This window comes from Desmodus rotundus, chromosome 11, assembly GCF_022682495.2.
Source record: "Desmodus rotundus isolate HL8 chromosome 11, HLdesRot8A.1, whole genome shotgun sequence".
Lineage (NCBI taxonomy): Eukaryota > Metazoa > Chordata > Mammalia > Chiroptera > Phyllostomidae > Desmodus > Desmodus rotundus.
Window position 1 is genome coordinate 53,912,527 of NC_071397.1, and position 129,179 is coordinate 54,041,705.

The 129,179-nt window shown below is 43.3% G+C and overlaps 1 protein-coding gene across 4 annotated transcripts; it reads right to left on the minus strand.

The window, feature by feature from the left end:
- Positions 1-52,445: 52,445 nt before the first annotated feature.
- On the minus strand, positions 52,446-121,672 carry FAXC (failed axon connections homolog, metaxin like GST domain containing). 4 transcript variants are annotated; one of them, XM_053914282.1, is made up of 7 exons: positions 121,522-121,672; positions 120,922-121,043; positions 115,526-115,661; positions 102,131-102,327; positions 92,671-92,894; positions 61,037-61,153; positions 52,446-53,233 (listed from the first exon to the last, which is right to left on the minus strand). In XM_053914282.1, the coding sequence occupies exons 2-7, from the start codon at positions 121,026-121,028 to the stop codon at positions 52,944-52,946; spliced, it is 1,071 nt and encodes a 356-aa protein (XP_053770257.1). In that variant the 5' UTR covers positions 121,029-121,043; positions 121,522-121,672; the 3' UTR covers positions 52,446-52,943. The 4 variants fall into 4 exon arrangements, with proteins under 4 accessions (XP_053770257.1, XP_045044560.1, XP_045044561.1 ...); XM_045188625.2 differs by having other exon boundaries at positions 121,363-121,672; XM_045188626.2 differs by lacking the exon at positions 121,522-121,672 and adding an exon at positions 119,336-119,490 and having other exon boundaries at positions 120,922-120,989.
- Between the last annotated feature and the right edge of the window lie 7,507 nt (positions 121,673-129,179).

Genomic DNA, 129,179 nt, shown 5'->3' on the forward strand with positions numbered 1-129,179 from the left:
CCCAAAATTTATTTCATATATTAAATCATTATCCAGGATTTTCTCCTAGTAGTTCTTATTCCTCCTACTCTTCCCGATGTGGTATTAATTACCTCCAGGAAGAGATGACACAGCACAAAGCAGAAAACACACAGGAGTCACCTCTTGGCTTCCAATGTCTCAGCCCTAACATAGACTAAACAATTGGAAAGATGCAATGTGAAGAAGAACAAAGCCTTTCCAACATTTTCTACCCTCTCCCAAGGTTAGATAAAGATCCCCTTGCCTAAGTAAAGGAAGAGTTGAAGGAGATATAGAGAACTAAAGAGCATATACATGTCTGTGTGTGTGTGTTGGGGAAGGGCATGAAGTAGGATGATAGGGTGCAAAACTGAGAGTAAGGAGAACCTAGGCCCTTCCTGGACAGAGCCCCGGGAAAACAGCAGAGAAATGCAGATCTCCCCATGTCCTGGGCAGAGATGGCCATGCCCTGTGTCTAGGCTGATAAGTCCTTCAGCACACACCCTCAGCTCCCAGCAAAGCCTGGGAACAGCAGAATGAATTAGTGTGTTCAGGAGTGGCACATCAGTGGCAGGCCCTTTGATGACTTCGTGAAAACTCCTATCTCGAAGGGTGGCACCAAAACAGCCTACCAGTACGTAGGTGTTCGTAGAAGGAGGGAGTGGCTGAGAGCCAGCAGCCCAGGATTCAGAGGACCCATACTCCAGCCCTTTTGTTTTTTTCACTAAAGACTAGAAGCACTGTTCCTCCTGTTTTACATGCCATTATCAGAGACCCCGCATTTTACGGACCTACGTCCATTCGGTTATCAAACCTCCTATCTGGCCAAGCCTATCTATCTGACTGCCCTCCGAGATGAAGCCCTACTCTGACACCGGGACTGCACCACCGAGCCCAGGCAAAGGGTCTCCCTCGCACCAGCTCTTTCCCGCACCAACTCATCTCTTGCCAGCCCTGCTCGGAAGCCTCTAGCAGGTCCTCAGCCCAGAGCCCAGGCTTCCCCTGGTCCAAGGCCACCAAATAACCTGACCTGTCCAATGAATCCACTTTACCCACCCCACCCGCATTCTCTGAACAGAATCCCCATTTCAGACTCTCTCTCTTCTTGCCTGGAGCATCTTCACAACCCAACTAACCATTCTTGAGGCCCCAAATCAAGTCCCATTTTCTCTAGCAATACCTCCCCATTCTTCCAGTTTCCATAGCTCTGTCCTTTCTTTGATTCCTATAGCTCTTATTATCTGAACCATTCCCTCAAACCAGTAACCACTTATGGCCTCATTATTGCATAATTGAAGCCTGTGGTGTTTCTACTGCTCAAACACCCAACCAGGCCAGCCTCGTGAAGGGCAGGCCAGGTCTTCTCCTCAAGTTGCCCAATGATGAGAGAATGCAGTAAGTGTTCTTTAATGCATTTATTGGACATCAATTCCTCTTCTGGTCCTTCCTTATCAGCTTCATGTGGGGCAGATGGAGAAATGGGCAGCAAGGACCCAGGAAAGGGTCCCTAACAGAAGGAAGAGTGCTCACCCCAGAGCACAAAGCTTGGGCCTCCTTAACGAAGGAACTCATTTAAACCCCCTGCTTGAGACTACACTGGTGAAACTTAATGTCCCCACAATGTCAGCACTGCTGATATGCACTTTAGATATGGGACAGGAAGAAAAGGCAAGGTTTATAGAAAAGAAAATGAGAACGACTTTACTGAAGCAGCTTAAGCACAATTTACTAAGTGATGGCGCAAAGCAGAGGTCACAGAATACACCTGTGTGTGTGCACATGCACTCTCATTCATGGCCAAGAGAGTTAAGAGCTGGACGGTCGAGCTTTACAAGGAAGTGTTTAATCAGTGTATGTGGACCACATGAGAAAAATAGATAAGGGACATAAACAGGAAATTCATATATACATACACAACAGTCAATAAACTTAGGGGGGAAAAATTCCACCTCATTAGTAATCAATCAAAAGTCTCCTTCCTGACTCCTTCCCTATGGCCTAGGGGTATTGTAAATGAGAATTTCAATGAACAAATTCATCTCAAGCTCGCTTTGTGTCTACTGTGTGTCAGACACTGGGTAGCAATGGAAAGCAATAGGTTGCAATGTACAAGTTCAACCAAGAGGTGACACGATCACATGGATCTACCATTGCTGTGGAAGGGGAGACAGAACAAGTCATTCTAATTGTCTACACCAAACAGTGAGGGCCGGCGCTCAGATAATGGCAATGGAGGTGACAGTTGCTTTAAACCCAAGTCAGTCTCTTCTTCCTTCTGACCTAATTTCTCTTTTTCTAATTTGAATTCTCTATAACTACCCAAATTATAAGTACTGCAGAAGGGATGATTTTATGAAAGGCTAAAATTTTTTCAAAAAATCTGTATCTATCTCTTATCTTCCACCAAAGTGTTAAACTCTAAAATTTGGAGGTTGTGTACAAATGTGCTCAAACTGAGGAATGAAAATGAGCCATTTGTTTTTGCTGCCTGAGTTAAGTGAACCAGAGATCAGTAGACAAATACTCCCCAGAGGAAACGTCAACTCTCCTCAAAGAATTATTTTCTCTTTAATAAATCATAAAGCATGACTGTAAATAACTTTGTGCATGTATATCTAGTGCTATGTGACTAATACATAATAATAATGGTGATGCTGGTCATCTGTTCAACAAGTTGCTACTCAATAAACAAATGAAGAAAAAGATAGCCGGAGCAGAAGTCTGACCTCAGAACTCCAACTACAAAGATTTTCTATTTTAAATGTATTCTGTTTTACTTGTTTCTTTTTCTCTCTCTCCATTCAATGAAACAAATGCTAGGTATTATTTTATCAAAAGTGCTAGATCTTCTCATAGGAAATAAGGAGCAGAAGTTCAGCTCTGGAGAGCCCCTGCTCACCTTAACTGCTTTCCTCGGCTGCTGGAGAACATGACTGGAATCCAAAGGCAGAACCGATGTCTGTGGGGATGGCTCCCAGCTCCCGGCAGCTTCCAAAGGAGCAATGTCAACCTCTGAAGGTGGGATTTGGCTCTGCAAGAGCACTGTGCCCCGTTAGAGATGTGCATATTCATGCCTTGGCTGTAAGTGAGGCCAGATCTGTTGTTTCTGCCTGGAAGGGTATTAGGTTAAATAGAATAATGCAACACATTGAATCAAGTCAGCTGGGAAACATTCTGGAAAGGAGCTCACGCCTCAGTTTATGGGACTGAGGAGAAACTGGAGCACTCCACGAGGCTCTTCACAAGAAGAGCACACAACTGGCCAATTCAGGAAAGCCGCAATTAGTTCATCCAATTGCTTGGCATCCAGGAGGTATAACCTTGATGCAGAGGTAGATACACTCCAGGGCCCTAAAATGACCAGGAGCTTGGCATAGGGTGCTACTTTTCAGCAGCTTACTCTAATAGAAGCTCCATTATGCCTCTCAAAATTGCTTTTTGATACTCATGTTCCTAAAGGCATTTAATCCAACTCCATTATTATTCTATTCAATTTCAGCAGTTGTTGTTTGAGCTCTTACCAGGTGTCAGGCACTAAGCTAGGCATGGCAGAGACAGAGGTCAATAGGATATGAGTCCTGCCTTAATGGAGTTCATAATGAAGAGATAACATTTTTCTGTTGGGGCCTACCTCCCAGTCTAGACCTTTGTTTATAATTCTATTGTTAGAAGGGGAGAAAAAAATTTAAATCTCCCACATATCATCTCTTTGAGTGACCAATAAAAATATTTTATAATTGAGAGCACTGAATGAATATCTTTTTAGGACCCTTTTACCTCTAGCAAAGGTAACAGTCAACACATTTCCAAATGACAAGGGAAATACACTTACTACGGAAAGGGTAAGATCACTCAGGAAAACAGTATTAGGAAACATGTTAAAGGACCCCATGACGAAGGCCCCGTTGGCTCTAGCTGCCTGTTTGCCAGACCGTAGAGTCACCAGCAAGCCGTTCGCACAGTCTGGTGAGGTGGGGCTTCCAGCCCACGGTAAGATTGCAGCAGAAGGCCTCCGCCAGAACAAGTCCACACATTGTGCCTTTTCCAATTTTTCAAGAATCACACCATCAAAACTTCCTTTCTTTGGGAAATAAATCATGAGAAAAATGGACTCTCTCAGCCAAAAAGACAAAGGCTACACACAAAGGTCACATATGTGCCATAAATATAACCCCTGGACATCCCAGAACATCTGTATCTCTGCCTCCAGCATTGGCTGTGTCAATCTGCAGCTGCTTGTGTGTATGTAGTGTCTCTACTTTCTAGAATGTGAGCATCCCCAAGGTAAAAAAACTGTACCAAATTCACCTTTGTTTCTCCCCAGAATAGGGCCAGGTGAGCTGGTGGGTGAGGGGGGTTTGCCCAGCCTCGGTACTGTGCCAGGAACCTTGAGACACCCATAGGAAGAAATGCCACAGCCCATCCCCCAGGAAGGACCTCAAGAACAGGTGTGACCCCACCGTCCTTAACCAACAGGGGAGCATGGTATAGAAGGGATGGGCCGCCCCCAAGACAGCCTTGTCACCAAGAACATCTACATAACTTGCAGTCTAGTGCAAAATGAAAATGCAGAGTCCCTTGTTCAAAAATTAAGAATTTCAGGACAGTGACAACAGAAACCAAATGCAGGGCTCTTCTGAGTGTGAGGCCTTGTGTGACTACACAGGTCATATGCCACTGAAGCCAGACTTGCTTGTCTTCTTCCCTGTTTCAGCCTCTAATGCCATCTGGTTACCCCACTGCTCATGGCTGATCAGTTCTGACTCCAGCGTCTTTGGCTAAAGAGAGAGAATGCAGTTAATATGCATGGCGCTCTAGTGACCTAGGCAGACTCGTAGCAATGGAAAGGGCTGCACTCAGGTTTGGGGAAGATAAAACTTAGGAGGAGACAAAAAATAAATAATGCTGTTTGCTACCAGATGCCAAGCAATATGCAAAGCATTAGGTCATTTAAGCCTCACAGCAGCTGTATAAGGTAGTCCCTATTTGTACCTCCATTGTAGAATCAAATTTGTATCTCCACAGAAAAGGAATCTGAGGCATTAAAAAGTTAAGTAATTTTTTAAAGGTCACACAAGAAGTTGGTGGCAAAACTCACAAGAAGGTTCTTCCGGAAATAAAGTCTGTGGTCAATAGACTGATGACCCTCTAGCCCCCAATCTGCTCAGAAGGGCTCCTCCAGGCAGCCTTTCAGGGGTAGGTGAGGAAGCACCCACAGAGCTGCTTCCACAGCCCAAAGAACACTTTCCCCTTGCCACTTGATGAAATACCAGTCATAATGAAAGCTCCAATAAGGACATCACCTCCTCAACATAATAAATAGAAAAAAAAAGGAAACAAAATATAACCAGAGACACTGAAATTAAGAACAATCTAACAATGGACAGGGGGGAGTGGGGAGGGGACAGTGAGGAGAGGGGATTACAGGAACTACTATAAAGGACACATGGACAAAATCAAGGGGGAGTGTGGAGGTGGGGGAGGGAGGGGGTTTGGCTGGGGTGGGGTGGAGGGATGGGGAGAAAAGGCACACAACTGTAATTGAATAACAATAAAAAATTAAAATTAAAAAAAAAGGATATCACCTCCTCCAGGAAGGCTTCCGCTCTGCCTCCTTGATTAACCCCTTCCTCTTCCTCTCCCTCTGCACTTTATATTAACCCTGTTGTAGCATTAATCCCTCAACTGAAATTTGTTTACATATTTTTCCTGCTCAACAGTGAGTCCTTTGAAGGTAAAAATTGTATCTTATGCCTGACTAATAATAGGTGCTCAAGAAACAAGAATTGAATTTAATTCTGTGGCATAGAAAGAATGAAATGGTATGCCCTAGATTTATTTTCTTGTCTACGGATTCCAGAAAGCTCTGAGGTAAAAAGGGATCTAGGGAATAGCAATATGAAAAAAATGGCGATTCAGTGCCTATGACCCTCTCACCTGTTGAAAGTGGAAATTTAATTTGTTTTTTGTCGCTCTCTGCACGTTCTCTTCCTCTGTGAGCTGCAAAACACTCTAGGAAGGAATAAGACCAATTCAATGACCTTTTCAAAATCTTTTAGTCTTTTGAGCATAAATATGCATTTTAATCCTTAAAAACAATGATTTCAGGGTGTTTTGCCTAATGGCCACTTTTAAAAAGAAATCTCCTCACAGAGCAGTCCAGTGAGACCTGGGTCAGTGTGGCCGCCCGTTCTGGGCCCTGGAGTCCGTCCTATCGCTAATTGACTGTCAGAATCCGCGCTGTCCTCAGCGCTCTTCAGCCAGGACGGGTTTGCTCTCGGTAGCAAATTGATACGTTTTCATTTGCGCTTTAATTAAATCTTGTCTCTTCAGGTGTCAGTGACCCGTCTTGGCAGCTAAAAGGTAACATATAAAAGTTAATTTCCTAAGGTCCTAGAGCACAGAACCCTGACAATGGGCACAGGATACGTGTGTGAACTCAATTTCAAAGGAAGTGTGTTTGAATTGCACTGCTCTGAGTGAACAGAATTTCTTTTTAATTTTAATTTTTTATTGTTATTCAATTACAGTTGTGTGCCTTTTCTCCCCATCCCTCCACCCCACCCCAGCCAGAATTTTTTTTAAAAGAAAAAAAAAGACTGTCTTTGTCCAATGAGAAAAGGTTCATAAAAATCAACATAAGCCAACTCATTAAGCCTCTCTAACATGACGTAAATATTTTATACTGTCACGATCTGGAAATACGTGAGGCTAATATGGAAATTATTCATGTAGGAGGAGGTATTTACTAATCCAGATACGATTAAGCAATCCCGGAACTAGAAGCACTCTAAAATATCGGTAGTCATTTAGTCCAGTTCTCTACTACTGCACTGGTTTCCTGTTGCAACTGTAACAAACTACTGTAAAGTGGATAGTTTAACACGACAGAAATTTATTATCTTACAGATCCGTAGGTCAGAAGTCTGGCACAAGTCAGTTAAAATCAAGTGTCCGCCAGGCTTCGTTCCTTTCTAGAGGCTCAAGGAGAGAATCCATTTCCTGCATTTATTAGCTACGGCCCCTTCCTCCATCCTCCAACCAGTAATGTTGTAACTCTCTGACCATTTTCCTGTAGTCACATCCCTCTCTGATCACAGCCTGGAAAGGTTCTCCACTCTTAGGAAACCCACATGATTAGGTCGGACCCCCCTGGATAATCCTGGGTAATCTCCCAATCGCAAGGCCCTACTCCCTGGGCTCATGAGAGTTTAGGCCCTTTTTGATCTATGCTAGGTGGTGAATCCATGACTGACAGGAGCAAGGTTGTGCCAAGCTATCTGAGCTTTCTTTCATTTTTTCCTCCACTGCTACCCACAGGTGCTCTGTGTCCTCCCACACCTCTTCCTGTGAGAGACTGTACTGACCTCCATGCACAGATGGAGGCATGAGCTTCCTCGTCTTAGCTGGACTCTCTGATGACCTTCCAGTAGGAAGGTGTCCCCTGCCTCTGCCCCTGCCCATCCACACACCCACCCCAGCCCCTCATGCTCTCCCCTCAAGGCCAGCTGCAGCCACAGGTACACACATCCCCATTTAAGGTAATGGTTCACTTCAAGCAACAACTAAGTTCACATGCAGTTCCGAGACTGAAGGAGATGGAATAATATTTCTTCCTGGATACCTTATTGTTTATACATAAGCATTTTAAGGTAACTCCACTTTCAAAAAGTAAGAAAGAATACTTTGAATGTCAACATAGTTCTTTTCATTGGCACTTCATGGCAGTAAAATACACAAATCTAATCCATAACATTTGATTAATAGACATACATAGAAAGATAGGGTTCTACCAATATATATCATTATATCAAAATGCATTGTCCCTCAGTTTTATTGACAGAGATCAATAGAAGTGCACAAGACCCTCTGTTTCTCTGTTGAAGCATGAATCTTAAAAAGAATATTAGATAAATACATTAATAAAGTAATGAAAGTATAACTGCCAACATTATAAGCAAAGTTGTGACAGAAGAGTATTCTCACTGATCTATAACAAGAAATTTTTAAAACTTGTTTTCTCTCCTTAAAAAGCAGATTTGTCCTATAAAATTTTGCTTTCTATCCACTGTTCCTGCCTCCTAACAAAAATAAAAGTGCTTAAAAGTTTATTATGCAACATTCCTGTTTCTCTGTTATCAAGTGAATGTTTAAATTATTAGCTTTTTAACACTAAAAATTATGAAGTTGTTAATGTCTTTTCTAAATTGGATGAGATGCTCCTAGCAGATTTTGTCTCTTTTCAAACTAAGTATTGCTCTCTGCTCCCTGTCAGGAAGCAGGTGTATACAAGGCTGTCTCCATCTTTTGGGCCTCAGGTGATTCTCCGGCAGAAGCTTAGGGTCCTGGGTCAGAACCAGCCCCAGCCCAGGCACGAGGACAGGGTGCATGGCAGCACCCAAAGCCGAGGCCCTAGATGAGCCATGAGAAGAATTCGAATAAGCTACCCTTGACTTTGACTGGAACCTACATGCTCCTGCATGTGTCTCTACAGTGTTCAAAAACAGACTGGTCAACAGTTTATTAATGATAAGGACAAAATACTCAATCCTTCAAGGATACTTGCCAGTTTATTACTCTTTTTCTCAAGGTGTGATGGAAATAAATAAGAAATGGAGAAGAAGGGAGAGGAGAGCATGGAAAGAAAAAAACAACTCTCACAGTCCTCCTAACTGTCCTAGGCTGTCATTATTGCTCCCGGCGAAGGGGAAGGCAGCTGGGCTGAGCATGTATACGCAACTTGCACACGGGCCAGGATGTACAGCACCGGAGCTGGTGTGTCTTTTCTCCTGTCCCTCAGTGATTTCAACTCCCAAGCCCACTCCTTGCAAGAGGTTGCTTTGGACAGTCACTTAGTGCATGTTAGTGCCCTTGCCTGCGCACCTCACTTTTTCAGTCTTTTCCTTACACAACAAGCAATGCCCTTGATACAAGGAAGTGGGTGTCACCCCTTCACCACCCTGGACCCTCAGGTATCAACCTAGTCCACCAGCATGAAAATACTTCAAGCAGCTGTGAGTCTGAATCACTGTCTCCTCCACACTTCCACACCCCAAAGAATTTTCTGGGCTCCCTCTTCCCACCCATCCCCTGTGGAATCCAGCCAAGCCCCAGGCCCCCGGGGGTTTCTTCAGGCTGAGATAGGCCCTAGGGCGCTATCTAAGGGGTTTTAAGGTTTCTCCTCAGTGGTTCAGAGTAGCCTGAATTTTGTAGGCTCTAACTTGAGTTGGTTTCCATGGGCAGCTGACAGCTGTCAGGGAGGCAAGCCTCCCTCTTGCCGCCAGCCAGTCCTGAGGCTCATTCACTGAGACAGGGACAGAGCCCAGACTGGCACACTGTTTTGGCTGTTTCCATGAAACCCCAGCAAACTTGGTTTGGCTGCCAATGGCCTCAAAAGTCAGCAGAACATGCAGGCTTCTCAAATATCATTGGATCAGGTTACCATGAACTGGACCTAGGCCTGATAAGAGACTCTGGTCCCTCCTGCAGACTGCAATTTTTGCTATCAAATACACTTTACTTTCATACCACTAACATCTTTTGAGCACCTCCCACGTGCAAAAACTGGGGATGCAGAGCTTCTGGGACGTGTGCTGCCTGAACCTGCCCTGAAAAACAAGGTGAAAAGGAACTTTGCCATTTGTTTGTTCATTCATTCATCATTCACTTACTCATTCATTCAACGGATAGATACTGAATATTTACTCTGTGAAAAGTGCGGTGTAGGACACCATACTGAGGTATCCTGCCCTCAAAAGGTTGTACTTTAATAGAGGAGAGGTCACGGCTATAGCTTTTTCCAAGACGAGGTAAACTATAAGAGAAGTACAGACAGCACCGCATGTGTCTCAGGAATGGAAAGACATTATTGTCATTTGGAATACAGGGGAAGTTGTCTGGAGTTTGGGTTTCCCCAAAAGCAGATCCTGAGATGAGAATTTGAGTACAAGTAGTTTATTTGGGAGGGAGAAGGTCTCAGTGAGCACAAGGAGTGGAAGTCAAGACAGCAGAAAGAGGAAAACCAACATAGGACATTTTAACAATCAGTTACCACTACAAACATCTGGGGCTTACCCTCTTGGGGAGTCTCTGGGAGAGGCCGAGCATCCCTCAGAATCATCGAAACGAGGAGTGAGGAAGCTGGTGTGTTTGTCCCACAACTCCCACCTCTCAGGATTAACAGTCACTAACTTCCAATGCCCGGCAGTCCAAACCCCAGCCTGAGACCAGAGCATACTCTCCAGAGCAGGGGGCAAGGAGTGCCAGAGTTAATAGGACCTGCCTGTGCGTGCCCTGGATGGGCACCCAGCAAATGCTACAAAAGTCTTCATGGACAATCAGACTTCAGTGGGGTCCCCCTTAGTCTATTTGGGCTGCTATAACAAAAATACCATAAACTGGCTTGCAGACAAATGTCTATTTCTCAAAGGTCTGGAGGCTGCAAAGTCCAAGATCAAGGTGCAGGCAGATTCAGTGTCTGGTGAGAGCTCACTTCCTGGCTCATCTTCTCACTACAACCTAACTAAGGAGTTCTGTGGGGTCCCATTTTTAAGGGCATTTTCCCATTCATGAGGGCTCCACCCGTATGATCTAATCAACCTCCCAAAGGCCCCACTTTTTATAACATCATGTTGGGCATTAGGTTTCAACATAGGAATTTTGGGAAGGCCCAAATATACACTGTGTATAGCAGGGTCTTAAAGACAAAAATAGGATTTGGCTTGTGGGGGGCAGGGGGATTTCACATGAAAGAACAGCTCAAACAGATGCACAGAGGCAAATAGCCACAGGCAGTTAAAAGGGAACAGTGAATAACTGAGCAAAGCTGGACCTCAGGGTCCACATTTCGGGGCTGGGAGAACTGCAGCAGGACACCCATGAGAGTGCCGGACTGTCTGTCACCTGCTACGGGATCAGTATTTAGTCGATAATTTGAAAGAACCTTAGAAGTACAGATGACATTTTGAAACTTCAGTCTCTGCACAAAGAACCTTATTCTACCTCGATGACAAACTGCTCAACTGAGAGACATGTTCAAACCTAGTCTACTTTGCCTTTGTAGCTAAAATCGTGTCTGTGAATGGCTGCCAACATTGATTGTGACAAATTCCTGTTGGTGAACTATGGTTTATCTTTACGATCCACAAAAGTTGCTTCAAATACGTCAGTGGTGTAGCTCTGAGCACTGGCAATAAGTATATGCAGGGCAAGGCAAACAAGGTAAATAACTCACTTTATCTTCTATATTTTAGGAATGGTCTTCTCTGAGTATATCACCTCTTTATCTTGCCTCTGCCCTCAGGCACTCTGAGAATGCAATCTCTCCCTGCAGCTCAAGCACCCACAGAGACATTCATTTCTCTGCAGAAAATAACTCCCACACCAAGTGTGACTTGTCCTGGGAGGCCATGGGACTAATACACCCTGACGCCCACTGTCCAGGAAATTTCTGTCCCCACGACTGTTACTCTGCCGTGCGTCCAAGGGCACAAAAACTGCTTGGAGCCTCTTCAGTGGGTGAGCTGCAGAAGGGCTTAGAATTTTGGTCTTAGGAATTTAGGTTTCAGGTCCATAGCAAAATTGGGGAAGTTCCTCTCCTCATCAAGGTCAGAAAACCACACATTGTCTGACAACTCAAGGAAAACCAAGCTGTTTAAAAAAAAATTATTAGTAAATGACTCTAATAAAAAAAGAAGGATCTATGTTCTTTAGTTCATAAAATTATCATGTCCCCAAAAAGGGATGCAAAGATGAATTTACCCAACATGAATTTTTAACCTCCCTAACCTCCAAACCACCACCACCGCCACCTTAGGAATCTATTTGATAAATTTCGAAGATCTTTGGATTTCCTTAGAGTATAGCACATTCAACTGAAAGTGTTATTTATCAGGGAACTTTTTAAAAAGATTTTATTTATTTATTTTTAGAGAGAGGGGAAGGGAGGGAGAAAGAGAGGGAAAGACATGCAATGTGCAGTTGCCTCTTGAGCACCCCCTACTGGGGGCCTGGTCCGCAACCCAGGCCTGTGCCCTGACTGGGAATGAAACTGGCAACCCTTGGGTTTGCAGGTTGGCATTCAATCCACTGAGCCACACCAACCATCAGGAAAGTTTTGAAGGTGGTGGATATGTTTATTACCTTGATTATAATGCTGGCATCACAGGTGTATACACATATTCAAACTTATCGAATTGTACACCTTAAATACGTGCGGTTTTTGTATATCAGTTATACATCAAAAGAGCTATAATAAAATAAAATAAAATGTTGTTTATTATTCAGTTCAGCTCAACAACCTTTACTAAGGACCCACTAAGAGGAGGGACACCCTGGGCTAAGAATCAGAGAGCGGAAGTGAACGAGGCACAGCCCTTCAAGGAGCTGGCTTCCTTGTTTTGTTTTCATTGAATATCATAGTGGGCATTATGCCCCGACTACAGAAAACCTGGAATTCTTAACACAGCACTGAAAGGGTTACAGAGTTAGTCACTTTATAAACTAATTAAAATAAATATCCCCCTTAATAAATCTTTTTAGATTATTTGCAAAGGGACTAAAACCTAAAGAATAGGTTCACACTCATTTTCTTTAAAATTGGAAAGCAGTGTGTCAGGTGAACAATAACCTTTATTGTCTCTCTCAACAAACATTTATAATTTTAAATCTTTTCAAGAATTTCTGCTGCATCCTGGAATTCTCTCCCCAAGTCCAAGTTCAGTTGTTTTCAACCACCCCCATTCTTTTCTAATCCCCTCAGATTTTGATAAAATCAGATCAAAGTCCTTGAGTTTCCAAAGAGAAGCCACTAGAAAAGAGAGTAGGAAAACACAGTGGGAATATTTTCCTAAACTTCCCATCAATGGTGTGACTCCCAGCCTGGCTTTCAGCCTCAACACAGTGGGTCCCTGGCTGGGACCACCAATTCCTCATTTGCAAGTGCAGCCCAACTCCCAGTTCTAATTCTGAGCTAGGACACAAGAGCCTTAAGAAGGTTCTTTAGTGTGTCTGTGCTGTTCTAATGCATTATACAACTTCTCTCACTTAATTCTCCCAACACTTCACAGAGCTGGGGGTGTTAGCCCTACTTGCAGGTAAGACAGTGAGGCCTCCACCAGCAGCACACAGTGAGGCAGTGGTGAAGCCAGGATCAAACCCAGGACTGTCTGGCTCCAAAACCCATACTTTTCTATGGTACTACCTGGCCAGTGCAAGACCCTTACCAGGCTCTTGTGTTAAGCGTCCAGCATCTCTGAACCTGGTGGCTGGTGCCCTGCCATCCACTGACTGGCTGCTCACCAGAAATTCAGAACACTTTCACCCCATAATTCCACCTGCTGGGACAGCAAGGCTGGGCTGTACCAGGCTGGTCCCCCATTCCTTGAACCTCTTCTGTGCTGGCCAGACCAACCCTCCCTTGGCCCCTGAAGGCTGACCAGAGCCATTCTGGGCCTCTTCCATCTGCCATGTCTGCCTGTGAACACCTGACCCATAGCAGTGTGAACCCTAAGAAAGGACAGGAAGAATCATGACAGCAGAGATGTCAGGTAATACACTGTGATGGCACCATGTCTGAGAGGCCTAGCAAAAACTGACTTCCAAAAGAAATCAACAGGCTTTTGCCTGGAACTTTCTAGATTTCTAGCTTCAGATCTAAGAAAAGTATTCAACTTTCTCCAAACTTTGCTTAGAACTTCATTTACCACAGACAACCTGGGCTAGACTAGTAATAACAAAAACTGAAGAACAAAAGCAATTTTCTTGAGTAGCAATCGGCAACCTTTCCAAAGGGAAGCCGGCCATAGCCTGCTCCTCCTTGGGAGATGAGGCTGGGCTGGAGTGAGGAGGTGCCCGTGCATCCCAGGGGGTGGGGAAGTGTGCAGACTCTCAATGAAGACCACATGCTGCAGGGGCCCACCCCAATTTAGAAGACCACTTCTATTCAAAGCTGGATCATTCCATCTCAGAAAGCACTCTGGCCTCTGATTAAGCCACAGCTACAGTAATAAAGTGGCCTGCTGAGCTGAGACCATTCTCTAAATACTTCAGAGCATCCCAGCAAAATATTTTCTCTTTAATGCCCAAGTGAGAGAGACCAAAGCGGGATGTTCCTCTGCGAACATCAGGCATCACAGATTTTCTAGTGTGTCAAAGAAAATGGAGCCCATGATTTACCCAAAAATAATTTTTTTCAAGCTAAGGAAGTAATGCCGAAGATTACATGGTCCCCATATACTCACAAGCATACTGTAAGTCAGTTTCCTCAGCCAAATATGTTTAATTTTTTTCTGATTACCAAAGTAATTAAGTGTTTATAAAGTAGAAACAGGAAAGTACAGAAAAGCACAAAGGTAATTATGTAAATCAATCATTATTCAGGAACTCAGAGATAACCACTATTGACAGGTTAGTAAATAAATGCCAGCCCTTTTTCGTGCATTTGCATTTCTCTCCTGTTGTTGTTTTTAGAAAAATTGGAGTGTATCGTATATGCTATTTGTATCCTGTTTATTTCACTTAATGATACACCATAAACTGTTTCCCATGACATTAATTTCCTTCTACAGCATAATTTCAAGGATTAGCTAGCATTTACTGTTGGATAGTTAAGTTGTTTCTATTCGAAGTAACATTAGTAGTAAAAGTTCTTGTACATAAATCTCTGCATGCATCTCTACTTATTAGTTCCTAAAAATAAATTTCTTGAGGCAAAGTCTGAGTATAAATGTCTTTAAGCTTTCAGTTTATCTTAACAAGTTACCCATCAAAATTGGGCACATTTATAGAATGTGCCCTATTCCTTGCACCTTTGCCAATGGTGGGCTTGTCTCTTATTTTGCCAATTTAATAGTTAAAATTTGGAGTTTCCTGTTTTAATTGGCATTTCTTTGTTTATTGGTAAGATTAAAATTTTATCATATGTTTTTGGACATTGACTTAAATAGTTTTAACTTCAACCATTTTTTAAATTCTGGTGTTTATCTTTCTCTTATTAATTTGCAAGAATTTTTTATGCATTAAAATATCCATCTTTGGTCTACCATATTTGTTGCCAATATTTCCTACAGACTATCATTTGCTTTTTAATATAATTTAAGGTATTTTTGCATTAGCTAGAATTCAATGCCATTTGAAAGTAAGAGTAAGAACCCCTCTGCACACAGGCACTAATAGCCCTGTTACCCCATCACACGAGCTCAGGAGCTCCAGTCACATTAGAGGCTGTGTGAACAACAGCCCTTGGTACACACAGCAGTACGCAGTGCCCCTGAATTCCAAACACATTGTCCATTCTATGCAAAAAAGAAACCCCACAAAAAACAGCTAAAACTAACCCAGACTGAGCTCCTACCTGGTCAAGTTGTTTTCTGCCTAGTGATTTAAGACAGGGTACAGCAACCTCTCTGTGAAGGACCAGACAGTAAATATTTTAAATCGCGCAGACTGTTGTAACTCATCTCTGCTGTTGTAGCATGCATGAGCCATAGACAATACACAGATAGAATAACTTTGTCCAAATAAAACTTAATTGATAGAAGCACTACAATTTGAATTTCATGTAATTTTCATAAGTCACGAAATATTATTCTTCTCTTGATTTTTGTCAGCCATTTAGTTTGCCAACCCCTAACGCAGGATGAATGTCTGATTCATGCAGACCCACTAGAGAAACTGAACGAAAAGGGCACGTTTTGATTTGTGAGCAGAAGAGATATGTACCGTCCATGGTTCCTCACTCCTAGCAGTGTCCCTGTGTCAGCCTGGGTCCCGAAGTGAAGATACACGGAGAAGGGCCACGGTCAACCTACAATGAACATGAAACCTCGTGAGAAATAAACCTGGATTGATACATAGTACCTTCTACTCTATAGTAGAATTCAGTAAAATCTGTCTTATTTTATGACTACTAGATAATGAAAACCTTTCTGTATGACTTTATAGTTTGCAAAGCATTTTTTCATATATCTTACCTCATGTTTACCCTCATAACTTTGTTGGTAGGGGTACACAGTAATGCAAACGTATAGAAGAAGAAACTAAACTCAAGTCCCTTAAGATAAGACTTTTAAATTCAAATGCCTCTAGGAGCCAAGCAAGTACAAACACAGAACAGTCTGTTCAGGTATGTATCAGTCAGCATAAGCTAAAATACGTGCCGTACCAAAGTGACCCTCACATCTTGTTTGGCTCCTACAAGCATTTGAGTTTAAAAGTCTCACGTCATTTGGGTTTTAGTTTCCTCATCTATAAATTTGAAGTCTGAACTCTACTACAGAAGTAGGAAGTACTATGGCTGGGGGCGACTCAGACAAATAAGACCAGAGAAGTCGAGAGAAAGTGGCCTATGAACTGATGTTGGAAGACTGGCAGGAGTCTCGGAGAGACACGCACAAGGCAGGTGGGGCAGCCTTACCTTGGCGCAGGTCGAATCCCCTTTGTCCCTGCCCTTGTTTGAGGTCTTAAGTCTAGTATCTATTCATTAAGTCTTGAGAAAGGAAAAAGAAGTTCTATTACAGGTAAACAGCGTGTAATAGAAGAGGGCTCGGAAATGTTCGTTCTGAAATCTGATTTTATATTTCAAATTATTTCATTCCAACTCAGAGTGAAGGCAGCCCAGAGGGGTTAGTGACATAATTGCTCTTTTAATAGTCCTGGCCACCGTTAGCACATTTAATTAGTCTGTAATTACTTATACTTATGGCCCAATGTGGAAATTATATGTGGATTATCGATCTTTGTGATGAACATAAAAGGAAAGCAATCATTGTTCTCTGTCCCCAGGAGGCCTCCTCCCCTTTCTCATAAGGACACACAGCTTTCTCTGGACAGTGAAGAAAGCTGAGGACAGGCCTGCAGGCCCAAAGTACCACAGGTGTGAGCTGAGAGCCCGCACAAAGGGTAAAGACATAAAATGCTTTCCCATTTCCAGAAATATTTCACCTTCAGTTCATGTTACCCTGATTCACGGATGGCAAGTGCTTCCCGAGACACTCAACTGTTCAGGAAGGAAAGTTCTTGCAAAACTCATATTTAGTGAAAGTCGAGAATACTGCAGCATAAATGCTGTTCCTCTCAGTCCCCCTCAGAACCCACTTTTGCATTACAAAAATAAGCATGAGCTCAATCTACTGAACCGTCCATAGCTAGACACAAAGTCAGGGCTGGCACCACCGGACTCACCCTTACATCTTCAGTCAGACTTCTAGTCTCTCCTAAATCACTGGTCTGCAATTAATGGGAAAGGCACTTAATGGGAACTCATGGCAATTAATGGGAAAATGACACAAATAACACTGATATACGATAAGCTGATGCATCATAAGTCCTATGAGCACGAAGTAATGCCAGAAAGGAAGGACCAGACCTGCTCACAGCAGCCACTGCCCGCAACAGTTGACTCTTTGTTCCTGTAAGAACACAAACTTTCTCCAACTCCAAAATCTTATTATGTGTTTTATGGAATAATTTGAGGAAAATGAATTTGTGTAAGACTAGTAGTGCATAAGTGAGAGAGCTGTCTGCTTATATTCAATATTAAATTTTAGACTATGCCCAATCCAAGAGCCACAAAGAGCATCCCAGCTGCTCGTGAAGACCGACATTTACCTCTCTGGCGATTCCTTTAAGAATCAGCAAGTATAAAATAAAGCTCCCAGCCCCTTATCCTGACCGAGGGACCATTATGATCATACAGAGCCTCTTCCCTTCTGTGGCTCATAATTTATTTAGGGAAGAAGACAGAGAGATGAGTCATTAAGAAACAGCACAGACTTGAGGGACAGAACAAGGTGACTTGAGGGACAGAACAAATGACTTCAGGACTGTACAGGCTTGCCCATCTGAGGAACGGTTCTTCAATAATTCAGACCAAGAGAGAAATCCCAACGGTCTGGAATGGCCATGAGGACGCCTGGGTGGAAGGTGGGACCGGGTCCAAGGGTGGGTAGAGTATTTTGGAAAAGCGGGCAGACCACCTTCCCAACGTACCCGATGGACTTAGAGTCTCAGAGGAGGGATGTGCCTGATGAGCTCAGGCACAGTGAGACCCGCCACATCCGAGTTGTACCCACAGATGAGTCATGCAAGGTAAAACTGAAAATGCAGTTGAGGGTACAGTGTGAGGGGCCTGGAATGCCAGGCCACGGGGTTCAGAAGCCAACCTGGGTGTGAGCGGCCAGCATGGTTTTCTGCTTGAGTCTGTGACAGATTAGCTTCTCAGCCTTTAAAATGGGGATAACAGTACTCACCTCATAGTGTTGTTTGAAGGATAAAATGAACATATATAATATATAAGAATTATTTTATTATATTTGGCAATATTCCATCATTCTTGCTGAGGAGTTTTATGCCCTTTGGACATCGCTAAACAGTCAATTTAATTGATTCTCAGATTTTATAGACTAAAAATAAGTATGATTTTCTTTGCCCACAACAGCTAGAAACCCATTTCCTAACTGTACCCCAAAGATTAAAAAAACATTGGGCAGGATAAAAGGTCCAGAAAATGAGCTCCTGAGCGCACCTCCCCACGTGCAAACTTTTGTTTCTCCCACAGCCTCTCCCTGGGATCCGGGCCCTGAGTTTCTAGCCCATTAGAGCACCAGAAACAGTGATTAAGATGGACATCCTCCGAAACAAATCGGAAACTTTTTCTAAAGGGGGAAAAGGGCTGAACTTCCACAGTATAAATATTACTAGATGGCCTCAGGCTCAGATGTCATTCACAAACTCCTCTAGCTGCGCTCTCGCAATTTATGACATTTAACAGAGCCCCTGGAGAGCGCTCCAGTCCTGCTGTGCTCCAGAGCCAAATATTAGCCTCCTTGTGTTAATGAGGCCAAGTCAGGGAAGAGGAAGACAGGAGATCATTTGAGTGATTTTGCTTGTTAACTTTCAGGCCTCTTCTCTCTCTCCCTCCTCTCTTCTCGCCTATGCTCGAGAGAGAGAAAGCTGGAAGCTTAGAGGATGAGGATTCAGTGTGCCCCCTTCACCAGGCACCTGGGCTGGAGCGATCATGGGGCTCATCTCCCAAGTGTCATTGGCTCCTCAGCCCCCAGATCCCAGGGCACAGTTGGGAAGGGAAGAAGAGGAGATACCCAGGGGCGAGGCAGGCATGGTGGATGCCAGCGGGCCACTGGCTTCATCCTGGCCTGCCTCTTCTAACCTCTCTCACCCCAACCTTAAACTAATGTGGCTCTGCTGAAAACAATTTTTAGGCCTCTAGCAAGGGAGGATCTGTTCTTTTATGCAGTAGAGTCCCTCCAAGGTCCACTTCTGGACAGGAGACTGTTCCTCCGAATCAGCCACACACTCCCCTCCCTGTGCCTCAGCAGCCTCTTAGGCAGAGCAGTTCTCTCTGTAGGCTTAGTGCTGTCAGATTCAGGAAAAATAAATAATTGTACATATAAATTCTCTCCCATACCATATTTGAGACATATTTACACTAAAAAAAAAATTTGTCCATTTGAAATTCGAATTTGATTGTGTCCTGCCCTTTATCTGGCAACCTTACCAAGATCCCAGTGTCCTCACATGTAAGTGCAATATTAGACCAGATCGGTGATTTTCAAACCATTTTAAGGACCAAGGTCTCCTGTCAGAAGGAATCTACCCAGAAGCACAATATATGAGATAGGTAAGAACAGAGCTGCCCCGGTTGAGGCAGAGGCGGGCAGCCAGTGCTCTCCTCCCACCTTCTGCGAAACCTGGGTCTGCCCTGAGTTCTGGGCATAATCTCGGCAATCTCTTCTGATCTCTCTGTCTCCACCAGCCCGGGCCTCCGGGGACCTTCACAATCAAAGATCCTACAAAGCTTCAGACCACTCAGGTCTATTCGCTCTACCACTAGCATTCTTCATAGGTACACTGCTGTGGGAGGTAAGGGGCTCGTCTTCAGATTCTCCAGGTCATGATTCCAACCTCCAAACCCATAAGACATGGATAGAACCACTCCTCTTAGACTCACCCCACAGAGATGGAGCATCTCTGAGACTGTTGGTACTCTGGGGGGGGGGGTCCCCTGGCCAGGCTGTGTGTGGCAATGGGAAGCGCATGGGCTCTGAGACCATCACTGTCACTATTTAGCTGGGTGACTTTGGGACTTAGCTTCTTTGAATACCAGTTTTCTGATAATAGGGTTATTGCTATAATAATTAGATAGGACAGGTGTATGTAAAAGAGCTTCATGAGTGAAAGAAGCCAGACCTCCCCCTACAAAAAAAAAAAAAAATGAGTGCAATATTGTATGGTTCCATTTAACTCTAAAAATACAAACTAATCAATAGTAACAAAAAGTAGATCAGTGGTTGCCTGGGGATGGAGTGGCAAAGGCAGACTACCCAGGGGCACAAGGAGACGTTTGGAGGCGATGGATACATTTGCTCTCTTGTATGTGGTGATGATGTCATGGTTGTATTTATATGTCAAAACGTATCAAGTTGTAGTCTTTAAATATATGTAGTTTACTGAATGTCACTTATATATTAATAAAGCTGCTTCCAAATAAATAAGCTTCAAATATTGAAAAACTAAAACACAAGCTCAATTATTACCATTGTTGTGCTTATTTTTATCCCAGCTTTGAGGAATCTTGCTGTATTTGAAGAATTTCTTTTTCTCCCTAGAGCCAAGTATATTTCCTAACAGAAAAAGTTTAAATTTGTGTGACCCAAGGCTCATGGAGTGTTACCACCTCAGAGATTCAAAGGGCTCTGAATGTCATCTAGGCAAGTCTTTTATCCAATGCACCCTTAATGCCTCTCTCTCCCCTAAGTCCTATCGATTTTCTCTTCAACCCATCTCCCAGATCTCCCCTCACTTCTCTACCTCTGCTGTCCTCACCTGCTCCCTCTCTTGCCTGGACCACTGCAACAGACTGCTGATGAGCTCTACACACTTTCATCTTGCTCATCTCCAATCCATTATCCACACTCCAGCTAGAGTGATCGTTTTAAATGCAAATACAATCATGGCACTCCACTGCTTAAAACCTGAAGGTAGTTCTCCATTTTCCTCAGAAAAAGATCCAAAATCTCTACCATGGCCTACTAGACCCACATGGTCTGGCCCGGCCCACCTGATCATCACAGCCTGTACCACTCTGTGTGCTCTGCTCCAGCCAATTTGGATTTCTTTAAATGGACCATGTTCCTCTCAACTCCAGTCCTTCCTGTGTTCCCCACTAGCCACCCTCTGCCTGGAAGTTTCTCTGCCCTCACTCCTGTAGCTGACTCATCCTTTGGGTTTCAATAGCAATGCCACTTTCTCAGAGAAGCTTAATTATTTCTCCAGGTAAACTCTGGCCCCCTTATTTCAAACCCCCAATGCATCCTATTTTCCTTTTAGTAATCAATTATGCAATATTCCTTGTCTTCCCTTAAGGAAGAGGACAGGAATCATATCTATCTTATGTACTTCTAGATAATCACTACCAATCAGAGTGTGTTACACGTAGTAGGTGCTCAATAAATTGTTGTTGAGTAAATTAATGAGCAGAACTTTGAACTGCAGTCATGTACTCTTCTATTGTGATTCATGTGTAGCCCTTCAAAATCCATAAAACTTTACCATATTGACCCTATTTATGTGAAGTTATAAAAATGTTCATTGACTAAGTCAGGATCATCTTATGACAATCCTTAAAAATAAATTGAAGAATTTGGTCATTGTAATTGGTCAAACATATTTTATCTGTTGGATTGGCAAAGATTAAGAAAACAGACCCTGCCTCATGCTGATGAAGGTGTAGGGAAGCAAGTTCTCTCCATCACTGTCAGTGCGAACATCAATTCACACTACCTTTTGCTGAGTCATCATACATGTATATATGGAGGGACTGAGCAAAAAGGAAAAAGGACTCAGGGACATGGACAACAGTGTGGTGATTGCTGGGGGGAAGGGGGTATAAGGGAACTAAAAGGTAATGGGGAAAAGATACAATAAAGATCAAATCAAAAATAAAATAAATCAAATTAAATAAAAAATAAATGCACGTGCTATTTGTTATGGACTAAATGTTTCTTTTTCCCCTCAAATTCATATGTTGAAATCTTAACCTCCAATGTGACAGTATTAAGAGGCAGGATGTTTGGGAGGTGGATAGTTCATGAAGGTGGAGCCCTTATAATGGAGCTCACGTTCTTATGAAAGTGGCTCAAAAGAGCTCCCACCTCCTCCCACCGTGCGAGGGCACAATGAGAAGGGTGCAGGGTACAGTCTGAAAGGCCCCCAGCCGACCGTACTGGTGCCCGATCTCAGACTTCCAGCCTCCAGCACTGTGAGTGACCAATGTCTGCTGTTGAGAAGCCACCCACGCTATGGTGTTTTATTCTAGCAGCCCAAAAGTAGATAAAATTTTGTAAACTAACTATTGGCAATGCACAGCAGTTGGCGGGGACCTAGAAAACATACACTAATTTGGAGGTTAGGTGATTTATCCTCTTTTACATTATAAATTTGTGAAATGTTCATTGAAATGACACTTGTAAGAGGTCCTCCTGAAGAATGGGTACTAAATAAACTTTACATGCTAACCCTAAATAAGTAAATAAGTAAATAGATTAATTAATTAATTAATTAATTAATTTGTATTGCTTTAATTTTTACACTAACATATGTTACCTTGAGAGTCAGGAAAGTTAATAAGGTTTTCAAAATATTTTAGAGATTATCATATTCAATTCCTTAATAATATTATTGAAGAAACTGGAGCTCAGAGAATTACACAACGAATAATTTTTGTCTTCCACATTTACTCCTTTGTCTGTCTTCAAACTTTTTCTTTGAGTAGCTTCCCTTTTCTATTCTGGTAGACTTTCACACACAGAAATGGGCACACGATTGTGGCTGCCAGTCAAAATACACATCCCCAGGACACAGGGCTCGGTCCAACGATGGATATGAGACACAAACAATTAGAATCATTTTCATAAATTGGCCTGGATATAGAAGAAGAGGACTTCATACCTTTCACCCTTGATTGTTATTTATGAGGAATATCTAAGTTTCAAGCTAACCAAGCATATATTTTGCCACAAGGTGGAAAAATTGCACCTGCAAATGAACCCAAAAAGACAAAAGAAGATCTGAGAAAGGAGATAATGTCCCAATGACTGCAGTTGTCCAACAGACCTGGTTGTGCCTGTGGCCTGCTCCATCCTCTTGTAATTCTTGTTTTTGCTAAATAACTTGAATTTCTTTTTGCAGAAAACAGCAGTCACAGATGATCATCGACATCACAGAGCTCAGAAGTGACAGGGCTAGGGTTAACTCCCTGCTGTCTCAGCTCTGCTCCCGTCCGGACTGATGTCCTGCCCACTGACCTCCAGCCACCACAAGCCCTGCAGGGGCAGTTGGTGCTCAAACACCATCTCTTAGGTGCAAATGTGCATGTGAATGAACTTTCTGGAAAGAAAAGGTACAATATGTATCATGAACCTTCAAAATATCTGTACTTTTTATGATTTATTTACTTTATTTATTTATAGAGAGAAAGGAAGGAGGCAGAAGGAGAGGAAGAGAGACATTGATGTGCAAGAAAAACATCAATCGACTGCCTCTCACACATGCCCAGCAAAGAACCTGGCCCACAACCCAGGCATGTGCTCTGATCAGAAATTGAACCAGCGATCAAGAGGGGCGTCATTCCCCTCCCGGTTTGTGGGGACAACTCCCAACCCATTGATCCACACTGGTCAGGACAAAACATCTGCACTTTCCTATGACAAGGAGAGACTGTGTTGATGAGTGGCCTTTTTGATAATTATCTTTTTCATTGTAAATTAATATATTCCCTTTCTAATTTTAATGGTTATATGCTCTAACTCACTATGTTCACTTAGGGAACACATCCTAAGGAAATTATCTAAATTATGAGCAAAGGTTTATGGAGCAAAATGTTCATATAAAATTGAAAAAAAGTGAGGTGGTCAAGGTATGATAATGGTGAAGTACATTAGGAAGTAGCCATAGATCAAAATGTTCAACAATAATTTTGAAAAGCTGTTGCATGTTTATGGTTTTTAATGTCAGGATAAAATACTTATAATTAAGCAAAAAGGTAGGTTTATTTTACCTATTCCATTTTATTACATCTAATATATCTTAGAAATGTTCCACTAAAGCCATCTCTAATTTGGGAAGGAAACTGACACAAGATGGCCAAGAGTTAGATTTGTGAAAAAGAACTACAGTGGCAGATCATTATTATTATTTAGTTAAAATAATATCAGTAGGTGCAATATGCATCACTGAGCACATTTCCAGTCATATCAAATATCCCTCACACTCCAGGTACTAGAGTCCCTGTGAATTGCTTACACAAAATCTTTGAACAAGTAGCCCCACAATGATGCCCTTGAGGCAAACAGCTGAGAGAGATGACAAGAGTGTATGTTGAATTACATGAAGCTACCCCACAGGCAATTTTGGTTCTTCCAAACCAGTTCCCGAAGTCAGATGCACTAGAGCCCCCACACAACTAACTGAGGATATACTTCCTCTTTAAAATGAATACTCAGTGTGTCCCCTGGGACTCACTCATAAGGAAAGGGGAATATTTTTGTCGTGCCTCCTGCCTTCTGCATCGGTGACTAACAAACAGCTCATCACCTCACTATGTTACTCTGCCAGGAGTGACATGTTTCACCAGGCAATATTACCTTTAATTCTGCTCCTGGTAAACAGATTAAAGATGTTATTAATAGGGTAAAGATTTAGGAAGCATTGTTTGTTTGGCTTACTGAAGAACTATACTTAGAAACAGCTTGCTCTTGTGGGAAAAGCTGTGTTTTAGAGTAACAGGCCAGGATACAAACGCTGGCTGAGCCTATTTTGAGATAGTTAGCCTGCCTGAGGCGCAATTTCCTCATAAAATAACGCTCAAACACCACTTTGCCAGGCAGTGATGAATTTAAACCTCGCACGGTGCCTGGCACACTGTAGAAGGGTAATAAATTGTTTGTGAATGAATGGCCTTGAAATGCTTAGCAGGGTGCCCGTCCATGTCCATTGGTGCTTCCCAAATTTTAAAACACATATGGAAGCATCTTGGGATCTTGAGAAAATGCAGATTCTGATTCAGTTAGCCTGGGCTGGGGCTCGAGGGTTCCAACAAGCTCCCAGGTAATGCTAAGACCGCTGGCACACAGAACAACCCGAGCAACAAACAAGGCTTTACATCATTGGTTCTCAAATCTGAGTATACCTTGCCAAGGAACTTCAGAAAATACTGATGACTGGGTCTCACCCCCTGAGATTCTTGTTTAATTGGCCTGGGGATATGGCCTGAGAAGTGGGATTTTAAAAAGCTCCCCAGGTAATTCTGAGGTGCACCCATTTGAAAACCACTGTTTTCTATAGTATGTGCTTAATAAGTCAGAACTGTAATAATTACACATTTGATGAAGGTCCAAATGATTGTGATCATGCGTAAGTAGCATATAACATACTGTAATGCTATTTCATAATAAATTATATCTACCATTCTATAATAAATAACAGAGAGACCCATATGATTTTGCATGTAGATCTTAACAATTTGCAAAAAAAAAGTAGAAGAAAATAAATCAATCAGCGTCTATGCAGATTTAGAGTTTTCTAAACTTTAAATTTAGTATTTTGCATGATTTATATGCAATGCTTTTAAAGAAGTCCTTTTGTTGTTTAAGGACCTCTCTTCTGATGGACTCCAGTGCATGGCACACACAGCAAGGTTTCCATCCTATCTTGTTAACTAAAATATTTGGGTTTCTTTCAACTGTGCGTTCTCATTTCCACCAGAGAGCAGGAGCACAAGACACATGATACAATGTCAAGGCAGCGTTTTCAAACAATCATCCAAATGTGAAGGGACACGCAGTTCAGAAGAAACAGAGTAAGGTGATACAGCAGGGAGAGAAGCGAGCCGGTGACGCAATCTGATGTGACGCTCACACGCCAGATCAAAGACTCTGACGGAAGAGAAACCTGTCACTTGGGAATCAAGTGAATTGTTATAAAGTCGAGAGGAGGAGCACTGTGGAGATAACAGGGCTGGCTTTCAGCCACCACATCTGAGGACTTTGCCCAGAGGAACTATGCAAGTGCTCGTTCAGAACACACTGTCTGGAAGCTTAAATGAAAGTGGCCGGAGTCCAGTGGCATCTGCCTGTCTTTGAATGTCACCCCCCAAACCCCGGGACCCTGACTTTCCAGAGAGCAGCACCCATATTCCAACAGTCTTCCCCAAAAAGGGCCAATACCCTGTGCGTGAGATGCTTATGTATTCCACCAGTTCACTGAGTTGAGCACTCAGTTTGCATTTAGCACTTGCTTTTGGATTAAGTTATTATACATGCCACTCATTTTTAAGTAAAAAAAATTACCTTACCATATTTTCAGATTATTAAATGTCTTTTCATACTCCTTTAAACCAATATCTTTACTGTGTCTTCTTAATTCTTTAACTCTTTTCTACCATTTTGCTGTTTTGCAGAACAAATCTACCACTTCTAAGGAAATAATTTTAAATAATTATTTGCAAAGCAGAACAATGACCACCTATTGAGTATTCTAAAGAGAGAGTACCAAAAGTCTTTCTCTTTAGTCTGGATACTCTCTGAGGTTGCCTAAATTGGCAAGACATTTATTCTTTGCCATCCTGTTTTTTCCATCCATAAGTGGCTTGAAAATATGAGAGATTTTTAACAAAATGGTATAAAATTCCTCTGATGAACACAACATTAAAATTTACCAAGACAAAAGTAGGAGTGGAATTAATAGGAACTAATTGTACAACTTAGAAGGAATTTGAATATATCTGGAACAACAGAATCATGTTTACATGGACCAGATGCATAAACAAAGTCCAAGGAATACCATAAAGTTAATAATAATTGACTTTAAAACGTTAAACTACATATTTTCATAATAGTGATCAGAATCATAAAAGAAAGAACAAAAAACTGAATTGAAGATTCTGTCAGATGTAGGCAAATGAGAAGTCCCAATAAAGTACAACTAGACAGAGCAGCTAGACGAGCCTAACCCCAGGGGTGGCGGGGGGTGGGGAGAATGCCCGTGCCTGGGTCCACTCAGTGGAGTTGAATTAGATAGATCTAGTTATAAGTGCTGGAAGGAAACACAACCTGCCAGGTGCAACATGTTCTCTAAAGATGTAGTCACAGAAGATGATTCCTGGGACATAGTAGTAACTCCTGGTTGGATGGATGGGTGCATAGATGGATGGATGGATGGATGGATGGATGGATGATGGATGGATAGGTAGATGGATGGATGTGTAAGTGCATGGATAGGCGGGTGGATGGGTAGATGAATGGCCATTCAGAGTCAGAGTCCAAAAAGAGAGAGCACGTTACCTGTAAGGGCAGCAAATAAGGAGACATGAGGGACAGATGAAAAACTCGGCAGCCCTGAGAGGAACGTGGCATCAGAGATATCTGTCAGCAGGTGGAAGGTATTCAGGGACAGAGAACAGGAGGAATCAAATTAGAGCAGAAGCCCCAGCCTGGAGGAACCACAATAAATGGAGGATTGTTTAAACAAGAATTTATAACAGGAAAATGACATAAAAACTATACTCTCTGATGAGAAAACAACAATAATTGGTCTCAAGTACTAGACAGAAGCTCAATTTTTAGACCTAAGGCACAGAGTAAGGTGGCTCAGGACTGGCACACAACTTCAGTCATCAGAACTTGGCATGAGGCCAAGGCTATACTAGCACCAAAGGCCACTTGATCTGAAACTCCTGAAGTCTCTCCTACCTGGAAATGGGACTAGTTAGTCCTTGAGCCCAGGGCAGAGCTGAGACTACAACCATGTTCAGGAAGAGCCAGCCCTGGGGAGAGGAGACACAAAGGCTGGAAATCAGACAACCTGGGAAGCAAACAGGACCCCAATGACTCCAGTAAAGAGAAAGGAGATGGGGTTCCAGAAAAACACGAATATCATACCCCATGGCCTATTTCAACAGTATTCTGAAAACAGCTCCACCCCACAGAAAAATAGCTTCACACAGTTAAGAAGCTTGAATCCTCATGTAACCCCACCTCAGTGGGTCCCAATTACACTAGTAACCTCATGTTACTAATAACCTAGTAACACAAGTGCCACTAACTGTCAACATTCCCTGACATCCTTTCCATGCAAAAAGCCCTGTCCCAGGCTTTCATAGGAAAAGGGAATTCCTGTGATTTAGAATAAACTGTTGACAAGAATGTTAAGACTGAGTAAGGATTATGTGAAAAAATATGCAAGGATTTTCTTTTCCAAAATCAAAACATAGACTAGCAGGGACATCTGCCATCCATTGAAAGGGATGGGAAACGGTCCATCCGACTCACGGGAATAATGCAAGCTGAAATCAAAGAATCAGAGTGTGCTGAAGGCATTTCCCTTTCCAGCTCTGGTCCAGTCCTCTTACACTTTCATTCAAGTTGGCCTCAGTGGATGAACCTCTCCCTAATCAGACAGAGGAAGCAGAAGAGCTGAAGTCCCTGACTTGGTGCCCTGGGATGTGAGCAGTTTGCTCACAAGGGAAGAAGCCCCTTCTGCCACTGCCTGCTGGTTCTACGGCACCTTCCCCACATCAGTATTCTGAAGGGGTCTTCCAATGCAGTGGCATCGAGGTGGAGCAGTTGTTTTGGTTTTTGTCTGTTGGGTATTTTTAGCCCCCAGCATTGCCTCCAGCCACTTGCACTTGCTTAAGAGGATCATTTGCTACTGATGTTTGCTAGAAGCATCAGCAAGATGTGATGGTGCTGCCTTTGCTTTGCAAATAACCCCAGTTTCAAAGAACAGTCACAGCTGCCTTGCAAATCCAGAGCCTCTATGGAGGATTCCAGAAGGGAGGCTCAGCTTCCCAGAACCAGCGTCTGTGGTGCCTCATTCCACAACTTTGTGAAGCCCCGTGAGGCTGTATCCTTAGCCCTAGGGCAGAGTACAGCTCTAACAAAGGAAAGGAAGCGCTTTCCCAAAGGCTGACTCCCTGTTCTGAAAAAAACTATCTGAATTCTGAATGTTAACAACACAGCAGCCCCTGGCCTGTCTTAATGGATAGAAGAGCTCCCCTTCACTAATGGAAGGTTCTGGTCTCTTCCACACCACAGCACCCTTGGGGCAGGCAATGATGCCAAGGAGAGCTCATCCAGGGAGCCTCTCCTCCACCATACCCTTTACACTATTCCAAAGAAGAATTTATCTGGACCACTCACATCTCCTTCAGAGAAAAAAATGCTCATGTGTCAGCGCCTAGAGCATCGAGACAGAGCAGCTGTATTCCCTCACCTCCATTTCTGAGTCTGCGCAGTCCTTTCCCTAACTTGAACCACTAGCATCACCTTTTTTCTTTCCTCCTGCCTCCTCCCCCTACACCCTCCCTTTTTTCCCCAAAGGGGAAAAGCAGGGTTGGGGGCAGGGAGTAGGACAAAGAAGCTAAAGGGATGGGTGAGTTTGGAGGGGAAGACTAATCTAATTAACTTTTTGCCACTATTAAAGCTAGCTGTATTGACAGGTCCTTCTGCTGCCATTCTGGCAAAAAGTTGAAGATCTCTCTTCTCCAAGCTTTGACTTTCTCTACTGGGAAATGAAAATGATGATGCCTATCTTGCAAGGATGCTGAAGGAATTCAATGACTCCATGTCTGCACAGAGCCCAGCATGCAGTAAGCATGCAATAAATGGTAGCGGGTTTTGTTGTTTACTCCCCCGACGAACAGCGAGTCACGCGAACAGCATCCTGTGCACTGTTGCTACCTTCTCTGTAACTGGCTACCACACAGCGTCACGCACAGCTCAGCTCCACCAGACAAGGCAGAGGTAGCATGTCCCCCATCTGGCTGCTTTACCTGTGGCCCCTGGAGAGCAGGCAAACTGTTTCTATCAAGGCTAGGTGATCCTCAGAGCACATACTAAGGTTTACCATCGGAGAAGATCAGCCTTTAAGCTAACCTGGAAATGAAACAGAAGTTCTTTTTAGAGTTCAAAACAACCAAGAACTTATCCTTTCCATCTCATAACACTGCCCAGTTCGCAAGTGTGGGCGGGCTTGAAGGCAATGCTGTAATTCTAAGGGCAGGCTGCGTCAATATTTCTGATCCACTGAAACCATGGAAGTGCCCAAGAAAATCCTTGACCCTGTAAGATTTACAGACCAATTTTCTAAACCAAAGTGGTGTGCATAGGCTTTGGGTAAGAATCTGAAATCACATTTCCTTATCTACACTAGACCACTTAAAAAGATACAATACTAGCTTTCCAGGGGGTGGTTTGAACAGTACAAGACCAAGGAAAACAATTATCTGGAAAACAAGTATTACACGTCAACGGTTCGCACACAAAAAAGACACACACCACATCTCACAGAGCTCGGCAGGGTACACTTCAAATAACTATTATGATACAAAAATCATCAATTGAGCTTGAGTGGTATCATTTATCTGGACCCTGACTGTAATCTCCCCAGTTAAGACAGACGGCGTGTGATAAAAGGAGATACTGTCTACTCAACGGTGGCTGGAGCGGTTGGGAGTCATGAATCTACAGAGGTGCTAACTGCCCACTACAGCCCGTATACGGCTCTCAGCACGGAAGCAGTGGTGGTCCTGGGTTCATCTATCTCAGACGGACTGGAGGCAGAGACCTCCACGTAGCTACAGTGGAGGCCACTGGATTCTTGAATCTCCCCCTTAGTCAGCCAGGGTCGAGTGCCCCTAGAATCAACAGGATTTCATTGGGAGATTAGAAGCATATTCTCCGAAGTAGAAGTAACCTCACACTATTTAGATTGGTTACCATATCGAACTGAGAAAATGAAAGTCTTGCCATGTAAGAAAAATGAAAATAAAGAATAGCCTTAAATGGGAAATAATCCTTAGGAGATTTTTTTTTCATGTATTTCTCATCTTCATTCACCATCTGAAGTCTTCAAACATCACTTTGATCTTTAAATGAATTTTGGGCTATCACAGCATCCGTCCAGAATCTCAAAGCAGTTTCAAAGTTAACGAATTCCCTATTTCCCCAAAGAATGAATCTGAGACCATTTTACAGGTAAGGCTAGAAAAATGGAATCCCAATGCACCGGGAGAAGGGAAGTGTTGAGTGAGGACTGATTTAGAGAAAAGCTGAATTCAACCTGCCAAATTGTTCCAAATAAACAGAAAAACCTGGGACATTTCCCTCCCACACACCTGCCTTCTGGAAGGGCGGGCACTGCCTCACAACCTCCCATAGCCCTGCTGAGAAATGGCGGTAAGGGCCATGCAGAGAAAAGTGACTCCTTTAATATTCACACCACCTAAAAGCTGCACCTACGTTTCTCCATCCTGAAAACTGTTTCTCATTTTTCACCTCACCATACCTGGGAACTTAGGAGAAATGCAGATTCTCAGACCCCAACTTAAACTGCTAAGTAAGAATCTGCATTTAACAGCGCCTCTGTGTAATTTCCTTGCACGTAAAAAGTGTGAGAAGCCTGTGCTACATTACCTTCTCCCTGTTCCTAAACCTACTTGGCCCTGTTGGGTCTTCACTTTTTGTTAGCATCCCTAAAGTTTTCCTTAGTGATCCTGTCCTGAATTTAGTCTCAGTCTTTCCCCCATCTCTACTCTCCCAGGTGTCGAAAGGTGATTGCCATAAAGAGGGGTAGATCTCCCAGAATCAAAAAGCCCCAGCGACTTTTTCCTGATCGTCAAATGTGCTCACCCCTCAGGTCATGAACTTCCAGTCGCCTCCTGCAGGCTGAAGGAAAAGCAACACACTGCAGAGCTGATGTACTGGACAACCATTGGTCAGTAGGTCGCAGAGAGCAGCGGGGGGCAGCGCACAGGAAAGGCCTGATCCGAGGCCAATGGACTGGAGATGCTGGATGATGAAACCAGCCAAGTGCAGCCAGTCGGCGTCCCACCATCCACACAGCACAACATAAAGTGACGAAAAGACAGAAACCTCTGCAAGAGGCTAAGGATGTCCCAGCATCTACTCCACATAAGACACATGGAGAATCCGTGGGGATGATTTAACTGAATTATTGGCTATAAAGTAGTCAGCACGTAATGTATGGTTGGCAATGCCCCAGGGAAAAGAGACATATAAAAACCTACATCAAGATATAATCAACCAAAATTGGGGGAGTAATTAAAGTAATTAGAGTATATTTATATGAAACTTAATGTTGCCATTAAAAATGTTTAGGAAGAATATTGATAGATGGTAACTGCTCATAATGCCTCCTAGCTGAGCGATCTTGGACACATCACTGAAGCTTCCTTCGCCTCTGTTTCCTCATCTATAAGTGGAAATAACACCACCATATTTTGTTAATTTTAAGATGCATGGTTTCTCACATTTTAACTTCTCTGGAAAAAAACAAATCATAATTTGCAGAGACTTTCAATTTGTTGGTAGTGTTTTTTACTCTATTTCTTAGTGTACATAAAATAATGATGCATCTCAGTAGACTTGATGAAAATGTAGAACCCACTGCATTAGATTGTTGTAAGGATTAAAAGAGTTCATACAGCCCTGCTGGTGTGGCTCAGTGGTTGAGTGCTGGCTTGCGAATCAAAGGGTCAGTGGTTCAATTCCCAGTCTAGGGTACGTGCCTGGGTTGCTGGCCAGGTCCCCAGTAGGGAGTGCACTAGAGGCAACCACACATTGATGTTTCCCTCTCTCTCCCTCCCCCTCTCTAAAAAATAAAATAAATAAAATCTTTTAAAAAAAGAGTTCATACAGGTAAAAATTTAAAACTGCCTCACAAGGGGTAAGCGCTCAAAAAATATTCATTATTATAACTGTTACCAAATGGGAGCGCCTTCTGCACATGGGTATTCAACTTGACAGGAATGGCCAAGCACCTCCTGGGGATGGTGGGCAGCACTGGCAGGGGAGGCCAGCCGAAACGAATGTACCCCTCTCTTCTCTTTGGTGCCTGGGCTTCCCATCACCCATCCCTTCTCTTCCTCAAGAGCAGGGCTCCTCCACTCTGGCTGCACAAAGGAATCACCTGGGGGCTTCGTAAACTGTCGGTGCCTGGGACTCCCCCATACCCTCAAACACACACACACACACTGTCTTAGCTGGCCTGGGATAAGCCCCTGGCGTTGGGATTTTTCAAAGCTCCCAAGGTGATTCTGCTGTGCATCCAAGTTGAAAAACCTCTGCATTAAATTACAAGGCCTTTGAGACTAAAGGCCTTTTTGGAAGAAAACCAATATAGCAGCTGAGTTAAGGTCCCGGAGTCAGCCAAGCCTGGGTTTAAATTCCTGTGCCTCCCCCTTGACTAAGTGATCAATTGCTTAACTCCCACAGCCTCAATTTCTTCATCTGCAAATTAGGAATAATACCTAATTCAAAGGTTGTGTATACAAGATTCCTGAGTGGTCATGAAATGAGCTGCATACACATTTGATAAGATGTCACTGTTGGTGCCGTTGGATGGCCCTCTGAGCATCTACGCGGTGGCTCCCAGTGGAGCTGCCTAATAAACATTTGTTGATTTGAATTGGAGACCAGGGAAAGCCCCTCCCATGATAGAGAAGGGCACAGGGAGGTGACCAAAGGATGCCACAGTAGGTCTAGTATCACAGCTGAGCCTAAGCCTTTCTGATCCTCACACAGTGGGGACACAGGAATCATCACACTCCACCCACCGACAGGGCAGCGCTCCCTGAGATGACCAGTGAGGGAAGGGCCGCTGTCTTGGAGACATCCCGACCACATCCAGTCTCCCAGCAGGTAAACTGGCAACTGAACAGTGTCTGATAATTCGGTCAGGGGCACAATCTGAAGAATCTTTCAGAACAAGGGAAGTTGAAACAAACGAACAAAAATATACATATCATACATACACACACACACATACACACATACACACATATTCTACTAAATGCAGGGCTGTGATGTTCCTCTCCTCAGAAATAAACCTTGACCTTGAAAGGAGAGAAGGTGGGTCCCCACAGACCTCCCCATCCCACAAGCCTGGGCCCAAGAGCCACCAGCCAGGACTGGCCACACCCCAGAAGTAAGCTGTACTAACAAGGATACCTGGGAAATGTGCAACAGAAAGCCACACTGGGAAACAAAACCCAGGTCCCATTCCTCCCATCGCCATCAAATTTTTATTTCTGACTAAATAGAAGCTCTGTGGAAGAGAAACAAAGCTAGAATGGAAATCATTTGCTGCCCTCTTGTGGGTGACTTGGTTTCCTTCCCAGCCAGGTTCCAAGACGAGACACATGGAAGAGGTAGGGTGGGGGGCGGTATACATGGTGTCCAAAAGCCCAGCTCACCTCAGCAAAGGACCTGGAAAAATGACACCTCTCCTTGCTCCCAAACTTCCCATGTGTGTCCACAAATCCGTTTAGTTCTGGCAGGGGCTTGGTGCATTCAAGGGAAGTCTGAGTATGTCCTTAGCCGCGAAGAAAAGGTGGAGGAGGCGAAACAACAAAAGGTCTGATTTGTCATAGTGTTTATAATTTTCCAATGGCGCAAATCTGGATTTGGACTGTTGGCCTAACCCTGGGGGGTGGACCAGCCAAAGAGGGTGGAGGTGGGAAGAGCTAGTTAAGATGAGATATTCAGGACCGGCCCTTGGGGTTACATCTTCTCTAGAGCAGCTGAGGTCGGAGGCTTGGGCCCATCATGAAATGCTGGACTAGGTTAACTGTGAAAACAAGTCAGGCTTCCGGGGGCAGGAGGGGGAGTGAACCTGCACTGAGGAGCTGGGCAAGAAGCAGATGCTGTGCCCCCAGCCGGCAGCCCAAGTCTCATCCCCAGTGGGCCAAACAAGACCTTAGCCCTTCAAGCGCTAAAAAGAATGTTTTTGTTTTCAGAAATGTTGAAAGATATCCTCCAAAGCTTGGAATATATCCAAAACGTGTGCTGAAGTCACAGTTCTCTGGAGACTACCCTGTGCTAATGAAAGATTTAAGATTTCCCTGTTAGCTGCCACATCATTTGCAACTTAACTAGAGACAGATAAATGAAGAAGGATGGGGTTTTTTAAAATTATTACATTCTTAATATAGGCACAAAATTTCAGAAACCTTACAGAAATGCAACATAATAACCTAAAGAAAGAGGGGAGCCTTAATAAAACAGTAGCTGATTTGTTATCTTTTTTACTGTTATATCACAATAAAAAAGCTACCAATACTATCACTAGAGGTCTTAAAGCAGCATTCATTCAGATGCCACGAACATTCACGCGGGAAAAGCCTGCACGGTGAGCGTCCTCCACCCCTGACGCCACTGTTGTTTCATTTCTAACGTTGGTCTGTGCAGAAACCGACGGAGGTTTTTTCTTACTTGACTGACTGCCCTAGTGTGGCACAGACACAGCTTCGTACTGATGACTCCTCCATTTGAGGAGTCGTGAAACATATATCTAATTGCATCACTTACCCACCTAGAATCTCTCATGGCACCCCCCATTCTACAGCTGCACTGTCCAATAGCCTCTAGCCGGGTGTGTCTATTTAAATTTACACTTTAATTCATTACAATAAAGTCCCTCCATTGGACTAGTCATGCTTCGTGCACTCACTAGCCACATGTTTTATTCACCATGGTTTCTCTAGCTCCCATGATAATGACTCACATATAGTAAACACATAATAAGCATTTGATGACTATTTAATGAGCAAATGAGGTCAGCAAAATTATGGCAGAATCCCTCCCACAATGTAACTGCATTGTGCAGTGTCCTTATAGCTCTCGCTAGTCCTCTGGTTGCCCTTCAGCACTGTGTAGCTATCTGACACAATCCTTTCTTGCCCTGACCTTGCCCTCTTTCTATACTAATGAGGCTCCATTCTTACATGTTCCAGTAAAAACACTCTTCCGTTGGCAGTCTCCTCCTCCTTAGCAGGCATCGCCGAGGCTGCCCAGCTTCTATTTCTCCTTTGCTGGGCAGCCCAGGGCACAGGAGTTGGATCCTGGTGACTGTGTTCATGTGACAAAACTCTGCACCACTGCCACCTGAGCCAGGACAAAGTGAGATAACCACGGGGGTGGGGCGTGGGGTGGGGTAGTTCCAGGGGCCTCAGCGGCACCCACGTGGGATCAATCAGATTTTCTTCACCAAAACTTTAAAAGCTGAGGGGCCTTCTCTTCACTCAGCCTTGAATGTCAGGGTTTATTCCTCAGGCAGGGAGCATCACAGCCCTGCCTTTGATAGAGTATTTATATACTTTTTTTTGTTTCAATATCTCTTATTCTGGAAGATCCTTCCAATTGTACATCTGACCCAAAGACTAGGAGTCACCAATCTATAGAAAACATCATGAGCACCTACCACAGAATTGCCCGTTCTGAGGTTTGGTTGTCCCGTTCTTTCTTTAGCTTTGTGAGGCACAAAAGTTCTTCCAATCAATTTCTAGCGCTTGCAATCAAATGAACATGAACGGTAACTGATGGAAGCCCAGGTGGACTCCATTCCACTCTGCAGCATGCGACTCTTCCCCTAACGTTCTACCTGGCAGATATCACAGTCACAATATGGACATTAAGTCATAGCCAAGATAAACTTGCACACTGATCAGAGTTGGCCGTTGGCCAGAGGGGAGCTGACGGTACACTGTGAAGCCCAGGGATGTGGGTGAATGCTGTCAACCTAGAAGGAGCTCGGATTGCTGGGGAGAAAATGGTCCAAAACCAAAATGATCACATACTATAGAAATAGTGATTAGAACCTAAATTAAAGTTATAATCATCTACATAATCAGATAAGAGGAGCTGGAAAGATCCAGATTCTTGCCACGTTGATTGGAAGAGCCCTGAGGGTTTCGGCTGCATCTAATCAGGATAAGCTAACGTCATATGAGCACAATGGAATGAGGCTAAAAATTTGATCAAGTTTCCAGATCATGATTAGTAGCAATGACTCTGCAGTCTGCATGCATTAAATATTATTTGCAATGTTGTGTCTAAGTCCATTGTCTTCCTATAAAAATGACACTGACTAGAGGTCATGGGGGAGAGGTCTAAAGTGATGAGAGAAGTATAAACCACGTGACATGAGGAACCATTAACAGAACCGGGGATGCTTGGTGTAGGGAAGGAAAGGCTGAAGAGAGTCCAATTGCTTTATCACAAATTTAAAGAGCGATTGCTTGAAAGAAAGCCTCCCTGGTAGCTCCAGCAGACAGAAGTCAGGATAGTATAAGAAAATTATAAGAAGACAGTATTTAATCTAAAAACTAGCTTTTATCAGAATTCTCCAGCAAAATAACAATGCACCTACCCTTCCCGGAAATCTCCTCAAACAGGCTGAACATTGCTGGATATTTCAGAATGTGCTCCTGCATTGGAAGGATGAGTGGCAGAGGTGACATCTCAGTTTCTTTGGATACTAAGATGCATTACATCCTGTGTGGGTCTTATCTCTCACTGTGTAAGTGACTGGAGAAGATAAGTTCATTTCTCTTGGGCTTTTCAGTCTCACCTCTCAGAAGAGGAGACCAAATTAGATGGTCTCAAGGTCTCTCACATTGCAAAACCCTGTAACTTAAAACACAGAAGGAGTATGATTCACAGAGAGTAGAAAAGAGTGTGGGGGGGAGAAAAGGCTCTGCAATTACAGAAAGAGGAGAGGCTGAGGACAGACTAGGGGAAATAAAAGTTTTCATGAGGGAAGAAAAAATACAAGCAGAGTCATGTAATAGAAGAGAAAGGAAGGAATCTAAAAAGAGGAAAGAGAAAGGTACGAAGAGAGTGGAGAAGATGTCCCTTTCCCCAGCCCTCGCTTGGTCTATTTAATAGCTCCATCTCCACCTTCTTTATTGTTTAGCTACTTTGAGACATTTCAACTGCCATTATGTAAAGCATTTAGTTAATAACATAGTTTTAATTCTCAAATCAATTTTATAGCCCAAAGTGTCTTTTTTCCCCCAAACAAAGGTTTCTCTGAGACCCATTGCATTTTCCCTTTATATTCACCACTTATTAAAGGTTTCCAGGAGCCCCCAAATTTCCTATTTATGCTGATTCTCCCAATCGGTATGCTGAAGGGACTTCATTGCCATTTGTTATGAATGAGCTACAACAGTATTGCAACAGCGCTCTGCAAACAGCTCTTGACGTTCAGGTGTCGTTACATGCAAGTCAAACTAAATGGATGAATTTTTAGCAGGAATAATGTAGTTCATGTTGACATTATTCACAGCTTTCCCAAGAAGACAGGTATTAATCAGACAACACTCGTGTAGGTCTCAGTATATAAATATTTGGGCGTCTGGCTAAACAGTGCCCTAACCTTTAAAAGGCATATAGACCTTATGCTTTAAATAGGATCATTAGTATAAAGGGCAACTTAGGACAAACAAAAGGAAGCATTTGTTTGCACAATGGTATGGATGTATATGGAACCCATTATTTCAAGAGTTTGAACAGCATGCTAATAAAAGTAATTCCCCAAGAAGGATTTAGATAAATCAGTAATAGCAAAGTCTATGAATTATTCCTTCAAAAGTTCTGTGAATTCTTCCTCATGCAAATGTCTCTTCACCCTATTCCCACTGCCCCTGCCTTGGACAACATACATTTATCAAAGCCTCAGAGAACATTTTAAATATATAGGAAATCGAATGTTGTTTCTGAAAGTTTATAATCTAGAAAGTGGGACAAGAGATGAATAGGAATGCCTTAAGGCACATGCTAGGTGCTCAAAGAACAGGTGAACGATGATTGCTTCAGACATTAAGAAACAGGGACCATTCCTCCGAGCAGGGAGATCTCCTGGAGAAGAATGAATCTGCCATGCCACAGTGCACGGGACGGGCACAGGGAAGCCAACAGGATGGAACCCCGTAAACCGAGACGTGAAGGCGGCCAAGGGTATGACACAGTTTTGAGTAAATCAGCTGCCTGGGTGGAGAACACAGCTCCTGTTAGGGTGCTCACACAGGACAGCAGGAAAGTGAGAAATTTAGGGGCCAAGTTCTGAAAGTTCTTGACAAGTAGGTTAAAGAGTTGAGACTATTCTGTAGACAGTGAGGAGCCATCAAAGGTATCTGAGCAAGGAGTTCTGACAGGAAGCAATAAGGACCCAAATTGAAATCAGCAATGTGAACAGAAAGGGAGCAAATCAGGAGAGCAGTGTCAGTGTTGAACACAAGTCAGAATTCTTATTATCATGCTTGACTTCCTGTATTAATAACAGAACTCCAACTGTTTTTGCGGGACTTAGGAGATACACAACTTCTCACTGGCTCAGAGTGAGCAGATAAAAACAATGAGACTTGCCTAAAATTTCATCCAACACACCCTGGCTGGTGTTGCTCAGTGGATTGAGCTCCAGCCTGAAAACCAAAGTGTCGCTGGTTTGATTCCCAGTCAGGGCATATGCTGGGTTGCAGGCCAGATCCCCAGTAAGGGGTACATGGGAGGCAACCACATGTTGATGTTTTTCTCCCTCTGTTTCTCCCTCCCTTCCCTTCTCTCTAAAAATAAATAAATAAAATCTTTTTTAAAAAATTTCATCCAACACTATGGAAAAACCACCCTACACAGCAACTTTTTAGGAACAATTATTAAAAAATTAAGTTTATAATTGTACTAGACATGTCTCATGTGTGCTGTTCAGGAACTACAAGATAGAAAAGAGCTAATACAATAGCATATTACTATGAATTAAAATTCCTAATGTCAGGAAAGAGTTGACGCAGGCAGTAGAAAAGATAAAAGAAGAAGCTTATCGTCTAGCTGTCTCCTGACTTTTGTGTACAGAGATTGTGCTAAATCTGTATGTGTCGGTACTTAAGCAAAGATGCATCACTAACCTCACTCTGCTCCCTATAGGACGCAAAGACTGATAGCTAAAAAGAATGAACTTCCCAAATTCCAAACAAGGTAAAGTTATGATGTATGTAGTCTCATTAATAAGTTAAATATCCTGGAATACACAGAAACAACATAAGACAAAGGACAGGCGAATGTGCCTCACCCTAGCGGCTCTAACAAAAGAATTTATCGGGCAGCATAAGCGCACCAGGGTGGGAAAAACACAGGGCCAACCATCAGCAGGATTTGGGATTCAGATCCCCAGTATATGTGTGTCAAGGAAACGGGAGCTGTTTGAATTATGGGGCTGTAATTCCAGGGAGGGACCCTAAGGACTGCATAAACCACTTGAGCCTACAGAAATCGGTACGCCATATTTCAGGCACCTATGGTTTGTTCTATGATAATTACTGCCTTTGCATAGTCTGTCCTTTCAAACTTCAAACTTTGGATATTTGTTTCCAATGTGGTTTGTCTTGTACCTGAGAGTCCGCTCATTCCTGTGACCAGTCTTTATTGAGTATTTACTACTACACACATGGATATACCACCGTGTGGGCGGAAGTGGACTGTGCAGCCCCTCTGGTCTCCAGCTGTGGCAGGCTTTCCACGATTAAGGCCATCCAACACCAGAAATCAGACAGCCTATATGTACCAGCTACAGTAAATACCCATCAAAAACAAAAACTAAAATGTCTAATTGGGATACAACCATGGGTTCTGTGGGGTGCAGTTCCCAGAGTGCTCCATCCTCGGGGTTCTCTCTGTGGGGTTTCCCAGGGCTCCACTCACAGGGAAAAGCTACTGCACAGTGACTTGAGGAAGCTGCTTTTAGGGAGAAAGAGGTTGCCTTAGCTGATGCTAAGACATGAGGTACAAGCAGCCAATCAATTCACACCACCTGCCTGCTAGCAGCTGGTATAATGCCTCCCAGCAACACCTTGTCTCTCCCCACCACAGATGCACTCCATGTCCACTTTAACCCTTTTGTGACACTTCTTTGCATCCTTTATCCCTTGAAAGCTGTACAGTTAGTGGTATCTCATAGTGTAAAAGCTAGACTCTTATTCTCAGGTTCTTCATTTAAACCACAGCTCCTCTGTTCAACTTGGCAGAGATCTGGGGCAAGCTACAGTCATACCTTGGTACTCGTCAGCTTCAGAACTTGTCAAACCCTGTACTCATCACATTTTGATGAGAAAAAAATGTTTCAGCACTTGGCGCTTGCTTGGGACTCTTCGCACTTGCTAGAACTTGTATGAATCACGATGCCAGCCTGAAAGAGAAAAGGCTTCAGCACCTGTTGCTTGCTTGGTACTTGTCAGTTTCAGTACTTGTCACAAATTCCAGAATGAATTAACAATGAGTATTGGTACCACTGTATTTAACCTCTCTTTGCCTCAGTTTTCTTACCTGTAAACTGAGGATGGTGATGATGATGACGATGATGATGATGATGGCGATGAAAGTGGTGGTGGCAATAAAACTGATGGTGACCATGATAGTACCTATGTCACAAGGTGGTTATGAGGATTAAATGAGTTAATATTTGTAGGCTGCTAAGAACAGTAATTCATATGTAGATGTCAGCTATTACTCATTGATTTGGTCAATAAACCCCTCTTTTCAGCACAATGAGAGTCAACAAAGCAGGAGGTGGAATCAGTGTTTATAGAGAAGTGGTATTGAACGTCGGGGAAAGAAGAAAGGACATTTGAGCTGGAAGGTGTCTCAAAGATCACCTGCAAGAACTGTCCATTTGTGTATGAGGGTACAAGGGACGCAGCCCAGGTGTTACTGACCCTAACAGTATCTTAGAGACAAACATCATACAAATGCAAGGCACTACTGACTTTTGTCATCCCTCCAACCCACTTCCTTCAGCAACCCCTTCAGGGGCTGTGGATTCCCTTTCAGCCCCTTCACAAGTTCCAGTCCTGCATCGCCTACCGATTCCTGAAATTCAGTGTGGCTAAAACAGGACAGGGCTCTCTCCTCCTCATTTCCTACATATCACCATGTCCACCATCTCCCAGGGTTACCTTCGTCATCTCCCTCCTGCCACCTTGTGCTCCCTACATCCAAGGGTCTCAGTGTTTCCAGGAGCTCGGTGGTCACCCTTTTCCCCTCCACACTCCCACCCCCCAATCCCATGCCAGCCCCACCCCCATCTCACACTTCTCCCTTCCCTCTGAGACCCTGAGGTCAGGTCCAGCTGCTGCAGCCTCTCCTCTGACTAGTCCTGCACCCACACAACAAGCAGATAAATCTTATTTGCTCACTCTTTCCTCATGTTAGTCCCCTGCTCAAAAACCTCCTCACCCCAAAGGGATGACTTGCCAACAGTCTGCTCAGTGTCCTCCTCCCCACCTCCCCTTCCCATGCTTGCACCACCAGCAAATCTGGACTGTTTGACATCCTCAAGCCATCCTGAAAATTTCTGTTCTTCTTCTTTGAATGCAGCAGCTAAAGTGGAGGGAGGCTTTTGAGGGAGGAGAAGGAAGCAGCGGGGCTTTTGCACAACGAACACATGGACACAGAGGGTCAGGGAAGGCGCTAGGGCTGCTCCCTTCCACACACAGGCCTTCCCTCCACTCTCCTCCTTTCAAGGCTGCTGGTGAGATTGTTTTAAGCAGAGTTCGTCTGGATCATGGTGAGCACGAGATACCCAGTGTGCTTGCCCAGGCCAATACCCCCCAAGTATACAGACCTCCAATCCTAACATCCCTCAAGTGGAGACAATCCCTAAGTCTGCACACAAGAAGAGTCACTAAAGCAGACCAGGTACCTCTTAGGCATGCAGGACAGCAACACAGTAATTACCTCTTTGTTCTCCAAAGCTCCCTTTCATCCAAAGGATGATCTACTCTGGCCTCGGCAGGGTTTGAAAGAAAAGTCTGTCACTAAGGGAACCAGCCCAGCTGGTAAGTGTTCAATGGGCCCTGATAGTGGCATCCTCTACAGACGCAATGCATGCCCCCCGGGGAGAGCAAGGCCTCCAACTGTTCTGCCTCCCCTCTGAAGGAAAGGACAAAGATATGAAAAATCAGGTCGTAGAATATTCAGTACAGCAGGCCACAAAACATTTCTCTCAACACTTCAGAGAGCACAGTGCATTGGAAAGGCAAATGACCCCCTTCCCTCTCTGCCTCCTGGAAGCAAGGAGAATAAAGCTTCCCTAAGGGGACAGCTGTCAAGCTTAAGTCCAGGACCCCAACACAAGTTCTAGAAGCATCTGGAGCCAACTTAAGTTGAAGTAGATATAAATTTGTCCCAAAACATTTCCAGTGATGGTCTATGTTAAGAGGCAGGACTAAATGGTTGGGATTTATTAGGTCAAGAAAGGGAGGGGGTGTAAAAGGATAAAAAACAGAATGTATGATTAAGGGTTTCTCTTATTTTCTACTTAATAGATACTCCCATGGTTTGGGCAATCAGTGACTGTGGATGTTACTTTATTGTACTTTTTTCCTAAAGGGTAAGAAACTAATATTTGAATAATAGTTGGTCAAATTTGTAGACAGCATTTCAAGCACCTAGAATGTCTCAATCCCAATATGCCCTTGTGCCCAGCTAACTTTTGTGGTTCATGCATACAGGTATGAGAAGTAACGTGTATTTCTAAAATCTCTGACCCCAAGTCATCACTTGACCACATCTTAGCCACTTTAGCCTAATTTACCTACCCGAGCCTCTCTCCTTGTCTATAAAATAGGAATCATAATTACTTGATTGAAGAGGTGCAAAAACTAGTTAAGATTATATTCATAGAAAGGGAAGTTGGTCTGCTATATGATTAGCTACCACAGGGAAGATCTTTACTTTTTAAAATTTTATTTACTGATTTTTGACAGAGAGAGAGAAAAACATTGATTTGTTGATGCATTGATTGGTTAATTCTTGCATGTTCCCTGACTGGAGATCAAACCCACAACCTTGGTGTACGGGGACGACGCTCTAACAAACTGAGCTATCTGGCCAGGGCCGGGAAGGTCTTAATACCATGTCCTACTCTCCTCTTCTCCTTTTCTTCCCCTACCAGCAGACATCACCCCTCAGAGTGCTCTGAGGGGCGGCACACTGAGTATGAAGTAAAGGCAGGAGAGGGTAGGACAGCATATTCAAAGACCTGCTTTTCCACTTAAAAAACACTCATTTGAAATTCTGTCAGAAAGCTATATGCCTAAAGAATTCATTACCTCTGTTCTAATTATAAAAGAGCCTTACAACTAAAATATTCTCCCTGCAAAAATTTCATATTTTCCCCATGGGGGTGAAGTTTAAAGATTTAAATTTGCAAAAGAGAAGTGAATTGGAATAAAGACATTCACAGAAAGCTATTTCATATCCATTAGTTATCATTTACACATCAAGTACATACAGACCAAATATACAGAATTGTCACATCTATATACAGTAATCAACAGAGTGCACAATTCAAATCTATCTTACAATCAAGTGTACAAGTTTAAATATGGCTTTATAAACTACTAACAATAACTGTGCTAAAGTAACTCATAGGTCCAGAAATAAACGTTGAAAGGCTACCTCCCCATGGAGGCCCTCATTCAGCAAGATGCTAGTCATTGTGTTTGTAAAACAGATGGTGCAGGTAAATGCTTCCAGGGAGCGTCCACCCAGCAGCCCCCAAGCAGCTGAAATGTGGTTCCAATTATACCAACAGTGGTCCTTCCCATCTCAGATATTTGAAAATAAATCTGTACATTTCCCACACATTTGGAGACATGAGGTTATAAACGAATAGAAAACAGACATAACAATGAGATGATGATTATCGGGAATTATCAAAACATGTTTTTCAGATAACTACTCAAATCCTCAGGCAATACATCCTGCATTTGCATTATTTGAGGTTTTCCCCATCTTTTCTTGTTTTGCTTAAATCAGCATACTGTGAAATCTTTCAGAAATTTTCAAGATATTCTAGAATGAGTGATTCCCAAAACAAAAATAAAATATGATCTTGTAAAGGGGACATCTAATTATTCACTGTTCCCTTCCCTTAACTAAAAATGCCTGTTTAAGTAAAAATAATGAAGAAATACCTTGACCTAAAGTCATGCATCCATGCTTATTTTGTATCCACTTTGCCACAGATGTTACATAACATTCTTTAATCAGTTACAGCCTTCTAGGTGCTCCCTCTGTGTTTACCCTTGTCTCTTTCTCTAGCTCTATGGAGTGCAGGAGCACATTCTTTGTAAATGCCCACACTTGCCACAGTTTTCACTATGCAAACTCCCTCACTACAGCAGTGTGAGCAGCATGTGTGTGTTTATAAACAAATACGCTGAAGGGCGTGCTCAGGAAGTTTTACTGCTGCGGTGAGTGAGCATAAAGGTTTAGAGACCATTGCCTACATAGGGATGATTTGGGGTGTCTCCGAACATTTTAAAGAGTTTCTGTACAACAAATATACATTCCTTTGTACAATTTATATTTGTAAAATGAAAACTATGTGCCACAAACACTTTTGAGAGACTAGAAGGGAGTTGCAGAATCGTAGGTGTGAACGCAGTGGGGCTGGCCACTCTCAGCTGCTTCCCCAGTTCCCAGGAGTCACTTCAGCTGGGACAATCCGGGATCACGAAAATATAAACTATGGCAAAGACCATGTTACTTCAACGCTTCCTGAACCAGCCACTTATACATCCACCTGCCATCCTCCTGTACTTTTTTTTAATTTAAAACCTGTACTTTAGTAAGATGCTAGAACCTACAAAGCTCCCAGAGTGCCTGACACACCTCTAACCCACGGCCATACCACGGGTTGCTGGGAGCCCTAGTGTCTGTCATTTTCTCTGTTTCCTCCTACTCAGTGAAACTTGAATACCACCAAATAAAGGACTGGGATCTTCAACTTCGCAACCATCACCATCAAGAAACCATTACCCTCATCATCAATATTTGAGTTGTCAGACACTCTGCATGGTGCAGATCACTGGGAAAAACATGTGTTTACAATGCGCATAATCCCATGAGACTGATTACTTGATGTTAAATCACTTTGACAGGAGTCACACAAACATGTCGCCCTTAATGAAGAAGAAATTCCTCGAAAATTTGAGCATCCTAATTTGGTCTAGTCCGCAGCAGTTGGAGAGCTTTGGTTTGAGGACAAGTTCTCTGCCTTGGCAAGAGCCAGAATGACTAACGTGGTCGCAGTCAGTGAGTTACTTTTCTTCAAGCTGTTTCTCAGTATTCTCTGTAACCTTCTCTAAGGAGAAAGGCCACTATGTGGCTGCCTCAAGTTATCTTAAAGATGAAGAAACCTTAAATATCTTTTAGATATTCTTTAAAGCCCTGGCTGGTGTGGGTCAGTTGGTTGGAGCATCATCCCATAATTGAAAGGTTACAGGTTCAATCCCCAGTCTGGGCAGATAGGGGAGGCAACCAATCGATGTTTCTCACATCAATGTTTCTCTCTCTCCCTTCCTCTCTCTCTGAAAAACCAATGAAAAAAATGTCCTCAGGTGAAGGGGGGAAAAAAGATATTTTTTAAAGTCAAGGGCTGAATATCTAAATTTCTGGTGAGTAATTCAAATGATGAAAACCCTGGCACTAGAGAGAGTCCTGCAGGCAAGAGTCACCTCCTCCCTCACTCACCAAGGGGGTCCTTTTGAACTTTGAAAGTTTTATCCAACCACTGGAAGAAATGGAGTAAAAGTCAAGCACTCCACACTCACATGCAATTGATCCCTAGACCTGTTAAGAGGGGTGGCCAGAGTTCAGCATTTAGACTCAGAAGTATCTGTCATTGAATGTACTTCCATCGATTCTTACTCAACTTAAACAGCACTGTGTAAAGGAGAACAACCTGGGTCATAGTCAGGAGCACCAAAAATAACTTCACCCTGGAAGCAGGAGGAGGGGGGAGGGAGGGGAAGAGATCGAGGGAGAAGAAAGAAGAGAACATGAGTTTTTCATACCAACAAATGTCACTGTCCTTTTATGGAAAATAACTGAACAATCATATGGATGGATGGATGGAAGGATGGATGGATGGATGGATGGATGGATGGATGGATGGATGGATACAGGAAAACTTGTTTGTGCAGACCTTTTCCTGTAAGGAAAACCCCAGCCTCTTCTGTCCCACCTCAACACCAGGCCAGTCAGCCTGCCCATGCAATGCAAAAGTGAAGAGTTTCAGGGCTCAAATGAAGCTCACCTGGCCCTGAACTAATTTTGACAAATTGACCTTTTAGATGGTTAAAAGATCAATGATAATGGTGATAACAAAACCCTGTCACTTTCAAAATGCCAAATCTGTCAAAACAAAGATATTGTCTCAATCAGTGCAAGCCAGGTCTTCCTTCTTCCTTCTCCGTCACTTAGAACATATTCAGCAGGGATAATAAAGAGATTGCTTTTTCTTGCACATCCCATTCCAATTTTTCTCCTCTCTGGAAATGTTAAAGGCAAGACAGAATGAACACTAACAACAATTTGTAAACTCTTTAGAGAAAGCTTCTTCAACTGGGGTTCATGAACTCCTTAAAGAATCCACAGATAATTTCAAAAGGTTTCTGAATCTCCTGAACTTATGTGTAAATTGTATATATTTGCATATATGTATTTTTCTGTGAATGGGGTATAGGACTTTCATTAGACACAAAAACTCAAAAGCACTGTTCTAGCCTGTGGCCCACTTTCCGAGCACACCTTTCCCACACAAGCCTTCAGGGAAGGAAACGTAGAACGCTGTTTTTCTAGAGGAAGGGAAGAATATAATGAGCTGATATGCCTTCTTGCAGAACCAATGAAGTTGGGCCAGTGGAGAGGAAAGGCGGGCATTTCAGGAGAGGGACTGGCATGAACAGAGGCACAGAGTGGGGGCACATGAGGCATGTTTAGGCCACAGCAAAGGAACCAACCCAGATGCACCTGGGTGGCTCACATGAAGGAGCTCCAGGAGACAAGGTGAATAAAGAGGGGAGGATACCCAGCCCTAAGGAGTGACCTTCATTCTGAAGCAATATGGCACCCCACAAAGGCTAGAGCTTTCTACAAAGACTGACCTGGTGGTGATAGGTGGCATGGGACAGGAAGGGGACAAGCATGTAAAGGAGGCTATTGCAGAAGTCCAGCCAGAAGAGGATGAGCTGAAATCAGGCTGCACATGTGCCTGTTCATCACTCAATCCAGTGGGGACCCCCGGGCCACACACAGGGCTGGCATCCACTGGATAGTGAGCAGATGGGAATGGATGTTTAAAAGATAAATAACAAAGAATGAGGAGCACTGGTGACTTGGATATCAATCTTGGTGTCACTCACAGAGCCTAGCAGTGCCTCGCAGATACTCAAGAACAGTCTCTTGAATTGGCCTGGACCAGGCTGAACAAACATGGGGCACAAGGGTCAAGAATTCCCAGCACTCTCTGGGAGGCTGGGGATGTGCTAGTTCTAGGAACTTCTAGGAGTGATCTGTCAGGGAATGTGTATTTTAAAAGAAAATCAAATCAAAGCAGAATAATAAGAACAATCTAAGGCAAAAGTGAAAGATCTCACTCAGTTCCCGGTCCTGCCTTGCAAATAAACATTTATGTGACACTGAATCAATAATGACCTCCGGGATCTCTTGTAAGGGGCTTTCTAGAGCTAATCCATTGCCTCACTAAACATTTCAATGATTCAACACTCTCAAATAATCCAAGAAAGACCCACAAGACTAATCCTTAACACTTCCTTTCTTGAACCCTAGCTGTTTCACAAAAGCATGTCCTAGTGCTCCAGTACACAGCCGCACCGGCAGGGCTCACTGGAGGAGTAGACATCTGTTGTGATTCACGTCCCAGTTGCTCTAAGTCTGGGATCAGTCTTCTGGGTACCCCGTGGCCTTGACAGTGTCACTGTTCACAATTCATTGTATTACAATAACAAAATGGTAAACTCTAGCAATATAGTTTACTTCTGCATAAATGTATATTGTCCTTGTATCTACTCTGATATACACAAAACACACTACTGCTGCTCATTAATCCTGTTGTGTGGGGGTGGGGAGGGCGCAGGAAGTGGATAGAGGGGCAGAATTCGTTTGCGCAATGAGAGGTGAAACAAAACAGGCGGCCTATGGGTCTTCTGTCCAACCAGAAGCGTAAGTTGAAATCAAAGAACACACTTCCTTAAGTTACTTCCCAGTAAAAAGAAAAGTTGAACAAGTGAGCCAGGTGACCAAAATGTCCCCTAATTTCTTGATGTTAATTTTTCTAATAAGTAGCACCTGTTCATCAAATTGGAGAATGCTTCAAATCTGGATAGCTTAAGAATGAACCATGTAAAATTAAAGCCCTCCCAATAAAAACTGCGTAAGTCATTCCCCACCACAGTGATTTTTGTCTCGGTCATTTTGTTTCCATAACATTATTGGGAAAGTAAAACCTGAATATGTTTTAGGCTTCCAAATCAAGTTGCACCTGCAAAATGTTGATGACCCCGTCATGAGCTGCCAGGCCAGTACCCACGCCTCCTGGTGGCAGCGTCCATTCAAGCTCCTGTGGGAGTTACCCAGATAGAATCAACTGTTCCACAACTTCACTTTGAAGTTGGCACTCCACGTACTTGCCCTTCAAGTAAAACACAATAAAAAAAAATGTGTGTTTGAATCTACAGACATATAACTTAGTCACTCTTGGAGTGGACACACATCAAACAGTGCTATACAAGAAGAATAAATTGTAGGCAAAATTTCAAATACAACTCTTTCCAACTGTGGGTAGAGAAAGGGCGACTCAGTTTTTGTGGAGACAGGTCCATAGTCTACCTGTTCATTACATTCACATTTTCAGGTCCAGAGCGTCCCTTGTCACAGAGAACTACCTCCATCTGGCCTTGGGACACAGATGCTAGTGAAAAAGTAGCAAACAGTCCTCCTAAATGAAACTGGAGACAAAACATAGGTTTGTCCATTTATATCTTCGCCACTACATTCTCAGGCATCAGTCCTCTAGTCTCTTCAACAGATGGTGTTGGGAGATCTGGACAGCTACGTGCAAAAAAATGAAACTCGATCACCAACTTACGCCATACACGAAAATAAACTCAAGATGGATAAAAGACTTAAATATAAGCCGTAACACCATAAAAGTCCTTGAGGAAAACATTGGCAGGAAAATCTCAGACATTCCACGCAGCAACATCCTCACAGACACATCCCCTAAAGCAAGGGACATAAAGGAAAGAATAAACAAATGGGACCTCATCAAAATAAAAAGCTTCTGCATGGCTAAAGAAAACAGCACCAAATTACAAAGAGAACCAACAATATGGGAAAACATATTTGCCAATGATACCTCAGACAAGGGCCTGATCTCCAAAATATATAAAGAACTCACACGACTCCACTCCAGGAAGACAAACAACCCAATTAAAAAATGGGCAAAGGACTTGAACAGACACTTCTCCAAGGAAGACATACAGAAGGCCCAGAGACATATGAAAAGATGCTCAGCATCGCTAGCCATCAGAGAGATGCAAATTAAAACCACAATGAGGTATCATCTCACACCAGTCAGAATGGCCAACATAAACAAATCCACAAACAAATGTTGGAGAGGATGTGGAGAAAAGGGAACCCTCGTGCACTGTTGGTGGGAATGCAGACTGGTGAGGCCACTGTGGAAAACAGTATGGAATTTCCTCAGAAAACTAAAAATGGAACTGCCCTTTGACCCAGTAATTCCGCTGCTGGGATTATACCCTAAGAACACTGAAACACCAATCCAAAAGAATCTGTGCACCCCAATGTTCATAGCAGCACAATTTACAATAGCCAAGTACTGGAAGCAACCGAAGTGCCCATCAGCAAACGAGTGGATCCAAAAACTATGGTATATTTACACAATGGAATTCTACGCAGCAGAGAGAAAGAAGGAGCTTATACCCTTTGCAACAGCATGGATGAAACTGGAGAGCATTATGCTAAGTGAAATAAGCCAGGAAGTGAGGGACAAATACCATATGATCTCACCTTTAACTGGAACATAAGCAATAGAAGGAAAAAGCAAACAAAATATAACCAGAGACATTGAAGTTAAGAACAATGTAACAATAGCAAGGGCGGGGGTGGGGGGTGGGGGCGGGGACAGTGGGTAGAGGTGATTACAGGAACTACTATAAAGGACACATGAACAAATCCAAGGGGGAGGGTGGAGAGGGGGGAGGGAAGTGGGTTCACCTGGGGTGGGGTGAAGGGATGGGGAGAAAAGGCATACAACTGTAATTAAATAACAATAAAAAAAAAAAGCAATAAATAAATAAATAAATAAATAAATAAAAAATAAATCATTTTAATAAGATACTAACAACGAATTAATCTAAATAGGGTATCTCAGCATTTCTTTCTGTTCTATATCCCCTACACAGTTGCTTAAATGGTAAACAGGCTCAAAAACTCTCCCCCCTTTTATGTCTCTGGGAATCCACAGTGTCTTAGGATTGTTTTGCAAAAGCCATATTCAAAGAGTCTTTTTGAAGAACTTCTCAGAAGAAATTGCTGTCTTTTGAGAAATGCCTCTTTAACCCCATCATGAATAATCCTTACCCATTCTGCCCTTTGTGATCAGAAGCAAAGCAGTTTTCTTTGCAGCTGTAAATCTGAATACTGACTCTAGCAGCCAAATCCACAGCCACCACCCACAAGCTTCAACCTAAATTTCCATGGAAAAATGTTTTAAGTCAACAAAAACTGTGTCTTCAGCAATAGAGTGCCTTAGTATATACAGTAAATACAGAGTTCATGGGCACTAAGGGGAGGGTGGAGTACGGGGAGGGAACGGGAGACCCTTAAACACTAAAATTTGTCCTCAGCGTTGTCTTCTTCTCACTGGGCCATGGCTGGGAACACCAGAAAGGCTGCATTAATATAACTGCATAGAGTCTACGCTGCACAAAGTGCTCTGATACTAGTAACATGATCCTCTTCCTCCTTCCCCTTTTCAATACCTCCTGCAAGGTTTGTTTTCAAAGACATTACAAGCTGGCAACTTCTGCTTACAAAAATCAATCAGATACTTTCTCCTTCACTTCCATTAAGCCCATCATATTCCTGAGCTTTATTCCCGCCAAATAAATCAAACGTAGGCAACTTAACACACAGAAATCAGCAAAGGATGACATTCCAGTGTGCATTCAGGCAATGAAAGAAAGGCGTTTCTGTGAGCATACATAATTATAGACTATTTGTAGCTGTTGATGATTTGTAAAAACGTTTCCACAGTTCTTTCAACAAAAGATTTCGATTCAAACAAGATCACGAGAGGGATGGTGACGGAGTCCTGACTGCGTCTGTATGTTTCACTTGCTCGGGCTTTCTGAGGGACTGTGACTGCGACTGTCTGAATGTGAATTCCTTTGCCCTCGAATATTCAAATGTATGAAGCACAATAAAGAATAAAATGTTGTGTTTACACCTCTTCCAAGAGGTTTAAAGCTCCAAATGTGACCACCTGAATCCTCACAACACCCCTGTGAGGTAGGTAGGCGGAGAGTATTGTTACCCCCACTGTACAGGTGGGGGAAATGAGGCACACAAGAATTAAGAGACTTGCCTGAAATCACACAGCTAGTCACCGGCAGGGCTTAGAGAAAAACTTATACTGATTAGCACCTAGCACAGTGCTTTGCACACAGTAGGTGTTCACTGAATACTATGGATTTTACTGGACTTATATCTCAACATACAATATACACACAAAAGACAAGCAGCATAGAACATTCGTCTCCTACATTTCTTCTGATGACATCTCTCGTTACTTCACACCCTGGTGTATAAAGGATGTTCTAGAATTCATCTCACAACTAAGCCCTCAGGTTGAAGAGGATCAACATAAACAGTCTGAGGAAAACCTGCTCTTGCACCTGGTCTACCTCACGGTATTAGTTTTCTAATGAAAACAAAAATGGATTTCAGGAACCATGCTGACATTTTTTTTTTTGCCTGTTTGTTTGAAATGGAGCCATCCGAATGGTTCTGTGTTTTGTTTGTACAAAAAAGAAATAAGGCTGCTGTAGTCCAGTTAGCTTGTGAGAACTGTGCCAAGCACGAAGATCTCCTCCAGCTCAGACAGATTTCCACCTGGGAAACTGGACCGAGGCCCGGGGGGTGGCAGCCACAGCAGAAAAGGGCTGGCGAGGCTGAACGTCACTTGCACTGTTCGTGGTCTGTGTAGTCATCCATGTCCACGTCAGAATCAAAGAGCGAGTGTCCAGTGAAATCCGTGTCTGGGGTTCTGGAAAAGCTGTTCTCTGCTCCCTCATCTTCAAAGGTCTCTGTCCTCGAGTAAAAACTGAAATCCAGCAGAGGCGTGTGGGTTTTGCTGCCTTCGCTGCTCTCCTCGGACTCATAGATGGTGTTGTCATCATCACGGTGCCACTCTGGCCAGAATTTCCTTCTTATCCTCTCGCAGTACATGGCGAGGTTGATCAGCTCACCTGCAGTGTGGCAAGGACAGCGAGGGTTAGTTCTCAAAGGCAACACCCCGCCCACCACCTGGCTTTCTTGGGAATTTGGAAGAATGGGGCAGGGCAGACATTAAAAATGTCTACAGAGGAACTGTCGAAATCGTTAGATTTCCTACACATAATGAGAAAGGTAAATGGGAAAAGCTAAATTCAGTGAGGGGTTGGGAGAAATGTAGGACTGAGTCCTATGACGATGACAAATTGGGGGTGGGTGGTTTATCCAAAATGGCGGGTAGCTAAACCATCATAATCTGGCTTTGCGAAGCACTGTAATATTTGATGTTTGCGTATCAAGAAAACAAGTGTGTCTTCTCATTCATATTTAAATTAATTCATAGTCTGTGAAAATACACCAACTGACAATTGGATTAAACAAGCCAGAAGTAATCATTCGTTCCACAAATATTTGTAGTGTTACTATGGGCTGGGTACTAGGCCAAGTGGTTGAGAAATGTTAAGATGGAAACTTTGCTCTAAATAACCCATAAAGTGGATAACTCAGAATTACCGTCTTGGGTGAGCATAGTACCCCCAGTAAAACAGATACATTTTTAATTTTTTAAATTAAATTTTACAGCTGTACCCACGATTGGGTTCCCACTCAGTGATGGACTACTTCTTTTTCATGTGAATCAAAGGAACACGGCGGGTAAGTCACCAAAATCAGCCAGGCATTTACCTGAAACAGCACCAGGTATCTGGCTTTCATTTCCTCACCTCACATGAGGAAGGGAGAGAGAGGGTGAGGTTTTGCCTTTAATCCACCAGATGGCAACATTGCTCATAAATATGTAATTTGTCACTGTGTCTTACAGGACTTCATTGCCCTAAAAATATTCTTTGGATGTTTACTTTTTAAAAGTTATATAAACATTCACTTATTATGTAAGCAGGTAATCCATGTTTTACTGCAGAAAATTAGACAATATAGGTAAGCAAAAAAATAAAAGAACTACCAATCATCCCATTCTCCATAATAACATTTCCATTTACATTCTTCTAGAGTATTATATATTTATGCATACATTTATATATATTTACATTGATGTGTAACATTTTACTATATAGTCTGTTTCCTATCCTACTTTGTCCCACTTACCAACATATAATGGGAATGTCTCAATTTCACACTGCCACCACCTTGACAATTGCATAGTATTTCATCATACATACGTACTATAGTTGTATTTTGTCACAGCCCATTTACATTGCTTCTGTATAAATAGCACTATTAATTACAATCTGTAACTACTCTATTTTATTTTCTATCAAATATATATATATATATATATATATATATATATATATATATATATATATATCTCCCCATTTTGGAAAATTAGAAGTCTGAATAGAGAAACTATAAATCACAAGGAAGAAAACACAAAGGATCTATAATCTCATCAACCCAAGATAATCAGAATCACCAGTCTGATATCAGTTCTTTCAGTATTTTTTCCTATTTGTTTATTGTCATTATGATTACCTATTACTTCCTATAACATTAATGCAAAAGTATTCCCATGTCATTAAATTTTTTCAAAACTTGATTGCTGTTCCACTTCAATAATACACCCCCACAGCACAATACAGCAAATCTCCCTGCCTCACGGACCCTGTAAACCACTGTTCTTGCGCTGGCTCCGGGCCACCATTCCAGTCCTATCAGATCACAACAGCTCAGTTCACACGGAGCCCATTCTGATTGCTCCCTACACCAAGAGTTTCATGTACATGCTAAGGAGTCAGAAGCAGAAAAGCCAACGTCACTGTCCCTTTTGGAAAGATGCATGCAAAACCTTCACTTATTTTCTCCCTCAAGGAAGCAGTCATGAGATACACCTCACCAGGCATTGCTCCGAGTCACAGGTAACCAAGAACTGGATGAAGCTGTGTAGGCAGCAGCAAGGAGGTGAGGGGTGGGGAAGACGTCAGAAATGAATTACGGTCACTCCACAGCAGGTCTGGGGAGAGCTCTGTTTGCCTCGCTCAAGCCCATTCCCTAGGAGCTGCTAGAAAGTCAGAATCTATTCACAAGGTCCACAGGAACAACACCATCTATGACTCTATCCACTTCCTTTGCGGCTGTTCTCTCCACAGCCTGTGACTTTACCTTTCTCCCAGGAGACCCGCCCCCTTCGTGTCTGTGTGACATTAATACCACTTAGTGCGCAGTAATAAAAATTAATAAGACTAGCAGACACACACATAGTCCTTACTGTGTACCTTGAAGTGATTTTTTCATTGGTGAATTCATATTAACTCCCTTAGGCCTCACAAAAATCCTCTATCAGGCAGGAAACATTATTACCTCCATCTGTAATGGGAAAACCGTGACAGAGAGGTGACTGAGGTCAAGTTGTAGACAGTGCAGAGGCAGGATTCAAACACAAACAGTGTCCAGCCTCCATGCCCTTCACTACGACTCGACTCTGCCTCTCTGCTGGTGAGTGGACAGCCCGTCCTGGGAACTAACAGCTTTGTACCATCTGTCACGGAATATTTTTCTAGGATCTCAAAGAATTATAAGATGCTGCCCCTCAAAGATAATGCATTGTCATGAAGGAAGTGATTATTCTATCATGCAGTTAAGAAAGGTTTTGCTGTGATGAGCAAGGACTGGGAGCTCACACACCCATCCTTATGTCTTGCCCTTTATAAAAAGAGGGAAAAGCTGTAATTGACTTCTACACTTATCTGGCTTTGCGAACCCTTCCTGTACCTAGATTCTCCTCAGCAGACCCACTCACATGCCTACCAGCCAAAAGAACAGAAAAAGTTGTCAGTAGAAACAAGTTGTAAGTAGTGTGTGCATGGGGGCGGGGGGAGAGAGAGAGATGACTTAATATAAATGCCTGTATCAAACACGTAAACTTTGTGAAACAATGGAAAAACTGCATTGTCAAAGTGTACTCAACAATCAGATAACAATGTCATCCATCTGGTAAAAATGAAAGTCTAATAATATCCGGTGTAGAGGGTAAGGCACTGAACTGCATGGCTGGTGGAAGTCTAAATTGCCACAACCTTTTTTTGGAAAGTAATCTGATGTCATCTATTGAAATTTTAAATGTACATATCAGACCACTTTTAGAACTCTATTCTACTAAAATAAAAGCATGTAATGTATATAATGTAATTTCATTATTTAATTTAAAAATAGTAAAACTGCTATATACGTGTACATAAATTTGAAGATAAAAAAGACACAGAGGATTTACTCCAAATCCTTAATATTGGTTATTGCATTCAGGGTGATACTGGACATGGATGAGGAGGAGGTCATAAATCTTTAAAAATACACCTATATTATTCAACTTATTGTGACAATAAATAAAAATCCAATAAAACAAACTAGTAAAATACCAATGAGTGATTAGTGATCTTCTCGAACACCCGGAGAAGATATTTATCAGAAAGCCAAACGGCCCTCTAACCAGAGCACACGCCCAGACAGATAAAGAGCTTTTCTCTTAGAGTTTCTCAAATAGAAATACCCCCGGCCAGTCTGAAAAAAAGTGACTTATTTTATTTTCCCATGTTATTCCAATTTCTCTAATACTCACATTGAGTCCAACTTGACACTGAAAACACTGTCGACCAGACCCAGAACCCCACACTCAGTTTCTCCTGCTGCCGATCATGCAGGGCTGGAAGGCGAGTGAGCGAGGGAGGGGCCTGCCAGCATCTCCCAGCACTACCTGCTCAGCCCTGGTCATCAACCAGCAAATATTGGGAGAACATGGAGCTGGCACCCACACACACTCACCTGATGGACAGGCATTTGCTCAGCACCTCCCGGTTTCACACCTGTCCACAGTCCTAGCCGTGCCCCTGGTTGCCCCATTAGCACTCTGTCACAAAGGCAGGGAGGGCACTGAGTATATCCTCTCAGAAGGGTCCTTAGCAAACTTGAATGCTCTAATGAGAACACCACCTCACCCTCGTCTCCTTGAAGCCGCAGGACACTAATTCATAGACTTCAAACCAGAGACCCACCAAAGTCATTTGAACCAGCCCCAACAACCTCTCCCTGGGCATGTCCACATGGAGAACGGGAAGAGTTTGCACTTACGTGTTTTTCAAGGATATCCAGCACTTTTCCACCTTTTAAACAATCAAATAATAAGGAAAAATGTAATAAATAACTGTTGGTAAAGGAGTTGCTGATCAAGATTTTTCTTGGAACAGAGAGGTTTTATTTCTTACAAATTCAGAAAAACCGAGTTAGGTGCTGGGGTTTGGACATGGCTCTGCAGGGCGAGCAGAGGCGTCGCTGAGCCCTTCCCCTTTCCTTGCCTCAGTTTCACTGTTCTGGGCTCTCCAGTTCCCCGTGTCTGTTTTGTAGAGCGCCCAAGTCACCCTGCACTTCTCTAATAAGGATACTCTGATCAAAATATCAAATGTGACTCCTCATTAAGAGTATTAGTGATGATAAAACTGAGACTCTTTTCTGACCATAAAAATGGCAAAAGTTTCAAAGTAAATTATATTTAACCAATTGAGGAATGAAATTGAAGTGCTTCAAATGCTTGTGAGAATAAACTGCAACGGTGTCTAGAAGCAATTTAGCCATGTAGACCAAGAGCTCATACCCTTTGAGACAGTAACTTTCCAACTTGAAATTTAAGGAAATAGCTAGCAATCAGCACTAATACATATTTATACAATAGTCACTACAGAATGTTACTAAAAACTATATGAAGTAACCCACAGGTCCAGAAACAAGAAGACTAATCACATAAGCTACAATGTACCCAGAGGAGTAGGATATTATACAACTACTAAATAAACTGTTCTGGAGAATATTTAATGACAAAGGAAATGGCAATAATACATAGTCAATTTAAAAACTTCAGGCTATAATTATACCCATGTTGTGATCCCAATTTTTAAAAATACAGACACACATATAGTTGATAGAAGATGAGGATACATACCACAATATTAATAACAGTTCTCTGAGGGATGGGTCCTAAGTTGTTTTTTAATTTTTTTAACTTTTCTATCTTTTCTAAATTTTCTCCAGTAAGGACATAATATTTTATATATCTACATCTACAGAGATATAGATATATAAACAAACACATAAATATTTTAAGAATTGCTGCATATTCATAGTCTGTCCTTTATTCACCTAAATTAAGGAATATTTCTCACTAATCTAGATAGTCCCAGAAGCAGCTGGTGTGGCTAGATATTGCAAATAAGATCTGGAACCAAAAGCTAGTATTGACACACACACACATACACACACACACACACACACACACCCCGGTGCTCCAAAGCCAAGGCAGAAAACTGCCTCATCTAAGCCTTTCACACTCCTGGGTTTGAGCCAGTTGTAAACTACCCAGTCTCATGGCTGTTTCTACATTTCTTTCTCTTGTTACTCTTGGGAAAGTTTCCATCTCTCTCACACACAAAAAAGCAGAGAAATAAGTTGAGACCAAATTAGCAGTGTGCCCGTGTATTAGCAGTTCAGATCAAAATGTTTGGAAGGAGCCTGGGCCTGTTGACTCAAAGGAGATTTAGAGATGCTTTATTCATAATTCATGCTATCCCTGTCCCCAAGGAGAGCTGGAAGCTACTAACGTGTTTCAAGAATCAAAGCACGTGCAACTGAGCACCAGAAGTCCCCTGCAGATGATGGTGTCAGATTCCCCCAAATGTGTGTCTCAGGGTGGGACTCAAATCAAGCCTCCAAAAAGGCTGATCATTTCTCTAAAAACAACATTCAGTGCCTCAGGTCCTTCCAGGAAGTAACAGAGGAAAGGGCCAAGTCATAAATAAATTAACAAAAGATGCTTCATTTCTGTAAGAAGGGATACTTTAGAATCTGAGAGTGCTGCTGACGATGGATTCCTAAATGCTTCTGACTAAGTAACAGAAGACCTCAAGAGGTGTGTGTGTGTGTGTGTGTGTGTGTACACATGCACACGAATGTGCTTGGTCAGAAGTGTAAGTTTAAGTGTACAAGCAAGTGGGGGGGTGCGTGTGCCTGTAAAAGTATGTAAGTCACTGTGGCGGTGTGCTAGTGGGTGTGTAAGGTGGCAGGGCAGAGAAACACAGGGGGAAGTAGGAAGTAACAAGGAGGGAGAGTAAATATAAAACACACTCCTAAATGAACTGAGGACTCAATGTAACTTAGACCACCATGATTTAAAATGGGAAACTAATATTTTAAAAGCTATAAATGTCACCAATATGATAACATATTCCATTTAGATAAGTTCCAACACATCACGAGACAAGGAACATCTCCATGCTGATCATTTAGGAAGTTAGATATCAGTCCGCACTATCCCTCACCCCATTCAGCTGAAGTCCCAGAAGACCTTCAATCTACGCTAAACCATTCCAACCAAACCTGGTAATGCTTCTGGAGCCCCAGCCTCACCAACAGGAGGGCCTGCTGGAGAGTAACCCCTGTTACCCATGCTCCGAACTTCTGGGCATGCACCTGGGTGCACATGGGCATACACACACAGAGCTACACCCTTCACCAACCAACCCCACCCACCCGCCCGCCCACCCACCCACCCATGACTTCTCGCCTGCCTCAATTCCTTGTACAATTTGGCCTTGCTACTCGCTGGTGAGCTCATCTACACCTCCATCCCACTCAGTTGGGCCATAAACACCTTAATTAACTCTTGTCAATCAATCCTCTTCCCCAAACCTAAATATTGAACCTTGGTCCCCACACCCCAGCCCCCAGGCACTTGTTTAGGTACTGCTTCAAGGGGGAGATGACTCTAAGCAGTCCCGCCCAGCACTGTAGGGGAAGCCTCCCCCAGAGGCCCAGGCTGCCCTGTTTGTCCCGCACCATGATCCACCACACACAGGCACACACAAGAGCACAGGCATGCACAAGAGCACATGCACACAGGCACACATGCCAGGATCTGGTCCCGTGACATCAGCCCAAGTTGAGCTGATTTTCCCTGCCCTGTGGCAACATGAATTTACTCCTGGCTACCACCCTCACACCCACCCTCTAGCTCAAGTCCCAATCATCCCACTTCTACCCCTCCGGTCTAGAATTGTAATTCTGACAGTCTTACAGCCAAGATCACACAATGAAGATACAAGTCTGTGTTTCTGTGGTCAAGATGTACATATAATAACATTAACAATAAAACTTTGCATAGCACCAGATTTACAAAGCATTTCTTGACATTTTCCTCATTGTCTGTATGATCTGTAGACACTTTCACTGAAACAGGAGAAAGGAGGGCTTTGAAGGCAAATGACACGGGATCATGTACTTTTACCTACGTGTGAAATATGTAAGATCAAGTAAGACAAAAAGGGCATCTGAGGTGGGCAGTCAGTCCATCACCCCCACCGCACTGTGCTTACTGTGGCACTGGACATGCCACAGAAAGCGGTGAGCTACCACTGTGGGTGGGATGTAACAAAGACCAACAAAACAGGGGCACTGCGTAGAATTCAAGCCCTGTTTCAGCAACAAGCGCTAAGTGCACTATGTAAGGATCTGGGAGGAAAGCGCTGGTGTAGAACATGGCATGGTTTGTGTCAGCTTTGCCAGACGCAATGTGAACAAAGTGGCAGGTGAGAAGCCCAGTCTCTCCTCCACCCGGACGTATCCTGAGCACAGAAAAGTGATCCAGGCCCTGGGTACCGCAGCCCGGTGTCTCCATAAAGCACCCTCAAGCCAACAGGCACCGGCCTGGAGTTCTCCACTGTGTTACCCCACCCTGCACCCTCCCAGCAACTCCCAAACCTGAAGGGGCTCGTAGTGCTTGCCTTTGATCAACCGCTCAGGTCTCGTCCCAGGTAAGGTCCACATTGCCTGTGCCAAGTGTCCAAAGACAGTGGCGTCGAGAGTGGAGAGCTTGGGCCCCATGATGTACTTCTTGTCACCTGCAGCAGACAGAACGACAGGTCACTGCTGGCCGGCACGGCTCCCCACAGTCACGAGCACACTCAGCACACTTGCATTATACGCTCATTTAACTGTGAATCCGGAACTGTGCAGAGTCAAAATGCATGCATCCCTTTTTCTTAAAAAAAATTAGAAACAAAATTAAAATAATTCTGTGATATATCAACCCACACAACAGCAAAGCAGGAAAGTAACTGGGGAGGTATAAAGATAAACAGATAAGGGAGGAGGTTTATGAAAGAAAAGGACAACCTATCACCTTCTGGAGGGACCTCCTGGTCTCCACCTCTAGGGATTGAAGCTTCAGAACCCCTGGAAGTCTGCTTAAACCATCTCACGAGTAACCCCAGCCAAGCACGCCCACCCTCAGCACTGACTTTATTAAATTAATACATTTCCTTGGGGAAAACAAGAGGCCTAAGCTACTTAAGAAGTTTGGAGGCACAGTTCTCCATGACGCCCCTTGGTCTTAGCAAGGTCCTCACCACCGGGCACCAGCTTCCACTGGAAACACTACAGAAAGGAAAGCTGTCAAAGTACAGGGCAGGCCCAGGATCAGGCTCCTGTACAGGGTGTTTCGCACTGCTGCTCCCGTCTCTCTTTTCCACCACCACTGTGACCTACTTCAGGCCTTGTCACCGTGACTATCACATCAGACCTCTGAAAACTGCCCCAAGTTTGTCTCCTGGGCTACCGTCAGGCACTGTAGCACATAGAGGCATCACGGGTGGAAGTCATCCACCTAGTTCACATCCTAGCATTCACTGTGGAAACCTGGTCCTTACTTAACCTCTCAAAGCCTCAGTTTTCCCATCCAGAAAATGGGGATGATATTAACAGTGCAGATTTCTTAGGGTTATTGTGAGGATGAAATGGCAGAATACATGTAAAGCACATAGTACATATCTGGGTGACTCAATAAACATCAGCCATCATGCTGATAGTCCCTCTGGGTCTCCAGTCCATCCCATAACCCTGAACTTAAATCTCCAAGACACTCTTTCATCATATCACTCCCTCTCACAAATACCTTTAATGGTTTACAAAATGGGTTATGAAGTAAAGTCCAAACTTGGAATTCAAGCTCTCTGCCTCCAACCCATGTTGCAGCTTTGTTCTGCATTCCTCCCTTTCTCTAGCAAATCTAGGGCACACCCCACATTATCCAGGACACTTAATGTTTCCTACTGCTACACCTTTGCTTATGCCACGCTTACCCTTTTCCCTGCCCCCCAAATCTACATGCTCCCCACTTCTCCACACACAACAGGTCCTATCCATCCCTTGAGGTCTGGCTCAAGCCTCCTTTCAAAGCTTTTTGTGTTCACCTATCTGGTGGCAACAGGAGCTTTCACTTCAGACAGCCCTGGGTTCAAATTTCACTTTTACGCATATAGACTTAGAGAACTTTAAGTCCTTTAATGCCCATTAACCTTAGTTTCTTGAACCATGAAATGGGAAAAAAATCACTAATTGTTTAGAAAAATGGATGAGATGACTTGAGAAGGGCACACAGCAGATAGGTCCTGCCTCTTCTCGCCCAGGCCTCTCCAGTGGCATTTTTTCCATTCTGCTCTATATATTGGTTGTTCTTCATGTGTTCGTTTCATCTTTCCAACTTAACGGCAAGCTCTTTGAAAGCAAGTGTAATTTCTTCTTTTTATTTAACAAACTCTATCACAGAGTTTACTACATGCCAGGCACGGTTCTCCTCGCTATACTCTACAGATACCCGCCTACTGCACTGTTCTTGAGCGGCAAGCCGAGCAAACTAAACATCTGATGGCGGTGCATAAGCAAGCTAGGAGGGGATGCAAGGGCACAGACTGACGCAGATGAAGCTGGAGCGGGGCGGAGGTGCCGGTGAACTACACGGTGGCAATCACATCACGGTTTCCACAGACATCCGATCAAAAAGTCGTACGCCCTAAACTTACACAACATTGTATGCCAATTATATCTCAATTTTAAAAAGTAAAAATTGATAAAAAGCCCACTGTAGGAAGCTGGAGGTGATTTTTTAAAAAATCATTTCCACTCTACCTTCCACATGGACCAAGGAATAACCTATACTAGTACAATATGCTGAACCTAACCTAATTGTCTTTTCCGGTGAGGACAAGCAAGTTGTCCATCTAGAGCCCTTAGGTATCTTCAGTTGTCAACCAACTTCTCCATCATTTGAATCTTAAACTGGGATCTAAACCCACTACCCAAAATCTGGGTATACAAGGGGAAAATACTACCCAGGCAAAAAGAACAAGGAAAAACTAAGTATGTCATTTGTTCCCAAGAGGGTCAGTTACTTTGTAACAGTACATCCTGCTGGCTCCACGCCTCAGCCACTCCCCTGCTGGCTCCAGTGCTGCAGGTAGGCAGAGGGACCCTGGCCCAGAGCTCTTGGACCCTCACCCTGCAAGTACAGGAGGGGTGTGCCAACCAGTGCTCCCCAGGGCCCTGTGCCAGGGCTGAGCCCACTCAAGGCCTGAATGGGGGAAGCCCACCAAGTTGAAGCCACAAGAGGAATTTTAGAGACTATTGCGAGAAGAGCTGGCTATACACCATTTCACAGAGAAGATCAGAGGAGAGCTTTCTAATCAAAAAAAGAAGAAGAAAAAAATGTCGATCTCCTCAAATTGAGAACAAGTCTCTGGGAAATGCCAGAAGAATAAAGCCTGCGAATTGTTAAGCCCACTGTACAATCCAAAGACAGGAGGATAAATGTATATTGATTTAAAAAAACTTCAGACACCTAAAAATAGAGCACACAGGACCTTGATAAAAAGAAAAAATAATAAAAACAGAATAATTTGAAACCATTCTTGAACTAGTGCATCTAGTATTCAGCCCAAATTTGCCATTGGCCTCAGAGCACTACAGCTGGAAGGACACTGACTTGGTCAGTAACAGACCCCGACTAAGAAAGCTGGCACCCAGGCCCAACGCTCTTTCCTCTGCCCAATATGCCACGTGGGTCATCATCCCAGAGATAAAGACCCGTGGGATAGCAAGGGGGTTGAGCTGTGAATGTTTACAAAAGATGGGTTAGCCAGTAAGGAATACAGAATGTATGGGGGGAAAAAACCCAGAATTCTCAGGATTTTTAAAAGGTGCTACCAAACAAAATTGATGGAATTTATCATTGGTGGAAACAGTGAATGGTAGATACAAAATTATATGAGTATACACACAAAACAGTTATAAATTTAAAGAATATAAAAATATCCTATTATTAAAAGTCCTTAGAGTACCCAATGGCAGGAAGCTTTTTAAAAACATTTTATTTTGAAATAATTTTAGACTAACAGAAAAGTTATAAAAATAGCAGAGTTGCTGTATACCTTTCAACCAGCTTCTGCTAATATTAACATCTTACATAACCACAGCACATTTATCAAAAATGAGAAATTAACAGTAATGCAATACTATTAACTGCACTACAGACGTCATTCAAAATGTATTGGTTTTTCAGCTAATGTTCTTTTCCGTTCCAGGATCCAATCCAAGATCTCACATTGCATTTAGCTGTCATTTCTCCTTAGTCTCCACAACCTGTGCAATTATTGTCTTCCCTTGTCTTCTATAACCTTGATGCTTCTACAAAATATTAGTCAGTTATTTTGTAAAATGTCCACCAATGTGGGTTTATCTAAGGTTTTTTAATGGTCAAATTAGGTCGTGCGTTTTTGGCAGGAATACCACATACGCAATACAGCACCCTTCTGCGGTGGTTAATTTTATGTGCAACTTGACTAGACCATGGAGAGCTGAGTTACTTGGTCAAACATTGTTCTGGGTGCTATCGTGAGGGTGTTCTTGGATGAGATTAACATTTGAGTGGTAGACTAATTAAAGCAGATTTCACTCTCTACTGTGGGTGGGCCTCATCTGGTTAGTTGAAGGCTTGAACAGAACAGAAAGGCTGACTCTCTTCCAAGTAGGAAAAACATCCCTCCTGCCTGACCGCTTTCAAACTGGGACATGGGTTTTTTCCTGCCCTTGGATGCAAACTGACACAGTGGCTCCTTCTGGGTCTCGAGCCTGTTGGCCTTCAGGCTCAAACTCCACCATCAGCTATCCGGGTCCCCATTTGCCAATTCACCCTGCACGTCTGACCTGTCAGCCTCCACAACTGCATGAGCCAATTCCTTACACTAAATCATCATACTAAAAATTTGTTTTCATTTTTCTATTGGTCTTTTTCTCCGGGGAACCCTAACACACCTTCTCAGGGCATCAAATCAAAGGGTCCATAATGTCCATGTCTTATGACTGCAGTTTTAAACTTGACCATGTGTTAGAGATAGTATCTGTGAGGTTTCTTCACTGTAATGGTGCTATTTTTCCTTTTTGCAATTAATAAACTTAGGAGAAAATATTTTGAAACTTTATAAATATCCTGTTTCTCCACAGACTTTGGCCCTCTGATTTTAGCATCCATTGGTGGATGTCATCTGAAACAATTACTACTGTAGTATTTACCTAATCAAGGTTTTCTGTTTATCTCAATTCTTCTACATGTATTGATTAGAATTCTACTGTTTACTCCATCCTTCATTTACTAATGTATTCAATTATTTATTTAAGTATGCACTTACAGATAATTATTTTTATTCTATGCTATTAATCCACTACTCTCATTATTTATTTTGTTGCTCAAATTGTTTCAGCTTTGGCCTTTTGGACCTTGGTAGGAAGTGTTTTTTAAGAAGGAACTTGACTTTAGATTTAACTGTTTAGAGACAAACAAACCAAGCTGAAGTCTCAAGTCTGCAGCACTCCCAGGTTTCACCAAGCGGTCCCAGATCTCACACCCAGAGGGTTTTAGCAAAAATGAAACACTAAGGGCACTTCTGAAGGGCACTGAAGAAGCAGGCTTGGGTGATGAGGCAACTCAAGCTGCATTTTCAGTAGCTGAACCACCCCGCCGGCTTCTGTCGGGATGGAGAGAAGCAGCTGAGGAATATCTAAGCACCTGTAACTCCCTGTAAGTCTCCAGGTTGGAAGTGTGAACTGGAACCTCTGGTGAGGGCAAGTAAAGGTTGACTACACCAGAAACCCTGGGAAGTGAGGGACCCAGGCTTCATCAGATTCCCTGAGGGATGCTCCACCAGCAGCTGTCAAGCACCCAGCCTCTGTCCCTGAGGGTGCAGAGGCCTCCTGACTGGGAGCGTGAGCCCTCATCACAAGAGGGTGTGCAGCATACCCAGCCTATGAGCTGGGGTGACTTCAGGGGCCCAGTGTGATTTCACAGGCCTCTGTGGCTGGAACTTCAGGTAGCAGAGACAAGGGAGAAAATGCAAGACCAAACAGCCAGAGGGGGGGCCATGTGGACCCGGAGAAGGAGAGATTGAGGCAGGAGCTGGCTGCACTGAGGGCTGGGAAATAATAATGGCTGGTCCTGGGTGTTTCTAGAATCTGATCTTACCTCTCCTTGGTGGCTTGGGCAGCTCCCCCCACCCATGAGAAAGTCTATGCTGTAGATGCAAGAACCACTGGGATACACAAGGATAATCAAAATTCAGTGGGGGCAGTACTAAGTCATGAATAATGAGAATCTTCTCGGGCCCTGAAGGATATTTACTCTTTATACCCCAAATTTGAGCATACAGTGATCACTGGTCAAAACCTTCAGTAACCCATTAACCCAAGGTTGCTTATCCTGACCTCCAAGCCTGACCTCTGGCCCTTCCCACACTGTCTTCCACTTCTATCATGAGCTGCAATACAGGGCTGACCAGGAGACATGAGGATGCAACAAATGTGGGAGCACATGGAAGAAGACTGAGCACGTCGCCTAGGCCCCTCACACCTATCTCCTACCCCTCCCCCCAATGGGACTGACTGAGGCAATGGCTGGGCAATGAGAGGGAAGGGAAAGCGCAGACAGCAGGGCCACACAGTAGTTCAGGGAGAACTAAAGCAACATGGAATCTGAGAATGGCCAGAATCCAAGCCTGAAGATTCAAGCCAATCTGAGAGGACAGGCAAGCTGCAGAGCTGATACACGCTGGGTTTGGTAAGCAGGGGAACCAAGGGAAGAAGAGAAAAACAGAGAGCAATGGGGATCTTAAAAGCCCCACTGGAAGGCAGACCACATAACAGGGCAACTGAGGAAGCACTCCCGGTCCAAGGCTGTTTGCCTGCTGCCTGGCTCTCAGCCCCCTTCTTGGGGAGGATGTGTGAGAGCTGACTGCAGAAAACTCCCTCCAGGCCCAGGCAGGACAAGCCAAGGTGCACCTAGCATGAACACTCACTCTACTTCAGTCAAACTGGATGATGCTGGGTGCTCATCACACCACCATCCCTCACCCCTTCCTTCCCAAATGACTGTCCCAAACGACTTCCACTCATCTAACCTAACCCTTCCCTTACCACTCAGATCAAGTCCCCCTTCCTCCACTCCGTGAAGGCTACCCACACTGCCCCAGGGCACTGCCCCCTCAGTGCCCACTCCTCTGCTGGGCACAACAGCCTGGAGGACACTGCTCAAGGAAAGGCCAGGGGCGGCAGCAGCACACAGTCCCAGGTCCCACCTACTGAATAGGAATGTCAGAGCATGGGACTACAGAATCTGTTTTAACAGCTTTCAGGTCAACGTCTCTCCAACTTTACAGGCATAAAAAGCACCTGGAGAGCCTGCAGTTCCTGGGCAACACATTGAGCAGCACTCTTCCCAGTGATTCTCATGACTGCTCAAGTTTCAGAAGCATCGGTCTACACTGGAATAAATCAACGGTCTTAAACTTGAATGTGCATCATAATCACCTGGAGGGCTTTTCAAAACACTAATTGATGTCCCTACCCTATGCCAGGAGTTTCTAAGTCACTAGGTGTGGGACCGAGGATTCGCGTTTGAATGAGATCTCACGTAAGGTTCATGCTGCTGCACAAGGACCGCACTTCGAGAACCAGTGATCAGATCCACTAGGTAGCTGACACATGCCGTCTCGGTCTCGTTTATGTGGGTGTCCTATCTCAGGCAGTTTTTAAGCTCCCTGAGGGCAGTGACCTTCTGTTTTACTTTTCTGTCCATCTGGTACCTATCAGCATAGAAACCATCCATGAAGGTGATGAGAGCCTTAATTATGTTTGATCTCTGTCCTTCCTTACAATGGAGAGCTATTGGAAGAATTAAAAGATACATGGGTAATAATGTGAAAGCACTTTGCAAACTGGAAGGTGCTATTCTAACATAAAGTATCTTATACTCACCGCCAATAACCAAAACAAGTGCTGCCTATGGACAAAAGCAGTCCAACATCTCTCCCAGGGAAGAAATCCCTTCTCCCACTTCCCTACCACATATCTCTCAACACCAACCCCAGGAGAAGCTTCTCCATCCCTTCTTGGGCAGGGCAAACTATTCTATGGTTACATAGCTCCTGATACTGAGACAAAGCCTGTCTCCTTAGAACTTCCACCATTGACCCCAGCCCTTTCCTCTGGAATAGCACAAAGATCCTGTTCCTAGGAAAGTAAGTCTCCACAAGCGTACTGCTAAGTAAAACTGGGTTACTTGTTTTCACATACGTCATTGTGGAACAGTGGGTAGAAAGGTCGTTTCAGAGCACTGAAACTGCTACAGACATGAACTTCTGAATCACATCTGCTTCCTCCATTACTAATTCTGTTCCCAGAATTACTCACTACCAGCTAACGGTCACTATCAGTACCGTTTATGCCATTTAGCTAAATTTTCAAGTGCTGTAAGTAGCAAAAGATAAAAGACTTGCTTTGCCAGAAAATGTAAGTTCAAGAGAGACATTGAAGAGAATAATCATATTTTCAAACACTCATTTTTTTCTATTAATATAAGAAATAAAGAATAATTGTGTCTTTTACCCACATAGAGTTCCCTACATGAGAGCACGGATATAATTTATAAGCAGGTAATTTCAGGGTCAACGTGGACTCCATTCATAGTTCTAATTGTTCCTCTCACTTTTAATTAACTGGGAATGGAAGAAAAATTGAGAAACAATTTTTCAGTACTTTCCCCAAGGACAGAACAGGTCACGGTAATCTTGCCAGTCAACCTTCAAAGAACACACTGACCCCTTAAGCTCTTTTCTTCCCCATGTAAATCTCCCAAAGCTAGAGGCAAAAATGAAACCTACTTTCTGTTCTTTCTTATACTCCTGCGCAGACTCTCTCTAAAGAGCGCTTGGTCATATTCCCAGCTGAAATCACTCAGTATGTGATCTTTTCAGCTACTTGGTGCAGGGGAGGTAAGGTACCTTATATGTGAGGTTACTAACGGTCCTTAAGAATAAATCTCAGAATTGAAATCATCGACTTTGATGACTTTCTGACATGTACTAGTTGCGTCAATTGGCTCACACTGTAAGAAAAGAATAAAGTGGGTGGAGGACTAACAGAAGCAGCCCCTAAATATAATCTCTCCTCAGATTTCATTATGGAAACCAACTAGATGGTCCTGCAATTTTCTGTAAGATTCCTTGAAAGAACACGAGAGAATTTTTTTTTCAGTTTGTATGAACTATCCCAACTCCTTCTCTACTGACCACCAAAACCAGTCATCTCACCTGTTCCTCCCAGTCTTCTCTTTGACATCCTGACTCTTAAAGTTCCCTATGATGAGATGGAAAAGTACGTACATTCCCCACTACAATGAACAGATCGCACTTGCTCCTCTGTTCTTCAGTCCCCCCGCACACCTTCTAAACTCCACGCAAAGCATCCACAAGCATATACTGCAGTTTTAGAAAACTTTGCAGCGGTTGTGGGAAAACTTCACACACAAATCTAGATCAGGAAAGCATTCTGAAGAGGAGGCAAGTGCATGCTCAGACTCACTTATCATTGTATTAATATCAGTAAACAGCATCTCTAACGACGGCGCACCGTTACTGACTCGCTAATAACCAGCCTTCTTATTTGTCTCTCCTCTTGAAGTTGCTGCAACACGGTTATTTCTGAGTCTGACTACATAATTGACTCAAATGGTAAGATTTATGGGGCATAAAAGTTACATGGGGCTCCCCAGTTTCACTTTCCCAAATATGCCTTCTGAGGGTAAAGAATATGGAGCACTCAACTCAAACTACATCCCTGGGGAATTTTTTCCCTTAATGTCATTTCTGTCTTGATTGCCCTGTGTTTGGGCAATCAGAGGAACCAGCTGTTCTATCTCTTCATCCAAGAAAGACTATCTGGTAGCCCCCAGAGTCCAGTTTAGTTAATGAAACAACACATCAGACAGGACTCAATGTCATGTTGAAATTTAAGTTCAAACCCTTTTATAAGAAATGCATCCTCTTTCAAGAAACCTGAATAGCAATAGATTCTCACAGGAGGTCGGGTGTTTGGGCACCAGGGCCGGGCAAGCAGACTGCACATTCCCGAAGGGCTTTTCTTGACTTTATGGATCCCAGGATCTTCGTCCACTTCCGAACATCTGCACCATCATCAAGAACTGGTAAACAGTTTTACCCATCAGGACTGTTTAGGCCCTGCCCAGAGTCCCAAATAAGATGGACCTTACTTATTGACTTAAGATATAGGCCTCTTGGAAAGAAGTCAAACTGCCATCAATCTCATTTTTAAAAATGGAAATCCTATACCTTCTCAAATGCTACATCCATGAGTATGCTGGGCATCACAACAAAATTCTGTGTGATGCTTCCTTTCAAGTGCAGACATTTTTATTCCTACTCTGTGGGAGGCCTTGTTACTTCTCTAGTGAAAGCTCTTGTCCACGCATCCTGACTACTAAACGGTGACAAATGCCCCTACAACTCTCTCCAGAGCAGACCACTTCCTCAGGATCAGTGAGAATCCATAGACAGGAACCTCTGTGTTCCAGGCTCCATAATCTCAGAACAGATCCAGGTTTCTTCACAGCTAAGATGAGAATACTCCTGCTAGAATCAGATCAGGTAATAATATTCATCTCGTGAGAGACTGAAAGATAAGATTCCACTTCTAAATGACGTAAAACCTTTTGTCTAAATAACCTGAGGCAACTGAGATCTGGTGCCCACCACCTGCTTTAGCAGGAGAACTTTCTCTGCCGACAACCTGGCCTTACTCTTCACACTCAACAACAGCTCAAGAAGGCACCTACTTGTATTAATGGGATTGTGGCTATGTAGGTATATCAGTTATTGCTAGCTGCATAACAGATTACCCCAAAACTTAGCAGCTCAAACAACAAACATGTATTACCTCACAGTTTCAGTGGGTCAAGGCTTTATGCAGCCTTAGCAGGGTGCCCCTGGGTCAGCGTCTTTCACAGGCTGCAATCAAGATGTCACCCAGGGTGGCAGTTATCTCAAGGCCTGACCTGGAAGGACCTGTTTCCAAACTCATTCAGGTCCTTGCTGGTTCTTGGCCAGAGATATTAGTTTCATGCCAGGTAGACTCTCCACTGAGTAGCTCACAACAGAGCTCATTCCATTAGAGAAGGTGAGGGAGCAAAAGCCAGAGAGAGAGATGCCCCACCTGAAAGCTTCTGTCTTTTTGTAACCTAATCTTGGAAGGGACATCCCATTGCTTCTCTTATAGTCTATCTGTTAAAAGCAAACCACTATGTACAGCCTACACACCCAGGGGAGGGGATTACATGAGAAAATGAGCACTGGGAGGCAGAATCATTGGCTGCCTACAGGAGGAAAACACCAGCTATATTCAAAAGTATTTGGAGGTTAAATGTCTTGATATTTGGCTATTCTTTAAAATACATCCACCCACACACACTCTCCCCCAAAAAATGATTGAAAAAATTGTGAAAAAATGTTAACAGCTTTTAAATTGAGTGATGGTTATAAAAGCTGTTCACTGGACTAATATTCTATTTTTCTATCTGTTTGAAATTTTTTCATTAGTAAAATCAAAACTAACTGATCTTATTCACTAATTATGGATCAAGGAAACAATGTGTCAGCCATGTTAAATTTTAAATTATAACATTTGGCAGCTATCCCACAATGTTTAAATGGACAGGACCCTCATCTAATAGGTGAGTGAACACAACTATTTAGATCTTACTGGTACCTGGATGCTGTGACAGTCTCACAGGAATGGTTCTCTTGTGTTTTTGTCTAAACTGTAAAAGCTGTGAAAGGAATCACACTAGATGATGAACTCCACTTGAGTGCTAAGGCTGCATCCCCCAGTGCCCATCCCAGTGCCCAGCACACAGTAGATAATAAATAAATGTATTTTTCAGTGAATGGCAACTGCTTTATAATACCTGTCCTTAAATCTTTCAGACCAAAATTACCCCTCCCAATACTTGATGGTATAGGACTCTAGGATGCAGAACTCTGGGGGTCATCCAGGGGCTTGTATAGGTACTTGAGCTAATAGTTCACGAAGAACTATTTTGGCCTTGCCCCGCACTGCTACAGCTCACCTTCCACAAAGGCAAGATGGCCTTCCAACCAGGCAGCACAGCAAGTCAGCCCTTAAGTTCTCCTGAGAGAATATTCAAGGCTGGACCACCCAATGCAAGGAGAGCTCCATTTTCCCAACAACATGGAAGAGCTACACCTCTGGTAGCCACCAAAGAATTAAATGTAAAATAGCCCACTCAGGACTAGCCAAAGCCTGCCCTCAACCCCTTCCTGAAAAACATAACTGATTAGAAAGTCGGTCTAAGGTGCCTGGTGGTGGTTGTAGGGCAAGTTATCAAAACCTCTAGGTTCTCCAAGCTCCACCCCTAAATAAGTTATACCAGGAACAAGATATTGGAATGATATTAAAGTAGTCCCCAGACAAATGCCTTTGGAGCTGCAATTCAACGTTAAACCTTGAGCTTTTATTAAAACAATTTTTTACAAATGTTTATATTCAAAATCACTGTCTGTAAGGAAATCTAATCTCCCTTATGTAAATCCATAGAAGAATTTCTTCCTAGAATTCAGGACCCAAAAAAACTGTTGCCCCAATTGAAGAAACTGTGTGCTTCCTTTTCCTAGAAAACAAACACAAACCTGCCCCATACATTTCCCATTTCATCTTGGTAGCCAAAAACCTCAGTGTTAAATCCTGCCCAATGACAGAAATACTCATTCCAAAACCATGATTTATTTTCTAAATTGGTTTCTAAAATTTTTTGTATTAATGTTGAATATATTATATTGCCCTGTTTTATGTGTGGATTGCCTCAAATTCCTTTTGGAAGTTAGTGTTCATTAAGCAAATAGTTATTGAGTGTCCACTACTTACCAGGCCTCCTGTTAGGTACCAGGGTTAAAGCCAACTCCTTCAAAATAACAAGGTCCACAGGCAAGGTTGGGGCAAACATGGAGGAAGGGGGAAGCACGGGAAGAGCCCAGACAAGTACAATGTAGTACTTCCATGATGGAAGTATGCAGAGAATGGAACAGGAGAGAAGAGAAACACCCAACATAGGTAGCCCCATGGGGTTAGAGGAGGTTGGCAGGAACAGTCAGAAGTTTTTAAGTGAGAGACTGTCAAATTCAGCAAAGCAAGGGAAGCCTGTGCAAAGGCCTGAAGCTGAAAACAGCACAGTGGGCTTCAGGAATCCAACAGTGACTTAGCGTGGTGGGAATCGAGGTGTAGGTGGGGGAGAAGAGGGAAAGGAGGAGAGCGATGTGAGTAGAATTCAGATTGTGAAGAAAAAGAGTTTGGATTTTAGTCTAAAACAATTGGGAGCCTATACTTCTGATTTCCATTTTAGATTAATCACTCTACTGAAACTAAAAAGCAAAACTGGAGGTTGGGACACCAGCTAAAAAGCTGCAGCAAAATCCAGACATGAGACATCAGGTGCCTCTACTATGGCTGTGGGGCAGACAGGAAGTGGGAGGTTAAGGTGTTTGGCAGGCGCCCTGGAGATGAATTATACTCATTCATGCAGTAAGCAAGCACCTACTGAGCACCTGGCTCTAGAGACAGGCTCCTGGATCCAAGCGTGGGCCCACTACTCATTAGCCATGTGATCTCAGGTAAGTTAGTTAACCATTACGTACAGTACTTCAGTTTCTTCACTCACAAACCAGGCACAATCATACCAAGGATGATGTTGATGATGTTGATAATAATAATAATAGTGGCCTCATATGGCTTTAGTGAGAATTACTAAGAATAGTTTCTAGCTTAATTTAGTTTTCCAAAACCTTATGAGAATAAGTATTGTTTTTATAGTACCATAAAGATATATATACATATACACAAACACACATACATATGTATATATTATACAAATATATAGTAGATATTTCACTTACATATATATACAACATATATGTTATATATTCTATAATTTATTATATTGTATATTATATGAATTAATGTATAATATACATCATGTATATTATTATGAAAGTATATATTACATTACCATATAAGGGTACTATATATTGTACTACTATTTGTAAAGCCACATTGGAAATGCTCCATAAATGTCAGTTCTTAATAATATTATTTTGATTATATGTTAAAAACAGCTCTGGGTACTAGTGAGACAGGGACTAACAGAAGACAAAGTCACTGCTCTCATGGAATTTACATCACATGGAGAGATGATAAACAAATCAATCAATCAATACAAAAGCCTTTTAGTTGGGGATGAGTTATACAGAGAATTACAGGAAGGTGACATAATAGAGGGTTACTGGCAGCCACACTAGCGTGGGTGGAAATGGAAGGCCTCTCTGTGGAGGAAATATTTACACAGAGATATAAACGTCAAGAAGGATCTAGCACTAGAAAGATCTTGAGGATGAGAATTTTAGGCAGGGCAAAAAAACAGCTAAGACAAATGCCTTAAGGTCATTGGTGGGTCTGTGAAGCTGAGAGAAGACCAGTACATTTGGCATACAGTAAGCAAGAGGTCAGGGGTAAGAAACGAGATTAGAAGGAAGGCAGGGCCCAAGCAGTGTAGGGCTTTGAACGCCAGGTGGAGCGTAATGGAGGAGGAGAAATCTAGGATGAGTTTTTGGCATCCAACTTGAATGACTGAATGAACGATGGTGCCATTCACCAGGAGAGGTTACAGGAAGCGATGCTGGTTTGGTGGGAGGTGAGGAGTTCTGTTTTGGGATAAGCTGAATTTGAGGTGGCTGTGGGACATCTCAGTGAAAATATAGAAAACAGCTGGATTCGGGAGATGAATGGGGCATGGGGCGGGGGGCGGGGGCTGGTGGGGAAGAATATTGAGAACCACCAAGATTTAAGAAACCTGAAAAGGAGAAGCAAGGAAGAAGGGATAGAAATGGTTATTTATCCAATAAGAAAGATAAAGGCTAAAAATATTCAGCAATGACTTCTGGCTTCTCCTGGGCAACTTTAGGTTTAAATCCAAGCTCCATCATTTATTAGCTAGGTGTCCCTGGACATAACCTCTTTGGGCCTAAATTTCCTCCTAGATAGGATCATTGTGAGCTGTAAATGAATTCATGTATGAAAAGTAAGTGCCTGCACGTGTTAGTACATTACACCCAACCACCAGGGTATCACCTGATTAGTAAGAGACTAATGCCTCCCCCGGGACACCTGGGAATCTGTAGCATTGAACACAGGGAAGAGAAAGCCTGAATCCTTTGTACTTCGATCACCAAAGAAACCTCACTTTCATTAGCCTTACATCAGGGAGGAGACTTCTTAAAGTCTCCCCCTCAGGTAGAAGTTTCTAACTTCCAAAAGGTCAAAATATAAAAAAAGAGAGCTAAAATAAAAGGCGTTTAGATGGATCTGGTGATGGGCAGTGTGCTACTTACCCCTTCACAAACAATTTGGAAGCAGGGCGGAAGTCAGGGTGCAGTGGCTCAAGAGTAAATGGGAGACAGGTGAAGAATAGTGTTGTTGCCACATTTCAAATAAGCTTCTGTGTGAAGGGAAGACAAGGGACAGGACAGAATTGGAGTGTTACTTTATCATTTTTTTTAATCCTCAACCAAGGATATGTTTATTGATTTGAGAGAAAAAGGAAGGGAGGGAGAGGGAGAAGGAGAGAGAGATGGAGGGAGGCGGGGGGGCAGGGGTGGGGGGAAGAGAGAGAAACATTGATGTGAGAAAGAAATATGGATCAGTTGCTTCCCATACACACCTCCACCAGGGATTGAACCCACAACCTAGGTATGTGCCCTGATCAGGGATTGAACCCTCGAACTTTTGGTGCACAAGACAATGCTCCAACCAACTGAGCAACCTGGCCAGGGCTGGAATGTTATTTTTAAAGATGGGAAAGACTTAACACAGTAAGTAGAAGAAGCCTGTAAAGAAATAAAAGTTGGAGAGATGAGAATTTGTTCTCTGACTCCTAAGGAGAGGCATTGGTGGACAGGTTGGGACTCAGCAAAGAGGAGAGAGAGGCTGACCAGGCTAAAGGAGCTAACTGGAACCCTGGTTGGTGTGGCTCAGTGGATTGAGTGCCAGCCTGCAAACCAAAGGGTTGCCAGTTCAATTCCCAGTCAGGGCACATGCCTGGGTTGTGGGCCAGGTCCCCAGTTGGGGGTGTGTGAGAGGCAACCACACACTGATGCTTCTCTCCCTCTCTTTCTCCCTCCCTTCCCCTCTCTCTAAAAATAAATAAATCTTTAGAGGAGCTGATTGGAGAACTCCCATGGTCTCTGGCTCAGGTGAGTGAGAGGAAAGTCAGTATAAGAAGGGACTATAAGAAAGTCAGTATAAGAAGGCGAGTGGAGGGAAAGTGAATGAGAAAGGAGCTTGAGATCTGGAGGCAGTCAGCAATCGAGTGAGGGAGTGAGATGGTGTGGGAGAGAGCATGCTGGCAGGTGTGAGGTCCTGGTCAGATGTCGGACGGCCCGGGTGTTGTCTGAGTCTGGAGCTGGCCTGTGGCAGACGGCGGCTCAGTAGGAGGAGTAGAGGTCACTGCAGACATGGGGTGCAAGGCTGTGAGGTGTTGGCCAAAAGGTCCACCGAGCACCGTGAGTGCCTGCGGTGGGGGGACTGAGGAGGATGACCATGAGTAAGACTGTCCATTCACATAAACCTTTCAGATTCCAAGTAAGACAGAGAAAATATTTGCCATGAACATCACTCAGCGACTATATCTGTGAGTTATAAGTAGATCAACTACATTTAAAGATAACCTCAAGATTTAATTTTTAAAAATGTACAAAGGATTGGAACACTAATTCACATAAGAAACATAATTAGGAAAAAATCAAAAATGTTTCTTACAAGTGAATAAAGAATTGGAAAACAAAACAACCTTAAGATACCAGTTGTATAATGAATAAAGTGGTAAACTGTTTTTCAGTAATAGGACCTGTCACTGATGAGCGTTGAAACTCAGTCCTTTCCTGGTCACTTGGTAGCTCTGTCCTTCCCTTTGGAAACCATGGCGGTGCCTGGGAACAGACTTAACGGTGTTCATAACATTTCACCCAGGGATTCCACTCCTGCGAGTGTATCTCAAGTAAATAATTCCTCAAAAGTAAAGCATGCAGGAATTTAATTTAGAGTTACCTATTAAAAAATAGTGCCAAGTCTAAGGGAATTAATAATTCTTTCCAACAGAATAAAGTACTATGCAGCTTTTTAAAAAGGTATTTCTAAAATATGTCAAACAGAAGTGTTTAGTTTGCTTTTAAAATGAATGGCATACAAGCAGATGTATACATCAAAAATAAAATTTATAAAAAATATGCATGTGGAAGATACAGGGAAATAGAAAATAGCTACTGAGTTAAGTGATAGAATTATGGAACATAACTAAGTTCTTCTCAAGTTTTTATGGGTTGATTATAGTTTTTTCAATACAATATGAATAACTTTAATAAATAAAAATAAGTTGTTGGGTTCACCGAGGACCAAACAATTGACTTAATGTATTAGCACACATCTGGTCACCATTGATCTGTAATTCCTCCCTGAGTTGGGCAGTCTGGTCACTGAATTTTATCTGGTCAAATCGGCCGGCAGAACGCTCATGGAGGGCTCCCCACCTGGCGCACTAGGAAACCACTGGGCCTCCCCGTTCTGTATCGGTCTAATGCATAAACGCCTACAAGATGTGTGCTGTTAGATTCACAAACCTATTGTCTCACGATGCTATCCTATAATTTTTTGCTTTCTTTTATTCTAGTCATTCAGCAATTGGAACCCTGAATATTTAAGCACAAGGTCACTATTCTCAGAGGAAGAAACAGACCATCCCCAGGATAGAGACCAGATCACTTGGGGCAGAATTATACCAACCAATTCGTGTTACTAAATAAACCACAAAGATGTCTCAGAGCTCGGTACTGATTAGCATTTAATTTTATTCTGCTACCAATAATTTTTATATTTTCATGAGTAATCAACATATTTTTAGCAATTGAGATAGCAATAATGAAGTGGGAAGGGAGCCACAACTCTGGCCAGACACTGCCTAATCCCCACACAGCTGCAAACACTTTAATAAGAGCAAGGCCAGTCCCCAGCAATCCCTGGCTAGTTAAGGATTTCCAGGCCCCCAGGCCATCCACTCCTCTCTCAGGAACTCTGGAGTGGGCAGGATGCTTGAAAAGAAGAGTTGATGCTTCCTGAGTACCTGGTCTAACAGTCCTCTCCACTAGTGAGCAGCAAGCAATTTAGTTATTGAATAATATGCAAAGACCTCTCAGAGTGAATCTCTTCCACTTCAGTCAGTGAGTACAAGGCTCCAGTATGAACTCGTAAAAAGCTAAGGCTCCCATTGGAAAATAATGAATAAAGGTAAAAAGAGATTTATGGTTTTCAAATCAAATTACTACCATTCTTGCATGTGATTTTAATGAGCCACCAAGGCACACACACAGAGGTTGTGCAGGAGAAAGAAAAAAAAGCACTGTCACTAGCTCAGTGGCCTGAGAACCAGTCTCCAGCCGTTCTGAACCTCAGTGGGCTCTCTCCTCTGTGAGATAACTCGCTCTCAGAGGCACTGTAAAACTACAACATCTCAAGGTGCTGTTAGAATGAGGGTCCAAGATTTACCCACACAAGAACTCTACAGTTTACATAGTAGGTTTCTGACACAGAAATCAGGAAGGACTGGGCTAAGTACACGCAATCAGAACCAACCAGGGTTACCCTCTCAACAAAACCACAAAGTAAGCCTGGTTTGTTCTGAATTTTATTGCCTCCCTTATAAAGACTACAATTTCCCCCTTTCATACCTGCCCAAGCCAAGGCACAGTCAGCCTCCTCTGATGGCCCCTTCCATGGCTCTTCGCCCATTGTCCTCCTCCGGGCACCCTGGCCCGCCCCTCGCCCCTCGCCCCTCGCCCCTCGCCCCTCGCCCCTCGCCCCTCGCCCTTCGCCCTTCCCTCTTCCCTCTTCCCTCTTCCCTCTTCCCTCTTCCCTCTTCCCCCTTCCCCCTTCCCCCTTCAGTCCTCCCCCCTGCCTTATACTAGGTAAGAAACATATTCGAATCACCTGCTGAGCTTTAAAAAGCACCTTCCCCCTCCCCACGCCACTCCCAGAGACTCGGAGTCCTGTGGCCTGGCATAGGCCTGTGCAGCTGTGTTCTAAAAGCCCCCCAGGTGATTCTAAAGAGCAATCAGGGCTGAGAACCACTGATCCAGACAGGTTATTTGGAAAGGGCTTAGAACCTGCATTAGGAAACATTGCTTTGAGGTTCCAGAACATTCCTCTTACTATAATTTTCTTCTTTATCTGTGGATTTCGTCTTTCTAGCTAGACTGACGGGCATAATTACTTCTATTTCCCCTCCTCCGCCCTCTGTTCACAACTCCTCAGCATATGCTAACTGTGCTAAAATGTGCAGAGAAGTAACCTAATGTTTCTCATTCTTGTCTACTGCCTAGGCCTGGAACCTTCGCCCTGTCACTCACGGAAGGCCCAGTGTGTGGCTGCTGTGCTCTGGGTGGCTCCCAGCCTAGGCCAGAGGGCCTAATGTGAATGCAGTGCTGTTGCACGATGCGATTAAACAGGGTAGGAAGAGCAGCTATTAAAATAGCCTATTACCAGGCGCCTTAAAGACAAAAACAAGTTTGCTAGTGTCCAAAGCCTTTGAGTAAAAATCACTTTAAAAGAAGTGGAAGACTAGAAGAGAGGTTTATTAGAAACCAACTGTTGTTCAAAAGTAGATTTAATAACAAAAGATACAGAGGAAATTTGGACCACTGAAAGCAGTGTGCCTTCAGAAGACATGAGCAGCCACCTAAATAAAAATCACAATCCAGGAGATCAACCAGAACGAGCAACCGAATCTCCACTTTGGCCTTGGCGTTGTTTTATAACTTAGAAAACTGTCTTTGCTCCTCTCCAGAGAATGAATATAAAAACCATGAAACCATCAGAACTGGAAGGACCCCAGAGACCCTGCCTCGTTAAAGATCTCATCATCTGCAAAAAGACTCCTCAGCTCTCCTGCCCATCAACCACACGCTGGGTAGTTCCAAAGAGGTCTGCTCTGACCACACAAGACAAGCCCTTCCAATTCTGAACAGGTCTATTTGAAAGTGCTGCCTTTCCCTGAGTTGTGATCCACTGTCATTTTCCCACATACATGCTCCATCCTCCTCTCTGTCCTCCTCTCCCCAAATATGTTCATCATCTGCAGTAACCTAAGTCACCACCCACTTTCAATAAAACAAACAAACAAAAACTAGCATATGACACATATGTCTTCACTTCTCCAGACTATCCATCCCCAGGATCCTCAAACTCCTCACGTAACATTATTTTGAGACTAACAATCTTCCTAGCCATCCTTCTCTGGATACACCCTAGTTTGGCCAAGTTCCCTTTAAAGAGATCCTAGCTGTCGCTGGTGTGGCCCAATGGATTGAGCACCAGCCTGCGGACTGAAAGGCCACCAGTTCTATTCCAGTCAGGGCACGTGCCTGGGCTGTGGGTCAGGTCCCCAGCGGGGGGGGGGGGGGGGGGTGCGTGAGAGGTAACTGATGTATCTCTCACACATTGTTTCTCTCCCTCTCTTTCTCCCTCCCTTCCCCTCTCTCTAAAAGTAAATAAATAAAATCTTTCTTAAAAAAAGTTTAAAAGATGGATTCCAGAACTGAATATGCACTTCTTGCTTCAAGAAACAATTGTTGGCCACCTAATGTGTGCCAGGCACTCAGCCAGGCCCTAGAGACAGAAGTGAATCCACCAGACCTGGAGCAAAGTCCAGCTGAGACAGTCAAACCGGATCACCGAGAGAAGGTGCAGGGAGGCAGAAAGGCTCTGAGGGAAGAAAGCACCAGGCGCCTGGGAACACGGAACGAGTTTGCCTGACACACTATGGGATAAAGTTCCAGAAAGGCCACTGCTCTGTTTACACACGCTAGGTTTTTACTAGCTTCTTCGGCAGCCCATCACACTGGTGACATACCGAGATTAAAATCATAAGTCTTTTTTCACATGTCTCTTTTCATCCTAGATTTGTGCAATTCAATTTGGGGACCTGGTACAGAATTTGCCACGTCCCTATTAGGTTTCTTCTTGTCAAGATTGAAAGCTTTGATTCCTGGTTTTCCTGTCCAAATTTTTAGCTATCCTTCAACCTAGAGTCATTCAAAAACCATTAAGTACACCTTTGAAGTTGCCAACAGGACACTGATAAAAGTCAAGAGCAGAGTCCCTGGAGAGCTCTCTTCAGGTTGTATCAGTCCATTAACCGACACTGCGAGGACACAGCCACTCAACCAGCCACGAATGCACCACAATTAATCCACGGACTTTCAAACATTTTTATTTGGTAGGTGAAGTTGTCTGTCAAACAAAACCCAGCAGATTTCCAACATACAGGGAGGGGCAAATGTAGGTTTACAGTTGTAAGGATGTGAAACACAGAGTTTACTCCCGAATTATTATTTATTAATTACTGTACTATCTCCCATATGAACAGCTGTAAGCCTACTTTTGCCCCACCCTGTATAAACAGATAACAGAGGAGCTGCTGTAGGTGAAGCAGGAGTGGAGAGAGACCCTCTCCTCCCCACCAGAGCACTCAACAAACTTTGCCGTCATGGCCATGGAGCCCCCTTTGAAAACCAGCCATCTGGTCCACAAGAGCATCATGAGAGATGGGATCCAGTGGTTTGAAGAAATCAAGAGATGGCCTCTCCCACTAGTCAGTCCAGCAAGTCAGGAAGACAGAGTGGTCACTTTTTGGTGTGAGTTTTTCATTATAAACCAATGACAGTCCTTCGTGAAAACTATCTACTTACTAACTCATTCTAGTACATTATTTCACTATCAGTTTCTATTCCTTCCTCCCCTTTTAGAAACTGGGACAATGTCCTATCTCCATCTTCTGACATGTTCCCTGTCCTTCCCGCTGCTCAAAGACTACAGTCAGAGCTGCAGATCACATGGGAAATTTTTCATATCCTAGGACTTGAGAGCCACTAAATTGTAAGCTTCTTGAAGGTAGAGATGATTCTCATTCATCTTTGTTTCCCAAGAGCCTAGCCTAGCACCTGGTATATAACCAACACAAAAATAATTAAATAATGAGTTTGCTTATTAGTCTGTTAGTTGTTTAAAGATATTGAAGTGCTCTCTAGCGACCTACTCACCTAGTTTGTATTTCAATTCTTACCTGTGTAGAAGCAAATTACAAGTTGAGTGCCTTGACTTTCTCCTTGTTGTCACTTAACTTTGTGCCCTTAAACAAAACCTGTAGGTGTCCCACTGCCCTCAACCTCCTCGCACCACAGCCCACTGCTTAGCTCTTCAGAGCATGCTTCACAGTGACTATTTCCTTAGGTGTGTCTGTGACCAAAGAAAACTAATGAAATCATATCTTTTTTCCCAAGAGAAATGCAAATTACTCACGAATAAGCCATGAGTTGGCACCTAAAGATATTCCAATTTATGTGTGTTCTGCTATGGTTAAACCTTAACACCCCCACCTGAAAGAAGCTAGATGACAATATAAGGGAATGAGAGGAGGGAGGGGAAAGGGAGAGCAGCCAAGTGCCTCAAGTAATTAAGTTTCCTGTTACCACTTCAAACAAAAGCTAGGGACACAGGTACAAAATCCATACCAACAACAACTGTAAGATTTCAATATTTCAATATTACAATCTTCTTTATAGATAAGTCATAATTTTCTTAGGAAAAAAACTCCTAAAATTTTAATTATTTACAATGTGTAAAATTTTATGACTTCTAGAAAGATTTTATTTATTTATTTCTAGAAAGAGAGGAAGGGAGGGAGAGAGGGAAACATCAATGTGTAATTGCCTCTCACACGCCCCCTACTGGGGACCTGGCCCACAACCCAGGCATGTGCCCTGACTGCGAATGGAACCGGTGACCCTTTGGTTCACAGGCCGGCACTCAATTCACTGAACCACAACAGCCAGACTTTTAAATTTTAAGACTTTTAAAACTCTGGAATGTAACTTTAGAAAATATGTACAAGTTTTAATTCCTACCAGCAGAGTGTCAGTGCATCCCCCAAACCCCTGGCCAATACATCGTATTATATTAAAAAAAAACAAAAAAACTTGGCCAGTCTGAGAGTGGTGCTTCATCTTTTAACTTACATTGCTCTAGTTATTGAATTGGCCAAAAAGTCTGTTTTTCTGTAAAATAAAGGACACAGTTTTCTTTTTTTTTTTTAATTTTTATAAGACTTTATTTGATCTAAACTGATGAAAATTGCTGGGAAGCATGTTTTTCATTTTCACCAATAACTTTATTGATTTGGATATTTTGAGTGTGTTGGCTATCTCCCACTATTGGCTTCTGGTGGGTAGGGACCCGGGGAGCTCTAAACATCTTCCAATGCATAAGACAGCCCCACAGAAAAGAATTATTTGGCCAAAATGTCAACAGTACCAAGAAACTTCACAAACCGCTTTTGACAAGTTCGATAAGTCACAGTGCCTTCTCCATACACTGCACAAATCTTTTTTTGCATTTCAGTTGTTTTTACCTTTGTTGAAATAATAAAGCACAATAAGCTGAAAATGTTGTATATCTCCTTCAATATTAAAATGGCTGCACAAATATTCACCAATTTTGATGTTTTTTTTAAATGCATGCTGATAATCACAGCTATCACAATACAATCTAACAATATTGTTTCAATAAAGTTCAAGACTAAGCACTACTAGAGCCATCCTATGGAAAAAGCTAAAGGAACTTTTTGGCCAGCCCAATACTAAAGAGGTTGAACACTTTTCATGTATTTATTCATCATTTGTATTGTTGTTGCAAATTATCTTTGTATCTCTTTTGCCCAATTCTCCCCTTCAGGTATTCACTTTTCTCATTGATTTGTAGAAGCTCGTCATATATTTGGTAATATTAATGCTTTTGTCACCTGTTGCAAACATTTTTCCAGCTTACCATTTCAATTTTAACTGTAGTTAAGAAGATTTTTGACATAGAGGAGGTTCGTTTTGTTTTTCTCATGTAATCTAGCAGTTCAGCTTGTCTTTTATAGTTTCTCTCTTTCATGCCATGTCAGAAAAAAATTCCCAACTTCAAGATTATGGAAGAGTCTTCCACAATTTATCCTGAAAACTTTATGATTTTATTTTTTACATTGAAATGCTTAACCCATTTGCCATTTATGCAGGTATATGACATAAAGTCAAGATTGTACTTACTTTGTTCTGAATGGTTAGCCAGCTGTCCCAGAACCATTTACTGAATCAATTTGTCTTTTCTCCACTGATGGAAATGGCTGCCTTGATCATATTCTTAGTTTCCACCCACATGTCTATCTTGCGGGAATATCAAACTCAACTTAATACCCACAACTTAAAGATGTAATCTTCCCTCTCCCCCAGTGTTCTTCAAGTCTATTCACTATTTTGTTTAGTAAGTTTTTACATCAAGAACTGGGTTATTCCACTCCCCCGCCCTCACTATCACCACCCTCACCCTGCTCCATACACACATATCAAATCACTAAATTTTAGCCAATTCTGTCTCTAAAATGTAGCCTGAATTCATCATCTGATGCCCAACTCTAGCACCCTGGCTATAGTCCACATGACCATCTTCTCTTTCCTAGACTACGACGGCCTCCTCACCCGGACCCGCATCCATTCTTGGCCCCTCTGGCACATTAAATATAAACAAGGTTGTGCCAACTCACTACTTTCAACCTCTCATGGCTTCCACTGCTCTTAAAAACAAAGCTTAAAATGATTTAGGGGACATATGAGGCCTGCGTGATCTAGCCCCTGCCTACCTCCACCTCATGCCACACTTCAGCTCTTGCACAATTTCCAGACACACTGGCGATCTTTTCATTCCTTAAAGAATCCCAGCTGCTCTTCATCTCAGAGCCTTGTATTTCCATGGTAATCTTCTCCCTGTCCTACCCCAGTTCCTCTTCCCCTCACACATCCCTACCTAACTCCAGCTTATCTTCGAGAGCCCAGTCTACACGTCATCCCCTCGAAGAGGCCTTTCGCAACCCCCTCCTCACCGACCAGGTTGGTTTCCCCTGCACAGTGCCCTGTTGCACCTTGTATTTCTCCATGTGGCACTTCTCCTAAGTTTGCTACATTATAGAGGTTTATGACACTATCTCCCTCGGGTGACAGCTCTGGTCACTCAGGACTGTGCCCAACTTGTTCACCACTCTCTCTTCAGCCCCTCACAAGGAGCCTGGCACACCTGTGTGTGTTCGTCCACGCAGGCTGACACACACAGTCCTCAGTCAAAGGCACTGCCCTTCTGTCTGAATGCCAATTACTACAAGTATACTCTCTCTCCCAAATCTCGAGCCATGACTGAAAATTACATTCTTTGATAGGAAATTGCAGGTGTCACCTGGAGAAACCACCACTATTTCTGATTCCACTTCTTAAATGCATTCACAAATCTGAATATTTTACTAGAAAAGTACTCCCATATCCACAGATCCTGGAGTCCAGATTTGCTGTTCATCCAGCACATATTTATTGCTCACCAATGGTGCGTAGCTGAGCATCAGAACTGAAACTGTACTTTTATTATGCTCCCCCATGTGATTATCTCTCCCAAACCAACACTCTTTACCAATCATTCATTGCTTTCCCCATCAGATAACTGCTGTGTCGCCCCATAGGATCTATAACAGCTCAATTAAAAGCAAAGAAACATTAGATTCCGGTAGTGTCTGCCTCATTGCACTCAGATAAATGCTTCCTTAAGACTCCTTTGTGACAATCTGGACTATCCCCAACACCCCCTCATCCTGCAGGCTGCTACCCCAGCCTGAGCCCTAGGGTTAGCAGAGACAAGAGAGGAATCTCAGGCCCACCAGCAATCCGCCCTGACCCACAAACAAGGGGTTCCCACCTCATCTTTTCTTAATAACTCTTAGCTCAACTTTATGAAAACTGCCTTCCAAAAGCATTAAAATACAATCTTGTGTTGTGACTGGGAGAAATGTGAGAACAGATACAGAGTAGAAGAAACCCACTGAAAGGACTTGGCAACGACCGAAGGCACACTCCCCAAAGAGGGCAGCCCCCTTGCTGTAGTGACCACATCCCTCCCCTCATCCGTGTCTTCCTAGAGTCCCTGCTTCCCCCTTTGGAGTCCCAGCTCCCTGAGACCAACTCTCTCCTCTCCTGGCGTGCCAGAGGGGAAAGGGGGTCTGCCAAGTGGCACCTTGTTCTTCAAAGATTTCTGGCCCAGACTTGCATGCATAACTGCAGCCATGCTCTCTTTACTTCTTCCTCGCCCTGTCTCTGCCGCAGTCCATCCGCTTCCTGAGACACATCACCTTTGCCCCGAGTGAGGCTTCCTAGTCTGGAGGCATGGAACCCCAAAGGCATTTCTTGTTAACAGTGGCCTAGAAATGTTCTATTACTAATTACAAAAGCTTCTTTTAATCTTCTATATGTTATTTAACTAAGAATTAAATGATCAATTAAATATCTATGTACTTTAAAAATTATTTTATTTTTTAACTCATCCTGGAGAACTATACCACATTGTAACTATGTGTGCTGATAAGGGTGACATGAAGTACACATGGCAAGTGACTCCTTTTTATTGCCTTTGAAAAGAAGTGTTCCTTTGCCTCCCTTTACTCTCTATTAAATAGTTGAGATCACATACTGGTGTTTATTAAAAAATAACCAAGATATTTGGCTCTTTGACATGTGCCAACCCAGTGTGAACAAGGACTCTGAAAAATAAAGACTTCCGAATCATGTTTACGTCTTAATAAAAGGCTTCAGGCTGGGCAAGAAGGAGTGGGGGCGGGGAGGAGTGCCCCCTATATTTGTCATTAGTCAAGTGTAGTTGCCTGGCAATTGGCTTGATTTTCTCACTTCCATTAACAAATTCCACTTTATTACTTGGCTCTTTCAATAGCAGCTTCAAAAAGACATCATTCCTCCTCAAATATTTATGCGCTTCAGACTGAGTTTTAACACATTTCTTTGTTGGGGAGCCAGCCTCCTAAGTAAAGAAGTGTATGGCCTCAACTCACACAGCCCAGGAAATCTGAATCAGTGATAAAACTCCTTATTTAATTCTCTACTTAGCCTCCAGGAGCACATTATATCACAGTTAAAAATTACTTTGAAAACTACATTTTAACTTGCTTATTTGTGACAACTTCAGAAAATGCTCAGAAGGACTCATCTTGGCAAACACCACCTCACTTTAAGTCGCAATCCATAAGGAACCGCAGGGCAGTTGCTGGGCGAGAACTAGCAGGGATCTGGAGTCAGACGCCTGGCTTTGGTTCCTGGATCCAGTTTTTACTCCGGGTGACTGTGCACAAGTCACAGATCCTCCTGTGCCAAAGGGGTGGTATGCCCCTGATTCGTACTGGACTTCATCTGCTGTTCTCACTTTAAACTCGTATCTAACGGCACAGTTGAGGATCTCTGTGCCAACACAGGACACACTATATATTTATTATTTTTAGTCTGTCTTATTTTCCTTCTGCCTCAAGATCATACCTGTAGATTCAGGATTAATAACAGAACAAAATATAAAAGAGGCAGAGGGCAAAGCGGAGTTTGGCTGATAGTCTTATATCACCATGAGGTGTGCTTCCAGATACACAAAACCGAATGGCATTGAATGCTTAACCACGAAAGAAACCATTTGCAGTACATTAAGTGGGGGAGACAGGTGAAGAAATTCCGTGTGTATATACACACATATAATTCAAAACTATGCATAAAAATATTGGAAAGATATGCATCAAAATGGTAACTGTGGTTAGTAACACATTATAAGATTAGGGTGACATTTTCCTTCTTTGTGCTTTTCTGAACCTTCCCAAATTTCTACAATTAAGTAATAAAATTTAAAATCAGAAGAAAGTTTTTTTTCCCCAAAGACCTTTTTCCCCCCAGAACATAATGTTCCTAATGTAGTTGTATTACACATAAAATCTATGAAAGTGATAATGAAAATAACTAATATTTATTTGGCATTTACGATGTGCCAGTCATAATAGTAAGTACATTACCTACATTCTCATTTAGTCCTCACACTCTACGATGTAGTACTGTTCTGACCCCATTTTGCAGATGAAAGAACTCAAGTTATTCATGTGAGGTTAGACAGCTAATAACTGGTAGGGTCCCAGGTAGGGACGCGGGGGGTTCTAACTCCAAAATTCTCTCTCTTTCATGTGAGGGCCACTAGGCTTCCTGCCTCCACCCATACTGTTTCCCCCAAACCTAACATTTTTCAAGTTTTGTTCTTGATTTTTACATTTTCCATATAGCTCTTCTTGACTCTCACCCTTTCGGGAGGGGAATGAAACAGACAGTGCATATATTCATTGCGTGAGGTAAAAATGCAGCATTCACTGCATACATGGGATCTCTGCTTCCCAGTGGGACGTGGGGATGTGCAGAACCAAACAGGGAACAGCACTGACCAGGAGGCAGGCCTGCCATTGGCCTCTCACAGCACTCGGAGCCTCTCGGTCCTGACCCTGTCACAACCGAACTTTGCATTTGCATTTCCGTTTGCCAGGCACTATGCTGAGCACTTAACGTGTATTAGTTTCCTTCTCACCATTATTGTCCCCACTTTACACATAAGGAAACTCAGGCCTAGATTAGTTTAGAAACTTGCCCGAGGTCACAAAGCTAGTAAATGACAGAACTGGGTTTGACTCTGGCTCGAGAGGCATCAACCTTGAATGAACAAATAAATAAATGAATGAAAGTACACTCTCCATTTTCTTTAAAAAAAAAAAGACCTATATCTTATTAGCATTGTTTGATTTTATTTCTGTAGGTAATGAATATTTCTCATAAATCATATTTCTTTTTTTAAACTTTTTTAAAGATTTTTTTTTATATTTAGACAGAGGGCAAGGGAGGTAGAAAGAGAAGGAGAGAAACATCAATGTTCAAGAGAAACATCAATCGGTTGCCTCTCACATGCCCCCATTGGGGGACCTGGCCCACAACCCAGGAATGTGTCCCAACCAGGAATCGAACCGGCGACCTTTCAGTTTGAGGAACACAGCCCAACCCACTGAGCCACACCAGTCAGAGCTCATAAATCATATTTCTAATGTTTTAAAATTTTATTGCTACTGTGAATGGAATTTTTAAAATTGTATTTCTAACTTGTTATTTGGACGCTCAAAAAAAACCTGTCATATTAACCTGTTTATAACTTGTAGTTACTAAGTTCTCTCATTATCTGCAATAACTTTAGTTGTTTCCACATTATTTTAGCTATTTATCTTAATTTCTATTGATAGTCATTTTGTCTGCTCTTTCGAACATCGGAGGTGTCATCTTCATTGACAGGCTCTCCCAAAACCACACTGAAGAATAGCGAGAGCAGGCGCCCTTGTCTTGTGCGTGGTGGAGATGCTTCCAGTGACTCATCATTCACTATGGCACTGGCTCCTGGCTCCGTCCTTCCACCATGTTAAGAAACTAGTCTTCAAGTCTCTTTGCCTAATAGTTTCTATCAGAGACAGATACTTAATTCCATCATCAAACGCCTTTTTAGTGTTCAGAGAATTCTGATCCTCCTCTTAGCTATTTATAACAAGTATTATTAATATGTTCATATATCAAATCATATTTTCTATTCTGTTTTTACTTAGTCTGGATGTAAAGACTTCTTTATACACCAAAATTAAAAGTCACTAGAAATTAAAATTAGCTAACTTTAATTTTCATTTCAAATGTAATTTTTTATTTTAATTTGAATTTCACTAGAATTCTTTAAACTACATGCAGAGACAGTCACTGCCTGTCATCAGTCTCTACCACCTATCCTCAGGCCTCACCCATCCTCTGCGGCCTGAGGAGAGCCACTGTCTAAGTCGCAACTCTGGCTCCTCCTGTTATACTCGGAGACATGCAACACCTCCACGTTTTCCATATGCTGAAGTACACACCTCTCAGTATAATTACCATCCCTTGTGATATGGCTCCAACCACCTTTTAATCCTCACCGTAACCAAGTTGATCCCAAAATGCCCTCCCTCATGAGTCCTTTTCGCATGATTTGCCTGGAAGGTCCTTCCTTATTTCCTTCATTAGAACGACTGTTTACTTTCTTGGGCTAACACAACTGCAACCTGTTGCATGGTCCTCCTCAGTTCTCCCCATCACTTCATCCCTGCTTCTGCTGTGTCCCCACAGCCCCGAGTGTAGCCCTCCATCACATGACCTGCCCCAGCCCGACCTGTGCATGGTCACTCTTAGAGCAGGGGCAGCATACCTCTCCAGAGGGTCAGGTGGTAAACACTTTAGGATTCCCAGGCCATATTTAATCTCTATTGCATTTTGTCCTTACATTTTAATAATGTAAAAACTATTTTGAACTCATAGGCCATAAAAACAACAGGCCGTAATTTGCCTACTCATGTTTCAGAGTTCGTCTCTCCCACTGGACTGTAACCTCCTAACAGCAGGGGTGATCTCTAATTCCTCTTCGTTTTCCCCAGCCCCTGGACACAGAGATGTCCAATCACTGACGACCACTAAACAGAAACAACAGTATCTAACTTACCCGATGAATCAATTTCTCCAAATCTTGAGCAATTTCAAAGAAAGTCATTTTGCATTTTGAGCCTCTTGGGCATCTGGGCAATAAAGTAAGCTATCTCCCTGGGTAAAGGGAGAAGCAGATAATTTTGCCTCATTTCATAAGAAAAACTTTGATGTTCAGCCAAAGAGCCTCTCCCTCCCCAAATGCAGCAGAAGTGCTTCTGTGACAGAGCCAGGCTGCTCCCTGGGTCCCCATACAAGACCCAACTCCATTCAACTCAGCTTTTGAGCAGCCCACTCAGTTTCCCATTGCGGAAGTTCATCTAGATTTGTGATGTAGTTTTGAATACTTGCCAGGTATCCAGACTATCTACTGACCATTCGTTCACTTCTTGTCTCACCACAATTGGGGAAAAAGCATTTTTCTAAGTCATTAAGTGCCAGAAACACATAGGCAGTTATCATTATTACAGCTAGGACCTTGCTCCTGGTTCTCCCAACCAGAAATGCTCCAGAAAGGTCATAATCACCCCTCTCTGGTTAAGGAGCCACACTGTTAAATTGTGAGAGATGAGCAGCATGTCACTGGCATAATCTCTGTCTTGACTTCAAGGGCTCAATGCCTGGCTTGCTGAGGCTCCCAACAGCTGAGTAGTGAGGAAGGGAAGGAAACCAGGAGAAGGCAGAGCCATTGCCAAGGAGGAAAAGACCCTCTGCACACCTGCTCTGTGAGGCCAGGAGTCCGGTCTGACATTCCCAAGGAACAAGACAAACTGGAAGCTAATTCCACTCATATCTACATCAGGCAGGTCTACCTGGGCTCAGGCAGCAAAAGCACCAGAAGGTCCAGACAATGTCACTCCGCAAGCCAGGCAGTGGTTTTCGGTGTCTGTTTGTAGTAGGAGCCCAGCCAACACGACCCCCCCCATGCACCCCCATGTAACAAAGCTGGCCAAGACTAGATGTGACTGATGCATGTGCTATCAGGATCTCCCCCTGCAAGCTGGGGTTCAGGGGAGGACCCCAGGTCCAGGAAGCATCTGGAATGTGGAGCAGGAAGGAGCCAGTTAGAGTGGGTCTCCCTGCAGAGGGCAGGTTGCACCCAGCACAGACCCCAGTTCCCAGGGCACCAGGTGGGTTCCTAGAAGTAAGGTACCTAATGTGCTCCAGAATGGAGGTGAGGATGCCAACAGAGGGCAGTGAAAACCCATCTTCCCCAAACAAAAGCAGCAGCCCCAAAGGACTAGGTCATATGACTAGTCGCAGAGAGAGCTCAGCTCCTTAAACATTAGTTGTCCCCAGGAGAGGCCATCATTTCACACTTCGAAGCTCCTAAATTCAAATGGTATTTATGAATCGTTACCACTAAGACTCAGGCTCTGCCTAGTTCAGACTCACATCAGCCCAGCCACCTACAGCCAACCAGTGAGCCAGGGCAGGTCACCCTCTTCTTAACCCCTCACCCACCCAGGGGCACAGGCAGCTTCCTGGGAGGGGCTTCCCAAGCACAATTAAACCCATGGTGGGGCTTTAACCTACACATGGATGCAAAGAAACCAATCAAAATCTTACTTTAAATCAGTAAACTAACAGTTATTTACTAATCATGCAAAAAGGATAGAAAATATAGAATAGAAGGTGTGGTACATTACCCAAAAGCCCCGCTAAAGAGCGCATGTCCTTCTCCATCAGCATGTAAATCTCGTCCTCTGAGAAGCGGCCAATGCCGTGGCCATGCATCTCGCGTTTCACAATTCCTTTCGTTATGTGGCACACGACCCACCTCAGCAGGTTGCTGAAGGGACCACCACCACTAAGAGAGAGCATCTTCCGGGTCTCATTGAGATTGTCCACCCACTGGCAATAAGCTAACGTCCTGGAAGCGTGTGGAAACAAATTACTACTGTGCATTAGATACATAGCAACTCCACAGGGTCAATTTCCACTGGGTGGTTCAGAACTGAGCACGCTCTGGAGCAATGGAATCATTGCAATTTTTATAAAGAGCAGTCTGCATGGCAGACACAACAACAGGCCCTCGTGGATGCCTGGACTTCGGGCCTGTGAGACACACAGTAACAAATCCAGATAATGGTGCCATGCTACAATTCCACCAAACCTCTCCTGGCACCCGCCCCCCGGGCTGTCCCCTCTCCCACTCCCACAGCCTTGCTCTGCTTTCTCTTAGGCAACCCCACAGAAAACAAGCAGAAATCCACTTTAGCAGGGGTTTAGGCAGCCCCGTGCATACCTACGGGGACACTGGGAGCAGGTGGCAGTGACTGGCGTGCTGGCTTCACTCTCTTTCTTGATCAAAGCAATGGTTACACAGGTGTATGTTCTGTTAATTAAGCTGAACATTTTTGTTGTGTACGCTTTGTGTATGCATTTTATATGTCATAATATCAAAGGATTTTTTTTAAAAAGAAGCCTTTTGTCTTTGTGAAAGGATTAGGAAGTAGGTATACCTGTTCATGTTTATTGTAAATTATATAAATTACAAATATTACATTAATGACTCTCTCTCCAGAAAGTCAATTCTCTGCTTCAGTTTGCTCTCCAGAACTCAAAAGTGGATACAAATACCAAAGGAACTCGGTGGAATCCTTTCTCCCACCTGGAGGGTGCTTTCTCCTCCATCCAGGGGTCCCTGTGTAACAGGTGGGGACAGTTGAGCAGCTAGTCACTGCTTGTGTGCTGTGCTGGCTGCAACACCCAGGCCTTTGCTGGTTTCGTTCTCCGGACCTGTGCAACTGCAGGTGTGTGTTCATGGTTAATAGTGCTGGTAGATATAAATTACAAGGTTCTGTACCGAAGGCTGAGAAAAACATAGCTGAGGGTGTACGAGCATGAGATACTTACTTTTTTTCTCATAATGAGCAGTAAAGATGTATTAGCAGTCATCCCTACTCCTAGTGCTGGTTGATAGAGTAGTAATAACCACTTCAAAATAATTAGAAGAGTAAAAAATATTTTTACAGAGAGAACAAAAGGGATGATAGGAAATTATAACTACTTTCCAACTCAAGGGGAAAAAAGCTATAAAAGGCCCTGAAATTTTTACCATTTTATATTGTTCTCTTTTTTTTAGGGATTGCTTCTCTATAAAATAAAAATTAGAAAAAAACCTAGATCTCTCTAAAAGTTTTAAGCATTCTTCATGTTTACTGAAAGACCCTACAACCAATTTTAACATACTCTCTCTACTGCAACCATCACTCTTCTTTGTTACCTTTTACAGGGATGCCTACAAGTCCTGTTAGAAAGATTAGTGTACCTAACTTTTTAAAAAGTCTCCTTAAAATAAACTTTTGAGGAGTCAAGAAACGGAATTTGGTGAAAAGAGGAAAAAGTACATCGCAATTGTGACTAGTTAGTATGTACAGTCAGCGTAGCGAGCGCAGCCTTTGATACAGAAGACCTCGCACGGCCCTGGCCAGGTAGCTCGGGTGGCTAGAGCACTGTCCCCGACACGCCAAGGTGGTTGCTTCTCTCCCCGGTCAGGGCACACGCAAGAATCAACCAATGAATGCATAAATAATTGGAATGACAAATCCATGTTTCTCTCTCCCTCTCCCTTCCACTCTCTAAAAATCAATAAATTCTTTTAAAATCTCATATTTATTCTAGTAAATATTAAAAATATTCAAACAAAATGTTTTTCTATTTGCTCTTCTTTTTACACTGTCAATCAAGTCAACTTTCACCTTGTCTCAATGAACTACATCTAAATACACAATAAATGGGCTGTGTCATCCTTGATTGTTCTGGAAGTCAGTGATCTGAGAATAAAATGAAATTACCCTAAATTAATCATGACCAGGTAATAACAGTATCCAGGAAGCATCTAAGGTGTAAAAATGAGGAATATGGTGGCTCTAAGCTAACTGGTTGATGCAGGGGAAAAATGCATTCTTTATAAGCAAATGTCATCGTTTTGGCATAAGCATAACTGATGCTGAAGGGTGAGCAGAAGCTCGCTGGGCAGAGCAGAGGGAGAAGCTGTATACCAGAAGAGCGCTGGCTGGTGGATGAATGCCAAGAACTTCAAGGCAGGTGGGTGATGTACAGAGTGCCTGAGGAAGCTCGTAGGAGTTTGGGGTTGGAAGGGTGAGCAAGGCTCAGTTAGTATGGATCAGAAGCAGAGGAGGCTAAACTTTATTTTTAAACCAAAGTTTAACCACCTGAAAGGTTTAAAGCAGACAAGAAACATGATCATATTTGTGGTGAAGGAAGAGCTAAAAGTGGAGAAATTGGAAGAGGAAGGCTGGCTAGGAGACCACGGCAAGATGAGGCAAGAAATGATTCACTGAACTAAGGCAACAGCAGAGGGGATGGTGAACAGGGAATGCATAAGAAAAAATGGGGACATGAAAAAAAGACCAATGGATCTTTTTCTTATTCAGGCTTAGGTGTAAGGAGAACTTAGGCATTTTCTCCCAGGCTGATGGCTTTAGTGGATGATAATGCTATTAACCAATACTGGCAATACACAAGGTGGAATAGACTTAGTTGATGAAAGATGAGTTAACCTGTTGCATCTGAAGTTTCCACGGAACCCCCAAAGTGAGGAGCCCAACAGTATGAGAACTCAGGAGAGAGATTTAAATCAGGATAGGGAATTTGTAGGTGGGGGCAGCAGCGGCAGTTTTAAAGCTGTGAGAGGAGATGAGGTTGCCTAAGAAGTTTCGAGGGTAAGGAGTGGTACTGGGGAAACCACAGTTCAAGGGCAAGTTAGAAGAGAAGACAGCTGGGCTCAAGGGCCAGCTTGGAGATAAGTAGGGGACATGGCTTTCTGAGATGGAAAATAGTAAGGACACCATTTGCAAGAGGTGTGGAACTGCAGAGAGGTTTAGAGCTCCTATGACTTCGGTTTCCTCTGTAGAGCAGGAAACATGGGCAGAGGCAGAAGAGGAGGATGCAGCAACGGGAGTTTTTGAAGACTAATGAGTGGAGCAGCAGGTGGGGGTGGGAGAGACACCTATCTGGGCCACACAGCTGAGCAGGCAGGAGCCCCCACCAAGGCAAGGGAGTGTGTAAGGTTCTCTACCTGCCTTAGCTGGTTGAAGGCAGGACACAGAAGAAAACTGGGTTGATTCAGAATTTTGAGGTTAAGGGTAACCTCCGAAACTCTCTGGTCTTCCTCCATTCTCTTTCCCACCCTACTCTTGATTTCTCTCCTCTCTTTCATTCCCATGCATTAGGAAAGAGAACATAATGAAGGCCAGGCAGGCTCTTTCAGGGTCAAAGTGTGTATAAACTCTAAATACCAAAGAAAAGGTATGCTTCGTGAGTTTCTAAATCAATTACTACAGGTAATTGACATTACTGACACATGCTTCCATATTATTACAACCCCGAATCCACCTCCTCCTGCAACTGTGTTTCCTGAAAACTCTGTCCACGTGGTGGGGCCGCTACCCATCACACTCCCCTGAAACCACCCTGCTCAAGTCCACAATCCCTCCTTGTTGCATAATCCAAATCAACCTCCTTCCGTATGGATCTTCCTTGAATTCTATATGGTATCCAACAATACTGGCATCTTTCTTAGAACTCTTCCTTAGCTTATGTCTCCACTGCTTTTCCTCTCACCTCTTTCATGTTGCCAAGATTTTTATCTTTACTCCTCCTATTGTCTCACTCCAGGAGTGATCTATTTCCCACCCACGATTCCAAAGTGGTAACTCCCAACTCCGTACCTAGCCCAGTCCTCTGTCCAGAGATAAACAGACTCTCATGAGGGACCCTCGGGAACTGCAAATCAACACCTGTACAACTGGACTCATCCTCTTCCTTGCCTCCAGATATGCTTCTCCTCACCCAAGCCAGAAAGCAGCTCTGGAGTTATTCCTCACTGCCCCCCATCCCTCACTCCCGACAGCCAGTCACCCTGGGAATTCACTCTTATTTCCAACACAGCTAACAGTGGAGTTCAGCCCTTCAGCATCCTCAACCCTGAGGACCGTCGCCTCCTAGCAGGCTCCCAACACCCCCTCAAGGCCATCCAGAAGTCTCTTTGCCCCAAGGCAGCCACAAAGAGCTTCCTAAAACACAAATCTAATCATGTGTTAGAATGATGCCGCTTCTCAGAGTCATTCATCAACGGCCCACAGCTCTTTCACTTGGCACACTAGGCCCCTCCCCACAATGTGACCCATCGCCCTGTATTGCCTCCCATGCCCCACCACACAGAATTATATGTGGCTCCCAAACACCACTTTTGAGCCTCTCAACTTTTGCAGACACTGCTCCCTCTGCCCGGATATCCTAATCTTTCCCGACCACCCAGCCCTTTCACCGGCCACTCCACCTGTCCCTAGATTCTGTTGTGACACCATCTCCTATAGGAAGCCTTCCCCTCAGCCTTCCAGCAGGTACCTTTCCTTGGTTCTTCAAACTCTTCCCCAGCACTGAGAATACAAAGGTTCCATGTCTCCCTCTAGCCTGGGAGCCACCTGAGGACAGAGTGGCATCTCATCACCTTGCTTTCAGCCACCACCCCTACCACATCCAGCATGGTGCCTGGCCTCTAGTAGTCATTCATTCACTAAGTAAGCTGAAGAAATGAATTATTGATTGAATGAAAAAAGGCTTCACTTCTGAGCCAGCCACAGCTAAGCAGGGTTTCTGAGAGATGACAATATTTAAATTAAAAAATAGAAAGAGCTGTAGTGTCTATGGAGAATGAAGAAGAGGCTGCCACTGTCTCTTCTGAGATCTGTGTCACTCTCCGCTGGGAAGAGGTCCCTGGACAGGGAGTCATGAATTCTTAACTAGAGAGGCCGATGAGAGCCATTTGGAAACTAGACTAGGCTGAGCAATTACAATAATCTATCATTGTGAGAGCCTCTCTCAGGAAGCTGATACTTGTGTTTTGTATTGCAGCTGATGGATCTGATCAGCTGCAATATGGGGTCAAAGAGGGTTCTTTTTAAAAGAATGATTATATTGGGACAGAAGAATAAACCCTGCTCAAACATTTTTTAAAAGATTTTATTTATTTATTCTTAGAGAAGGGAAAGGAGGGAGAAAGAGAAGGAGAGAAACATTGATGTGAGAGAAACATTAATTTGTTGCCTCTCGCATGCACCCTAACCGGGGACCAAACCCACAAACCAGGCATGCACGCCTACCAGGAATCAAACCAGTGACCCCCTCACCTTGCAGAGCGACACCCAACCTACTGAGCCACGCTGGTCAGGGTGCTCAAACGTTTTTAAAGGATGTCAAGAAGACAGGAAAGAAAAACTGACCCTGGATGTTTAAATGAATATATGTCTCACTATAACCTAACATGAGACCTGGACCAGAACAGAAACAAATATCAATAGGTGGAAAGCTGTAAACTGTAGCAAACCACTGTTTGATGAGTGAGTCCTTGCACATGGCCTTCCCGACCACGAGAACACCTTTCTCCACGTCGTGCTATCCTTGCCATATTTGCTTGTTCTCCAAACGCTCAAGGGTGCAGAAGCACATGATAATAAGTTTCTGTATTTCATCAAGTTTCACAGGCATGAGATTAGCTCCTCCAAAAAGGAGCCCTCACTACATCTAAAACTGGGAGGGGGGATATCAAAGGAGAAAACATCAGATCACGTTGTAATCAGAAGATCTTGGTGTTAAGTCATTTTATTAATGCTTCCCATCTCTCCACTTACTGAAAAACTCAAAATTTTAAAATTATGGCCAATCTAGAAGCAAACTTGAATTCCCTGTTCTAACACATATCTATTTATACATGATGTTATAACTAGTTTGATGAGGGTGCCTCCTACACATTTCCCTACATAGTGGGAAGACTCTTAAGACACTGGTGTCCACAAGGGGGCAGTATGTCACAGAGAAGAAGCTACGGTGTCTGTTACCAAAAATCAATTTCACTCCAGTAATTTGATCCTGTGTCTCTCAGGCTTCCCTTATAGGGACTTCCCGGCATTGGGTCTGACTTAAGCATTCAGTGGAACAAAGAGGATAAAACCTGCCTTCTTCATTTTCCGTAATAGCTTTATAAAGCAAGTGGGACATAATTATATGGCTTTCAAGTGCAAGACAAAAACCACTTTATAGCTGAGTGTGCTTCTTCGAGCAGACCTAGAACAGAGCTTCAGAATTGTGTGATGTTATATAACAATGAGGGCTTTCCATTGTCTTTGTTCTTCAGAAAAATCACACCTGGAATACTTCTAAAGTTTCAGACCAAACTAAACATATCTGAAAACTCCAGATAATGTCATCGATTGAGTCAAACAATTATCCCACCTCTTCCACCACTGTAAGTACAGACACAACCTGGGAGCTTATGCACTGTCAGAATTTAACAGGCTCTCATGGGAAGAAAGCTCATATTTACACTGTTTTCCTACATATTGTGATCAGTTCCTTGTGCTGCCCCGGTTCCCCCAGGTGCACCTTTGGTGTGTTGCCTCTGCGACTAGAGAAGGGGAAGGAGGAGAAGAGCCTGAGGGTAGAGGGTCCACGGATTCTCCGAGCCACACATGCTCGTACCACGAGGGGGACGGGGCTTTTCCCCTTTGGGGTTTAGAGCTTTCGGGAAAGCCTGTTCAGCATCTCCCCAAAGCAAGAACTTGGCTAAAGGTTTGGAAAACTTACGAAACTGAGGAAGGTCAGTTTCTCCTTCTGTGACTAGGGACTTAAAGGAATTGGATGAATTAGGACTTTTTTTTTTAAGTTCACTGTACACATATGGCTCTCAATCAAGACCTGACCTTCCACCTTAACGATTTCATCCTCAAATTAACTCTTGAAGAGCACAAATGAGAAAGAGTAGCTAACCCCCCCAAAAGTATTTTTCTAATTAAAAAGAGTCTATGTATGACCCAAGCACTTGGAGGTTTGCAGTCCATAGAATTAAGATACTTCCCTACCAAGACACTAGCTCCCGTCTCTCCCTCCCACCCCTCCCACAAGTGCCCTTCCCTCCCCATCCCCCGCCCCCAGCAAGTATTAGCAGGGGCCCTTCTAGAGAGAGAAGGGGAGGGAAGACCAGAAGATGAACTTCTACCATGAAGTAGACATATGTAAAATGTCCCACACGCCCAGAGCAAGAGGCAGTGACGGGTGGTACTTGGGAATCTTTCTGGATAAAAGTCTTTCTAACTGGACTATAAATTTTATGAACCACTACAGAAATCAAAGACATAAGAAAACTACCAACCCATGTAAGGCTTTCGGCTCCTTTTCAGGCAGCTGACAAAGCTCTCCACATGAATGGGCCCATCAATCAAATGAGGGGGCACAGGGTCAGGGTGGTCCCATGCTGGTTCTTCATTTCCCTTAATGGCTGTGACTGGAACCTGGCAAGCAGGTGAGGCAGGCCCTGTGTCACAGGCTTTCACTGGCAGTCATACTTTCTGGTCCTCACTGCCAAATCCTGCAGTCTTTGACAAGGGAAGCCCAGCAGTTCTCAACAGGTGCTACTATAAGCAAGAGACCTGCGACTCAGACTGATGCCTCCGACACAGACCTGCACCTCTGCCTGCCCCCCTCCCACCTCACTGCTGTCCTGAGAGGGGGAAGAGGAGGGAGTGGCTTTTCAGGTAGGCCCTGGAATAAAGTGGGTAAGAATCGAAAGTAGAAAGATGAAAAGAGAAATAGAGGGTCACTTAAAATCCGAAAGACAGAGCAAGTTCTCCATTTAGAGAACAGAATGAATGACACAGGAAGGTGAAGAGGAAGAACCTTCCGTAGTCACCTCCACACTGAGTGCACCTTCCAGTGCGGGAGGGAAGAGCTACTGGGTGAGCTACTGACCCAAGAGGAACAATGAATGCCAAAACTGTGAGCTTAACAATTCTTAATTAAATCTTTGGAACAAGATCAAGTTTGCAGAAATCAGAGAGAAAACTTCTCTTATCTACTGGGATATAGAAAGGTACTGTGACTCCCAAAAATGGATGAAAGAAAAGAAAAACAAAACCCAGATGACCATGAGTTTATAAAGCAAGAAGTACCTTGTCTATTAAACTCCCGCGGTGTCACAGCCAGCACAAAGCCATGTGTGGAACGGGCCAACTCCTCAACAGGGTGTGAGGTGCTTCCGACTCCCCGACCACAAGCTGGCCAGGGGTCGGGCAGGGCAGACACGTGCAGACAGCAGCAGCGTGATTTCCTCCTGGGGGTAGGGACGCCCTGTCCTCTGAGGAAAACTACCATAATCTTACAAAGTTATGTAATTTACTTCACCTAAGACTTGTCTCCTGTCTTAGTTTTCTGGTTTCTCCGCTGGGTATCTGAGGCGATATCATTTTCACTCAGCAGCTTGTACTGGTGAAGAGCCCAGTCTATGAAAATATCCCCCTCACCTTAGTGAGTTCCAGTCTAGGGCAGCCAACTACAGCTCGTAGGCTAAAAAATCTACATTTTTAAATGGTTGCAACTAAGAAATAAAAGAAAATAACATTTTATATTAAATAAAATTAAATTTCAGTGTTTTTACTGAAACACAGCCATGCGTATTCATTTGCATCTCATCTATTTCCCACTGCAACAGCGGGCGAGCCGCATACACTTGACCCCTGAACTGCAGGGGCCACTTACACATGGGTTTTCCCCATGAATATGTACAGTACTATAAATACATTTTCCATCCCAAATGTTTTTCTTAATACATTTTCTTTTCTCTAGCTTACTTTATTGTAAGAATGCAGTATTTAATACACGTAACATATAAACTCTGTGTTAACTGACTGTTCATGTTGTCGGTAAGGTTTGTTTGTGGTCAACAGTAGGCTATTAGTAGTTAAGTATTGAGGGAGTCAAAAGTTACACGTGGATTTTCGACTGTGCAGAGCATCACCCCCACGTTGTTCAAGGTCACTGTAGTTACTACAGAGACTGGGGTGCACAAGGCCTACCATGTGTGCTTAGCTGGGCCTCTACGGAAAATGTCAGCCCGGCTCCAGATACCTAGAAACTTCACAGCCGTCACTTTGACCCCTAAGTCGGTCAGAGTGCAGAAGACTTTTGAAAAGATTTCTTTTCAAAAGGAAAGGTTTGGGGAGTATCTGCAAAGTGACACAGAACGTGGCTTACTCTGGGGGGGGGTGGGGACGGGCCCTGGGCCCCTGCCCAGCATCCGGGACTCACCAGTAGAAGTGCTCCTCCACCATCTTGGTCACTGCCCTGGAGATGGCTCTCTCATGAGGTCCAAGGTTTTTGTTTAAATTCACTCCGAGTTTCTCTTCCAGAAAGTCAATTATGAATTCTGTGCCAGAAACTTTTTCATGATTATATTCAATCCAAGGCATTTTCCCTTGAGCAGAGAGTTTTCCACCAAAATAGTTCTAAGCAGAGTAAAGTTTAAAAAGAGAAAAGCAAGCTTTATTTCAATTTCTCTCTACGATTAACAGAAACAAACATTCCAACTGTACACTTGACAGTGACTGTACTGCTCACACAAGTGTAGTCGGTACATAAACTCTTAACAAGAAGAAATGGTTACTCTTGGGGAAAAGAAAAACAAGAAGATTTACTTCACATGAAGATATTACTTTACTCCTGCAGATTTTATCATGGAATCTGGCTTATTGTTGAGAAAGAGCCAAAAGAAAAGAAAGCAAAGACTTGTACACAAATGTTCACAGAAGCTCTGTTTTGCAAATGTCAAAAACCAGGGGAAAGGGCAAATGCTCATCAAGAGGTAAAAGAATGAGGCAAATTCTGGTATAACCTTACAATAAAAAGGAATGAACTCCTGATACATACAATAACACGGATGAATCTCAAAATAACATTGCTAAGTGATAGAAGCCAGACAAAATAAGAGTACTTACTGTAGGATTCCATTTACATAAAACTCTAGGAAATTCAAACTGATCTATAGTGACTGAAAGCTGATCAGTGTTTGCTAGGGAGGGTGAGGGGCCGGAAGTAACAGAAGGGCAGGATGACAAAGCGGCAAGAAGAAATTCGGTGGGTTATGGGTGCATCACTATCTTGATTATGGTGATGTTTCATGAATATTTACATATGCCAAAATTTATCAAATTATACACTTTATTTTTTTATTTTTTAAATATATTTATTGATTATGCTATTACAGTTGTCCCATTTCCCCCCCTCTCACTCCACTCCATCCTGCCCACCCCCTCCCTCCCACATTCCCCCCCTATAGTTCATGTCCATGGGTCATACTTATAAGTTCTTTGGCTTCTATATTTCCTACACTATTCTTACCCTCCCCCTGTCTATTTTCCACCTATCATCTATGCTACTTATTCTCTGTACCTTCCCCCCCCTCTCCCCCTCCCACTCCCCTATTGACAACCCTCCATGTGATCTCCATCTCTATGGTTCTGTTCCTGTTCTAGTTGTTTGCCTAGTTCGCTCTTGTTTTTGTTTTAGGTGTGGTCGTTAATAACTGTGAGTTTGCTGTCATTTTTACTGTTCCTATTTTTGATCTTCTTTTTCTTAGGTAACTCCCTTTAACATTTCATATAATAAGGGCTTGGTGTTGATGAACTTCTTTAACTTGACCTTATCTGAGAAGCACTTTATCTTCCCTTCCATTCTAAATGATAGCTTTGCTGGATACAGTAATCTTGGATGTAGGTCCTTGCCTTTCATGACTTGGAATACTTCTTGCCAGCCCCTTCTTGCCTGTAAGGTCTCTTTGGAGAAATCACCTGACAGTCTTATGGGAAGTCCTTTGTAGGTAACTGTCTCCTTTTCTCTTGCTGCTTCTAAGATTCTCTCCTCTTTAATCTTGGGTAATGTAATGATGATGTGCCCTGGTGTGTTCCTCCTTGGGTCCAGCTTCTTTGGGACTCTCTGAGCTTCTTGGACTTCCTGGAAGTCTATTTCCTTTGCCAGATGAGGGAAGTTCTCCTTCATTATTTGTTCAAATAAGTTTTCAATTTTTTGTTCTTCCTCTTCTCCTTCTGGCACCCCTATAATTCAGATGTTGGAACGTGCCTGTAGGTTCCTAAGCCTTTCCTCATTTTTCCGAATTCTTGTTTCTTCATTCTTTTCTGGTCGGATGTTTCTTTCTTCCTTCTGGTCCACACCGTTGATTTGAGTCCCAGTTTCCTTCACACCACTATTGGTTCCCTGTACATTTTCCTTTGTTTCTCTTAGCATAGGCTTCATTTTTTCATCTGGTTTTCAAACAGATTCAACCAATTCTGTGAGCGTCTTGATAACCAGTGTTTTGAACTGTGCATCCGATAGGTTGGCTATCTCTTCCTCGCTTAGTTGTATTTTTTCTGGAGCTTTGAAGTGTTCTGTCATTTGGGCCTTTTTTTTTTTTTTTTTTTTTTTTTTTTTTTTTTTTTTTTTTTGTCTTGGCGCATCTGTTACTTAAAGGGGCAGAGCCTTAGGTGTTCACCGGGGCGGGGTAACGCTGGTCGCTGGGCTGTGACGCTATACGTGGGGGAGGGGCCGAAAGGGAGCAATGGCGTCCACTCTACTCTCCACCGGACTCTAATCTTTCACTCCTCTACCCACAATCAAACTGGGCCCCTCTGGTGCTGGTTCCCAAGTGGGTGTACTTGTGCATGCCCTAGGCCCCTGTGGGTCTCTCCAACGACCTCTCCTGTGAGGCTGGGAGTCACTCCTGCTGCCGCCCCAACCCCCACGGGCGTTTTCAATCAGAGGTTTGAGGCTTTATTTCCCCGCGCTGGAGCCCTGGGTTGTGTGGTCTGCTTCGCTCCCCGCCGCTTGTCCAGTTTATCTGTGTGCGAATGTGGGGCCGCGGGGTGCTACCCGCCGCTCTGCCTGCCCCGTTCTCCGCCACTCTGAGCCCGGCCCTCTCGGTTTATCTGTGCGCGAATGTGGGGCTGCAGGGTCTGCTAGTGGTCTGACTGCCTGCCCCTTTAGTCCCACACTCTGCCAGTCTCGGTACCGCCACGGCAACGCAGGTCCTCTCCACCCCGGCTGCCCATCTCCACCCCTCCTACCGGTCTGGATGAATGTTTATTTTTTATTTCCTTGGTGTGGGACTTCCTTGCCGTTCGATTTTCTGTCAGTTCTGGTTGTGCGAGGAGGCGCAGTGTGTCTACCTACACCACCATCTTGGTTCTCCTGCCTTCTCAAATTATACACTTTAAATATGTGCAGTTCATAGTATGTCAATTATATCTCATTAAAGCTGTTTTTCACTTTAAAAAGATGGCATTAAATGACTTTTAAATACAGCAGACCTCGGCATCTTTAAACTGTTTCTCTAGAGTAGGGGTCAGCAAAGCTTTCCTGTAAAGGGCCCGATGGTACACTGTGGGCAGGCCATGTGGTCTCCGCCACAGAGACTCCGCGCTGCAGTTGTAGCTTGAAAGCAGCCACAGGCAACACATAAGTGAATGAGAGTGGCAACAAAAACCTGTTTGTGGACACCAAAATGAGAATGTGATATAATGCAAAATATTATTCTTCTTTTGACTTTTTTCAACCATTTAAAAATGTGAAAATCCCTCTTAGGTCATAAGTCTGATCGGGCCAGCAGACCTGCAGCATGGGAGCACCCATTTACCTGGATTACATCCCAGAGAAACAAGATCATACATAAGCAACCATACACGTCAAGCCCTGCACAAGAAGATGCCTCCTCGTAACGCTGCTCGATGATGGCAAACTCTGTAAGGGCCGCCTTCCAGGAGACCCTGGCCAAACCTTCTTTTAGACTAGAGACCAAAATTTGCCAAGAAATAGAAAAATTACCACTTTGGGGTTTTTTGTGAGAAATCATTGGGATTAACAAAGGTAACTATTACTCTAATTGTTCTCACCTAAATCCCACCAAGATTTGTGTGTGCCTCTCCCAAAAACCAGACAGTACATCCTACCACAAGGGACAAAACACATAACTGTTACAAAATTTGTAAGTGAGGTCTCTCGGGGTCTAAGAAGTGTGCTTGCATACTGAGTATGGTATGCATGACTGCTGAATTGGCCTCCAGTGAGTAACAGGGATACGGCTAGATATCATGACTTTTAAAGGCAGTTGTCCATTTGTGCCCACAAGGGCTGGGCCTGGGCTCTGCTTCAGGATCCCAGGCTTTTCAGACCTTTGAGAAACATCACCTTTTTGGAAGGCTCAAAGCCGAGCAGGACTAGCTCAATGTTGCTTACAGCTGTCTTTGACGGTGCACATTGGAAACTGTGACTGCTCTCTGTCTGTTGGTATCTTGATAATGTACCTCATTGTGTATTCTAAAGAAATTCATTCTAGGCCCAGCCTGGAAAAATGGAGTTAATGGGGCTGTTAGCCATTGCTTTTGTGTGATTAGGAGACCAGAATCTAGTCTGGTGGATTCAGTCTGTACCCGGATTCGCAGCTTGGCGAGACCTCCTGGCCCCTGTCCCGCCAGGCACTGTTGTGCAATGACCAATCTGTCCAACCAGACACAGCGGCCCTAGACCTCACATGTCTCCTGATGTTGACCAGGAGACATGTCACATACCTCTAAAAGGTGCTAGTTCATCTAATTTGTACTCTAAAGATGTAAATTTGCCATATAACATAGCACTAGTTTCCAAGTTCTCGACACAACTCATATCCATCTGACACATCCCCTTCTGGATGTCTGTCACTCACAAATGCAATCTATCCTCCACACTACCATCAGAGGGAATAGCCTGCAATGCAAATAAGTTGTAAGATCTTTGCTGCTCAAAACTATCCAATGGCTTCAATGGATCTAATCTAACTCCCTTCGCATACAGTCTAGGCCCACACCACCTAGCTGCTGCCCACCTGCCCAGCCTCCTTGCTATCTGTCCCTCTGGTCTCCTGAATTCCAAACTACCTACACAGACCCAAGTCAAATTCTTTGCCACCTCTCTGACTTTGTAGACACTTTGCTTTTTACAGGAATCCCTTCCCCATTCTCTGTGAAGTCCTGTCCATCTCAAAAATTCAGACCAAATATCACCTTGTTAGTGAACACTTTCCCCAAGGTCAACCATTGTCTGCCTTTCTTCTATGCTTCCACTGTAGAGTGTACATTCCCACCTCTTAGAGAATTTCTGTTTACATATCTGCCTTTCCCTCTAAACCACCCCTTCCCTGGGTACATGGTGCATTTCTTGATAGAAATTGGTCTTGATAGACCACTTTTTTAAATTGTAGTAATAAAAATTAATGATCAACTCTTATGGAAACTAAAGCTCTAGTATGTATTCATCAAAAATGTTATTTTGGGAATTTGGACTTCCAGTCAATATGGAGACACAGGTAAACATGGCTCAGCTCCTTCCACAACCACAGCAAAAATTACAACTAGACTACAAAACAAATGTCACCCAGAATCATCAGAAAATTGATCTGTGTGGAAGTCTGACAACCAAGAAATTAAAGAAGCCACCTTCATCCAGATGTTTAGGAGGGGTGGAGATGTGGAGATTCACAGATAGGCAGAACAATGTGAAGACCCAGAACAGGTAGTCCCACACCCATGTCTGGTAGGCAAAAACTGGGAGGATTCCAGCCCCATACCAGACCACCCAGCCCAGGGATCCAGTGCCAAGAAGATAAGTCCCCATAACATCTAGCTGTAAAAACCAGTGGGGGTTGGGGCAGCAGAAGAAATTATGATGTGTCTTGGTATGTTCTTTTTTGGGTTTATCTTGTTTGGGACTCTTTGTGATTCCTGGACTTATATGTCTAGTTCTCAGGAGTCTCCTTTAAAGGGCCCACAATGGACTTATGACTTACACAGACTCATTCCCTCTGGGCTTTAGTACCAGGGCAATAGCTGAAAGGGCACCAGCAGCATACAAGGAGAAATTGAAGTGCCTGGCATCAGGGCAAGTACCAGGAGACAGCTTCCTCCAGACAAAACTCCAAAGGCCAGGCAGGGGCACTGTCCCCTCTCTGAGCCCTCCCCCAGACTGAGCCACAGAGCAGCAACTCGGTTTGCCTCCACCCTGGTGATTACCTAAGGCTCTAGCCAATCCAAACTTCCAATGTGCTTTTCTACAACAGGCCATGCTACTAAGACAGGGAGTCAAAGCGGCTCCACCTAATACACATAACAAACACAGGGAGGCTGCCAAAATGAGGAGACAAAGAAATATGGCCCAAATGAAAGAACAGAAGAAAATGCCAGGGAAAAAACTAAATGAAATGGAGATAAGCAATCTGTCAGATGCAGAGTTCAAAACACTGGTTGTTAGGATGCTCAAGGAACCCATTGGGTACTTCAACAGCAGGAAAAAGACCCAGGCAGAAATGAAGGTTACACTAAGTGAAATAAAGAAAAATTTACAGGGAACCAACAGTGGAGTGGACAAAGCCAAGAATCAAATTAACGATTTGGAACATAAGGAAGAAAAAAATTTAATCAGAACAGCAAAAGAAAAAAAATCTAAAAAAGCAAGGATAGGCTAAGGAGCCACTGGGACATCTTCAAAAATCCAACATTTGAATCATAGTGGTGCCAAAAGAAGAGAAAGAGCAAGGAATTGAAAACTTACTTGAAAAAATAATGAAAGAAAACTTCCCTAATTTGGTGAGGGAACTAGACATATAAGTCCAGGAAGCACAAAGAGTCCCAAACAAGATAAACCCAAAAAAGAACATACCAAGACACATCATAATTATAAGGCCAAAGGTTAAAGAGAGAATCTTAAAAACAGCAAGAGAAAAGTAGGTGGTTACCTACAAAGGCATTCCAATAAGACTGTCAGCTGGTTTCTCAAAAGAAACTTTACAGGCTAGAAGGGACTGGCAAAAAGTATTCAAAGTCATGAAAAGCAAGGACCTACAACCTAGATCACTCTATCCAGCAAAGCTGGATATCGTTTAGAATGGAAGGGCAGATAAAGTGCTTCCCAGACAAGGTAAAGCTTAAGGAGTTCATTATCACCAAGCCATTATTATATGAAATGTTAAAGGGACTTATTTAAGGAAAATAAGATCAAAACTATGAACATTAAAATGGCAATAAATGCACAACTATCAACAATTGAATCTAAAAAACAGACTACAAGCAGAACAGAAATGGAATCCTAGATATGGAGATCTTTTGGAGGGTTATCAGTTGGGAGTGGGAGGAGGGAGAATGGGGGAAAAGGTGCAGGGATTAAGAAGTACAAATTGGTAGGTACAAAACAGACAGGAGGATGTTAAGAACAGTATAGAAAATGGAGAGGCCAAAGAACTTATATACATGATTCATGGACATGAACTAAGGGGGGGAATTGCTGGATGGAAGGGGGGTACTGAGTGGAGGGGGGCAAAGGGGGGAAAATTGAGACAGCTGTAATGGCATAATCAATAAAATGCATGAAAATTTTTTATTTTGTTTACTCAATTAAAAAAAGCAGAAGACAACATTTTAGAGACACTATCATTATCTCTAACTGAAAATTAGATGAACTAGAAAACATTTTAAAAAGGAAACACAAAAATGTCCAAAGTCATTGGCAAGACTGTGGGTAGATGCAGGTGAGCTTTTCCATCCATTTCAATTGTTCTAAGTGTGGTTATATTACTTTTAAAATAAAAAAATACACATTTAAACAATAATACATATTTATACAGGTATGTATTTTTATTATACATGGGCTTGCAAAGGTAGGTTTACCATTGTGAGTGTGCAAAACAGTTCATTCTTGTATTATTATTTATAATTATTATATTATTTTCCATAAAACCAACTGTAAACTACTTTTGCCCACTTCTGTGTGTATGTGTATATATATATATATACATGTATATAATAATGTCCTTAACTTCCTTAAATATATTAAAGAATTACTGGTCTGTTTTTATTTGAGCAACTGGAGTCTGACCAACCCACTAAGTGTAGTTTCTGAAAATAATTTTGGGAAGAGGAAGAGGTAAATCTCTACATTTTTTCCCATCTTATGTTTCCCCCTGCAAGTCTATCCCAGGTGAGATTACTACATCTATACCTACACTGTATTATTAATTAGCACAGGCTTTGGGCATAAACATCTGTCTCCATCATTCATTCAGTATGTGACCTTGTACCTCCCTGAGTCTCCCTAATGCTCCCTGAGCCTCAATTTCCTCATCTATAGATTGGGGATGATACAATAATAGTTGCTAGAATCAAATGAGAAAATGCTCATGAAGTGTTTGACAAAGTGCCTTCATCAGTAGGATTAGCAGCACCATCACCATTCTGAGATGCAGAACTTGAGACCTTAAAAGAAATCTCAAAATCTCATCATTCTGATTTACTACACAGCCATGCTGCCCCCAAATTTCAGCTAAATTCATATCTCTTATATTCCCTGCACCCCTGAAGCCATCTTGAAAAGTCTCCCACTGGCTAAATTTGAAACTCTGAGAAACTTTGTGGGTTACAACACACTGAAAAAAACCCATGCACCCACTATTATATTACATATTATAATTTATAATATGTATGATAGCTTTATAGAAGCAGGTCCTTATTTTTGGGAGATGTAACCTGAAATGATGAGGGATGAAGTGTCATGATTTCTGTCATCAACCTTCAACTGGTTCATTTAAAAAATTGTCCAGAAAGGTGTGTATAAAGAGAAATAAAGCAAAGAAAGCAACACGTTAACAACTGTTGAATCTAGGTGAAGGGCATATGGGTGTTCACTCTACTATTCTTTCAACTTGTCTGTAGCTTAGAAATTTTTTTAAGAGATCACAGCAAAAAGGTAAGATCAGCAAATAAATAGAACATCAAAAGTTAAAACTGAGAGGCAGAGTAGAGAGTTCCAAAGAAGCCATTGTCTTTCTTTTTCCTTCTCTTATTTGAAAAGAACTGTTGTGTGAAATACATGCTTCTTATACAACCATTTATTGCAAATGATGTGGGTGTCTTCAGGTTTGCCTAGAGAAATGAATGGAAGTATGGTCAAAACTATCAGTGACGGTAATCACTAGCTAGTAGATATCAGGTCATTTTCATTTTCCACTTACACTTCTTTCTGTTGTTTGAAATCCTGATAAGAACCATCTGTCAAATACATGTAATCAGAAAAAAAATACTAAAGCTATTCTTGTTTTTTAAAAAATTACCCAGCCTTGGCCAGGTAGCTCAGTTGGTTAGAGTGCCATCCCAATACACCAAGGTTGTGGGTTCGATCCCCGGTCAGGGCACACACCAGAATCAGACAATGAACACATAAATAAGTAGAACAACAAATCAGTGTTTCTCTCTCTCTCTCCTCCTCCTCCTCCTCCTCCTGCCCCCACCCTCCCTTCCTCTCTCCCTGAAATCAATAAATGAGAAAAAATTTTAAATAATAAACTGTTTTTTTAAAAAAATTATCTATATCTGCAGGACTCCCTATGCATGTTTTACAACTTCCTATAAGTTTAAAATTATTACAAAATGAAAAACTTTAAAAATTGACTTACTGATATTTATATCCAGATTTTTAAAAGATTATAACTATGACCAATACATCAAGCTTTTTTAAAAAGCCTTGTGAGTGCCTATTAATGGTTATCAAATATTTATTCTAGCCTCATTTATGTTAAAAAATTAAAAAGTTTCAAATATAAAGTTATGCTTTTAGAAACATGGCCTTTTAATCTTTCTTTAAGAGGCACAGAGTGCAGAAGGGGCAGAGGGTGGGGCACCCTGGGAATACAACAAACCTCTCCACTGACCACCTGAGAAGCGAGCGCTTCCCACCACCACACCCCAGGCACCTCTCGAGTCAACCCACCTCTTGCTGATGGCAGGAGGGGCTCGAGGCCCTCAGGCAGGCACAGAGCACCCCATCTAAACCACAGAACCACTTTCCTTTTACCTGGGATCTCTGCCCTGCACTGAACACTCCCTGCATTTATTTTCCATGGAGACCTCACAGAAGAAAAAACATTCCCATACCATTCCTTTGTAAAAAAAAATATACTCAATAAGAAATAATAATTTTAGAAGGGGGTAAGCATTTCCTTTTCTCTGTATTAGCTGCAGCTTCACAGTGAGGCGTGTGCCCTGCTGCTCCACTTATACTAACTAAAAAGCAGCTGTTCCAAAATACGAACAAAGGCAGTTGGTTAGGCCGCTGGTAAAGACAGGCCAGCAGCAATCAGTGCTCGATGGCCAGAAAGCAAGGAAGGAAAGGGCAGAACAAACAGCAAGATCGCTTCATGGGGATGGAGGTAAAAGCAGCCAGAAACTTGAAGCACAAAATTCAGGTGTAGGACCATAACTGCCCCAAAGCTATTATGGCTGCAGGGAGCAAGCCGGCCTAGAGTGAGGACGAAGAGACAGGCCACTGCTGGATAGCAGTCTCCTCCAATCTGCGCCCCTCGGTGACACTCATCTTCGATGCCAACTGTCAACACCAAGCTGAACAGTGATCTTTCAAATCTGATCCACTGCATTTAGATAAGTCAAACCTTGTCTGTTTTTATCGCTCTTTTCTCCTCCATCACTGGCTGAGAAAGTCCTGAATAATCTTCTCCTTGCTTTTCTGTCCACGCTCACACTTGCATTTGAATCCCCAGTCACAAAGACCCTGTGCCCTCCCAGACCCCCCAACATCCAGATTCCCACAGGACCTCTGTAATGGCACTTACCAAGCTGAAAGCATTACATTCATCTTGTCCCAATGTTGCCTTAGAAGGATCACTGCTCACCCCATGCCTTCTTCTGTAGAGAAACTGGCTCAGAAAGCACAGGCCACAGGGAGTCAGGAGTTGAGGAGTGGGGGGTGGGGGGGATATCGTTATCACAGCAGCCAAAGGCTTAGCTGGGTTTGGAAGCTCTCCCCCTCCAAATTTCTTGCTGGTTGGTTTCCATCCAAGGACACCACCTTCGCTCAATGCTGCTACTTTATAAGAGCTTGAAGGTGAACCCCTGGTCAGTGGGAGTCATTTGGAGATGAGGCACCAAAGGGGAGAGACCACGCTGCTTTGGAATGCGTGGGGCTCACCTCCCTCCCTTTGTTTACTCCCTCTGAGGTACACAACCTGTGGCTGGAGAGTCAGCCCTAGCTCAGCACAAATTCCCAGGCAGGCCAGCTGACATTTCTGGTGAAAGGAGACCTCAAACCAAAACAAATGGACACCAGAGGTGTACAATCACTGTAGAGAAGGGCAACAGACTGGATATCCACATGAGGCAGAGTTATTGGGAGAGACCAAAAAATTTTAATTAGCATTATAAATATCCTCTAAGAGATAATGGAAGAGATTAGCAGTACAAACCAAGGAGAAATATTAAGAAGAAAACTATAGAAGTTGAACACAACAGATGAGAGAAATAGCATGGTGGATAAAAGAAGAGAACAGAGCCACGGAAGCTCAGACAGATATGCTCTGCCAGAAGGAAGAAGAAAAGAATGAAGGGATACATTCAGAGATGCAGAAAATAAAAGCAGAGCCTTCAGTCTCCAGAAAGTACACAGAGAAGGGAAAACAAATTTTAAAAAAAGAATTAAAAAGATTAAAAATTTCAAATTAAAGGAGTTTATAAAAAACCACACAAGGTACATAAAGACCCACACCAAGGCACATTATAGTGAAATTTAAGAATGTCAAGATTAAATGCAAATTCTAAACGCTTCCAGGGAAAAAAAGAAAGAAAAAGAATCAGGTTAACATCAGATTTCTCAATAGCAATATGGATGCAAAAAGGCAATGGAGGTGTATTGTTATATTTTATATTAAAATTAAAATATAATTTTTAAATCACTGAAAGAACTTTGAACACAGAATTATCAAGTGTAAGGTCTCAGCAAAGATATTCTCAGCTCCATTGCAAAGATGTGCAAAGCTACTGATGGTTTGCCACTTTAAGACTCCCCCCTGAAAACACTCATCAAGGAAGCACTCCGATAAAGAAGATAAGCAGATCCTGTAGGATCAGAGACGTGGGAAATTAGGTTAGTGGAATAACTCAGTAAGGCTTGTTGTCTGAAAGAGGATCGAGAGAGACAGAGCGCATTTCCAAAATTCCAGAAGTAAAATATTACACACCAGCAATGCAAACAGGATGAGGGTTGGGAAGAAAGGGACCCAAGGTTCACGTGAACCTGCTAACATACTTGTACCATTAGAGGGCAAATACAGAATGGGATACATTTAAGAAATAAATAGGGATACATAAACACACATTAGTATCTTAAGAGCAACCACTATAACAACAAAAGTAGAATTTGTTTTAAATGACAGAAAAAATTTTAGCTATCATTGAAAAGCAAGAAATGAGAAAAATTAAGAACAAAGTAATAATAAGGAGAAAAGCATTAAATAAGATGTTAGAAATAAGTCTTAATAAAACAACAAGTATAAATGTATTAAATTCACCAATTCAGATTGGGTATAAGTAATGCATTGCATACAAAAGACAAATGAAAGAGAAAAGGAAGGAAGGAAGGGAGGAAGGAAGGAAGGAAGGAAGGAAGGAAGGAAGGAAGGAAGGAAGGAGAAAGATACCCCAAGCAAATAGGAACCAAAAGAAAGATCAAGAATCATTCTCAATAACTGATAATATAGAATTCAAGGTTAAAAAAGTTATAAGGGACAGAGATGGGTGATATGTACTAGATAAAGAAACAAAACAGTAAAAGATGTCATCTTTCATATGACATGAACCTAACAATGTAACTTCAAATATATAAACACTCTTAAAGAAAGAACTGACAGAATGACAGAAAAAAAGAGATAAACAAATACACTTGAATATTTTAACCCATTCGTTTTGGAAACTGCTAGAACGGGCAAACAAAAAATAAGCAGAGATATAGAAGGTGTAAACAATACACTAAATATGCTTGTGCAAGTACATAGAGAGTTATACACCCACACAGAGAATACACAATCATTTTTACATTTATAAAATGTAGCCACACACTGAGCTAAAGAGTCAGTAAATTCCAAGGAATCAATATCACAGACTACCTACTCTGATCATAGAATTAAAAAATAACAAAAATAAAAGCTTTAAAAAAATTGCATTTGGCTAGAACTTAGGTGAAAAAGAAAAACATGAGGGAATTTTTTAAAAAATACATAGAATTGAATGACAGTAAAAACACAAACCCATCAAATTTTTGAGACACAGCTCAAGCATTAGCCAGAGAAAAGTGTATATGCCCTGTCCCCTCCTCTGTTCCCTCTCTAGTGCTCAACTGAGCTGGTGGTTCCCTGAAAGTCACCCACACCAAACAGGGAACACTGTGGGAAAGCTCTCACAAAACATGCACACATCTCTCTGGTGGCATGTGGGTGCTCTGCCCCCATGGTTCATGGGAGACAAAATACAGTGCAGTCAATAAATAGAAACCTAAGGGGTAAAACCACGTCCGGCAATGGTGCACCCACCTGGATTAAAGCTGCCCAGTGAGCCCTTCCAAACTCTTAACCAAATTCTACTCTACGTCAGGAAAAAATAACAAGGCCCTGAACCCTACGAAAGTTCACAACCCTCTGATCCCACGTTCAGTTGCACGTGAACTCAGAAGCCCCTGCAGTCAAGGACTGGGCACTGCTGCTGTCACACCTCCCGCCGGGTGAGGTTAGGTGCCTCCCTCCAATCAGCATCGCTGTCAGGAGAAGGAAACATGTTTGCGCACAAGTACCTGATAGGGCAAGTCAGCCATCCTTAAGTAAGTTTCCATTTTCAAACAGAAAGGAGATAAGCTGGGGACACCATTGTTAGGTCTTGCAAACTGATGCAAAATAATAGCATCTTTGGAGTCAATCTCTTGCTGTTTCCTGTTAAAAACAACACAGAAATAAAGAACAATCCACATGTTATACAGTCGGTTCCTTTAGTTCCTCAGAACCTTGAGGAGCTGGGCTGTAGCTCCTCAATGCACAAGCAGATCTGCTTGTCACGGGGCCTACCTCACCCAGAAGCACTTAGAAAGTGGGAGCTTGTTTGAAACACAAAAGAACCTTAGAACCTCTGCTATTACCATGACCCCAAAATCTCAGAAAAGTAACTACATATCAACCTCCATCTGGTCCCGGTGGACAGGAAGAGTGCTCTCAGGTAGAGGTTCCCCTCTTCCCCTTACTGGCTATGTTTACCTGCCAGGGACAAGTTGGGTGGATAAAAATGATATTCTTGGCTTATTATGTGTCAGGCATTGTCCTGAGGGCTTCACAGGTATTATCTCATTTAACCTTCACAATAACCTTATGAGGTAGGTGCTATTGTTATCCATGTTTTATGGATGAGGAAACTGAGGCACAGAGGATTAACTTGCCCAAAGTCACATTACTAGTGAATGGCAGAACCTAGACTGGACGACGTAGCCATAGCCTATGTTCTTGACCACTAGACTGCACCGTGACATAGTCTGTTCATCCACAGAACCCCGAAGTAACAGTGCTGATTTACCTGCCGTGACCAAAGTCTTCAGGGGATCTGAGACGCCGAGTACTCTGGCCCCTCTCTCAAACTCTCCGTGCCTTCACCTGGCCTTTCACATGTGGTGCCGAGGAACCTGGCTTCTGGGCTCTCATCCTCCACCTTCACAGGGTCCCCACGTCCACCACACAGCGTTTATCTGAGTGCCCCTGCCTTTTCCCCTTCTTCCGTCTCAGCCACGCACCTATCTTTTCTTTGGCTACTTTTTTGGGTGGGGAGGACTTCCCTGGTACAGGTGTCCAACAGCCATCAAGAAGTAAAATGAATACTGGATTCCCTGTCTAGACACTTGGGGTCCAGGCCAAGTCCTGCTTTCTACTGGCCATGTTGCCCTCGACCTCTTCTCTTCTCTCACAGGGAAAGTGAGAACCGCACCTATTCTGTATTGATTATTATCCTGAAAATTAAGTAAGTTAATATCTGTAAACATTTGGTGAGCTGTCAAGCATTATGTAAGGGGTGGACTTTATTTTTATTCAAAGAGATATGGTCTTATTCCCTTATACTACAAAATCTCATCATTCCACACAGCTCCACTCGTATACCACAGGAACCTTCTGTAATTTCCTCCTGCGCTCTAGCCAACCACCTTCCACCCTCCTCCTTGGCCTTCTCTGAGACTCTGGTTCCCCCCATTGTTCCTAGTTTAGTCCCTCAAGAGCTTCTACCTAAACAAGCAAAGACAAGCCCCTCATGTTGTCGTCCCACAGGTGCTCACTTAGTTAGCACAGCGTCTCCACTCAACAGAACAAACTCTCCCGGAGAAGTCTGCCGCTCAAGGGCCATTCCACTTCAGGAGGTAAGAATGGCTCATTTTGAAAATATTGGTCAAAAGAATAAAAATATTTACTGCTTTCTGGCAATACTTGCTATGAAACAAAGGTTTTCACTCAGATGACATATTTGGAAGGCCAGACATTAACATTAAGAAGCCATTTAGACTTTGTTCCTAGAAAGAGCAAATTGTAGATTTGACAACTAACTGATTTTGTCCAGTTAAATGATTCGAGTCACAGAGTAGTATTTTCATTTAAATTGGCTGGGCAAAATTTTAAGAACTGAAAGGTTAGGAGATAAATATGAGATCTCCTGAGCCACTGGCCAGAACAATCTCATTCTATTGGTTAACTAGGCCGTGTCATAAGAATGGATGCTATGTGATAAGCGTATATGCCAATGACTTTGTATACATGCGTATCAAATGACTTCAGTAACACTATAGAGTGCATATTGTTATAGTTTAAATTTGCATATTTTTAATTATATACTATGCTTACATTTTATAGTAGCCGGGGAAACTGAAGCTCAGAGAGGTTAATAACTTGCCCAAGGAATATCAATTTGAGATCAAATTATTAATAGCTCCAGTTCCCCAGTTCTTAAGCACACCATCTACAAAATGGACCATTCCTCTGTTAATTTCATAACAACAGCCAGTTGGACTGAGACCACTCAAGCCTGGAACTTTCTGATGAAAGTCTAGTAACTAATCCCCAACTGTTATGGCATGCGCACTATATGTCAAATGGTGTGCTAAACATTTCACAGGTGTTAACTCATTTTATCAACTCTATGGGGAAGGCTACTATTACCATTCCTATTTTACAAATAAGAAAACCCAGCAGCCAGGAAGGTTACTTTCCAACCCAAGGTCACATGATTGATTAAAAGCAGAGTGAATTTGAACCTAGTCTGGCCCCAGAGCCCTACCTCCACACATCAGGAACCTCTCTCCAACTCAGGACCAGAGAAGCAGGTGACCTGTTTCTGGGACAGCTATATTTTATAAAGTGACCTTGTAATGAGAGTTGTATAAGAGAACACCTGTAGAGCAGCAAGACTAGCCCCTCCTCCCGTCGTGAAAGACATCACAGGTGACCGTGCCTCTGTGTCCGGCTGAGGAGATGGCTGTGGGGATCAGATGACCCCGCTCTGATTCCCTAAGTTTTGTAGGGCAGGCTGAGCCCATGTGCCTTAAATGCAAATGAGCTACCAGTAAAAAGTCATTAATTTAGTCATTCAACGTACAAATAATACATTTCCAAATGCCAAATTGAATTGAAGATGGTTGCTAGACTACCTCCACTTGGGGAGAAAAGATACGGGGTTGGAACTACATTTGTTTAAAAATATTGTGGTGGGGGAAACATGAATAAAATCCAAAATACCTACTTTGGTTATACTCATTAATGAAACTTCGTAAATAACTCTCACCCATCGACTTCACTTTCCACTCTGGAGACATAACCATACATTAAGGCTAAGTCCGCGGAGAAGCAAATCTAAGTAGGGTGACGAAGGCTAGGCAATTGTCAATGGACTTAGTGTAGCCATTTCGAAGTGTATTGTCCATTTCACATATTTTGCATTGTTTTGTGTTTTCCCTAAACTACACGGAAAACTGGTGATTTCACCTTAAGTGGAGGTTTCTATCATGTAACCTCTGACCCTCAGTCCCCAGCCTCAGTTTCCCCTCTCCCTCCGTGCCCCTAAAGGCTGTCAGAAACTCAGGTCCTTACCACAGGCCTGTCTTTCCCAAGCAACGCCCCAGTTCTCTACACTTCTCTTCCTCTCCCCACACCAAACCCTTCTTCAGACTTGATACTCTCTAGAAGGCTGTGTTGGAAAAGTTCAAGCTCTGCAGATGCACATTCCCAGACCTGAATCGGGATCCTGCGACTCTTACTGTGTGACCCTGGGCAAGTTGCTTAACCATCCTGGGCCCCACTTTCCTTACCTATAAAATGGGGATCAAGCATCCAAAGCTAGTTTTAAGGAATAAATGTAATCACGCAAGTAAAGCATTGCTATGCAGAACCCCTGCTAAGGGCTGGAAAATGGGCAGGGACTTTTATTACTTACATTGTAACAGGATTTTAAGCATTTGTCAGGAAACAAAAATGAATAAACCAAGGATTAAAAACACCTCAATTAAGCATCCAAGTAGACCCCTAAGTAGGGAAGGACACATCTGTGTCCACAGGCCTCTTCTGTGTCCAGCGACCACACCTACCAGGGCGTGGCCTGCTCCCGGGGTGAGCTCTGAGCTCCTTGCTATTTCTGCAAGGTCATTTAAGCAAGGTTTGGACTCAGTCCTGTGAAGCAGTGCCTTTACTCCCTCCACAAAGTGAGAAGCCACATGGTTTGGGATCCTGAAAAGTCTTTGGGCTAGAATATGATTGAGAAACAATGGGGTTACCATTTAAATTACTGCACAAATGTTTTAGTTTTTCATACAGCTTAAAACCTAACTTGAAATGGTTTTAACAGTAGCAAAAACATAAAATCACCTAGAGAGATAATTTCACTTAAATTTTTTTATTTGGTTCACCTTGATTCAAGGCACTAAGTGAGAGCAGTCAATAATATATAATAAGACAAAAATAAAACTTCTCAGTTATGACTAAATAATATGAAAGCCAACACATTTTCCCAGACCTGGACGATTCCCCACCCTCTGAGACTGGATATATTCACAACACCCCAGCTAGCCTGCCACAGCGCCCTCCTGGAACGCCTGCAGGCCTGTGAAAGGTCACCCGTCACTGCCTTTGTTTACAGCCTACCGTGCAGGACTCCCACTGGAAAAAGGCAGTGTGGACCCATTTCTCGGTATTTACAAAATACCGGCCAACGGGGGACCGAAAATTGCTTGCTTCTAGTCATTTCCCAGTGACAAAGGGTTCAAACGCACAGAAATTTTAAGGCAATTAGCCAAACGACTGTCTCAGCAGTCTAGGGCGTTATCCTACTCAAACAGAGATCTCCCGTCCAGCTGGATGCATCCACAGCAGGGCCTCCATTTTCTGGTACTTCCAAGTCAACCCTGTAAACATTCTGCGGCGGGCAGCCGATGCAACTGTCTATGCCACTGGGTGACTCCCGTGTTCCTGTCAGACGGGCCCACGTGCTAGCCCTGTGCTCGGATCTCCTGTGGCTCACACACCCAGGGCATTTCAACCTGAAGATGGTGCTTAGCTTTAAATACCAGGTTAGGAGAGAACCAGGTTAAGGCTGCATGGAAACAGCACACTGCACAACCCCCCCCTCCCCCCAGCCATGCATCCTTAGCGGGGCACACAGAGGTCTCTGGCCCTTGTGCAATTTCAGCTTTTCGATGATGCTATCATTTGGGGAGAGATAGTGGAGAACTAACCTTTATGTGAAAGATAAGGTTAGTGGTTAACGTTCCAGCGTTATTATCTATAAACAAATAAGGGATTTCAGAAAAGTGTAACTTATTATTTCTACAGGGCCTAATTCTATTGTTGCAAAAACATTGCACTTAGGATCTGCCTAAGGGCATTTCATATTAGACTATTTTGCTCCACAGGACAGAGTCTTTTTGCTTTCAGCACCGAAAGATTGGGAGACAAATGTTTTTCCCTCCCAATACCAGTTTAATTTTCCTTTCAGCTCTAAAGTGCGCCTCACGACCAGGTGCCCAAGGACTGCCTCTGGGGAAAAGTAAGTGCAGGCCTCTGAGCATTTCGGTAACGTGACCGAGGGGCTGGCACGCCCCCCAACCCCCTTGCGCCAGCCGCGCCCCGGCCAAGTGCCCCTCGGGCGCCCCTACGCGGGGCCCTCTCTCCCGCTCACCTAATGACCAGCAGTTCGTGGAGCAGATACGCAGCTGCGGCCAGCAAAGCTCCCCCGGTCAAGTAAAGTGTTTTCTTCCACCAGGGATCGGAGCCCAGCCCTGCCATGATCCCACCGTAATCCTGCAAAGGGAAAGCGATGATGTCCCCATAAAAGGAGAAGGGCTCCTCGGACCCGGCCCACCAGCCGAAGAAGGAGACGCTCTGGTTCCAGCTCAGATCCACCACGCACGGCCTGGACGAGGCAAAGCCAACCCCCCAGTGCATGCTTCGAGGCTGGCTGCGGGCGCCCCTCCCAGGGCCCGCGCCCGCATGAGAAGGGGCCCGCGCGGCCCGGCGCGGGCTCAGCTGCGCGCTCCGAGCGACAGAGGCGCCGGCGGCGGCGACCGTGGCGGTGGTGGCAAAGGAGGAGTTGAAAGCGCTTGGGCCACAGGAAGCGGACCTGGCCGGCGGGACCCCAGGGTCCAGGGCAGCAGGAGCGGCCGCCGGGTTCCCCCGCAGCGGCCTCTCCGCGCCTCTCTTTGTGTCGGCGCCTGGACAAGGCCGCGTGATGTCATTGCTCCCCGGGGCAGGGAAACAGAGGCGGGATAAAGTCACCTACCCCGCGCCCTACCCCCGCCCTGCATCTCCGCAATCGGGCGGCCTCCGCCCGGGGCCGGAGCTGCAGGGCTGGGGCGCGCGGGGCGGGCTCCGCGCCTCCAGGGGGCACGCCCTGGAAAAGGGTGAGGATGCGGCTGCAAAAGCGGCTCCTACGAAAGGAAGCTGCAGTCAGGGCCCGGATCTCGGTCCCCGCAACCCGCGGCCCGCCCTCCGCCTACGCTCCAGCCCCTCCCGCAAGCCCGAGCGTGGGGAGCGCGCAAGACTCACCTGGGGCCGCGCGAGGCTGCGGGCAGGAAACGCCACCCAGCGGGGCTGGCTACCAGGACCCGGATCAAGGTGGGGAATTAGATTGTTCTGGCCATCACCAAAGCGCGATTTTTTTCATAACTTGTAAAAACACTCTCATTACATTACACAATTACTTAGGTCTTGGCCACGTGCTCGTGGAAAGGTGTAACAAAAATGCACTCTGGGCAGATACTTCCTTCTGACAGACCCAGCTTCAAGCCTTTCCTCTTTTAAACCATCGCTGGACTCGCTGATGCGCCGTGTTTTTGTTTTCCCTTTCCTCTTCGGTGCAGAAAACCTGTCAAAATGTGCGTGGGCTCAATTTTTTCCCTTTAACTTCCTTTTTTTAAGGCTTGTAAGTATGAAGAATAGGATCGTGTTTCACAGAAGTTTTTGATGTACACACAAATTTTAGCAAGAGCATGGATAATTTAAAACTGGAGGAACTGAAAAAAAAAATCAAGTGGGCATCTTTACTCCCACCCCTCCCAGCACCACCAGCAGTTCTGACAACCTTGGCATCATAACATTGGCTCCCAGCTAGAGGCATCTTTTTATTTTTAGTTGTCAAGGACTTGTTTTACTAACTTTAATTGAGGTGTTACAAGAAAAGAGAGTAAGATCTATTGAACACCTACATGTCTTAGTGATTTTTTTTTCAGTAACTTTTCAAAACAACATGTATTAAATAAATAGGCATTGCCATCTCCATTTTATAAGTGAGGAAGCCGAGGCTCAGAGAGGTAAATTAACAAGTTTACTTTCCAGAGCTACGCAATGATAAACCAGCATTCAAACCCCAAGTGTATCACGCCACCAGCCATTCCGGCTTTTCACCACCTAAGACAGTCCTCACATCAGGTACCTGGTGCTGGAGCGCTGTCCATGGTATTCCTTCTGGACACCATTTAATTATGAACTGTGTCTGAATTCAATGGCTACAAAGACTCAAAGACCTACTAGTTACATTGTCAGCTTTTGAGAAAGGTAGATTCAGAAAGTTCTCGATACAAATATTGCTAGGCCTGTACCACGTGATTCTGCAGCCTGGCCAAGATGATATGACAGAAAAACAACTAAATCAGGGCTTCCCAAACTTTAAAGAGTAGGAGGGCTCTACCACAATGAACAAGTACTGGACAACTAGATCAGTGCCTCTCAAAAGTCACTCGCTGTGCTTGTGAATCAATGGGGATCTTTTTAACATGCAAATTCTGGCTCAATAGTTCTGGAGTGCGGTCTGGGTTTCTGCCTTTCTGACAAGCTTCCAGATGAGACCAGACCACACTTTGGTTGACAATGGTCTAGACCACTGGCTTCGGAGGAGGATCAGACTCTACCCCAAAGGACCCCCACATGATGGATGGTTCTGAATCAACATGATGAAGTCATTGTTCTTGATGACTTTACACACCAGAGAGACAGGTAAAAGGGTTGGTTCTGAAGTAGAATCAGATATGGAAAGAAAATGCACCAAGACCAAGAAGAGCAATTAGAACAGATAGTAATGCATACCTCTTCTGAGAGGCCCCAGCCCCAGGGATGGGAGCTGAGGGAGGAAGCCCCTGGGCGGGAGAGGTGGTGTGGGGAGGGGCAAAAGAGAGGAGAATGAGAGGACGCAGACTCCTGGAGGACTAGTGACATCACGGCACCTTTTTCAGGTGCTGACACAAAGAACATAAATAAACACATGCTTTATAAGTTTCATTGATCCTGGAAATTTTTTTCAACAAGAATGTATTTCATGTTTCAAAATGTAGCTTAAGAGATTGAAGAACCTTGCTGCTGTGGTGATAAGTGGATGTGATGTTGGCACTATTGCTGGTTTCACATAATGAAACTTATGATGCCATTTTATTAAATATTCCAATATTATTTTAAAAATAAACAATATTTTAAAAATATTTTAAAACTTCTGCTTTCTTGGCTTGACTTGTGGGAAAGAGATCTACTATGTCCCTACCGAGGTATCCTGAATCCTAATTATGAATCCATAAGGTGACTTTGCCTATCTACTTTCTGATTCACTGGACTTGGGTATTTTGCATATCATTCTATAACTCAGTAACACTTCCTATGAGATTGACTTGATGCTGAGAAAACGTATGCAAAGAATAACGAGGCTCAGATGAGTGAGGGGCAATTGAGAAGGTGAGTCAGGACAAGCGGTTAGGACATTTTGAGCTAATGCAGTGTATTAGTCTGCTAGGGCTACTATAACAATGTACCATAGACTGAGTGGCTTAAACAACAGAAATTCCCTCACAGATCTGGAGGTGAGAAATCTAAGATCAAGGTGTTGGCACGGTTGGTGTCTTCGGAGGCCTCTCTCCTTGGCTTGTTGATGGCCATCTTTTGCCCTGTGTCTTCACAGGGCATTTCCTCTGTATATCTATGCCCTAATCTCTCCTTTTTATAAGGACACTAATCATATTGGTTTTGGGCCATCCTAACAACCTCATTTTACTTTAATTGCCTGCCTCTTTGATGGCCCTATCTCCAAGTAAAGTGACATTTTGAAGAACTGGGAGTTAGGACTTCAAAATATGCATTTTTGGGGGGACATAGTTTGGCCCATAACAGACAGCCCACACAATGCTTGGGTGGAGGGGCCCAGTGGCCACTGAGTGTGTGAGTTTGGATAAGACATCTGGGCCTGGGGTTAAGATGGTCAGGAGTCATCGAAGTCAAGGGAGTAGACATGAGAATGTGAGAGTGAATGCTATGTGAGATGAGTGAAGGGCCCAGGACGGAACCCTGATGACACCACATTTAGGGTACGGCCAAAGAAAGGGAGGCTCACCCAAGGAACTGAGAGAGAAAGGGCCAGGTGGGAAAGCTAGACAGGTGTGTGGGTGGCAGAAGCCAAAGTAACAGGGGATTCAAGAAACTGTGAGGTGGTATCAATAGTGCCATATGTTCCCCTAAAGTCAAGTAAAATAAATTTAGCCAGCAGGAGGGACATCGCTGACCTTGGTGGCTGGGCACACTCAAACGTCAAGGGGGCAGAAGCTGGGCTTGAGAGAAGAAGAGCAGGAGGTAGGTGCAAGTAACACCTGCAGCAAATTTGGCTGTGAAAGAGGAAAGCAAAGGTGATAGAGTTAAGAGAGAGAAATACATATTCTTTTCACCCTGGCTGGTGTGGCTCAGTGGACTGAGCAGACCAAAACAAAGTTGCCAGTGGATTCCTGGCCAGGTAGGGCACATGCCTGGGTTGTGGGGCAGGGCTCCAGTTGTGGGGTGTGGGAGAGGCAGCCAATCAGTGTTTCTCTCCCTCTCTTTCTCCCTCCTTTCTCCTCTCTCTAAAAATAAATAAATAAATCTTTAAAAAAAAAATAAATATTCTTCACTGTCTTAAAAGAGATTGATTTTATTTTTAATATCAATATATAAACACAGAACATAATTCAAAAGCTATGAAGAAGAAGGCAATGAAAAGTAAATCTCCATGCCGGCTCTTCTCCCCTTGCCTCCAGGTGTACTCTGACTCTTTGCCCTGCCCCTTTCCCCAGAGTCTGGCCTGCATGAAGGACACCAATGGCTTTCTGGCACTATGGCTTCCAGTTGTATGCACTGGACTTCCCTCACAGAGTTTGCCTTAGATGGAGACGGGAGACAGGAAGAGAGTATGGAAGGAATGCCTAACCCTTGGTATCTTTTCCTGTAGTCACCCTAGGCCACAGCTCCTATCAGGCAGCTCTCTCCACATTGCCACCCTCTGTGGGATTCGGGAATTAAGTCCACACATTTCTTCTTCTGCAAGAGGGGTGCTAATGGCATCCCGCAGTCGCCAGCCCTGGGGCTCTGCACTTTAGCAAATAGTCCTTTTATTAAGTCCCCCTCAAAATATCCAATTTGAGCATGCCTTCAGCTTCCTGCTGGGACAATAAGTGACACAGTCTCCCTCTTAATCTGGTCCCCAGTTCCCCTCCACAGAGAAAACTACAGTCATCAGATTCCGTGTTTATTCCTAGATATTATAAAATAAATTTATACATACACACGTGCCTGCCTATATGTATATGTATAGTTTTAAATTATTTTTACACAAATTGTTGCATCTAACTGCCTATCCTGTACCTTACTTTTTCTTTTATATCTTAAACAGAGAACTTTCAAGCTTCCTGATTCTGTCTGTTTCTTATAGTGGAAATACATAAATATGCATACATACATATACCTTTCTACAGGTGGGATTTCTGGGTCAGAGGAGCCATGTATTGGAGCTGTGGGAGAGGTTGCCAGATCACCCTTCACAGAGGGCAATGTACACTCTCAACGGTTTCCAAAGTGACTGTTTCCTCATTCATCCCCTTACCACCCATAGTCTTAAATGTTTTGATCTTTCTCAACTTGATAAGAAAGAAGTATCTGATTGTAGTTTCAAATTTGTGTTCTCTTATGTGTAAGATTGAGTACATTTTTTGAAAGATGAATTTGTATTGACTTTTCTATGAACTATTCCTTTTTTAATTGGTTTATTAGATTTATATGAGCTCCTAATTGAGAAAAATAACTCTTTGTGAATCGGTTTGCAAATATTTCCCCCAGCTTTTTATTTTTTAATTTTTTCTTCTATGGTTTCTTGGTTTTTCTCTCGTAGCTTTAGAGTAGCCTTTTCCTCTTTGTGGGATGTTCCAACAACCCATGATTGCAGACGTTCTCAGGTGGCCTTGAGTAGCGGGCCTGACTGTGAAGCCTCTTTTAGAGGCTAGATGCCTCTAAAGACAATGTCCTGTTGCTGATGAGGTCGGACACGAAGCATCCACGTAGACATTGGAGTTACTCAGGAAGGTGGGAGAACTTAGGGAGGGGAAGAAGAACAAAGTCCTGCAACTGAGGGGAGTGACCAGAAGTGGGGGTTGGCAATAGGGGATGATTAGAGGACAGAAGAGTGGGACTTGAGGTTTTGAGGCAGGAGAGCCTTCATGGAAGAGTAATGGCAGTGAGTGAAGAAGACACAAACCCCATCGCCCAACTCTGAGGTTCATAGAACATGTGAAACTTCCTCTCAAAATGGCTCCAGATGACACTATATCCTCAGAGGAGAGCCAGGTTTCAGTAAAGGTGGGAACTAAAGGAAACTTCGGTGAAGACTTGAGAAGTAGAATAATTAGCAAATCATGAAACAGGCCTTACAGAGGTTGCAGCAGGAAAATGTCAGAGAAGGAACAGTGGGAGGTAGAGTCAGGGAAGGTGAATTCAAGAAAAAGCCTCAGGAAGAGATTATAGGAAAGAACGGGTGTGGGGTGTCTAACTCCTGGGCAATGACTAGGGATAGCAGGGACCCTCATCAGGCTACAAAAGTGTCATGAGCCTTTGGCCCCAGCAGGTCCGTGGATTGCCTGTTATAAGGGCCTGAACCTTCTGGTCTCAGAGGAAGATGTTACCTCAGGAACATAGAGTTGCCTGGTTCTCAGGAAAAGTACTGGGTACATAACTGCCGGGTCTGTGGTTGCTCAGGTAGACAGCAGAGGCCTGAGGGAACAAAGGTCTGGTCATTGTGTGGTGGGTCTGGATGCCACCTGGTGGTGTGGGTGAGGGTGGGGGTGGGTGGAAGTGGGGAGAGCAGCTGCTCAGACATCACACTGCACTAAGGCAGTTCCTGCAGTGCCAGTAGGCTCTTTGATAATGTTGTTGGTGAGCATTTCTCATCATCATGCATCCCTCCATCCCTTCACCCAGCCATCCACCCATTAATCTGTTTACCTCTATTTAAAATCAGCAGGAGTTCCAGTAGGTAAGCACTGTGCTTGCCTCCTCTCATGACCACATCAAAATTACAACTAAATTATGGAACAGTCAATCTGGAAAAGCATGTTTAAACTAGCTGAACAGAAGTCCTATAACTAAGGACATAAAGAAGGAGCCACCTTGAGACTGAGGCTCAATTATCTCAGCATCTAAAGCAGTGAAATCCCATACGCAGACCCTGCCAAGTTACGTTTACATATAGGAAATTAAAAACACAACGATCTTTACTAATGTATTCATATTTTTTAGACTATTATGCCCTGTGTCTCATTTAGCTCTTTAAGGTGTGACATAAACACACATTAAGGTGTATTATACTGTGACATAACACAGTAAACCAAAATCATTTATGACAGAGAAAAAAATAAAATAAAACCAGTATTTTTTATGAGTTCAAATTCCTTAAATATTGCATAAATATGATTATTAATCCAGATCAGCCTCCCGGCACCCCATCCTGACAAAACTAAGTCTCAAAACAGAACCCCAGAAAGTCTCTCCAATTCAATATCAGAAGAACGACCAAGAAGAAGCGATTTAAATCATGTCCCAGTTTTTGCCTTTCATGAATTTTGACAGACTTCATGCTAACTTTCACAAACTATAGGCAGAAGATAGCGTGACCATGCTTTTCTTCTCCTGACACCCTCTTGTCAAGTAAAGACTATATTTCCCTACAGCAGTATTTTAATGTAGTAATTTTCAACCTTTTATTGGGGGGGGTCATGAACCCTTTTGAAACGGACAAAATCTATGGGGCATTCTCAGCAGAAAAATACCCACAATTTTGCTCCCTACTTCTGGGGTGCGGGGGAGGTTCCTGGGACCTTGGAAGCCTTTCTGTGCACACCAGACACAGAGCCTGCTTTCCAGTCAGGCAAGACCAGCGGAGATCGTGTGTGTTGTGAGTTCTACATCCATTTGGGCCTGTCACAAAAAACGAGGATTCAAATCCGGGGAAGAGGAAACATCTGGTGTCCATATTCACCTTGTAACTTTCCATCCCCCATTCTCAGCTCTGCCCACATCGCTTGAGAACATATCCTTTTCTCTGGTCCCAGCTGGTGCCTTTTAGCTTCTAGACAGTGGCTCATTTATATGGATTGCACCCTTTTCTTGCTGAGATACAAGAAGTTTATTGATCTCACAATAAATTCTTTTGCTTGAATTCTGTGCAAACCATCGGTGTCAGGATGTTAATTTTTTTTTTGACACAGAAAAGGCTTTCATCTAATTTGCATCAAATGAGAATTAGTGTCACCCAATAAATGTAATAAAAAAGTCAAATAAAATATTTCTAATAAAGTTGCATTGTAAGTTAATAAAAGCAATTGTGTGTGACTGTACTAACACTTTCTTTGGTCTTGTTTCCATCATTATTTCTACATCGACATTTCCTTAGGATTTGTATATTTTGGGACCTACCTCTGTAAGCCTATAATGATGCAAATATTTCATGGAATTGCAGGGAACTCACCAGTCAGGTTTAAACAATATTTCCCCAAAGCACGGCTTGCCCCTGGTTACTGTAGCAGTATCTCTAAATCTCTACTTGATGCCTCTCAGTGCGGTTTGTGTTCAGATGAACGGTGGCTTGGAAGCCCTTGAGTGTCCCTA

What these genes read in the sequence shown, in the direction of transcription:
- FAXC (XM_024552132.3), bottom strand. Translation starts at nt 121,187, where the DNA reads ATGCACTGGGGGGTTGGCTTTGCCTCGTCCAGGCCGTGCGTGGTGGAT. An exon ending in CACGAACTGCTGGTCATTAG is followed by an intron (nt 115,662 to 120,921) that starts GTGAGCGGGAGA and finishes TGTTTTTAACAG; the next exon opens with GAAACAGCAAGAGATTGACT. An exon ending in GTGGAGGAGCACTTCTACTG is followed by an intron (nt 92,895 to 102,130) that starts GTGAGTCCCGGA and finishes ACACGCTTCCAG; the next exon opens with GACGTTAGCTTATTGCCAGT.